This window comes from Melopsittacus undulatus, chromosome 14 (genome assembly GCF_012275295.1).
Source record: "Melopsittacus undulatus isolate bMelUnd1 chromosome 14, bMelUnd1.mat.Z, whole genome shotgun sequence".
Taxonomy (NCBI): domain Eukaryota; kingdom Metazoa; phylum Chordata; class Aves; order Psittaciformes; family Psittaculidae; genus Melopsittacus; species Melopsittacus undulatus.
This window is the reverse complement of record NC_047540.1, coordinates 2,972,220-3,115,227: the sequence shown is the minus strand read 5'-3', so window position 1 is coordinate 3,115,227 and position 143,008 is coordinate 2,972,220. Positions and strand designations below refer to the sequence as shown.

Here is a 143,008-nt window from a genome sequence, read left to right as displayed (position 1 = left end):
AATACAGAAGAGATGTGGCACTCTCAGTTTTAATATGTTTCTTTAGAACATCATTGTGACTGTGAGGATGTTCTCCTCTGTCCTTCTTAGAGCTGAAAGAGTAATTACATGGGTTTATTCTCCCACTGTTTAGACAAGAGTTTTTGGAGAAGCCTCCTTTTTAATTACCTTGCTAGTCTCTCAGGAAGGGCTGAATGTGGGCACTGGGATTTCAGAGGGAATAGGTGTACAAACTGCAGTGAGAACAGTCAAGAAGCAGAATGGCTGTAGGTGTGAATCTGAATCTGGGATGTGGCACTAGAGCTGGAGAATGTGAATGAGTGGGAGGCTTGGGCTGCTCTGGGGATGAGTGGTGGAGCTTTGGAAGCTGTGGCCTCACCTCTTCCCTGCCTGTGATGGACCTGTGAAGGGTCTGCTCCGGTTCAGCTGTAGAAGTACTACAGGAGAGTATTGGGGTGTCCCTGCCCTGCTGGGTGATGTCGAGCACCAATCATAGACCTTGGAGCAGGGATTGTGCCATAAGAGGGTGTCTGGTTTTTAACTTCATATCCTCCATTCCAGAAATGACTTTAGACTTTAGCTGGAAGTCTGAAGTTTTCCTGGAGGAAAAAGCAGCTTCTGTGTTAAAGTCCTTCAGTAGGTGCCTGTGTTAAAACATGAAGCCACTAAGGTCTGGCCTCTTGCAGCACTGTTTCCATGCATCTCCTTCCCCTGCAGTAATGAAGAGTCTATGTTTTTTGGAAGCCTCTTTAGCATTCCTCATTTTCCACTTAATTTGCTTCCAGCACATCCCCATGAGCTGTGAATCACTCCTTCTATGTGCAGTTCTGCACTAATTGTTTTCTTTGATCATTTTATATTTATAAGGTGAATGCCTTATTTTCTTAGGCAGGAGCTATCATTGCCTCCCACCTCTTGCATCTCAAGGCCTTTCCCATTTCCTGGCTGGCTATTAGCAATAAAGAAGAATGTTATTACACAGAACTATGTCATTTGCAAAAGAATCATGCTAAGAAGCCATCATGTGCTGTTGGGTGGGAGACTGCAGAGGGCACGGGAGAGCTGAGCTTGTCCTGGTTGGTGTCACAGGACAGGAGCTTGGGTCCTGCTCCTGGATCCCTGGCCAGGAGCTGAGGAAAAGAGCTCAGTAGTTTCAGACCTGTCTGTGGATCTGAAACCTTGTCCTTCAAGGCCAGGTTGGACACAGGGGCTTGGAGCAGCTGCTCCAGTGGAAGGGGTCCCTGCCTGTTGCAGGGGTTGGAGCTGGAGGAGCTTTAAGGTCCTTTCCAACCCAAACCATTCTGTGATTCTGTTCCTAGCTGCTCATAGTGTTCATGCTAAACTTCAGCTGCACACATGATCCCATCTCCTGAACTGAATTATTTCTCTAGATTGAAATATCTCTCTTAATTTTGCAGTAAATATACAGAAATATCAGCCTCTTTTTTTTCTGTGTTTTGTTACATGAGTTTAGGATTAATTCTGCTTTAGTCCACAGTGATCTTCACATAAAAAATGACTAAAATATCTTGCTATTAGCAAATGTTGGTAAGGATAAGCATGAAACCAGGCCTGGTTTTCAGTCAGCCTCCCAGTGTGATAGCTCCAGCTCTAAATGTTCACAGCATGTTCTTTAGGCTGTGCTAATATACATAAATTCTCATAGAGAAATTAACCCCAAGCGTTTGCAGTCAGGATGTTTATTAGCTGGGGGAGATGCAGTGATCTTATTCTAAGTGTGATTCTACCCAAACCCTTCCTCTGGCTCCAAGTCCTGGGTTTCTCTTTGGAGGGGCTTGTTCTGACTGTACCCCCACCTTCCTTCCGAATGTCTCATAGCAGAGCAGAGGGAGCAGGCTTTTAGTCCAGACCTAGGAAGAGGGAAAATCTAAACCTAAATGTTGAGCAGTGGGGGTAAAAGTGAAGCAGAGAGGGGGTAAAATGCCCCAGTGATGGGTGGAAGCAGCTAAAGAACCAGCCCTGGCAAGGCTCAGATGGATACGTGAATCTGCATTCATGTAGCATTCAAAACCAACATGATAAAAGATGATACTGTGTTTTGAAGCCTGTAGCAGATTTTTGTGGGTGAGAAATTAAACTCCATTTGAAATGAATAGATCAATATTTAGGGGAGTTTTTGGGTGCTGCTTAAACCGTTGGTGCTTGAACTTTTGGTTTCTTTATAATTTCAAGGATACTGCAGCCAACTCAGTAATAGGAAAATTGCTGCTTTGTAATGTTTTAGAGTTGCTCTACCCATCTCGAGCAGAGCCCCATCTGACAAGCCAGCAGCAAGAAAAGAAGTTGGCACAAATTCATTCAGGCTGGAAACAAGCTTGAGAAATAGCATCACCTTAATTCATTATTATATTCACTATGCAAGCTGTAATCTTGTCATTATCCCTTATGCCATCCTTGAGAGAACTCTGTTCTCTGGGGATTTTCAAATACTCCTTGCCAGGAAGCAGTGCTGGAAATAGATGTTTCATCCCAGCACCCTGAGCACTGTGTGGTAATTACAGGGGAGACAGGATCTCATTTAAACCTGTATAACAAGGGAAGGTGCTGTGCGTGTTATGCCACATGGTAACTGCTAATGCGGTTGTACAGGTGTGTATTAGATCAAACTCCTTGCTCGTTCCGTTGTGCATTTCCCTGCTAATCATAACTACAGGCACAGAAAGCTCCTGGGATACTGGCAGGCCATAAGAAAATATGGGAATGAGCTTCCTCACCACCAGCTGTGTTTGAAATAAGAAGCTTTTGTGGGTAATTTCCAAACGCATTGGACCAAACAGCCCAACAGTGAGACCTCAGAGCCTGCAGAACAGGGAAAGCTCCAGAAATGCCTTGGAAGCTTTTGTTCTTCAGGCCTTGACCCCGCAGAGCAGTGTGGGTTCAATGGAGAGGCTGGTTTGGTCCCTGCGGTGGGGTGAGAGCCGGGGCTGTTCCCTTTGGAGGTGGGTATTGGGGATCATGGACCCTGGGCAAGGAGTGGGGTTTGTTAAAGCAGTGCAGTTCATTGGGTTAGAGGGGACTGGAGAAGGAGATGGGCTGTGAAGGGACTTCCTGGCACCAAAAATTCCTCATAGTTGGGGGGAGCCAACCAAACCCCTGCCCTTATCCCATCTGTGGATACAAATGAACCTTCCTTCTTGGGGACCAAACCAAACAAAGCTTAAAGCAGCTTCCAGTACCTAGAGGGGCCAAGACTAAACCTGGAGAGGGGCTTGGGACAATGGGTGGAGGGACAGGCCAAGGGGAATGGCTTTACCCTGCCAGAGGGGAGACTGAGCTGAGCTCTTAGGCACAAGCTCTTCCCTGTGAGGGTGCTGAGGCGCTGGCACAGGGTGCCCAGAGAAGCTGTGGCTGCCCCATCCCTGGCAGTGCTTCTGTCAGCCTGTGGTGAAGGTTTTGGCAGTGGATGGAAGCAGCCCATGCACTGGTTCTGTCCTGGCCTCTTGTCAGAGCTTGGTCACCTTCCTCTACCTCCCTCAGCCACCAGAAAGCAAAGCCTGAGGAGCAGGAGCTGGTGCAGTGCTGGGGATGTCTGTCTGTCTGCCCACCCCAGGTTCATCGTGTCTGACGGTTTAATCCTGGCTTAGTAATCGGAGGTGCTGGGCTGAGGCAAAGCTTGACAGTGTGATGAAGAATATGTGCTTATGTATAGGGCAAATTGCTACAGCAAAGTGGTGGTAAAAGCTTGTAATACAGAGGGAAAATAAACCAGCACCCCTGGAAGGTGCAGGCAGGATGGGTGCTCCTGCAGCCATGGGTGATAACCCTGTGGGTGCTGCTCCCAGGCTACCCTCAGCCCCTGCAACAGCCCTGCCCCTGGTAAACACACTCCTGGATGGAGAAGGCTATAAAAATACATGATGGGGAATATCTGTGAGAGCATCAATCTTCATGAGTGAGGAGAGGATGGAGTAGGGGAGTCACAAGTGAGTTATCCTGTCACTGCTGACAAATGAAGACAAATTGTGTGACACCGGCTATTTATTTATACACTTTACTGGGTATGCATATGGGCACGAGCAGGAGGAACAGCAGCACGTCCCCTATGGAACTGTGCTGCAAAGGGAGCACAAGCAGGAGGGAGATGAGGCTCTGGAGGGGACTTAAAGTGGTGTAAAATAGCAGTGCTGCCACAGCTGGCCTGGGGATGCTCAGCGGATCTTTATCCATCAGATGAAATGAGAGCAAACAATGATAATCCTTATTTTGACGAGCTGGCTATTTGAAATCATTTAAGTCACATTTGTTTGGATGGAAAATATAGTATAATAGATGGTTCCCTATAAAAACTTGTACCTTCTCTAAAGTAATAGTAATGTAACCAAAATATTCCCCCTTCAACTCTTCTTAGTATCTTTGTCACTCAGTTACGTGTATATTCATGGGATCAGCTTCCTTGGGCAAGCAAAACCACACAATGCTGTATCATTGCTGTCAATGAAGAAATTGAAATAAAATGGAAGCAAAACTGTTCCAACTCCCTGATAATGCTAATGCAGAACCAACTCACAGGGCAGGAATGATGCGAGATGAAAAATGAGACACAAGAATCAACCTGTCAGAGGAGACAACCTGAACCAGCCTTCCCAAAGAGATGCAGGGGAATATAAAAGGCACCAGCAATTACCAAGTGTATCTTCACTTTCCGTGTTAGATGTCAGGATTCTGTGGCAGGTCTGAAAGATCATAGGAGGTTTTTTCTAGCTGATGCTTTCTGGGCTGGAGCTCTTTGTTTCCTGCAGCCCCAGCACTGTGAAGATTGAAACCTGTCATTTGGAGCAACGTGCATTGTTAGAATAAAGCACCGATGGAGTGCAATCCCTGATGTTCTGCAGGGCTTGCTGCATGTCTGATCCAGGGAGTCAGGAGGATGAGGATGTAGGGCCTTGGGGAGCATTGTGCTCTTTGCACTGTGCATCTTTAGAGATGCAGATTTGTTTTCACATTAACCCTCAGCTCAGTGCAGTCCCACTCATCCTTTTACAAAGGCCTGAACTTGAGCATCCAAGCACTGCTCTGGGCTAGCAGCACTTTGAGCAGTTACCATATGAGCTTTCATGTTTCAGAGGAAGTCTGTATTGTCTGTAGCAAGAGCACAGCTTAAAATGGGGAGAATCTTTGCTACTCTGGAGAGGTTTCCTGGAGAGAGCTGGGATGATACCTTTACTTCCAAGTTGTTTCCTGGAATAGAAAGCTGTAGATGAGCATGTACTTCAGTGTCCTGGGGTGTGGATTACAGGAATTCCTGCTTATGGAACAGTAGAAAGGTGTTGTGCTCATAGAGTATTGCCTTGTGCCTGTGGCAGATAGTGCAAATGGGGATCAAAATAAGGGAGACGGACTAATGTGGTGTGGGCCTGGAATGGTGAACCAGGACACAGCAGAGGAGGTGTGCGTGTACCCTGGGCTGTGTCTGGTGGCTCCCCATTGTCTTCAATCAGTATGTTGCTAAATTGTTGTCACTGAATTAGCCTCAGCCTCCTAAAGCTTCCCATCAGGCAGGTATGGGATCCATTACTGTCTGTCACACTGCTTGGCTAATGGAAGGAGACCCTCATTTTCCCATTACGTTTGGGTTGGAGCCCTTTATCTGCTTGTTACTTCTGTGAACTCTTCCTAATGGAATCGGAGTAATACAGAATGAGAGAGTCAGAAAACCTGACACCGCAGCTGGGGGGGGGCTGCAGTAGCTCTATAGCCCCTGCTTGGCCTTGGTAAGGAGCATGGAGTCCTGATTCAAGATTTGCTCATTCAGCACCTGACCCCATGGGCTTCTCCTGCTTAGAAAATCAAAAGTCATTGTTTGCATTACAATAAATTCAGTGTACAAATGTCACAATGCAGAAAACATATTTACTGTGATTAATGCAGCAGCTTCCCTGACCCTCTTGTCTTTATAAGAAGTGCCCAGCATGGCTGCCTTATAATTGACTCTCGTTTTATTAACCCAATCTTGCTCTTCTTCCCTCACTCATCTGTCAAAAACCGGGATTTAGGATCCAAAGCAGCCAAACCCAATTTGCAAACACCCGAATAGGAACACGAGTAAACCAAGTGTAATGCATGTGTCTGCGCCTGCCAGCCCCATGGGTTGGGGCTGAGGGGTCCCCCCACACTGAACGGCATCACAGTAGCAGGATGGGATCTCGGGTAGCGCAGTGGCTGTGGATGCTGCTGGTCACTAAGGGAGGTCTGGAACCTGCCTTGGTGCAGGGGCTCCATGGGTACCACATTGGCAGCACTGATTATGGATGTTCACAGTGGAGGAGCTGCTGCTGCATCCCGGGGATGAGGCACTGATCCCTGAGCATTAAGGCAGGAGGCTCATCCTCCTGCGTGGCCCTGCCTTTAGCTTAACAGCACAGGACAAGAAATGCACTGCAGGCAGGGTACGCCCCACCAGCTCGTAGCTCAGCGGCAGCAGAGCCTCTGATTTACAGCGAGCAATGCAGAAAGGGTCTCATGAAAGGGTGAGGGAATGCTGCCTTTGGGGGAAGAGTGGGGAAGGAGCCCTGCTGTCTGCTTAACAAAAGCACTGCTTCCCTGGCAATCCTTGCCTCGGAGTTGAGTATTTTCCTGACGTTTCTGGCTGGGGATTTTAAAGCTTTATTTTCTTTTAATATTCCATGGACACGGGAGATGAAACCAGGATGGATCATTTTCCTCTCCCTCCTGTGTGCAGGCACTGAATTTGTCTTAATTTCCTGCACCAGTACCCATGGACTGGGAGCTGGTTTCTGCCACCTGTGAAGTCAATGGTGCTATTCACAAGCTCAGGTGATTAAAATGGTCACACTCCAGCTAGGCGCATAAAAACCTGTTTCCTCATCTATATTCTCAAGTATAACGCAGCAAAAATGTGGGATTGTGGATTGATGAAGGGGGATGGAGAATGCCTTTGGATGCCATCACCATGCTGGAGACATGCAAAGCAGAGGGTGGGAGAGCAGGGTGGCTGGTCAATGCCTGCCCTCCTGCACCTTGGTAACTGGTCTCCAAGCCCATGCTTGAGGGTCTGCTCTGCTCAACTGCATAAATGAAGGCTTTGGGTCCCAGTTTGCTGCTGTTGTCACTGTTTTACTGCAGGGGATGGAAGCTGTGAAGCCGGAGGGTACTTGAATCTGCCATTAGTCCTCCAGGTTTCCTTGTCCCTGTCCTTCCCTGCTCCAGCACTGTGGCTTTGCTCCAAGTGCCTGACTGCTGTCCTCGGAGGCTCTTTGTCTTCCCGTTCCTGCAGGTTTCTTGAAGTGATGCTTTAGTTCTGTTTCTGGTTTTCACTTCTCACAGGAAAGAACAGGCAAAAGGACTTGGCCAAATCCCAAACAAAGTCGGATGTGGGAAGAGCTCTTGCTTTCCAAGCTGCAGTGCTAACCCTAGGAGGTTTTCTTGTGCTCTCACTGATTCACACCCCTGACTTCAATCTCTGAAGTTTGTCTACATGCTGGCTCTGAACCGGTTGCTTTTTCTCTTGTGAATCTCTAACAAGCTCTTGCTTCCTTAGCAAAAAGGTAATCCTGATCAAAGCTCCCACCTTTCCCACTTGATTAGGAGCAAAAAAAGCCTGTCCTGACAACCCACAGCATCCCCGTTGTGCATAGCGGAGTTCTTCATTTCACAAAGCTTTTTCTCCTGCTCTGGTTGCACATTTGCAGGGCCCTTGTGGAGGAATTCAGAACAAGGCTGGAGCAATTGAACACTGGTTAAATAGGTGTTGACATGTTCAGGTGGAACGAGGAACTCTGCTTCCCTCTTCATCCTCAGGCTGCTCCTGCACTGAGCAGAGCCCCATAGAATGCCTGGGCTCTTGGAGACTGAGCTCCTCTCTCCTGAGGAACGTTAGGATCTAACAGGCATAAAGAAGGTAAATGAAGAGTGTTTCATGGCAACTGGAAGGTCAGCACAGATCACGCTGCATCAGTCGCTGATCTTCAACATCCTCTTCTGGCTGCTTGTTAATCCCCGGGCAGACAAGCTGCAAGTGCATCAGTTGCGTGTCTGCCTGTTCCCCCCTCCAGGACTGTCACTGCTGTAACCAGTTGTACTCTCCCTCTTGCTGCAGATATTAATTTTTAGTTTATAGAAAAATCCATAAGGTTTGAGTTATCAAAAGCTGGGTGCACCCGTGGGAAAGACACAAAATCAATGCTGAGATATTGCCTTATTTAATGCCTGCTGTAAATAGCTCTGTTATGATTCTTTAGTAGAGGTAAATTATGGAAGCACAAGAGGTCAGTGGAACGTACTTGTTTGCAGCCCATGCCCCAGCACAGCCCATCCAGCTTACCCTGCCCTGACAGGCCTTAGGTGACAGAACCTGGGGATACCCAGCTCATGGGTTTTCCCTGGGAATGAATTCCATCTCCTTTTTCTTCCCACTTTCTCTTTAAGGCACAGAATCCCAGCCTGGTTTGGGTTGGAAGGGACCTTAAAGCTCCTCCAGCTCCATCCCCTGCCACAGGCAGGGACCCCTTCCACTAGAGCAGGATGCTCCAAGCCCCAGTGTCCAACCTGGCCTTGAGCACTGCCAGGGATGGGGATGTTTTTAGAACATCATTAAGGCTTGTAAATGAGGCCTTTAAAAGGCTTTTAATACCTGTCATTTGTAATGGTTATTTCAATCATTGAACGTAATTCTCCAGCGGAAGTTTTCTAGGATATATTCACATACTTTCTAGGATGTATTTAGGTATTTTGGAAAACTGCCATTTCCCCACATTCCTGGAATGCCACAGCCTGGATTTGGGTTGCTGTGGGTAACTTGGACATTTCCACCAGCTACAATAATCACCACAGAGGAGAAACCCCCTGTATTCCAGGATGTGTATTGCTTGGAAGTCAGAAGGAATTAGGAAATCCTGCTGTGCACAGCTCCCTGAAGGTCAGGCTGGAGCAGCATTGCTCAGTCCAATCACATGAGCACATTCCGGCTGCTAAAGGGCTCAGGAGAGCTGATAAGAGCTTTCCCTGAAGTGCTGCTGCACGGGTCACACAGCACCTGCATCAGTGCTGAGCTCTGGGTCAATCTAGCTTGATGCTGGGCTTAACAGTACTTCACATCTGCCTAATGTCAGCCAAGTCCTAGCAACTCCTCCATGCACTGCTTCATTCCTGGGGGGAAAGGGGTTCGGGGCCAAGGAGCCCTGGAATTGTGAGGCTGCTTCTCACTGCTCACAGACAAGAGCTGTGATGACTCCCTTCCAGTTCACCCCGAACAACAGGGATGCAAGCCCAGGTTAAAGCTATTCCCCCTTGTCCTGTCCCTACAGGCCCTTGTCCAAAGCCTCTCTCCAGGTTTCTTGTTGGCCCCTTTAGGCACTGGAGTTGTTCCAAGGTCTCCCTGGAGCTTGCTCTTTTCCAGGCTGAAAAAGCCCAGCTCTCTCAGCCTGTCTTCATAGGAGAGGTGCTCCTATGTACGTATTTATATCTTATGTGTGTGTATATACATATATGTACATTTCTCATGAGGATTTCCCTTCTCTGACCTGCATGGAGCCTGACGCAAGCTGCTGGCACTTGCAGCCAGGGCATACATCACTGCTGCTGTCTCCATCCTTCCCTTGAGCTCCATGTCTTTCCTTCTTCCCTGCCCACAGTGTCTTTGGGCAGCAGATAACCAGTCAAAGTGTTTTCTTTCCATTATGGTTTTAATATTAATGCAAATTAGGGAAAAAGGTAATTGTCCCAATTAACACTAAATAGGTTTTTCTCACACATCTTGAGTAATTTGATGCTTCTGCTTATCTCCTAAAAAGTTTCCTAGTGGAACTGCCTCAGTGTTCATACAAGAGCTTGCTGAGCTCCTGTAATTAAGCTGTGATTAGCCAGCTATAAATACATGGGTTTGGATACAACATTGTACTCACAGGGCAACTGCAGATAATAAAGTGATCAGATCAGTGAACAAAGGTACATCAGTAGCAGTGAGATAAAGCTTCTGCTGCTCACTGCAGGTCAGCTGCAGTGGTTCAGTTCCCATAGACTCTCTCTAAGCCATGCTGGAGTGCCGGCCGGAGGCTGTTTCTGCTGGAAATGATGTTCATTACTCTCCAAGCAGGTGTTGAGGGATCCTGCCTGTGTGTGGTGCATGGAATCACCTCTGCTCAGCTCTTCTGACAGGTTGATTCAGCTCACAATGGTTTTCCATTAGGATGACGGGTTCCTTTCACAGCCAGCATCCCTGGCTGTGGGCTTGGGTGAGCTCTGATGGAGCTCCTGGAGAGCCAGCAATGCAGGTACCCCCATCCTGGGGCTATGTGGGGTATCCCTATGCTGGGAGCACGAGGGCTCAGGATGGAGGCACACAGCAGGTTTCCATTGCAGACTGGATTCCTGCGTGCTTGGCCTCTGTCCCACCAGCAGCCCTGGTAATGGAGACTGGTATTGGTATCTGTAATGGAGAACAGTGGCAATCTTGCTTTGTGAGAGGGTAGCTTGCTGGGGCCCCTCTGTCCCCCCACTGTGATTTGGCCTCTGGAGGTGTGTGATGAGAGACCCAAGAAGCCAGAACCTGCTTTCTACCCTGAACAGAGCACATGTCCTGGGCTGGAAACCAAGGGCTGCAAGGTTGTGTTCAGCCAGCCAGAGATGTGATGTATCTTGTGGCCTCTGGGCCCAGCTGCTGCCATTTGTAATGTCAGGGAGCTGCTCTCCAATGAATTACAGCTGGTATTTCATCACGCATGTTATTTGGCTGAAGAATGAAGTGGAGGAAGCCAGGACAACTCAGTGAAGCAGCAGGCTGACAGCTCCTGAGTCAGTGATTTGTTAGTCACTCAGTTCTGGCTGTTTAGTGTGCTTGCCCTGACTCCCGCAAGGGAAGTCAGCTCCGTTCAACCCCTGCTGCATTCCCATTGCTCTGCTATGCCCTGATCCAACAGCTGCAATGTCCATGAACTTATGTCCATGCAATGGCCATGCTTATCTCTTGAATTAGAAGTTCGGTCAAATCCCATCCTCGGAACCACCCGCAGACAATTTGTATCATCCCTTACTTTTCATCCCTTACTTTTCATCCCTTACATCTCAGCCACCATCAGTGAGCTCTGGAGCTCGGTGTTGTTGCAGTTCAAAAAGCACTTCAGGAAGAACAACACAGGATTATTTGGCAGGAGGCGATTGTACAAAGCACTATCAGAACAAGCACTTTCTTTATAGCAGCCTCTTTCTTTCCTGTTACAGCTCCTGTTGTTCCTGACTGAGCCCTTTGGGTCAGATCCATGAAATCCTGATGTTCCCTTTGGGTGTAGCTCGGTGATTCCAGTCAGGCCACTTGAGAGCAGATGTCCTTTCAGTGTGCAAGAGGCTGAAATCCATGGTCACGGCAGGGTCTGATTTCCCAGGCTCCAGACTGGGAGCTGCAGCTCAGGCCCACAATAATGTGTGCTTCCTACTGGGAGAAGTGGCTGCGTGCCTTAGTGACACACATGTACCGTGTCAAGTCCCTGCTGTTGAGCTGAAGGCAGTTCTTAAGGGGTTGGGAAGTGTCAGGGATCCTGTGGAGTTTGACACTGTCATGGGAGTGTTCCGATAGCTGTGAATGAGGAAGCAAATGGGAAATAGAGCATTTCACAGGATTGTGGAAGAGCAAAGACTTGCAATGAAAAGAAGTTGCAGCACCAGAGAGGGAATGACAGAGCCTAGGTGGAGGGGAAGAAATAGAGGTGGAAGAGAGAACCTTAAGGTGGTTTTAGCACTGAGAGGTACTGCACAGGGTGCCCAGAGAAGCTGTGGCTGCCCCATCCCTGGCAGTGCTCAAGGCCAGGTTGGACACAGGGGCTTGGAGCAGCTGCTCCAGTGGAAGGGGTCCCTGCCCATGGCAGGGGTTGGAGCTGGAGGAGCTTTGAGGTCCCTTTAACCCAAACCAGGCTGGGATTCTGTGGAAACAGTGAAAAGATCTATGACAGATCAGAACTATACAGAATACCCAAGCAAAGAAGATGCCAAACAGCCTTCAGAGAGAGGGAAGGACTCAGAAAGGGCTCCGCACGCTGAGCTGTGCTGTGTGGGCAAACTGGAGAGAATACCTGTGAGCAATTAGATCCAAGCTGCGGGGAGGAAGCTTCACCCGGAGAGCTGTGAACGCATCCACCTCACTGCGACACCCCTCGCTCGCTGTTCTAGCCCCAGGCAGCGTCAGAACAACCCCAGCAAGCGCTGTTAGCTTCGGATTTGGTTGTGCCCATGGGCTTGCGTACTCAGACTGGGAGGAAACACCCTGCCGGGATGGAGAAGTTTCCTTTCATGGCTCATTTCTCCATCTGTTTGCTCTCCCTGCTTTGCTCCCTGGCGGTGCAGCGTGGGTGCTGTCGGAAGAAGGGCGGTCCGGAGCTGCTGCAGTTCTTCCATTGCATTCCTTTATGCTCTGCCGATCCAGCTGGGTCCTGCTGCTCCCCTTTGTCCCTCTGCTGTCCCAGTGCACCCATGCCCCCCACATGAATACACACAAGTATTTTTTCCCATTGAAAGCTGAGCAGTTTGTATTTGTAGCTCTAAGTGGGTCCATTAGTGCCAGTCAGAGGAAAGCTGAAGAGCATTTGTCGGATAATTGGGCCTGGGTCCATCAGAAGGTCTTGATGCTGAGTCTGCTGCACTCAGTGCTGGGAAAATATCTGTGTAAATAGCTCTGCAGCTGAGGTTTCATTAGCACTGCCCATCACGACAGTCCTCTTAAAGCTCTAAATACATCAGGGACTCCTCTGTGTCTGCCCAAAATAGCAAACTCTCCATTTAGGCAGCCCTGTGCTAAAGTCGGGTCGTCTCTTCTAAATGGGCCCATAACCTGAAATCCTTTGTTGTAATGTGCTGAGCTATCAAAGCCTTACTCTTCAGAGCCTCTCATTAGTCTTGGAAGAGGTGAGGCTGGGGATGGCATCCAGCTGTGTCCTGGAGCTGAGTATATAATTTTCCAGCCACATCTGGAACAGGGGGGTATGTAATTGGATGCAAATGGTCATTTGTCACAGTGAAAAATGTCTTTTCCAGTAGGATTTCCTTTGAAAGAAAGCGCATACCTGTGGATGAGAGGAGGTAATTGCAGTGTTCGTGGAACTGCACAACAAAGGCAGGTATCAGCTTGTTCTCTTCCCCAGCTCTGTTCAAATTCTGCTCTCTTTTAGCCTGATCCTGTTTTTCTGGGGCACCTCATTACAGACTTGGGCCTGACCCTGGTTTCTCCATACTTTTACCATGCCCAGCTCTGCTGCTCACCCTGCTCTGAGCTTGTGCCTGCTGGCTTGGGATGCTTCTAGATCTTGATGTAATGCTTACTGCAGCTCAGGGCTTGCTTCTGGAAACCTCTTTATTGAAGTGAGTGTCAAAAGACCACAACCTTCTTCAAATCATAAATATGAACCTTCCTGTGTAATCTTGTAAAAACATTTAACATTGAGAGAAGGTACAAAGCAGAACAGAGCTGATGCATCTCTGCATCTTGTGCCCAGGGCACAGTGAGCTCCTCCTGGCTCTCCATCACCACTCTGTTACAGCCTGAGCACACCAGACTGTCCTCTGATCTTTCAAATGCAGCAGCTCTTTGGCAGTCACCCATCAGACTGGGTTGTTCTGCTCTTGTTACTGTCCATATGCCCTCCATAAAGAACAGGAGCTTCCCTGTTCATCACAACACACTGCACTGATCGCGGCTGTGGGGCTCATCCTTGCTGGTTCATCAGCAGGGGATGTTCTTTAAGGCTTTGGTTGCATTGCTCAGATCAAATTAGAGGCCTTGCTGTTTGCTGGTGCTGTGCAGGGTGAATACCAGCTGAGAAGGGAGTTTTCAGACATGCAGATTTGTTTTGAGGATTGTCATCTGTTCCTTCTTTGTGCCACTTAAACTGCCTGTTGTGATGCAAATCCCATAATGTATTTATGAGTGCTCTCTAGAGATTTTAAATGGCATCTAATCTGGTTAGTAGATCCATTCTGCAATAGACCTGTGTAATGTATTCAGCTAAAGATGAGATATTTAATGCATTTGACTAGAGACAGAAGCTCTTTCATCCCATTAACCAAGCATTACAACGATCTTACTGACCTGAAACCCATGTAACTGCCAGGAAGAGGAATAAACACACAAACAAATGTGAGCAAACATGTACAACATATTTACAGCTCCTGACAATGGCTGCATCAGTCACTGCAAACTGTGAACTCATCTGCTCTTGTGAATGTAGCCGGGCTGGGTTGAGGCTGTACCTAGATAAGGAGCTCTAGGGGCAATCCATCCTGACATCCTCCTGTTTGCCTGCTGCTGTCTCCAATAGGAAAATGATTCCTTTTTATTCTGTGTTTGAATAATAACATTATTTTCCTGCAAATAAGTGTTTCTACTTTATTGGCTGGGCTTCAAACTCACACATCCTCTCAGAATGTGCCATTGCAAGAGCTTAATTTTAGCCAAAGCGAGAAATGACAACACAGACTTGATCAAACGGCACATTTATTCTGTTAGTTGATATAAATGTTTCTGATGTATTTTTTTTAATGCTGCATTAGAATTAGATTGAGGGGAAATTAACTCTGAAGCATCTTCTTGAAATAAAATGTTAATTTAGGAAGTTTGCTTTGACTCTAAATTGAAAAGGCTTCAACAAAGCAGCACCAGCCTTTGAAGGGTTTTGATATATACGAAGCACTTTCTCAAATTAATCCTTCATTTGAAGACTATAAATAACATAAACTTTGTAATGGGAATTTCTCCCCAGTCACTGTGTGCTCTGGAAGAGGAGTTTGGCACAGCCCTTGTCTCCTGCTCTGCACGGCTTCGGGATGGGGAGGCAGAGGAAGCAGCCCCACAACACCCTGTTCCCTTCCCTGGAATCTGGTCCGTGTCCCTCCTACCCCCCATTCCGCTCTAATGTTCCATGTCAGATGGCAGGTTTCAGGGCAGCATTAGCAGCAAGGAACTCCGCTCTCATCAAGGCAAATGATGAGTGGGATGCATGCAGCTTACAAAGCAGCTCCATTAAAGAGAGTAACAGGCTTTTACAGCAACAAAGGAGGGACTAAGTAGAGCTCAGTGAGTAAATAAAGCTGTAACTAGTGTGATTAATGTACAATCGGGAAGGCAGGAATTGGATAGGTATTCCAGAAGACTAATGTGTATTGGAGGATCTTTAAAGGAATCATTCCATATTTCAGGGGGAATATGAGGCCTCATTAATTGTGAACAACAAGCAGAAAACAACAAACGTTATTTAGCTCTAAATTTCTTCAGAAACACAGATTTTGAGTTGTGTTTTCATGAGGCTCATGCACAAATCTCTGCCTGTTGCTTGGCTAAAATGGGCTTACAGAAAGGTTTAGGAAGGGATTGGCTGCATTTTAACCCAGATCCTTAAAACCCCCTTGAGTAGAGGGCAGCTGGGGAGCAGCTTTGCTGGGGGGTTGTCTATTGTGGGTGAGGCTGAGCAGTGCTGTCTTATGGCAGACAAGGGGCTATACAAAGTGATCGGGGGTGTGTTGCCACAACGGGAACAGGCAGAAGTATCAGGATCTCTTCTCCTACATCTGAAATCTTCATAATCTTGGGATATAACAAACCCTAAACAGCTGGACAAGAGCTTGGGCTGTAAGTTGTAACCAGCTTTAATTCAGTTCATTTCCCACAGGTGACTGATGGCTTTATGGCGCTTTACTGCACTCCATAAGACTTTAAAGGAGATATTTAGTACATCTATAAAATCTCTTTTACAATGGACTGGGGAAGGAAAGAGGTATAAATATTCCTCTGGCTTTTGGTCGAGTTACAAACTGTTCAGTTGTTCCTGAGGGTAGAGGAGGTGATGGTGAGTTCCTGCAGGCACCTTTGTGCATTCAGTGCTGACAAGTATAAAGCATCGCAGGGGAAGAATAAGTCCCTTGTTCCATGTCCTACTGCGAGGCAAACACAGGTCTTCCTCTCAAACACCTTCTGCAGAACTGGGCATTTCTTTAACTGTGGCTTTATGTGGCAGAGCCCCAGTTGCCTGTAAAGATAAGGCAACAGGAAATTGCCATGCTTAAAACAGCCCCTGTGTTCTAGGGGATGCTTTCCTCTCTAAGTTAATCCTGACCCTCCCTTCAGTTTTTACCACTTCATCCTTAAATCCTTTGTCTCTTTCTCTCCCTCTACTTCTTGACAGGAAAATGCCCCATTTCCTTCTAAATCCAGGTGTATTTACTGTTTTGGGACCATAAGAGGAGCCTTGGCCTGCAGGCTTACTTTGCTTTTGTGGAAAGAAGAACAGCCAAATCTGGATCAGCATCTCCACAGGAGTGTTTTGAGGTCTTGCCTTCAGAGGGTTTCTGCTGAGCTCCTCATTACTGAAGCCCTTTGCTTCCAGGGAACCTTTGTTTATGGGGTTTTCTTCATTTTCTCTGATTAGATCCAGCCAGGCTTAAGGCTGAAATCTGTCTTTGAAGCTAGGGAACATCTTGATAACGTTTCAGTCTAGAAATGTCATATCTGTCCTAAGACAGACAATTCTTGAGTCTGCTTTAGCTGCAGAACACAGGGATTTAATAACTTACTTTGATCAGTAGTTTTCATTCTTTCTCCCTTTTTCCAGCCTTTCCAGTGTGCTCAGATTTCCTGCTCTGTGTTTTTCAGTGGCAAAAGAATATTCATTTGAGTGTCTTAAAACTGATGACTTGCACAGCAGTGACCACTGAATGAGCACCTCTGATGACTGGATCTTTCACTTTAGATAAGGCAACATGTCACAAACAGGCTCTGAGCAGTTAAGTGCTCAAATACAACGGCCCATATTGCTCCCCTCATCTCACCAAGCAGCAAAACCTTGGCTTGCATCCAGGGAGTTCAATAGGCAAAACCTCCTTCTTGGAAAGACAAGTTGGTTTCTTCCAATTCAATTGTGCTCCTTAAGGTTTCCTCTTACTGAAGAAAACAAATACTCCAGCGCTGCATGCTGTGTATCAAACTCTTGTGGCACCCCAGAGAGAGATGTGGTGTTTAGAACAGGCAGAAAGCAAAGCACAGCCCGAGTAAAACTACAGCTGCATAGAGTCCTGGTGGGGTCTGGCAGCCACACAGCACATGGAAACCTGGTGTGGAGGTGGTTGCATGAGCACAGGGTAGACACATGCAGGAGTGATGCTGAACAGAGCTTGTGTCAGTGCTGTTGGAGAGGCTCCAGCCTTCCTTGGTCAGACAAAGGCCAGTCTCCAGGTGGGAAACCCGATAAGAACTCACAGGACAAGCATCATTCTAAAGTCTAATTCTAAAGTGTATGAAGTTGTTCCCTTGTTGGTGTTGTTTGGGCTGGATGTGGCTCTTGAAAACAACCTATTCATGTAACTCCAGCTTGTTCTCTGTAACATATGAGTAGTGGCACCTGCCATAGCCAGAGATGGGGCAGGTTGTGACTGACTCCCATCAAATAGTAAAGCAGCAGGAGAGGGGATCTCAGTTTGCAGGTTTTATCTGGATTACATCACCCCCAGTCCCCCATAGCATAATGAATGAGTTTTCAAATATCATCCTACTGTTTCCATGAACCTTGCTGTGAACTCTGCAGTAGTTTGTGCCATAAAGTGAGGGGCAGCAGGAAAAGAACCCTTCCATAAATAAACACTGAGCTCTGGGGAGCACCTGCAGCATGAATGAGAAATCAGAGGCAATGGGGCTATTTCAGCAGGTTCAAATCCCTGCAGCAGAGGAAAAAGCTGTATCAATGTCTCCTCACACTGTTCATTTGCACTGGAGAAGGTTCAGCGTTCGCATTAAGTTCTCCAAAGTTCTGATAACCTTATTTCCCCCCCGGGAGTTTTCAGGCAGGGTAATGCATAGCCCGTGGTTGTATGTTCCAAATTCCATTTGTGAGAAATCAGTATTTTATTGCCAGAGCAGCATTTAAAAATTGCTCTCTATTTTCTTAGCTTTGTGGGAATTTACGGCCCCCAGAGTGGAAAGAAAAGGATTTTTTTTAATAAGATTTAGGCTTGACTTTTATTTGTGTTGATGGGAATCATTACCCCATGGATTAATCTTGCTGGTTACAAGAAGTAGTTACTGCAAATGCCTCCCTCCTTTGTGCAGCGGAACTATGCTCGCGGCATGTGTGTGACCCCATTCACCAGGCATGCAATAGCTTTTCTCCAGTCTGGGTACATGTCTTTAGGGGTGCCTGGTGGTTTGAGTGGCACCAGCACCGTGAGGCACTTCCTAAAGCTCAGCTCTTCCTAAAAATAGCACCTCTCAGAGGGGCTTCAAGTCTCTTCTTTGTTCCTCTCTTTCTGCCATCCACCAGCAGTTGCTGGGGCCAGCTCTGTATTGTACCCTTATACCTCTCTATAGGCTGCCTTTTGACTGGCAATCCATTGCCTTCAGATCCCTGCTGCACCTTGCTGCTTGCTCATGCCAGCCTGTCAGCTCCTGCAGAGCTGGCTGTTTGTAGAGGAGCAGCCGGATGATGTGCCCTAAAAGCTGGAATTTCCTCCTCCTCCTCATGTCCCTGGCTGCAGCCCTGTCACTGGTTGTGCTCCTGGCTCTGATGCAATCCAGTGACTGAACCACAAGATGCTTTCTGCAGCTCCTGGGATTTTGCTCCTTGGAGCATCCTGCTCTAGTGGAAGGTGTCCCTGCCTGTGGTATGGGGCTGGAATTGGAGGAACTTTAAGGTCCCTTCCAACTCAAACCAGTCTGGGATGTTATGATTTCAAAGGGAGGTCAGGAAGCCTGGTTGTGTGACCAGCCTGTGCTGGGTGCCTGCTCCATGCCAGCTCTGTGCCAGATGCTCCAATGGGTTCTACCTTCCAGCTTGGGAAGGTGCCTGGACTTGCCCCATTGAGTTTTCCACTTGTCCTTTATTGACTGCAGGATCTGTCAAAATGTCTCCTGGTCTCTGCTCTCCTGAAGGATTGAGGCTTTGGTGCACATCATAGGAATTATTCTTGGGATGGCAGCTTGGGCCATGTGCTGCTGCAGCACAGCTGTGGCCTGAGAGCCTTTGAATGCCTGGATTCCTCTCCTGAAGCATTAACAGAGGAATTCACTAACTGCTAATCGCTGCTAATGAATCCTGGGTATGGTTTGCCATGTGTATAAGCAGATGAAGTGTAACTTGCTTCCCCTCTGTGTGCACAGTTGAGCTTTTTGTGTGGCTTTTAGCATCACGTTTCAACCCCCTTAAACTACTTAGTTACCACGTCCCACAGGGAAATAAGCTAATTGCTCTATGGTTTGTTTCCTATTCCTATGTTACTCCATGTATTTGTATGTCATATGGCAAATCAGTTACAGTTAATGCAGACTGCGGCCATCCCACATAGGGCAGCACTTGTAGACCATTCATTACTGCTACTTGTACATCTTTGCCCGGAGGTGTCTGCTCATCCTTGTAGCTGGTTCCAAGCAGAGTCTTTTCTACACTCTGAAAAGCTTGGATAAAACAAAGGTAATCTGGGTTTTGTGCCTGCTTGTGCACATCTGTGCTGTTGCTGGGAATCCAGTGGGTAAAAGCCTCTTCCAGATCCAGAGCTCCTGAAACAAAGCTGAGTTGGTCCCGTTGTTATGCTGGGCTGCATCAAAGGGAATGTGACCAGCAGGTCAAGAGAGGGGGATTGCAACTCCATGACCTTTAAGGTCCCTTCAAGAATCCATTACATGATTCTATGAAATAGAGGGTATACATGTTAATTTCTTCAGCATTTTATGACCCTCTTGTCTGTTTGCAAGGGAAAAACCCTTTTAAGAAGTCTTTTAGCCCAACCCTTCTCCCCCAAAAGCTTTGCTCTTCTAAAGCAGCCATGGAATAGCAGCATTGGCGCTGCAAGTATCATCCCACTTGTTGCTTCTTCATAGCATCACTAGATAAATGCATCTTCCCTTGCCTCCAGGGGTAATGACAGCTTAAAAATGCCCTGTCCTGCCTCCACGTCCTTCATTTGGCAGATTTTGGGTAGTTTATGTAATTTGGCAGTGATCCTCTGTCTAAACCATGTCCAGCATTTCATGCAATAAACTTAATGGACTTTTCCATCTTTGAACAGCTGAATTCTTTCTGAGCAGCTGCTCTGGGTTATTGATGGCCTCATTAGAGCCCTGCCTCGGGCCTGCCATGAGGTAGGAAAGACTTTGCACATCTCCCAGTGTGTAACAGAAACAAAGCGTTCCTGAATGATCCTGCTTGAAAGAGGGGAGTTGCTATGGTTTGGATTGCAGCAGTGGGGAGGCTGGATGAGCTTTTCCAACACAAACCAGTCTGGGATGCTGGGGCAGGATCTGGCTCAGTTATCACCTACAGTCTTACTCTGTGAATGGTCAATGACTGAGGATCTTAACTCATGCTCCCAAACTGTGGCCACTGTCTGCCAGCCTCACCTTGAAGGGCCAGGTGAGGGAACAGCTTTTGAAGTGCTCTGCAAGGCATTACAAGTGCCCTTGCTGCTGTCACCAGTGTCTGACTGTACCAATCACTGCAGAGCATTAGAGAAGAGGCAATTAGCTGAGTGGCTTGGCCACAGACATCCAGGAGGGAGGCTGGGAGCAGTACGTGGTCTGACAGGCTGCCAATGCGGAGCCTCACTGCTTGCTCCAACTGGGATGCCAGGATGCACCTCCAGCATCCTTAGTGCTGTGGGTCTGTACCATGTATCACACATCCCAGAGAAAGCACATTTGCTTTGGAGCATTTCTAGACAGAAATGGTGGCTGATGCTGTGCAATCCAAGCCTGGCAGCAGCAAGCAGCCATCCATCAGCAGCGGGTAATTGATGCTATCTAGGGCCAGTTTATTCCAATCAATACAGCACTCTGAACATCGGCATTCACCACAGCCCTCTTCTGTTCCAGAGGGTTAGAAAATGTTATTATCCAGACAAACCCCTAATTCCAACAAATTCGATTACCCAGGCAAATGAAAATAACAGAAACAAACTCGTCTGAGAGTCTGAGGCTGAAGTGCTGCTTGGTGGCTTTATTTCTTTATTTCTAACAGGATTTACAGAGCACTCCGTGGGCACATTGGGTTTAAAAGCAATTTGGAAAGAGCAGCCCTCTGGCATCCGCTCACACAAACACAAAGCCACAATTACCTTAAAGACTACATTCCAGACCTGGCCCTTCCAGACTGAGGGAGGCTTTTCCTCTCCCTGTCCTCTCTTTCAGCCTTGTCTGCCAAAGGCAGATTTGTTCAGCAATTTCTAAGTGCTCCAGGTTGGACCAAAAGGACCATTGAAATGACCACAAATGTTAAATACAACCTATGGAAACCTTTTGGGTTTTTCTTATCTCAGTGTGATTGAGGTTGATACTGCAGAATCATAGAATATCAGACTGGTTTGGGGTTGGAAGGGACCTTAAAGCTCATCCAGTTCCAACCCCCTGCCAGGGCCAGGGATGCCGTCCACTAGAACAGGTTGCTCCAAGCCCCATTCATTTCTTGTAGCCCCCTTTAAATATTAGAAGAGTGCTGTAACGGTTAAGGATCTATAATGTAGATCATCTATGCTCTTGTATATCCCTGTGTGGAAGTAAATAATGCAGCAGCTACATTGACTGTTTCCTATTTCCCCAGGGTTGTTCAGCTCAGAATCAATCTGGGTGATGATCTCCTATGCTCAAGGGTCTGATTTGTTTGGTCCAAAGCCATTCAGCCCCAGACATGTAGGTGATGCTGCTCATTTTCATGCTGAATTTCCATCTGATGGGAGCATCAGGGCCTGTCTGGTGGCAGTGGCTCTTTGTCCCAGCATCCAGCCATAAGGGCTTCCCCAGTGCTCACTCCCTGTGCTTGGGAGCCTGATCCTGGCAGGCTCAGAGCTTTCAAGGAGGTTTGGGGTTAGAGACAAAGTGTGGTTTGTGCAATGGAAGCACCAGGGCAGCAAGAGAAGCTGAGGATTCAGGTGTGTGTGTGTGTGTGTGTGTGAACAAGCGTTAGAGTTTGAAATGTGAGCAAGGCTGTGGGATGTGATTGTGTTGTAATACACTAAGAGGTCCAGAATTCATGCTAAAAGACAACCTGTTCTAATTGTATTACCTATTGTAGCCGCATGATCATCTGCGGGATAGACTGGGATTAGCATTGTAGAAACAACCCAGCTTAACAGCCAGCTACTCAAGCCTCTCTAATGCTTCTGTGAACTAAAGGAGCCCTCCTGCTCAATGCTCTGCTCCTGTCTGAGGAGACAAGAGAGGCAAAGCCATTAGCTGGGAGCAGATTCCTTAATGTGGCATAAGCAGCTAAAGAAGATGTATTTATGCTCCTTCATTTGTAATTGATAATCTCAAGAGTGAGAGGCTGGTAATAAATTTTCTCACTGGGGCTCCTCTCCCTCTGCAGCCCACGCCGCAAAGGGAAGAGGCAGCTCATTTACATGAGATAATGGAACTGCAGCAAGAGGGGGAAACTGTGAAGCGACTTTGTTTTAATAATGACAGATGCTTCTTAAACACTTTAATTGCGTCTCTCGGAGCAGTTTGAGCTGGGCCACAGAAAGGGAGGGCAGGAAAACTTGGAATAGAACTCGTTCCCTTTCCATCACTTGAAGTCGCCTCCAGATCAAAGCTTTTCTCCTTTGCTCAGATGCTTTTCAGAGAGGGGACACGGGTCCTCATGGGTGGATAACCTACCCTGGGATAGCGGAGGCTGCAGATGGTGAGGTCCCAGCACTGACCTGCTGGAGGGGACACCTACAAAGGGGACAATGGCCCCATCAGGTCTGTGGGATGCAGGGAAGAATTTGTGCCAAAGAGCTCATCTCAATCTCCCCTCTGTCAGATTAAAGCCATTCCCCTTGTCCTGTCCCTACAGGCCCCCAAATCTCTGCAGTTAATGGTATCCACAGTAACAACAGTGTTAGCAGCAGCCTGAACTTCCCCAAGCAACATTGACTGTTGAAGTGTAGCAGCCACTTTGCTCTAAAGCAGCAGTGAATGGTGCATCCCACAAAGCATGGGCAGAAAGATAAGATCATTAATGGAAAGAAAGCTATAATGTAAGTAAATAACAGGCATGTAGAAAATGGGAAGAAAATCTGGGCAGCAGGGGAGGATGAAAATAAGCAAACTTGTGCTGAAAGGTAAAATGCCCTAAAAAGAATGGGATGGGAAATCTTTCTGCAGCATGCTTTCAGGCTTTTCTGCAATGATTCATCTAACCCTGTACTCTGTTATTCGCCCCCTTTCTTCCTGTAATGATGGCCCTTTCCCTGCTGCTGGAGGTTGTGTTCTGGTTCCGCCTGATTCCTTTTAATGCCCACAAAAAGGAGCTGCTCCAGCCCTGGTCCTGCTTTCAGGCAGTGCTGGAGATCTCTGGGGTTGTGCAGTATTAGCTGTATCACAGTCACTTTGCTAATCTACAAAACCCATTTCAAGGCACATTATATACACAGCCCATATGTCACTTCAGTGCTGCCAAAAGAGTTCTTGTTTACAAGATCATGCTTTCAGCCCATGTTTCGGAGTGTACTAAATGGCACCATTGATACTACTTAAAATAAAAGGTGTCAGCACCCTGTCTGTCCCAGCAAATTGCTCAGCACTTTCAGCTCTGAAAACATCCCTGTGCACTAATGCCTCTGCTCAGCTGCAGGGACTGATTCTGCCCTCTTCCTGACCCATCCTTGCTGCTCTCCTGTGTTGTAAAGACCATCCCTGTGTGTTCCCCATCTCCCTGTGAGTGCAAGTTCTCAGGCACTGATGTGACCCTCAGCCATTTCAATGCTGTTTCTGAAAGTCTCCTCCAGCTTCTGAAAGGCAACAGCTTTTCCAAGTGGAAAGTTGTTTTACTGGGTGCAGTTACAGCTCCCTGTTTCCATGCTTGTTTCTGGCCTGTCTGATGCCGATGTGTACCCAGTTCATCTCTCAATCTGATAAACCCACTATGTTAGAGGAGAAACTGCATTTCCTGAAGCCCTCCTTCTCTCTGTGTCACCCCCAAATGTCCATGAAGGAAATGAGGTGTGTTTGCTTTAGGTCCAAACCTGCCCGAGTCCTTCCTGAGTGACAAAGGCTTTATTTGGTTGGGTTTGAGGGAGAAGGAAGAGCTGTAGCTGTAGCTGTCGGGTAAAGAGCAGGAGTGCAGGGGAGGAGATGTGGGGTCTGTGTTGGCTGTTCCATCCCTGCAAGCAGCGCAGGGCTGCGTCAGCTCAGCCATCCAGGGTCAGGAAAACACCTGCAGAAATGTACAATTACTGCTGGAAAATGGGATTTTGCTGGAAGAAAAACAAGTGGAAAATCATTCCCTCTGCTGAGCTGAGAATCTGAAATGTCCAAAGGTGCCTGGGTGGAACAGCAGGGTGGGAGAATGGGTGGGTTGAATACTGCTGCTATCATTGGTTCCCACTTTTCTCTCTCTTATGCCCAGCAGGACTCATCGATGCTCAAAGGGAACCGATCTCTGTTGTCTATTAATAATTCATTTGTAGCTTGATTGGCAGCTTTGGGGTGGGCGGCTCACGCTCGGGGAAGGATGATCCATTGACTGACAAGGTTAATTGCTGCCTTGTGTTATTGGTGATAAGGATTTATGTTGATGATTCCCCCCACTGCTGCACAGGGTCAGCCAGCGCTGCCCCGTTCCTGCTCCTTGCGGGAGGCATCAGCCATTCCCTTGCTGTGCCTCTTGGCACGTGGGAAGGGATTTTGTTCCCAGAAGCAGGTCTCATGCTAAACAATGTAGAAGAGAAAGCATCACTTGTTTTTACCTTTATTCCCCTTCTTTTTGAGATGTTCCCTGCACATTGATCGGTATTTGTAGTATGAAAGTGAGACTGGGCTCTACTCTCCAAGTCCCTACTTGGCAGGAGAATCAAAGCTGCTGTTTCCCAGAGGGCCTAAGTGAATAGAGATGAGAAAGATTTAGGAGAGGTGACCCTTGCAAAGAATTAAAATGGGAAGGAATTGTCATTTAAATTCCAGTGGATGGGAAATGGCTTTGGAGCAGGAGGCTGCAGGGTTGTGCCTCTGCTTAAAAGGGTGTTTTATCGCTGCCTCCAATGGCCCAGCTCCAACCGCTCTCATCATTCCCATCCCGGAAACCATAGCCATTTTCTGCCCCAATACGATAAAGCAGAGTCATAAAGATTTCAGACTAATAAACATTGGCCTTTAGGGGGCTTTCAGCTTTTATCAGGCTAATAAGATTTTTGACTCGCATCGACAGGCAGAGCGGGTAAACAGAGGCTTTATGGACCTTGAAGCCTGCTTGGGTCCTGCAGTCTTGTTGAAGGGTCTCGGGCTCAGGCACCTTTCTGTCATGAAGAGCACACACAGGCTCCAGGCAAAGCATTATGGAGAGTGCTTCTGAACTGGCTCCTCATGGACTATCTGGGCTTAATGGTTTGTCCGATACAAAACTTTCCATAGGGATACGAGGTCAGGGAGAGTTACAGCATCTGAGCCTCCCTCTGACATAATTGAGGCACATATCCCTTATGAAGGAGGCGATGAAGATGATGCAGGGAGCTGGAGCAGCTCTGCTCTGAAGCCAGGCTGAGACAGCTGGGCTGGGGCAGCCTGGACAAGAAAAGGCTCAACCTGAGAGCAGCTCCAGTGCCTAAAGGGGCTGCAGGAAACCTGGAGAGGGGCTTTGGATAATGGCCTGTAGGGACAGGCCAAGGGGGAATAAGGAGGCACGGAGGATATCAGTGAACAGCTTGGGTTTGAGTGTAGCATTTCAGCAGGGAGGGAGGTGTTGAATACAAACAGGCAGAAACTTTGTTGTTTTCTAGAAATAATTTTTTATTTAAAATTTAAAACCATATTACTTCATACAGCAAACTGTGCACTTTGATATCTCACAGTGTCTTAAAAAGGAAAATAATTGCCATTTTTTCTTTTTCTTTTGTTTTTTTCTTTTTTTTTTGGAAATCTTATTTACATCAGCCTCGAATGATCAGCAAGTAACACAGTTACTATGAAACCAAAATTGTTACAAAATGTTTACAAAAAACTATATTCATAGAAATTCTGCATGTCCACAAAGGAAAATCCCCTGAATGTCACGGAGACTTTTTTCCTTTTTCTGACTCTTTTCTGCCTTTTTTTTTTTCTTTTTCTATTTTTTTGTCTGTTTTTTCAATGAGAACCATGTCAAAGGAAGGTACAGACAGCAGAGAACTGGTGACATCAGTGCCCAGGAGCAGCCCCAAGCACCACAGGGATGCTGGGGTCCCCGCTCCCCCTGGCTGTGCATGGTCGGTGTCCGCACAGTGATGCTGCTGGGATCTCCAAGGTCCCTTTGTGCTGACCTTCCAGAGACCTGGAAGGTGCCCGGCTGCATCCTGCTCTGCAGAACCACCCACTGAGGGGGGAGCTGTGGTTGCCCAGAGCTGGAGCTGGGTCCCCTTTGCATATTCCTTCTCTTTGTGGATCGTCCCGACATCAGACCTGACACGCGCTGTTGGTTAACTCCAAATGGAAAAGCAACCCCAAAGCTACCTATTGTGCCCCTGCTCTGTCTCACAGGAGACCTGAAAGGGAAAAGCAAGTGATACAGGGGCTGTGAACAGAGGTGATAACAGTTAAGATGCAGTTTAATAGCACAGACCTGGTTTTGCTTTATTTCCTCCTCACTTTTTCAGTCCCTCTGCCCAAGTGAAGAAAGGAGCTGATTTAAATAGAGCTGGAAGTCAGATGATCTCTGAGACGTGAGTTGCAGATAGTCACAAACAGGTCACAGGACAGCTCACAGAAGGCCTTGAGGCTTTGTCATCAGCTCTGCCCCTTTGGAAGTCTCCCAAGGTATCACTGCTAAGCGTGAGTCTCATCGCTCCTCCTCTGTATTTAAGCACCGCATGGCTTTTGGGCTCCAGGGATGAAGGCAAGGAGCAACAGGGAAAATGGGAACAACAGGAGAGGCTCCAGCCTGTGCTAAGCAGTGCAACAGAAGGTGAATTAACCCAGGATGGGGTGCAGCTGCCCGGGGGTCCAGCAGGAAGGATGAGGTCCGGAGCCATCCCTCCTCCCAATAGTTCACAGTGAGCAGGAGCCAGCAGCCCCCTTGGGCTGGGGTCCAGGCAGCCTCCCCAGCTCCAACGCTGCTCCGAATGGTGCAGAACACTTTCTTGCTGTTAAATATCAACTGCTTTAATGGCACAGATTTAAACGTGAACCCATAATGTAGATGCATGATGTTAGCTGCTGTTTCACAGCTGATTTATGGGCAGTGGAGAGAGGGAAGGGAAAAGGTTCATCTGCGGGGGTTTGGTCTTGCTGGCAGATAGCACCCATGCTTCCAGATGCTCACCTCTCACTCTGGGATGTTTGTGTGTAAAATCAAATCAAACTGGTGTCAAAGATGGATAAATGGGGCTTGTGGTATCAGTAATATGTGTTTAGTTTAAAATAATCTGCCAGGAAGCAAAACTAATGCTTTTTTTCTGTGGTATTTTGCTCTCTGGACATTTAAAGCCTATTTCAGGCTTTTCTCTTTGCCTTAATTGTAAAAATCTCTTCCTAAGAGCTGAGAAATCTGCAAAGAAAACATCAAATCTCCTCCTTTTGCCAAGCCCAGGGATTTGCAGAGAAATACAGAAGGAGTGTCATTAGCTTTGGGAAGCAGACCCAGACTCCCAATCTATGCTCTGCTGTAGGTATCTGGTCAGCACACTATTAAGATGATGATGCCCATGGAGTTGGCAGCTTTCACCCCTAATTTTTCATGGTTTCCATGAAAAGGTGAAAATTAACATAAATTCTTTGCATATCTTCACTTAAGTCAAAATTTGACAAATTACCTTTTTTTTTGCTTCGGGTCACTGTGCTGCTGCTTTTCACCACAGAAAGAGCGAAATGAGGACAAATGCTGTGGTGTGGTGGGGGAACAGCTCTCTCCCCTTGAGCTACCTCTGATCAGCTCCACAGGTAATTTTCTAACAGCCTGAAATAGAAAGAGGTGGGGAAAAACCAGCCTGAAACCAGCTACAAACAGGTTTGTCCCTTTGGGCGAGGATTAACTTTCCAGGCAGGCCCCACAGGTAGGGGAGGGCAAAGTGGGTCACTCAGCTGCTGGTCCATGGCACATCAGAGCTCCAAGGACAAAGGTTTGGGATGCAGGGCTCAGGCAAGGGCTGCTCCATCACTGCCCTCTCTTCCCTCCAACCCAAGGTTTAGGTGGGGAGGTTGCTGTTTTCTTCACTATCAGTGTTTAAATCAGAGCTTTTAAGCACCTTTGCAATACTCTGTGTGATGTTTTGGGTGGCAACAGGCAAAGCCATTGCTGTTTCAATTTACAAATGCATCCACAGTGCGTCCCATGGAGGGATGGAGCCAAGTGAAGCTGCTTGAGCATTACTTTAGGTCAGCAGAGGGGTCTTTGGTAGTTGTGGCCGAATACAGCTGCAGGACCAGCCTCCTGGGTTAAGAACACAGTTCCTGGAAGGTTCCTTGAAAGCATTTTAGTGTGTGTTTGCTTAAGTCACATGGAGATGCTGCCTGAGGGACTGTTGCTCACTGGGCACAGCAAGAGGGGGTCAGGTTTGGCTCACACAGTGCTGCTTGTCCCAGGCCAGCCCTGGCCCTGCAGCCTGAGGCTTGGTCTTTCAGGTGTCTCATGCCATGGGGAGCATTTAGTCCTCAACCAGATGCACAGTCCTCTCCTGGTCTGAGTGTGAAGTTGGTGCTGTTTGGCTCTGCTCCTGATGAATCCTGTGGACTTGGATGCTTCCCATGCTTCTTTGTGGGAGGGAGTGAGCTTTGTGGGAAGAGCGAAGGAGCTGAGGACCTGGCAATCACGGTGCCACACTGAGTGTGGGGTATATGGCTGGTGTCACTTGGAGGTGGCAGCAGCTCCCAAGCTGTCCCATCCCTGGCCAGGGGTTCGGCTCCATTCAGGCTTACTCGCCCCTTTGCAGTCAGTTCCCTTGGATCAAGTGATGAACGTGTGTGTTGCCTTCTCTTACCACATCCCCATGTGGGTCCACATGCAGGTGGTCAGCCCTGAGGCAAAGGGCCACCACTGTGAGCTGCTTCAAGAGAAGGCACAGCCTTGACTATCACGGTGCTTCCCAGACATTCTTCCCTTTCCTGGCCAACATATCCTATAAATGTGCTGTGTGACAGTGTGGAATAGATGCTCACACAGACGGCTGCTCACGCTGCACCTAGCAAAGTGGTTCTTTTTATTGCCATGCTAAAGAAGCCTTGCTGGGGGCTCCTCCTTACCCACTGAGGGGCAGTTTGGCTCAATTCTGGTTTGCCTCCGTGTGTTTGCGGTATGTAAACATCAGACTCCGGGGTGATGGGTGGTGGTGTGGTTGGGCTCCATGAGGCCTGGAGGATCTAAGCATGGAAAACAAAAAGAACAAAAAAGAACAAAACCAAACCCAAAAAGCCCCAAGACCCACGTTCCAGTCCGTGCTTTGAAGCTCTTGCTTCTCTCCGGTGATGGATGCAGCTGTGTGGTGAAGGCCTTGTTCTTGAAATGAACCAAACCAGGCTTTTTAACTGAATTTTCTGGGTTTTTCTTGTTTTGTTTTTAATCCTTTCCTCCCCACTTAGAGCGCATCCAGCCTTGTGTGCCGCACTGCCTTCCCTCCCACCCCCCATTCCCTAGGGAAACACGGGTGTCAGTCCAGTGTTGCAGGTCATATTGTCCTTCCCTGGCAGCCGTCGGTCGTTGAACGTGTGCATGTTGATCACAGCATCCGTCTTCACCATGACGGGTGGCTGGGGCTTGTGCTTGACCCGCCGCTGGCACGTGAGGGACAGCCGGATCTCATCGGCCATGGCGCTGCAGAAGGAGCGCTGGGGAAAGCAGGGATAAAAAACACCATTATTCCTGCCACAGCAACCTCTAATCCCACCTGGAGAGGGAGGATCTGAACCTGGGCTCTGCAGAGGGCAAGTGTGAGGTTTAGGCTGTGTTTAAGCATCAGCTGTGCTTAGTGGGACTTCAGGGATGTCAGACAGGTTGACCCCTGTCTCCTTTGGTGAGTGCCAAAGTCCTTTAGTGCCTTTGACGCACTAAATCCTACAAAAAGGCAGAGCTGTGGGCGGCTGCTGGAGCAATGGGAATGTGTGTGATCCCTGCTGGGGGTCTGGGGGATTTATGTGCTGGGATTCAGAGGGCTGTCGGATCCTGCTGCGCTTGCTAGTGGGCAGTTTTCCTTCATCTATGTGGTCCGTCACGTGGGCAGCTTGCTTTGATTTCTGCTCATGCACACAAATGCACTTTTCCACTTGCTGTACCATGACAGGCAAGAGGGAAACCCATAAAAGCAGTTTTCCCATTTCAGCAGCACTAATTGGGCACTGTGGGTGGGATGGGCTGGCTGTGTAAGTGTTGTGACAAGTTCATAAGATGCCCTGGTGGACCCTGACCAGTTCCTTGAAGGGGGAGAGAGATGGAGACTTCATGCACTGTATACATTACACCTGGAATATGCAACGTGTTTGGATTTAACAGCTCAGAAAGGTCCTTCCCAGGGAATTGTGTCTGTGTTTTTCTGACTTCTGTGTCGGCTGGTTCAGAATGACCCTACAGATGTTGACTAATGTAGTTACTGCAGCTAATGGGGGCGCAGGGAAAAGGAGGAAACTGGTACCTGCTCTCGCTCTGCTGTTTTGCGCAGCTTGTAGATGAACTCCACCATGGCCACGAAGACAGACAGCACCAATCCTGCTGCCAGCACGATGAAGATCCCACCGATGTTCTGGATGCCCAGGGCACTGGCCTCCTTGTTCTCATCCTCAGGGCAGCCGTTCCCCCGCCACCACTTCTCCTTCATTACATGGAGCTTGTCCTCCTCCTGGAGCTGGAGGATGGCAATGGTGATCTTGTCCCTGTATGGAGACCCTGGGGAAGGGGAGCACCATTACACACAGAGGGAAAGTGGGACAAAACCCACACAAAGTAGGGAATGTGTCTGGGTCAAGCAGGGCTGTTCAGCCCTCTCTTCGGCAGGCAATATAAGCCTTGGTGTTTGGGAATTTGCTGTTGGGAGTGGATTTTGTTGGTCACATCTGTTGTATTCATGGCAATGAGCCCCCACTGGGTACCTACAGATCCCCACGGCTGTCACTTACCCATGGGAGTCCCAATGCCATAGCCTTTGGTGTCGATGAGCCCCCCGATCTGAGTGAGGTTGCAGTTCCTCTGGGTGATGTACTCAATGGTGGTTGACTCCATGAGCAGAGCGTAGTCCGCAGTGAGGGTTCGCTGGATCCCTTCCTCGTTGTTTTTGACGAGTGCTGTGGGTTTGCTGCTCATGAAAGCCCACATTTTTTCAAATGTGGAAATTTTGGATTTCTGGAAAAATGAAACCCCCCATCCCCAAAATAAGAATTAACTTTCCATTTGCTGAACCCTGGTAGCTCTTCAGGAAATAATACTAACAAATACCAGTGTGAGAACAGATTGCACAGTGCAACTAGGACCAGTTTGACCTTTTCATAACTATCTCTCTGCTTTCATGTCCAGCATTGTTTGGCTTCGTGTTGCTGTAACAAGAGGCAAAGGTCCAGCACTCTGCCTGTTGTGCAGACACTCAACATGAAGCAGCCCTGCTCCTGCGCCCTTATCCTGGAGCTGGAGCTGAACTCCACATTCACTTCAGTGAGGTGCAGGGGACCTTGCCTCGATGCTCTCAGAACTTACTGCTGTGACAGGCTATCAGCACATCTCTTTAAATGTATTAGCTTCCTAAGCAGGATTTTGTTTATCCCGTTTCTGCACAATGAGAGGAGACAGGGAACATTTCAGAGGGCATGTTTCTCTCTTTTGCACACACTCTATTGTATTTTTGTCTTTCCTCAAGCATTGCAAGGAAACATGTCTCCTCTGAGATATGTGCAACTGCCAAACAAATTTAACATACCCACATAAACAGAGGCGTAGAAGGATTCAAGAAGATTGTCTTACGGCTAAAAATAAGCAGGGATATTCTTTCACTATCAGCAGGCATCCTGGTGAAAAAGGAGGAAGATGTTTTCTAGCTTCCTGCTCATGGTAATGTTGTTTTCTTCTTTTACGAAGTATGTTGGGTGAGAAGAAACATCGTTATTTTATGTCTTTCCATTATATTTGGCATATACCATTTATCTATGACCACCTCCTGAGCTGTCCCTGTGTAGGTTGTCTAGGCTTTAGACTAGAAAGAGTCCCCAGAGAGGCCCAGCAGCTCTCTTAAAGGACCCCCTTCACCGGTCCCTGTGTTCCCATGGGCTCATCACACCAGCTCCATGCATTCAGCTGAGCTCTGGGAAAGCACTGGGAGGCTGAGGCTTGTGTTCCCACTGCTGCCTGCTCCTTTATGTGCCATTCTTCTTTTCTGCCTAGCTCCTTGTTTTTCCTACATCTCTTCTTGCCTTCTTATTCTATAAGAGGCAGCTTAGTCAGCCAAAACCTCCTCCTCCTCCCCAGCACTGCTGAGCAAGAGCCTGAAGCTGGCTGATAAGTTGGAGGGGTTGAAAAGTCTTTGTACTTCGTCTTGAATAAGGGTAACTGCTCACCTGCAGCTGCAGGGGAGTTGCTACAGCAGAAGCTCAATCTCCTTTCAGGTCTCTGTCCTTCCCTAAGGAAGCAGGAGATGGAGCCCCAGCCCATCCCAGCTGCTGCTATCGCATTTCCCCCTCATCTGTGCAATATCACCCAAAATGTGCCAGCAAAACCACTATAAATAAGGATAAATTAGCTAAGGCAAACATCCCTTGTAATGCTTTCTATTTCAAATGCTCTGCCTGTCTACCTCCTTTTATTCAGCCTCTTCAAGGTAAACAGAAGCATCACACCCCAAAGCTGCTTCAGTAGCACAGTGGCAAAGGCTGTTCCTCTGTCTTTAACCCTGTGGGCTCCTGACTGGAATATCCATGGCCTCATTTCTTCTCAGTTAAAGCTCATGTTATAATCCACTTGATGAATGTGCAGGAGTGGATGTGCTGGAGCAAACTTCATTCAAGAGGCAGGATAATCTCCCTTACTTGAAAAGCTGGACCAGTGCCTGTAAGATAGATTTGTGGCATCTATCAGACCTCAAAGAGCAGCAAAGGATGTAGCCTCCAAAAGGATTATTAAATATCTGTGCATTACAATGGGTAATTGAAATGAATAGCACACTCAGCTTGCTGATAAGACTTGTTTAACATTTATATAGTTCACATCAAAGGCCTCTGGGTTCACCGGCTCTCCCTTTCTCTCCTGCTCTTCCTGCATTTAATGCTCCCTGGGTGTTGACACAGAGCTCTTAAACAACATCAGTGTTCTCCAGTTTAAAACATAGAGCAAAATAAACTGGCAAAAAATCAATAGGCTGCATTTAGTGAAGCTAATAGGACTTGCATGAGGCATTGTAGCTCTTCAGGCAACTTAAATTACATCAGACAGCGCTCCTTGGAAGAGAAAAACCACTTTTCTCTTCTCTTCTTAAATCACTGCTTTTGACCAGCTGAAAGGACTTAATTGTGTTTTGAAGTTGCAGGAGGAGCCAGGAGGAAGGCCAGGGGATAGGGGCACCCATGGTGGGGCAAGGACCCTCTCTGGCTGGAGCACACCTGGGCCAGAGCTGCTTGCTCATGCCTGGTGCAACAGAGACCTGCCAACACAGGGCTGAGCCCTTCAGCAGCATCCCAGCAGCACAGTGCTGCTGATGGCAACAGCATCATCCTCCCAGAGATAAGGTGGAGGTGGCTCCTGCAGGGAGAGCAGGTCAGGCCCCTGGAGCAGGCAGAGCAGCTCAGAGCATGGCTCTGGTCAAAGCAATCTCAGGTTGTTCCTGTCGTTTAAAACCTGCCACTTCCTCCCTGGGAATTTATTTCCTATTAGTTCCTTTCCCTTCGCTAACACGAGATAAGAACACTCCTTTTCCAAGTGGAAATGCCCTTGCTGTAATTCTCAGCACAGCACCCGCAGGTTGATAGACTGGGCTATTTGTTCAAGTCCAATCCAGCAGCAACTGTCAGTCACTGTGAGAGCTGTCACCAGTCAAGAACTGCTGAGCTCTGGTGCTCGTGTTCCAGCCGATCTCAACCACTGTGCATTTTCCTATCAGGGGAAACGTTCCTTCCTCCCCTTCCTCCTCCTGGAATATTTCAGGCACGATGCAGAAGTGGTCGCTTATTTATGGGAATTTGCATGACATCACCCGAGAACGTGCCATAGGAATAGGCAAAACCATCTTAGCAGTGATTTAATAATCCATAAAGAATGCACATAAATTGGGTCTGCTTTGCTGGACTCCTTTGAGCATACGTTTTGCTGACTTCTGATTTTGCAATTTAAGAAGAGCTTCTTTTTAAGATCCCATCTTAGTCTCCCCTCTGGCAGGTTAAAGCCATTCCCCTTGTCCTGTCCCTACAGGCCTTTGTATAGGATGATGGAGATTATTGCTAATAAAGGTGGTAGATCACTGCAGCTGAGGCTCATCCCATGGAATTGTGTCTCCCATTTACACCTCTCCCACCAATTCATAGGAGTGGAACTTCTCCTCGTGTTGGTCAGGATAAATAACATCAGAATCTGGTCCCCTGTCCTCTGCATCCGACTAAACCCCTGCATTAGTGCTAAATGAGATGCATGTGTGAAAAGCTGAGTACCACCCCCTCTGAATGCAGCAATTGCAATGACACTGAGAGCACCTCTGAATTCATTCTTTAGAGTCACAGCTCAGAAGCTGCCTTTAATAACCAATGCTTCAAGACCAGTCACCCAAATAAATTAATGGAATAGTTTAGAGGAGCCACTACAAGGCATCTTGCCAAGACATATATGCTTTTTTATCAGCAAAATTGGCAAGAAAGTAACTTTCAGGCTTAAGATTTTCAATTCCAGCCTGTATGAAAAAAATAAATTGATTTCCAGCAACTGAAGATACTTACTTCTGAGGATTTAACATTTCTGTACAAGTGAATATATATGTACACACACACACACTTCCACACTTGTATTCCACACTGCACATGAAACCCAGCGTTTGTTGGAGAGACAGCACCCACTGCAAGATGGGATGGAGTTCTGGTTGATGTATAATGAACACTTGATGCTCTTCCAAAATTAATTGAGCTGGGTTTATTCCTGTAACTCAGTCTGCATTGCCAGGGCATAAATAGAATAAATAGCTTCTTTGAGGTTCCTTTCAAGACGTTGGAATCTGCCACTATGGTTGGTGTACGTTTGGAACCAGCTCAGGGAGCACCATGCAAGGCATTTGTCTTCTTCCTCCTATTTCCTACTGCTCCCCAGGAGGATTTCTGGGATGATGCTCTCCTTGTGCAGCCCAAAGTCCTGCTTTGTTAGACCTCCATGTGCTGGGAGGGGGCTACAGACCCAGGTGGGATCTGGCTGAAGACAGTGATGGGCAGAGCTGCAGATGAAGGGGCCATGGCTTGGGGGGGAATCTGTGTATGCAGTTTGCAGCTTCTTTAACATGGAGAAGCAGAGGAGTGAGTTCTTAATGTGAGGGGGACAGCTTTGCAGAACAGCCCCACAAGGAGCAAGGCAGCAGCCTGGATGAAGTCCTAGTGCGTAGTCCATAGAAGAGGTGAGATCCCAGTTAGGATGCTGCCATCCACCTCTTGTCCTAATGGTGAGTCTGTTCACCAAGCTGAAGGAGTGCTGGACCTCCAGAGCTCCAGCAGCTGTGGAGCTCTCTCTCTGCTCTTAACCCCCTTTTTAGCAGAGCACAGGGAGGTGATGCAAAGCCTTGTTTGCCATTGCTTTGATCCCACCCATCCGAGGAGATGCAGATCCTCAGCAGACACTGGGATGCTCATTGCTCTGTCCCACAGAGCTTTGTGCTGTTTGAAGATGTCCCCATGAAGGTGGCACTAAAGAACTGCTATAATGCAGCCCAATTATTTGGCCAAAGACCTTGTTGAGGGATGGAAGGAATTCAGCCTCCCCTGTATCCCTCTGTACATGGGGACCAGTGAACACCCTGCATGATGCTGTTACTGCTCCACCAGTCAAAATGCTTCTCAGAAGGGACATCCCTGAGAATTCATCTCCAAACAACAAGGATAATAAAAGGAAAAGGCAAACATACTGCATCAATAAACCCTGCCAGATGCCCATTAGAAGCCTGAGGAATGATTCTGATGGATAATGATATGAAGCAGTAAATATTCTATGTCCTTGATGATTTCTAAAAAAGGCTGTTTCCTTTCATTCCCATATAAAACTCTGATTGGAAAGAGCAGTTAAAACTCATCAGTAAAAGCCTGTCTTTCCTGAGAGCTGTTGTAGGTCTCTACTGCTTTTGGAAGGAACACAATGCACCTGACCATGCCAAAGACAAAACCGCATGCACCAGCTCCACTGCAGAAAGCAAAGTAACCTGCAGCAAACTGCTATTCAGAGCCACGTTGTCGTTTCCCAGGATGAATCACGGCTCAAACCAAATCAAATCCACCATGTTTCCTCATCAACCTGCATTGCTGCCTCTTAGAGTGGACGTTCAGGGGGTACAGTGGCTCCTTAACCAAGAGAAGCTGCAGAAGAACGCTGCTGTTCCTGGTTATTAAAATTCAGCACATGGGTTTCCTCTAACGAGTCTTGGCAATTAAACTGCTGACGGCCCCGTCTCGCTGCCTTACACTGGGCCTATTCAAATCACTGCACTATTCCAGGCACAACCTGCTTTTTAAAGCACGAGCTCTTTGTCACGCTCTGGCCCATATATTTCCTTCTACATTAGGGTGATCCAGGGTGGGGATCAGCCCCATTTCTACACTACAGGCTCTGCTCTGCCAGTGCTCCTCTTGCCTTGCTGCCACAGCCCCCAGGGAGAGCATTGGCATCCATGGGTGCTGCAGCCAGCCCAGCTCTGCCTGTGCTTCCATGGGAGCCCCACTCCAAACCTTGCCTCGCACACAGCTTTTTGAGTTCATCATGCATTCGCGTTCTCCTCCAAGCCAATGTGATCATCCCTTAGATTAATCACCCTCATTTCTATTCCTTTATTCTCTCTCTTTATCCTGAAGTGTTTTTACAGGCCAGCTGTGGTTTTAAAAGTCTTTTCAAGTCTCTGGGTTCCTTTCCATTTTGGAGGCAATAGTGAAATATGAACGTTCTTAGCAGCCTCCTCTGCAGTGTTGGCTGACTCCTGAAATTAATTATGCTTTAAAGAGAAGAAATGAATGTGATTTGGGTCTGATGCCTCGGTGGTGTTACCTTGCTCTGGGTTTCAGAGGTTAATAAAACTTGACAATGTTAATGTGAGTACCTGAAGGGTAAGAAAGGTATTTCAGCTATAAGAAATACTGGCTGGGGAGGGTACACTGCGACATCTGCCCAGCTTTAGGTTTCATTTGCTATGTCCTCTGTCCCTGTAGGCTGGTTGGGGCAGCCTCAAGGGCTCTGTGGAACCTCTATGACCTAAACTGTCAAAGTCCTGCCAAGGATGCAAGACTGGAGCAACATGCTGTAAGGAGAAGCAGCGGTGGCTTAGGAGGCTTTTTGTCTTTGGTTCTTTATTCTCACTCCCATTGGTTTGGGAGTGTTGCATCTGCCTGGTCTCACCTTGAAGAAGGTCATGGTAGCTCCATCCTTCACTGCTCCATACTCTATTTTTGTCTGCTTTGCCAAGTCATCTGCCGAGTCGATGGGGGACTCCATCCTCTCCACTGTCAGGAAGGCAGCAAGGTTGGCCGTGTAGGACGAGATGATAATTAGGGTGAAGAACCACCATATGCCACCAATGATCCGTGTAGACAGTGCTTTGGGCATCAGCTCCGAGCCTGGGGTGGGAAAGGGAAAAGGAGAAGGAAGAAAGAGATAACAGAGAGAGAAAGAACTTATTTTATGTATACATATAGACATTGCATACATAGATCTGTGTATAGAGAGGATTAGGTTTCACTGTCAGAACTGTACCAGCTATGCAATTGAAGCCAACTGGTTTTGAGGCAAATGATCCCGACGTGTTGCATGCGATGGAATCAGTGGGGTTTGTGTAGAACCCCTTTCCCTTCACTGCTGACCTCGTGCAGTGCCCAATGTACAGGCAACATTCCAAGTGAAGTAATTAACCAGGCTGCTTGGATGAGATTTAAATAGCAAGCGATTTGTGGACTTTGATGAGTGTTTTGTTGTGCTGTTTAAAAAGGGCTTTGCTTTTCTATGGGTTCCTCTTCAAAGCCTCACTCCAGGGAGTGTGTTCAAATACATAAGGTTTAAAACAAAATCAAACAGGAGGAAGGAACTATCAGGGTCCAGTACTTTGAATACCAGTTAGAAGTGGGGAAGCAGGGGATGCTACAGCATAAAAGGTGTAACTGGTCTGGAATGACTTTTACTGAGCAGATGTGAAGGACTAAATGGGTTGTGCTATTTCTGTAATTGCCCAAGACACCTTTTAAAGCTGGGAAAGAGCTTTGGGTTTGAAATGACTGTGTTCAGAGGATACATCCAACCTGGAATCTGCAGCAAAGACTGCGCTTTGCAAAGCAATTTTAAGCAGTGAGGCATCAAAGCATAGCATGGAACATGGCTTTTCTCCTCTCTGAGTGCAGCAAGGAGGCACCAGGAAGCAGAGGAGCCTTGGATACCGAGGCCTGCTTTGGTTCTCAAGATTCTGGTTCGGTTCTTCTCAACATCCTGCTTCTTTCCCATCCCATCTCCTGCCCTTTGATGCATGGGGCGGTGCGACATCAGTCCAGCTTTGAAATCTTCTTCTTAGACGAAGAGCAGAGTTAAAAGGAATTCAGCTCTTTTCATTTATCAGCTGCTGATAAGAAGGTGATTCATCCTGCTAAACCGTCTTGCTGGGAACTGTCACTGGCCATCAGGGCAGTGAGAGCCGGGAAGAATCTCTATTACCCGCTGCGGCAGCAGGAGGAGCATGGAGCAGCAGCACTGCACATGCCACCAAGCTAGTGCTGGGGTTCTTTTGCTCTCTGGGAATAACTACTGATACATGGTAAATTAAAGTGTGACAATTGTTTGACATTTTCCACTTATTTCTATTCCTGGATTTTCTGCAATTAGATTACAGCTGAATTTCATTCCTTCTTTCAGAGCTGCTCACAAGTTCCCCCTCTGCTGTCTTCCTAACTGATTTACTCTGTTCATTCCATCTCTATATATTCCATTTGCTCTGTTCCACCCACAGATACAAATGTAATCCCATCCATATCCTATTTCTAAGGTCCCTGTCAGTGTCGATGGGTGCACCAGTAGCATAGAAAGCATTCTGTCTCATACATGGTGGCTGCTGGGTTGAGCTGCCCAGAGGAGCTCCTCGCCATCCTCTCTGCCCTGTGCTGGAGTGGCTTTAGGCCATTTCACAATGTGCAGAATGACCAGATGAGGATAAAAATGGAGGCAGACCAGAGGGCAAGATGCTCTCTCTTCTGTAAGAGTTCATTTAAAGCAGAGTAAGACAGGACAAAGATCCTGACATTAAACAAATTGGATTATTAGGAATAGGAATTTAGAGAATCTGTGGGATGCTGCTGAGGGAGATGATGAAGGCAGTGCTCTTCCTCAGGGCATGGTCCATGGATGCTCCTCCGTGCACCCCAGCAGCAGCACATGTGTGAACACACCGCTGCTCCATCATGGAGCTTCCAGATGGCACCTGCCAGAGCGTGCATGCTTCATTAATGGTGATGATTGCTGTGTGATGGCACGGGGGTGCTGGCAGCCACCTGCAGCTCATGGGGCTGGGGATGTGTCTGAGCTGGCAGGATGGGGCTCTGCCCTGCAGGAGGTGAAAGGGCAAGTAGAGGCAGGTGTCAAAAGTAAGGACAAAGACTGAAAAGCTTGTTCTGACACAGGAAAATCCAGATGGTTCTCTTGGCATAAAGCCCCTGGACCGTGTCCTGGGGTGCTCCAGACAGGGCTCAGCCTTGGCGCGCATCCCTCTCCGTTCCTTCATCCCTGTTACAGGCAGGGTGCAGAGGAAGGGGCTGATAACAAACACAGTCACCAGGAGCTGCTGAAGTGCAGATCACAGCTAATGAGGCAATAACCACAGGAGATGGTTGTCTCATCAGCCCTTTGTGGCTCCAGGACCCTTCAGGGTGCCTTGGTGCAGCAGGCACCCAGTGTGTCCTGCATGGTGGATCCCAGCATGTGAGGGAGGAAAGATGCCCTTCACTTGTGAGCAGACCTTACCCTGCTGCATGAGCGCTCCCATCCCAAACCAGAAGCTGTTCAATAGGGTGAAGTTGTTCTCCACGATGTCTGATCCTGGGTTGCAGGGATGGGCATCGTACCACTCGTATGGGCTGAACCTACGGAGGCACATGGAAAGCAAGAGCTTGTTAGTGGGGATGTAGCATGACAAGACTAAAAGAACAGGAACAAAAGAGCCCTAATACATGTCATGCTGCTATGGGGACATGCTGACCCCTGCTTTGTGCACATCTCTCTTAGCCAGGATGTGCTCAACAGGAGAGATGATAATGTTTTTAAAGCTGTTTATTTACATTTCCTAAGAGTCCCAAATTTTGCAGAGATTAAATTAAAAACATAATTGGTGTAATTGCGTTAGAACCAGGCATTAATTATCATCTCTGCTTCCTCCTGAAATCCCTGCAGCTTCACAACAGGCCTTGCTCAAAGCCCAGCCCACAGTTTGTATTAGGTATTTTTCAGTGTGATTCTCTGCCAAATGTGCTGCTGCCCAAGGAGAAATCTTATGGTTCAGTTTCATGGTGCTCTCAGTCAGACAGTTGGGTGGATTTGGAGCTGCCATCCCCATGCACCTGAACTGAGCAGGACAGAGTGCAGGAACATCCCACCATGGGAGATGGATGAGGTCTAACACACAGGACTTCATCCCTGTGAGGTTGCTGAGGCTCTGTGGCTGCCCCATCCCTGGCAGTGCTCAAGGCCAGGTTGGACACAGGGGCTTGGAGCAGCTGCTCCAGTGGAAGAGGTCCCTGCCCATGGCAGGGGTTGGAGCTGGATGAACTTTGAGGTCCCTTCCAACACGAACCAGGCTGGGATTCTATGATTTTATCATGCTATGATTTCTTTTTATTTCAAAAAGCTTATTCTGAACACCCATGTCCCATTGTCTGCCTCTATTTTGTGCAAGATACAGCTTAAGGAGCTCTCTTATCCTCATATCTTATTGTGCCTTTCTGCAGCAGGGACCACTGCCTGCTCTGAGCTTCCAGAGTGCAGACCCAAGGCCTTGCTCTGGCTGCACCCCAAAACCCCTGCTCATTCATTTGCCTGCTCCCTTCCCTCTGGTTTTTCAGGAAGAGAAAATCAGAAGGGAAAACAAGAATCAGGCTGAGCTTTACAAGCTGCCTGCTCCTTGAAACCTGCTCTAAATTTATGCAAGGGGTGTATGAAGGATGGCACCGAAGCCCTTGCTGTTGAATTAAACCAGAGTTCAAGAATTAGATGAAAACTTTCCTGGGCTGCCAATGATGGAATATGAAACGGAGCGGGAATAGCTGAGATCAAATGAGCCTGACAAGATGACACAGGGGAGAACTTCAAGGTCTCTGAGTGGAAACCTACTGGTGCTGCTCAGATTATAGAGGAACAGTCAGAAAACCACTAAGCAGTGACAGAGCCTTCAGTGCTTGAAAGTGGGAAGGGCCATTAGTGGAAGCAGAGGGGTAATGAAGGAAAGAGCAAGCGGGGCTCATTGACCCCATACAGCTGGAGCCATAATAAATGGGGGCTGCTCAGGATTCACCTCTTCCCTCAGGTGTGGAACAGTGGCTGAGAAATATTGCATCCAAGCCCAGGATTTTATTCTCTTGCCTCTTCTTGGCCTTTTAGCAGGGAAATGGGAGCGTTTCAAAGAGGTTTTAAAGATCTGACACAAAAGACTTTGGAGTCGAAATTGCATCTCCAGAGAAATTCCTTATGGATGAACCTTCAGGCCCCTGCCCTGCTGGGCACCCGGAGGTGATCAGCAGTGCTTTGGAGGCTGTGTCAGTCTAAGGCTGGTGACAATTCACATCAGCCCCTCCACAGTCCACTTGCAACCACTCACCAGTCAAATTACCCACATGAAGCCTTGTACATTGTAAGCGCTTGTGGTTCTTTGGGGACTGGGGGGGGTACAAGGAGAGGCTCCATCAATAACTAAGAAAGACTGATTAAAAGGGGAAATGGATCAAATACATCCTTTGCTGGCCTCTAAATAGTCCCTAAGATGTTTTAAGTGGCATTGACCTATGATTATAGCATCAGCAGAGGGCTCTGGTGCCTAGTTCAGGAGCCTCACATCTCTGAATTAAGGTTTTGCTATTTGGATTGTGGTTTTCTTCTGAGGATTGGATTTTAGAGGCCTTGCCGGGGTCAAAAGCAGATCCTATTTCCATTACTTCTGAATGCAGTAAGTATTTTCCCTATGAAATCTCTTGCTTCCCATCTCCATGTGTTAAAAGATCATTCTTGCAGAACCTTAATTACACCGAACTCTTGGTGTTCTTTGAAAGAAGAGGAAGACAGAGGCAATGTCAGGAGGAAAACGTGACAAAACCCTGTAATTGCAATATCTTAGAGGTTCAATTTCAGCCAAAAAATAGCCTGATAGGGAAAAAGCTCTTGTATTACATCATAACTGCCAGGATATAGGGGGATTATGAGGTTTGTTTCAGGTCATTTCAGACCGAAACAAGAGACTAAACCCGTGTTCTTCAGGCTTTTATCCCTCAACATCAGCCACATCAGGCTGGGACCCAGTTGGGTGCTTGAGGGCCTGAGGCTGCTCTCTGAACACAGCATAGAGATATCCCATTACGTACAAGGTGATGTCTAGAAGGTGTTTTCATTTCCTTCAACCTTTCCTTCCTATTTACTGCAATGAATTTTATGTGCAGCTACTATTTGCCCATTTAACATGCTTTCAAAATGGGACAATTTGAGCTGGATTTGGCCATCATACAGCTTGGGAAAAATAAGCTCATAAAGGTAAAATTGTATTTGAATTGTCACTCCAAGCCTCACAAGCAGTCTAATACTTTAGGGCATTAAAGCCAAAGGCATTATGGCAGCAGAACCCATCTAGCTGTGTTCTGCATGGCTAACAGAGACAGAAAGTGAAGGAGTTCTATCAGTCATGGCAATATTTCCCCTTTTCGTAATTACCTTGGGTTCATTCTCCCAGATGAGGATCTTTTCCTGCTGAGAGCATCTGGTTCTTTGACACAAAGCAACTGCTGAGCACCTCATCCTGCCCCAGTGCAGGCCCCCAGTGTCTTCCCAGGGCTTCAGCTGGGGCAGGACAGAGCCAAACTGGGCCACGTTTATGTGTCCCAGGCACTACCTGCATCTGGCTGGGGCTGTTTGTGGGGCAGAACTGGTGGGAAGCTGGAGAGATGTGGTAATGGCAACACGACTCTTGTCCTCTTATCAAATCATAGCATCCCAGACTGCTTTGGATTGGAAGGGACCTTAAAGCTTATCCAGTCCCGATCCCTGCTATGGGCAGGGACACCTTCCACTAGAGCAGGATGCTCCAAGCTCCCCTGTGTCTAACCTGGCCTTTGGTTGGACAGCTTTGCCATCGTGGGTGGTTTGGAGCACTAATGCTTCCTGCTGAGCCGAGTTTACTTTGACAACTGCTGTTATGTGTAATTAGGATATTACACAGTGAAATCATCTCTAAATGCTGCTGGGGACCTGAGGGATGCTGAAAATTGCAGATTTGTTTTAACATGAGGGTTAATGGATTCTGGTTGCTGCAGTTTCCATTTAATCTTTTTGAACATGGGATGTCAGTGGATCAGATAGGAGCTGGTTTGGAGGAATGCCCTGAGGAAAGCTGCTCACAGCAACCCCATGGGCTCTGCCCACAGTGCCCAGTCCAAGGTGTGGGGTGAGCAGGGAGGGCTCTGAAGGCATAACTGGAACTGGAAGAACGGGGAAACCAGTGTGCAAGTGCAGGTTGTGCTTAGGAACCTTCCTTGGACACAGTATTTAAGCAAGATATTTGCACATCCAGCAAGGGCTGTGCGTGGCCAGGGAGGCGAGGGCTTTGTTCTGGTTTGAAAAGGTGGAATCAGCTCTTGGGAGCAGCCCTGATCTGTGAGTCTCATCAAAGGCTTTATGAAATTAATAACACATGCAAATCTATGCTAATTCTTCTTTTAAATATAGGGGGTTTAAACATGCTAATTAGATGCGTATTAATTTTGTAAACAGGCACATTGTCTGATCTCTAGCAATGCATTCTCCATCCTCTTGATATAGGGAAGGGTTTGTGAGAGCTTTGCTGGTGGAGGGTTTAGGGCATGAGCTGGACATGGTGCAGGACCCAGCACAGAAGCTGAGTGAGAAGCGACCTGAGAGGAGCATGAACGAGAATGATGGAGAACAAGACAATTACCCTCCATTATAGCAGGGAGGTGCTAATGAAATGGAGAGGCAACAACATTTCTAAAACCATAAAAGAACATGCATTTAAAATGCTTTTCTACTAGAAGTCTGCTGAATGTGTGGAGCAGCCTGCCCTGACACAGCGAGAGAGGCTTATGGTAATAAAGCAAACAAACACAAGCATCTAGTCTGGTAAAGCAGTAAAAGGGATGGAAAACAGGCTCTTGCTAGCAAAGAAGGAAACAAATTTCCCCTGTGGATAGCTCATCTTTGACTGTCACCATGGAGCTTGCATCACTTCTACAACCACCTGAGATGCAGGTTCCAAAGAGCACAGGCAAGGGAGCCCAGTACTTAGGAGCATCTTTTGCTGAGAGCACAGCCTGGTTTGGGTGATGGACCAGAAGGCATTTCATTAACAACAGAGGTTTAATGCACCAGGCAGCAAAATGGATCTGAGCTTGGGGTGGGCTGCCTGTGGCATGGCAGTAGATGTGGTGTGTTTGGTGCATCTCCTTACCTGGCTATGACGAACAGCACGCAGCTGACCCCCAGGTAGGCGAGGAGGATGTACATCCAGATGTCAGGAGACAGGGGGTTGAGGAAGGAGAACACGCTGGGGTTGGTCCCATTGGGCTTGCGGTACAAGATGCTGACCCCCAGTGTCATGAAGGGCTTGGAGAAGTCTATGGCCTTCTCCCGGACATGGGTGATGGTGAGAGGAGCAACGGCCAGATCAGCTTTCTGTGTGCAACAAGAGGGAGAGAGGAGGAAGGCATTAGGAATTGTTTGCTAATTCTGCTCCATGACGTTCACTGTGTAGGTGTTTGATGGTAACCAGTGAAATACACTGCAGACAGCAGAGAGACATTACAGTTGCTGCAGCTCTTGCCCAGATGCAGTGTGCTCATTTTGATGGGCTCTTCTATAACGGTTGGGAGAATTGTGTTTTACAATGGTATCAGATGTCTGTGGTCCTCACTGTGCTTGTTTCTTGCCACACAGCTCCTTACAGCAGGGTTTGCTGTGTGCACATCCCACTGTTTGCAGAGATGTTCTGTTTTTGTTGACTTTCAATGTGCTGCTGCAAGAGGAGAGAGGCACAGGGGGAGGCCACTCCAGAATGCTCTTGCAGGGAATAATATTGTAGCAGCATGGGGTAAAAGCTTCAATTTCTTTCCTCTCAGTCCACATCATGACACAACTTGAAATGGAGCTGTGGTGTAGGGTAGGAAGGAGGAAACTCACACTGCTCCCCTTCCATCTGCCTGCTGTCCCTATGGCTGCAGCCCCAGGAGGAGATGCTTTGCTGTTCAGTGATGGACTTCACAGCTTGTCATGCTGGAAGTGTCTGAGATGCACGAGGACTTTCAGCTGAGCATGTTCTGCATCCTGACTTCTTGTCTGGCTTCTGTGCCCGTCTGTTATTCAATCATTTCTATGCTAAACACAGTGCTAGGCCATGGCTAGATTTGTTGTATAGAGCTGTGTTCATACCTCTCACCAGGTCCTTAAAAACCACCTTAACTAAATACACCCAAGACTCGCTCAGTGACAGCTGCATTGCTTGGGGTTTGCAGACCTCTTTCAGTATGTTTGACTTGCAGGGAAATGCAGGCACATGAATGATGCTGGAGTTGAGCAGCCCCCATTGCCTTGCATTCCCATGTAAGGTCTATTTAACAGCTGGCTCTGAAAATTAACACTCTCAATTATCCATGAGTGATAATTGCCAAGAGGTACTGCGGGTTTGTCATTACCCGCAAACCTTAAATCAATATTAGCTGTCTTGCTAGAACATGCTTTACCCCAACAGAAACTATGGGCTCACTGCAGAAACCAGTGAAGATCCCTGCTCTGAGTGATGGAGGATGGTCAGGGAACGGTCTTGTTTAACCTGGCAAATCTGTGATGAAACTTAGTGCAGTATTTAGAAATACAGGAATCTGAGCCTTCTTCTGTAAGGGGAGTTTCTCTCTGAGCTTTATCCATTACAGGCATGTGTGTGTGCAGGAAAAGGGTTTATTCTCCAAAGAATGTGGCTTTAAAGGTCCTGAATGGAAGAGTTTCAGGAATTCTGTCACAAGGGTAAAAGTGATGTGTATTTTGTAACATGGTTCCTCAGCTGAGCCCTGGTTGGTTCCCTTCCCTCTCACTTCCCCAAAGGAAATGCATCTTGAATCAGCTTGGTACAAAAAGTGTCTGCTTCAATCACTGCCATTGGCCAAAACGTAAGGGAAAATGGGAACAGTATTTTCCCAATGAGCCCTTTTGTGCCAGCTGTGGCTGTGGGGGCACCCATGGACTCTGCAGGATGGTGGGATCTGCAGTGCACAGGCTGGAGGTGGAATGCAGAGCCCATATCCTGGGTACCAGCAGATGCCTCAGCTGCTCTCCCCCCATTAGAGCACACGTGTGCCACAAGGCAGAAATGGCAAAAGAAAGGCAGGATTTTAGCTCCTCCATCACTCCTGTGTGGGTGTCCTGACTCAACAGGAAAACAGAAGGAGATAGTGAAGGATTTGGCTATGGATTTTCCTGGAGGAGGAAACAAATGAGCAGTTCTGTGGTCAGTGCTGGCGAGCAGCTGCCTGGCTGAGAGCTCCCAAGCCACGTTTGTCAGTGATACAGCAAGCAAACTACCAGCCAGGACGTTATGCTTTAGCACAGAGAATGAAGAGAGGGAATCTGCATGGATGCTCGAGGATCTAAAGTGCTTTTAGTGCAGAAATCAAATTTGACTGTGTCGTTTCAGCAGCTCCTCTGATTTGATCACAGCCCCGTGTCCTTGGCAGTAAATGTCACACCCCATCAGAGGGGAGCGTGCATTAGGGAGCCCAGGCTGCAGTGATCTCCTGAGCTATTACAGGCAGTGCAGGGCTGCACTTTGATACCCTTTTATCAATGCAGATTTCTCCTGAAGGTGGCCTCTAATTAAGGGTTTGCTGACTGAGAGGATCTAAATCAAACCCCACCAAGGGCGAAGCTTTCATTTGTTGGTCTCTGACATTACAAACTGGGAAGTCAATTACTAAGCCCTGCCTGGTTCCTTCACTCAGCCCTAGCTTTTACGCTCTTGCACAGGAATATGGGGTTTAGTTAAAATGAGGAATTATAGCAAGTGCCAGTGGCTTAAAGGCCCTTGTCCAGCAAAACCACTTAAGCACACGCTTCTCTTTTACTGGGGCTTGCACACCTTCCAAGCCTTATGTACGTTCTTAAGTGTTCTGCTGAATTGAGGCCAAAAAGATGAAGTTTGCCAAGGCAGCTAAGCAGCAAATGCAGACACTTCTCTAACACACCTGGAAGGGTTTGGATCTCCTTATCCACCCTGGGTTACAGCATTTTCACTTGGGTGGAAGTGATGCAAGTTACCGGGCATTCAGTGGATGAAGGATCATATTCTCTGCACAGAGATTTGGCTTTTATCAGGAAGTGCTGAGTCTTATCTTCAAGTTCTCAGTTATCACAAGAATGGGTCAGAGCAGCTCCTGCACATCCACACTCACTGTGGAATCCTTCAGGATCCAGCCTCCACCAGAGGAAAACTGTGTGTGACAGCAGAGCTCCCATAGCATCAGCACCAAGATAAATATTGATTCCAGACAAGAAGCTGCTTCTGGGCTTATTTTGCCAATCTGAGCTAGGTATTTACATAAACTAATTACATGTGTGTTGCCTTAGAGACAGAAATAGTGCGTATTTTACTTATTTAATTGTTATTCAGTTATTTGGTTGCAGCATCAACATTGTCATCCCTCACCACTGCCCCTCCTCAGGGCCCATCTCTGCCCCTCTTGCTCAGGTGCTGCTTCATGCTCCTGCACCCCCATCACTCCTGCATCCTTCTGCACCTCTCCTTGCAGTGGAGCCCTCATCCACACTCCCATGAGCACTGGGGGATGACAGGGAAGGCTGCTCTCACTTGCAGGCATCAGAGCACTGTGCTGAGTGCCCTGTGCCCACATCCCTCCCCTCTCCCTGTCCAGGGATAGGAAAACACTCAGTGTGAGAAGTGATGCTCGAGGAGAGCAGGGTTGTGCCCAGCAGCATCCGGGGGTCAGTGTTAATGGTCTGACTCCAGCTTTTAATGGCTGCTCCTACAGTTTCATTCCTAATTTAGACATCACTCCTGTCAATGAATTTAGTTAATATCGGTGGTGAATTAAGAACAGATGTCACAGGGACAACTGAGCTGTAAGCTGCAGAGGAGAAATGAGGACCTCGAAGACCTCTTGTAATCTTTTCTTTCAAGAAGTTCTTCAGAAAGGGAGCTGCCATTAATTGTGTCTAAAGGATGCCAAAGGCTGCAGGATCCCAGGGAGAACAGTCCTATCTTTAGAGACAAGCCCTGTCCTATGAGTTACTGGTGCGTGAACAAGCCATGGGGAGGGAAAGGCAGGTCCAGAGCCACCTCAAGAGGCAAACAGAGAACTTAGGGCACCCAACGTGTGCTTCCATCGCTCACAGGAGCTGCTGCAGTGTCTAAACCAGAAGTGAAGAACACTTCACCCAAAGGAGTTCTTTTTCCCCTATTCCAGGCCCAGTGGCTTCCCTATGAATCCCCAGTTCACCTCACTTGAAATAAACCAGTGCAGGAACATTAATGGCAATGCGATGCAATATGTATTTCTGCCAGAATTTACTGTCAATAAATGCCCACTTATTGTGAAGGTGTTAAATCAACTGTCATAAACCCTCCCTAAGGACAGATATTACATCTTCTCTATAGTTAGCATTGGCAGCGATTTCCATTAGAAACCCTGTTATTTTTCATACCTTTTTTATTCCCACATGAGGCTTCAGATTGAATGGGAATTTGATCTACACTGTCTCAGCACAAGACCAGTTTTATTTGTGAACAAGTTTGTGCAAAATGTCCAGAATGGCTCATTCTGCTGGTTTTATGGGATTCTGCCCACAGACAACAGGGGAGATTTGCAGGTGCTATTTTGCCAGACAGCTTGGCTTTATAAATCAGAATGGATGGACCACTGCTCACAGTGTAGTTCTGCTTGTATCAATGATAATTTCTATGAATAAACATCAATGGCAGCTCACTATGGATGAAAGGAGAGCTGACAGTTGCCAGCTTCCCTGTTTGTTATGGATGTGGGACACAGGAGCATCTCTGTGTCACCTGAATGTCCCAACACCCCCCCCCCCCCCATGCAAGTGTTGTGAGAGTTCAGCTTTTATGGTTCACCTGCTTGAGGCTTCTCTATGGGACTGACCAGGGAGAGGGCAATAAACAAGGAGCTGCTGTGAGGAAGGACTCTGGTTCTCCAGGGAATGCACAGAGCTGCCTCAGAACAGGGATATTCTTGTGATGAAGCCCAGCAGCAGATGAAAGGCAGCAGGATGAGGTTTCTGCATGGAAGCACACGAGCCTGTCTTGTCCACATCTGATACTGGGGACCTGGCAGCTAGGGTCATGCTGGGAGCTGCTCTGACTGCTGTTGCTTTTCCTGTTTATGCTTAAGGCCAGACTAGAAACAAAGCAGTGTTACAAAGGAGCTTCGCCTAAGGCGTTCCTGCCTATGGCCAGGCATGTCTGGATCAGAGAGGAGAGGGAAAGCAAAGTGATGCCTGACTCCAAAGCAAGCCGTGAGAGATCAGAGTAAACAGCCCATCCTCCATCATGTGTGCTGTGCACCTTCACCCAGCTCCTCTTCACTGCATTTCAGCCTTGGCTGGGGCTGTTCGTGGTACACAGCATCTCCCACAGCTCTCAGACCTTCCAGTGATATCAAATCACCATTGCAGCCCCTTCTTTCCCCTCAGGAGCACCCTCTCTTATGCACAGGCCATTGAACCAAGCCTGCACATCAGCTCAGCCCACCAGAGCTGATGCATCTCATCAGTCCTGTGGGCTCAGCCTCAGATTTAAGTCTTAACCAATGCACAGATTGAGTGCATAGAATTAATCCTGGCCTGCCTGCCTGGAGCTCCCCAAATCCTTCTTGCTCTATGCTCCCACCTGAATGATCCTGATTCTTTCATGAGGAGGAGACACTGAATCTGGAGGCAGGCCAGCCCAGATATCAAACTCACAGTGGGGGCAGCCCTGTTTTCATCACCACAATGTTGTTTGAATGCCGTCTCCAACACTTTTCCCACTGGGTGTGAAATAAGTTTGAACTTTGCCATTGCAAAGTGCCAATCAGTTGTTGCTTTCTCCACACAATCTGAAGATGCTTTGCTGCTGAGGAAGGGACCCATCTGGTAGCAGTTTCACTTCTTAATGCTTTCTATAAACACTGCTATAAAAAGCAATGACATGCAGATAAAGAAAATAATGGCTTTATATGGGGTTTGGGCAGTGGTTATAAATCACTCCAAGGCATTCACCTGTTAGAAAGCAGAGTGCAAACCTACTGCTACCGTAAAACTCGCAAGAAGAGGGGACTTGGTCCTTTCCTGATGCTGTAGGATAATTTGCTTTTTGAATAGTTAGCCAAGAAATACTTCACTGCAGGTTGACCACGAGTTTCATGTTCCTTAGTGAGGTTGTTCCTCACACCTTCTTCTCAGTATCTTTTAGCTGACCACAGCTTTGGGAATAGCTGGAAGCCTCCTGAGAGCCCTATAACATCTCACAGGACATTGGAAGTGACATGGTTTGGATGAAATGATAGCCTGGCTTCTATTCCCTAGATCTTATTTCCTGCTTTGGAGCAATTACTTCTTCAGAGCCCTGCTCTATAGACACTCTGCAGTGAGAGCCACAGACCCTGCACCAGCAGCAGGATGTCCTGGAGTACACTGCCCAGGATTGGGTGGCATGGTTTAGTGGAAGGCATCCCTGCCCATGGCAGGGGGATTGGAACTGGATGATCTTAAGGTCCTTTCCAACCCCAACTATTCTATGATTCTATTCTATGATTGCATCCTGTGCTCTGCATCTGCTCAGCTCCATGTCGCACACAGCACTTGCAATGGCAAAGTACCAGTGTCTTCTGCTGGGATGCTGTCACTCACCTAACTTAGCCTGGCTGTTGTGCAAGAGGCTCTAAAGGGTGTGTTTGGAGCTGTGTGGAGTTTTCTGGAAGGACAAACACAAAGGCAGCTTTGCACAGCCTGTGGCGTATTCCCCTGCAGTGTCCTTCTCCCCAAGGGCTGTCCTTGCGTTCCCCCCCTGCTCCTCAGGGTGAGCCAGCCAAGGACGCCGGTGCTCTTTGCAAACTGATTAAGCATCACTGTGTCCCACAAGGGACGTAATCATCATCATCTGCATTTTACAGATGGAGGAAGCATTGCACGGAAGCAACTTGTCCAATGTCATTTAGGGCAGAGGAGCCAAATGTGGAAACACAACCTGGATCCCAGAGCCGCAGCTCCGCAGCCTCACCCCCAGGCACTGCTCTGTTACCTGCTCCCAGCAGAGCTCCTTCACTGCAGGGACTCACCAACAAATACATCCTTCTCACACGAACCAGGGGAGCATCACAGCTGCTGCATACGTGGGGTTGGTTTTGTCTCTTTTCTACCTTATGCAGTGTTTTCAGCACAGAGGCAGGAATGTGAGAGGCGATCCAAGGGCTGCACCACTTGAGCAGGAGGCCAGGAGAAGAGCACTGTGTTACAGCTCGAGGACTGCTTACGTGGCTGCCTGTGCTGCAGAGATCATCACTTCATTTTGTACTGATCTTTTCTTCCAGAGACCTTCTCTGGGAGTCAGAGATTCCTGAAGACACCAGCTTTCCTCACCTCCCTAATGGGGCTTCTGGGATCACAGGATGTGCTGGAGGCAACGGATGCAATTAGAAAACTGAGCAGCCTCTGGCTGTGAATTGAGGTTTCAGATTAGGTGACTTTTTGGTGTCTGTGAGAGCAAAGCTGCCGCAACAGTTTCACTGGTGCTTAATGGGCTTTGAGAAGGGGCTTTAGAACGGGCTTTTCCTTTTAGGAACAGCACAGCTGCTCTGTTGCAGGGGGAGCTCCGTGTCCCAAGAGATTGCAGAAATAAGCTGCCTTTATAGGACAAAATAGATATATGAAACTGTGCCCTGCACACCTGCAGCCTACATACATCATCTGGATCCAGCTGCGCTGGTCTGGGGCTTGCCCCCTGCCCACTGAAACAAGGGGAACACAAAACCACTAAATGGAATATATAAACCTTTAGAACTAGTTTTAACTAATTTTAACTAGTATTAACACGCTGCAGCCAAGCTTCACTCACGTGGTCAATGAGCTCCTTGATCATTCCATTCCACTGCCCCTTCTCATCCTGCGCTCCGTATTTCCCATCCTCCACCAGCCGGATCTCGTAGGTGAAGCCCAGGATGATGGCCAGCTCCTTCAGGAGGTCAATGCAGTAGCCCTCAAAGCGGTCATTCCCAAACAGAGCCGTGTCGGACTTACGGAACATGACAAAGGGCTCTTCCTGCACACGGGAAGGCAAAAAGTCCCTGTTACGGGTGAGCTGTGGTCCCACAAGGTGAAGGCTCTGCAGGCAGGGCTGGCAATGGGACATGTTGGGAATAGCCCAACTCTACATGGCACTGATTAGCAGCCTTGGTTACCCCACAACATGTGATTTTGTCTCTTTGGAGCAGCCAATCGTTTTCTATTTGGTAGGTTTTCAGGGAGAAAAATAACCATTTCATGCTCTGGAAATGAAGAGTGGTGAGAACCAAGAGAAGGGGAAGGACAAACTCAACCCCATGCTCCACACAGCAGAAATGCAGCCAATGTGCACTGCTGAGCCCATTGTTTGCTGAGCTGCAGCAAGCAAGAGGCTGGTGGGTTAAATACAGGGTGAGGGAGCAGTGCATGGCTGGTGCCCATCCCAAAATGTTCCCCAGTTCATCTCATTTTCCTCTTTGCTGGTGGGATATGGCCCCCTATTGATACCCAGAGGGAGTTTCTGCTCCAGTTAGAGATGCCATGGAAAGGTTGGGGTGTCTTTAATCCCAGCAGTGCCAAGCCACCAGCACAAGAGAAAAATACCTATTCAAGTGCTTCCCAGCCAGCTTTGCCCTATGGATCTCTGCCTCTTCAGCAGAGGTGAAGTTAGCAAAGAGCAGACTTGCACAGCCCTTGGTGAAGATCAGGCTTGGGCAGTCACCAAGGACAAGGGATGCTGGGGAGCCTGAGGTAGGAAACGTGTAGAGGACAGATGGAAATGGCAGAAGATGGTAGGAGGCAGGAAAAAGCTTGAGGGCAAGGGGAGGATGAGATACCAACAGTAGCTAGCACATGGCTCTAGTTGAAGGAGTCTCAAAGCAGGGCAGGGAGGGGACAACAGAGCACATACAGCTCAATTTGCAGCATTAGAGAGCAAACATCCCACCTATAGAGCTCAGGTTGGCACACACAGCTCCTGTGCTTAAATCCTGCTCTCCCTGGCCTCCTCCCCAGCTTTCTTCACTGGAATTAGTGCTTTGTTTATGAATCAGCTCAATCTATGGATCTTGATATAAACACACCAGCTCCAGAGCTGCCATAAAGCACTATTAATTTGGGGAAGCGCTGTAGGGATTACATACATATTTAACAGCCGAAGCACCGAACATTAGGACGCCACTCGCTTCAGTAATGTATCTCCAGGTCTCCAGCATTTCCTAGGGGGTAATTCTGAACTCTATGAACCACTTATTCACGGCCTATTTCACAATTTATTACTGAAAATGGCCAGACATCCAATTCACAAGCTCTCTCGGTTTGCTAATCGATTTCTCAGTGAAGGTGCCCTCAATTTCATAACTTCACAGTTCCCATATTGCTTGGGGAGCATGGCGCTGGCTGCTGGCGTAATATTTCTCTTCCAACAAGTCACTGCAATATGAGTAAAAGGGGAAAAAATAACCTTTCATGCTTTTCTTTGGTAAGGTTCCTTCTCTGCCTTTTCTATGGTCCTTTACAGCAGTGCAAAGGGACAAAGGGGTGTTGCAAATGCAAATAACGTTCAGGGTTGTATTGTATGTTTTGTTGAGAAGCCAGTGTATGAAACTGCAGTTATGGCAGAAACTTGGATCTCAGTACATTTCAATTTACAGGAGATACCCCCTGTGCAAGGCAAGGAGGGGCACGATCAATAGGAATTGATACCTCCCTTGTACATGATGCAGTTTGTACATCATCACAGAGTATGAGATGAAAATCCTGCCTCAAAGAGCCTACCAAAGGCAGACGGTTGTCAGGGCTCCTCCTGGCTCCATGGTTTTGCATTAGGCCATGGCCTTTGAGCTGCAGTGATTATCACACCCCAGGAGTTTGCAGGGAGATCGGATATCCCTGAGAGTTATGGGGAAAGGAATAAAGACAGGCTTGCAGTGTCCTACCAGGACCGTGGTGACGATGAGGGATCTGTTGCTCAGTGAGTCTGTGACATTAGGGCCTCGTCCTTTGGAGATTTCTGTGATGTTCAAACCATCTGAAGGGCTCCATGCTCCAACCTGAAATGAAGCAACAAATGGACCATGAGCACCCAGCAAACACTCCTCAGCATGGATGAGGATGCTGTCATCATCCTGCCAGACTGGAAACAGAGCTTGCTTCTATCATCTACAGCAGATGGGAGCAAACCTGAAATGATCATCTTGTTTCACCTAAACAGGAGATTTGCATTAACCCTTCAGCTGCAGGTTACCCCACTGCACATGGTTAATCAACAGCCCCTGTGCCACATTCTGATGTATGAGAGAAGACTGTGATGACTGACCACGATTCAAGGCCAGGTTGGATGGGGCTTGGAGCAGCTGCTCCAGTGGAAGGTGTCCCTGCCCGTGGGAGGGGTTGGAGCTGGATGAGCTTTAAGGTCTCTTCCAACCCAAACCAGTCTGGGATTCTATGATTGGAATTTAGGGGATAATCAACTTGAAAAGGTTTTGTGTAGAGCAAACAATCCAACCACACTGAGGAGTCAGCTCTGGGCAAGGATAAAGCAGAACAAAAAGGGAAAAAAATCAAATCTGAGGCCATTTTATTTCTGTTTTATTTCCCAAGTACATTGGTGGGGAGAATTAAAAATGACCTTGACCAGTTCTGCATACCCCACGTAGGGACCATTCCTGCCCGCTGTGCTGTGGCAAACTAGATGGATGTCTCTAACACATCCCTTTAAGGGACGTCCATCACAATGGGAGGTCTTGGTCCTGGAGGAGGGAATAGCATCAGACATGCTTGGGCACAGGCACATGGTTCCTCATCAATTTGAGGTGTTCTCTTGTTCTCAAGCTGTCAATTTTAATAAATTGGTAGACTTTGAAGAAGTCTTTTTATCCAGAAATAGCAAAACATATTCGTGTTTACAAGAAGTCATCTGGGCAGCTCTAAGCCCGTTACCCTGCTCTCCACAGGGCTATGGAGGCTTTAGAGCAAACTTTGATGGCAGGGCTGGCTGAAGGACTGTGACAGCGAGATAGAGCATCAGGAAAGCTGAGGATGGGGGATTTCTATCAGGAAACAGATCACGGTGGCTGCGTAGCCTGGGAATGAGTGAGAGAAACCAGCCCCTGCATGGAAATGGGAACAGAACGATCCATCTGTAGGGTCAAACTGTGAGATGCTTCAGGAGAGAAACCAAAGGCTCAAAGCCACCAGGAACCAGTGATAGTTTATTTATTGCTATTTTGAAGATTCTTCAACCTCTTCAGCAGCGTGAGGTTTGCCTGCAGCCCCAGAAAGAGACTTTGTAATGAGCAGCACTGCCTGGCAAAAAAACCCATCATAAATTCTACAGGAGTTTCCATGAACTTGGTGAAAGGCTTTAAATATTTCAGGCAAAACCTGAGCCATCCCCACAGCTCCTTCACTCACATCCCAGCTGCAGTGTCAAAAGATGATTATTGTGCATGGGGAAAGAGAATGGGGTCTGAAAGGCCCCGGTGAGTGCATTGCAAGCACGGTTCAGCTCACAACACTCCGGTTCCTACAGGGAAATTGAATAGGTGGCCCTTAAAGCTGAATTAATCAGTTTAAAATAGTCAAAAAGGAAAGAGGAAAGGCCAAATATACATTAAGAGGCCTGTGCAAGTCTGATAGTCCAACTACATGTAATTAGGTTTAGTTAATACTCCTGTAATCCCTGGAACATCCACGAGGTATGAGGATCAGGAGTTCAATCCGAAAGCTCAACAAACACGAGCTATTATACAGGATGCACAATGCGCGTGGGATTTGTTTGCGCTTTGACGGTTGGTTATTTGGGATTAACTCTTGCCAGCATCCAGATTCCACGGAGATCTGACATGGATACTTCCAAACCCCTCCAGAGCTGACAAGAAGCTTTCAGACAATAACAGTGGGAGCTGTGAAATCTCTGGATTGTTGGAGACAAAAGCTGGGCAGCTGTAGGGAGCGTGCATTGAGGTTTGGTGGCTTCCTGTGGGCTTTGTGTGACACCACAGCAATACACAGAGCTGGCGCTGGCTGTTCTCCAGTACACCTGAGGAGGATTAGTTTGACAGATATTGTGGTTGTACTTAAACATTGAGATTCATATGGTGTTTGATGCTTGCACAGGTTCCTGGCTACCAGCACAGCGCATCAGAGCTGCTGTGTTCTGAAATGATGTGGTGGAGTTTGGGGTTTAGACTCTATAGGCAAAACAGGATGTTCAGAAAGAGAAGCCAGGATCCAAAGATCATCTCCTGCCCAGTGCTTGTGAGAAGGTGGCATCTTCCCCTGCTCCTCTCCTGCCTCCATCTCCCTTGATGGCAGCTGAGATTGGAGGTCGTCGCGTTGATTTGAAACGTTTGCTTTATACTGTATTTGACACCAAAAAATACCCAGCAGGAGAGCGAGTGCTGGGGTGACCTTGAGATTCCTTACAGGAAGCAAAGAGCTACGGCTGTGGTGTGAAAGTGTGGCAATGATTTATTCCAAAGCCAAGGCAAAACAAGCTGTAAAAAAGGGGGATGGGGAAGCCAAGCTGTTTGCTCCCAGGGAGCTTCCCTGCATGTCCCCATCAAACTGCTGCCTCCAGCCTTAGGGGCTGCCCACATGCCCTGAGTCATTAATTCCCTGGAAAAGTCATCTGTGCACACTGGGCACATGGGTAATTGTCAACTCCCTATCCCTGCTGGTGTGTCCTGTGGGAGTGTAACCTGTCTCCATGCCCAAAGGCTGCAGGACTCGATGCTCATCCTGGGCTGCCAGTGGGCACCTCAGGTGTGTGGGAAAGTAGATTCTGCTCCAGAAAGGGATTCACTGCCCAGTAGCCAAACTGCTCCTGTAAACCTGCAAGAACCCTCAGCAGAGTGGGGAGTCCCTCAGAGCTGGGCTGGGGCAGACTGGAGAAGGCTCCTGAAGGGGAGACCTGAGAGCAGCTCCAGTGCCTAAAGGGGCTGCAGGAAACCTGGAGAGGGGCTTGGGACAAGGGATGTAAGGACAGGCCAAGGGGAATGGCTTGAACCTGCCCAAGGGGAGACTGAGCTGAGCTCTTAGGCAGAAGCTGTTCCCTGTGAGGGTGCTGAGGCACTGGCACAGGGTGCCCAGAGAAGCTGTGGCTGCCCCATCCCTGGCAGTGCTCAAGGCCAGGCTGGACACAGGGGCTTGGAGCAGCTGCTCCAGTGGAAGGGGTCCCTGCCCGTGACAGGGGTTGGAGCTGGATGAGCTTTAAGGTCTCTTCCAACCCAAACCAGGCTGAGGTTATATTTTTCTGTTACTCAGAATGGGTCAGGAGGTCAGAAGGATTCAGGCTCCCGGAGCCCTCAGTGGCCTCGTGTGCTGTTATTTGGAGGAGCCTGGTTAGATCCACTCTGTGCAGGGCTTTCCTTACTGCAAGCCACTTGCTGCTCTTTATTGCCTTAAACAAGCCAATCTCACCTTGAAGCCTGTGTACTAAGAGCTCCAGCGCTTTGCATAGTGCCTTTGTTTGATGTAATTCAAGGAAAGGAAATGAAATCCCCTTGAACACCTGAGAAGGAGATGTGCACATCAGTGTTGTATCTCTGTGCCCAGAGGAGACTGGTGCTCATGAGAGGGATCAGTGGCTGCAGCCTTTGTGCAGTGTCACCTCTGGGTGACCAGGCCGACATGGAGACTGAATGAGACCCCTCCAGCCAGGCAGGAAACAACACACTTTGATGTTTCTCTTATTGTCCCTTAGATAACACAGGGAAGAAATAAACAGAGGCACACAGGGCATCCTCCTGCAAAACCCAGGCTGCAATAAACTGGGGCCATTTCCAAGCCTCAGGCAATTTTCACTGTGGGAAATTACACTCAGATGATGCTTTCAAGAGCTGCTGCCTCCTCAGGGAAACATCAAGGTTTTTAAGCAAGCCCAGCAATGGGAGGGGGAATGGATGGACAGGTTTTGTTCCTGCCCCTTTGGTCTGGGCAAGGACTGGTTAATGGCTGCTCAGGAAGTTTCTTCTGCTCCCACTATCCCAGCAAAGTGCCGCAGGGCTCTTGCAGCTCCTCACTGTAATCCCACGCCTGGCTTCAGGCAGTGAGTCATGGTTGAGGCATGGAGAAGGATCTGAGGAAGCCTACAAAGTAAACAGCCTTCTACACACAGCAAACCTGGAAACACTACAAGCATCAACCCTTGCCTCTGCTGCCTGGATATCAGATTAAGCCATACGCAGGTAGATCAGACAAACCCTGCCTACCTTTTCAAGACCATCTTCTTTGAGGCTGATGATATCCAAGTCAAAATCTGTCCTCAAACCACTCGTTTTATTGAAGACAATTCGTCCCGTTAATCCTTCCCATTGGGCCTGTGGAGGGGCGAGAAAGGAGGCAGGGCTGTTAGCAGGGCTGTTACTTGTATCATAAAGAATCTTTTGCCCTCCACTAGATGTTCTTTTAATTAGTCCTTACACTGGTTCTTCCTCCCTAAGGAGCATCATTAATAACCACCTCATCGCTGTGCAACTGCAGCTGGAGCTGGAGGTTTTCCTCACTCTCTTGCAGTCCTTGCTAGAGGTTTTGTTTGGACCTTTTGTGTTCCCCAGCTGGTGCAGGACACGATGAGTCAGTAGAAATCTGCCTGCATTTATCATGGCATCCTTGTGTGTTGCATTTATCCTTGTAGTACTGATAAACGCCCAGCTGCAGAGAGCCTGGGTCTGGGACAAGTTAATAAATAATCCTTTCTTTGCATGAATCTGCTGATGCTTCCAAGGTGTGGGGAAGCCAGAATGTCCTGAACACTTCCCTGCCTCCTTTCAGGTGGGAAGCGGAGAGCAAGAGACCAAAAGCTTGTTTGCAGCTGGAGTGGGAATCTGGTGAGTGCATGGCTGTGCCTGTACCCCGGGCTCAGGTTTTGTCACTATAAGTACAGGGCAGGTGCCTGTTGGGACTGGGGAAGCCTCATTCCAGGAGATACTGGTCTGTCTTTGGAGCCAGTCCTGCTCTGAGCTGGAATTGGGGGATAAAGATGTCTACATTAGATTCAACTGGAATGATTCTATGATTCTTTTACACTGTACACTTTGCAGCATCATCAGAACTAATCTCTCTGATTCAGAAGGTGAAGGAGCCCCAGATACCAGGCAGCAGCTGTGCTGGCAGAGCTGGTGCTAAGGGACAGTGTGGTATATGATGCCTGCTCTGCCTGGAGACAGTGCTGGGATGTGCTGTAATCATCTGTCCCAAGGAGGATGCTCCCATAGGAGTGCCAGGCTTGGTTTACCGTTTTGCAACCACAGCAGTGGAGAGCTGGGATTTGGGCTCCTTCCCCATAGCAGCTCAGTGCATGCTCCTTGCTGGTGAATGTGTTTCCTTTATGGGTAGGGGAGCTTGAAAGATCCCAGTGTGATGAAAGTGGCATAATGTATTCTCAGGGGGGAATGACTGGCATATTTCCCAGTAAATATGCTCCTCTGGCTCTTCCTTGTTAATTCCTGAGGAGTAACAACAGCCTCCTCCCAGCCTCCTCACCCTTGAGTTTTGGGGAAGGCTGGGCTGTTTTGCTCATTTTGCCATGCAGGTGCTTTGCCTGTGGAGCCTCCTGGGAAGCAGGGAAAGCACTGAGTGTTTAATGTTCCCCACCGGAGCAGCCACAGTCATGTGCTGATGGGCATCCATCGGCTGAACGGTATTGCCATGGCTTTTCAGTGTCACTGTCCCATCCCCTTGACAAGTGGGAACAAGCAGGGATTCACAGTAGGAGTGAGCAACCTGGACACACTCCTAGTGGAAGGTGTCTCTTGGAACTGGATGAGCTTTAAGGTCCTTTCCAACCCAAACCAGTCTGGGATTCTATGATCCGGTACAGTGGGACCACGACCTGTGCATGCACAAAGAGGGATGATGCTGGGGCCGCAGGTGGCTGTGGCGAGACATCGCTCTGTGCTGCGCTTTGTCTTTACAGGAGTTTAGAGAGAGCAATTACTGCGTGTTCTATTACAACAGGGAGGAAGCTTATCCCTGCAACGCACTGACACGGTGCCAGGCAGGGAAACAACAGGCAGGCACTGGAGTGTGAGGCTCAGGGTAATTTGCAAAAGGAGCCAACCAAACAAATTATTTACACTCTCTTTTGGCAGGCAGCTGGAGCAGCTCTGTGCAGCCGGGAACAGAACAGGAGAAAGGAGGCAGAGAGGGGAGAGATACCATCTTCAGTGCCTATTAGGAAACGAGTTCATTCTCTCTCTGCAATGGGAATTGTTCATCCTTCCTCCTCCTGTATCTGTGTGCTGCGTGTGGCCCCCGTGATGGGCTCTCCCTGCCCCTACGTGCCAGTGTTCAGGAGGCAGTGGGTCTGTGGGTGATGCCACACAGCACAAGTTGTGATTAACAGCCCTTCTGTTAAAAAGGTGGAGAGGATTTTTATACCAGCCTTTTAAATGTGGCCTAATCATGGTCCAGCATCTCTCCAGCACTACAGCTGATTCATAACTTGTCCTGTGTAAAGCCACAGGCACGGAAGTTTAAAAGAACCTTAGGGTAAATAAGGGTTTGCAATACCTCCCTGCAGCTCTGCCTTTGGTTTTCCTTATGTGAGGGCTCCTCAGAAAGCAAAACCCAGGCTACAAGTGCAGGGGTGCATCTTCAGGGGCTCTTGCATCTCTCGCTGCAGCCTCCCTGTGCTGCTCTCCCTGGGTGAGCTCACTGCTCATGGACACCCGTGCTCTGAGTCAGCTTGTGTACTTAAGCCAGATGCAAACAAACAATTACATGGGCTGAACAGAGAGCAATCATAATGACTGAAAACAGAGAGGGAATAAAGCTGCTTCCTTGCTCCCCTGGCTCCCTGCTTGCTAAATCCACCACTCTGCCAAAGCCGTTGATCAGGCAGAGATGCACAGCGTTGCCAGCTTTGCCACTGGGATTGAGCAGCACTGAGTGCCCTTTGTGGACCCCAAGCAAATGCTCCTGTAAAAGGCAAATGGCTATTGCTCTGCTAAGAAACGGGCTCTGAAAGAGAGGGATCCAGCTGCTCTTGATGCAGGAAGAGGCCAGGGCAAGTCTTAGAGACAGCATGGGAGATTTCAGCTTGGTTCAGATGCTTTGGTGTGGCTGCATGGATGTCATTTTGAAGGCAAAGACAGGATTTCTCCTTCCTGGGTGCACTCTGCAGGCTGGTGTCTGTGCTCCCACCCACTTGTACCTGCCCAGGCAGGGGGAGGATGTTTATAACCTTATAGCTGCCAAACTTCCCTGTGCTCTGGATGTGCCAAGCCTCCAACCGTGCGTGCTGAGCATCTGCCCTGCTCCTGCCGGGGCTGCTTGGTGTTAGTGGGAAGCAATTAGAGTTGGAACTAGATGATCTTCAGGTCCTTTCCAATCCTAACTATTATATGATTCTATGTTTTTACCTCTTTGATGAAGTTCATGAAGCGGCCGCCAAACCTCCAGGCTTTGTGCCGGTGGCACTGCAGGGAGTTCACTGTCATCTGTGGTGCGCGCTGGTAGCACACGGAGACCACGTGCACTGCGTCGTACAACAGGGCAGCATCTGTCTAAAGTGAAGGGGAACAGCGTTGGGGTTCCAGAGTGAGGAGGCAGTCAGGCAGCAAAGCAATGGGGGGTCCATGGTGTGTCACAGGAGAAGCTGCAGGAACACCCTTTGTGGTACCCCCAGCTCAGCACTCAGTGGACCTGAGGGTGGGATGCTGAGCATCCCACCTCCTGGTGTCTAATAGCAGCAGGGCTGAGCTCCACTGGGATCTAGACGACCTCTAAGGTCCCTTCCAACCCAACCCATTCTATGATTATGAGATGACTGTAAATGTGTATGCTTTAACACAAGACTTGTGGAAACCTCTTAGCTGACATCTCATGCAAAACACATAGCTCTGCACAAGGCATAGCCTCACAAATGTGTTTTTCTGTTATGTGGCTAAAAGATCATAGTTCTGCCTTAAAATCAGAGGTTGTGAAAATGTCATATGTCTCCATGTATCTGTTCTGGTTATTTCTAGCACATTTGCTGCTGTAATGGCAAGGAAGGCAGTGGTTTCTGAAGGTAAGAGATAGTAAGAGGATTTTGTTGTTTAGTCTTTTTTGTCTGAGTGTAAAGAAAGCCTCTGTGAGAACGTATTATCTACACTACTTTAGACATGGGGAAATAGGAAACAGAGAAGTTAAATGGCTTGTCTGTGGGCATGGAATTTTCCAAAATGACCCAAACTATCACGAATCAGGAGGTTCTGTAACATCATCCTGCACTCCAGTGACTGGAGCTAGGGAACACTCTCTTTTTCCCTTCCATATAATGTAATGGGTTTAGATTTAATTTGAGATTCGCCATCTCACCTCCAAACACTGATCAAAAGAACTGGATTTATTTCTCACTCCAGTATGTTTAGACCTCCTAGTGAAAATCCATTGTTTGCTGCCTTCACAGAGCTACAAACCAGATGTGAGCATAGCAGCAGCCTAATAAAACATGATCAAACAAAATCATGCTGCAAAGTCTGATGCAAATGTCTAACAGGACCTGGCCACAAACAAAATCCTCTGGTGATGGCAGTCGTCCCATTGACCTTGCTTTCCCTCAGCACCCAAGCATGAAGAGCAGGCACCGACCTGCATCCCATGGGCTTGGATTTACAGCAGCAAGGATGGGGTTTGTAAGTTTGGAGGATGGGGGAGAGGGGGTACAAGCTTATGTCCAAGCAATTTCATGGTGAATTACATATTGCAGTGCCCAGCTGAGATCAGGGGTCTCGCTGGGATTGAACCAAACACAAACAAAAGGCAAGATCCTCTCTGAAGAAGAAAACAGGGGAATGGGAGAGGATCCGGCAGTGATGAGGGGAACTCAGCACTGTTGCAGGCAAGAGGATGCTGCAGCTGCGGGTAGCACTGTGGAAAAGAAGGTGGCTAAAGGAGAATGGTGGAGCTCTCCTTTAAGACAAAGAAAGAACAGGAAGGATAAGAGGAGCCATTTCAAGGTGAAAGTCTGGGAGGCTTTTCCACTTGTGGGTTGGTGCTGGCAGATCTAAAGGGAGAGGGAAGGAAGGAGCCAGTCAGCAGTTGCAAGGGTCGGAGACAGCCTCGCAGGGAAGACAGATGGGAGAGCAGGTGCTGTACCTGCCGAGCAGTAACTCAGCAGAGCAGAGCTGCCATCAGGCCCTAAAAGGAGTCATCAAAGCTGCTGCAAAGCCCAGCTCTGGGCAGAGCCTTGGCTCATCCTCCCTGCATCAATCTCAGCGAATTGACTGGTCCAGGCTGCTCACAAGGACCACAGGGAGTGATGATGGAGCCCTACATATCCCTGCAGGGAAGGCTCTGGCTACTTGGCTCTTCTAATGGGATGGGAGCATTTCTGCTCCTCAGTGTTGCTCCTGCCTTCCCTCCCCCTCCAGTCTGCTTCCCAGACTTCACCCATGCTGTATTTAAACTGCTCATACCATCATCACGCCATCAAGCAGCCCCAGCTCTGCCTTGGGTGCTGACTGCAGCCGCTCCATGGACCACTTCTCGACGATGGAGGACACGTGTGGGTTCTCCACATTGAGGATCCGGAAGCCGGTCAGGTTCACTCCCGAGTAGCGATATGGTTCTAGGTCTAATGCATAAAGATCCTTAAAAGAGAGAAACCAGTTTAAACATTTTGTTTAGCTTCATTTGGTTTGTCTTTTCTGCGTGGTTGATGTCTGTGCTGGAAGCGCTAAGGCAGAGCCTACAGAAGGCAGGAGGCAGGGCAGTGCCCTCAGGAATGGGGTGGATTATCCTGTCTGTTGCTCTCAGCTTGCAGAGACTTGTAGGTGTTAGTGGAATTTGGGTGTCGTTATGTGCAGGTTCACCCACCCACAGCAGAGGAAACTCCTGCCAAAGAGCTCATTCTGTGCTTAAAAAAGGCAAGGGAATTGTGGGAAGAAACCCAGGATCTCTCTCTGTAACCATGAAAAAAGTGGTTTGTGATCAAGGAGGGGGGGACCAGGCAGAGTTTTGTATCTGAAGCTCCCTGGGGCTCTTCCATGGAGGATTTGCTGTGAGCGCTGCAGCCCACGGGGGCTGCAGATGACGGAGGAGCTCTGACTGCAGAATGCCAATATGCAGACGGGCATCAAAGACGAACTGAGACGTGTTTCTTGACATTCCGACCAGCCTACACAGTCTGCAAGTGAATGAGAGTGCCCTTTATCCGATGTAAACCCCCTGTCCTGCTGGCAGCCAGCCCACGAGCATCACTTGGCAGGCAGCAGGAGACAGGCACTGGGAGGCCTCTGGGAGTGCACTTCTTTAATGCATCTCTTGGCTCTGCTGCACGTCTAAATATTAACTTCAGTTCAGGGATTAATATCAATGCCCAGCAACTCATCTGAGTAGTTTGGGGGCAAAGAGCATGGCAAGGGCATGCTGCAGGTGTAAAACCCAGGGCAGCCGACCTGAGGGGCATCGTGGCTGGATGTGGGGGAGAATGGCATTGGGAGGGGGATTCCTTAGTGGGAAGCATTTGGTGGATGGAACGTATTTAATCAGAGCTTATCCTGAATGAATTCTGCAAGTGATCAATGGTATTCAAAATATGAGGAGAAGGAAAAGAAGCACCATTGTCCCCTGTGATAGAGGGGGGGTGGTGAATATGGGAATGACATTCATTGTTCTCAAGAGAGGCTTATCAAATGAGTTTAAATACAACATGGGATTCCATGGCTGTGGCTGTCGGGTATAAGGTGGCTGTGCTGGTGGGATTCACCCAGATTTGATGTCCATCAGCAGCAAGCTCTGTTTGCCCATGGAGGAGTGGGAAAAGCACCAATCCTAAACTGCACTGCCCTCAGCAAAGCATCATAAACGCAGCACTCAGTCACTCTCAGTGGGAGAGCAAGGAATTCTTAGAGCTGTTTTGCTTTAATAAGCTTTGGAGTCTGATCTTTTCCTTGAGTCCTGGCCTCTGACTTTGCTCCCTCCAAGCATGCTGCTGATGGATGCTATGGTTTAATCTGCAGGGTGCAGCCAGGGCCCCAGCCATTAATCTCACCTACAGCACAGTTCAGGGGCTTTGCTGTCTGGCTGTGGGCTTTTTCCCCCTGAAAACTGCAAGTACAAACCTCCACACTTTATTAAGATCCCTTCTTGATCCCAGTTTAAATCTCAGCTGCAACCCCATCCTGGAATTAGAGGATAGCTCAGAACACAAGCTGAGAGTCAGAACGTGGGGAGGTGTGTGGGGGGGCATTGCCATAGCTGTTGCTTCTGGGTTTTCTGCTCCCGCATAGCCACAAATTGAAACATCTGGTTCTATTTTCCACCTCATCTATATTCCCTTTCACTCATTATTTTCTGTACTGCACATTAATTCTCCACTCCATCCTATTGCCTTTACAAGTTTTGCTCTTGGCATTTCTGTGGGGCTCTTCCCCTTTCTTACACCCCCCCCCCCCCCCCAGTTTAAATCCCCAGCTCTTGTTCATCAGTCATAGGCACAGTGCTGAGGTTGGATCCTCACCACATGGAGAATCTATGGTGGAAGCTGGAAAAGCAGCTGGCTGGGAAGGGCCTGTTATGCAAAACAGTTCATGGATAATGGAATGTCCCTGCTATGGATTGCTGTGGATCCCTATTTGGCCATGGATTTGCTAAGACTGCTGTTGCTGGGAGAGGCTGAATTGGCTGTAATGAGAGGCACATTGGAATAATACCTGTGATGTACGCAAGCATGAGTACACTTGTGTTGTGTTGTAAGCCTCAGGTACACTGCACTTAGCGAGAGTTCTCCTATGGAGATGGGTTGAGAGAGCTGAGCTGGTTCAGCCTGGAGAAGAGAAGGCTCCAGGGTGACCTTAGAGCAGCTCCAGGGCCTAAAGGGGCTCCAGGAAACCTGGAGAGGGGCTTGGGACAAGGGATGTAGGGACAGGCCAAGGGGAATGGCTTGAACCTGCCCCAGGGAAGACTGAGCTGAGCTCTTAGGCACAAGCTGTTCCCTGTGAGGGTGCTGAGGCGCTGGCACAGGGTGCCCAGAGAAGCTGTGGCTGCCCCATCCCTGGAAGTGCTCAAGGCCAGGTTGGACACAGGGGCTTGGAGCAGCTGCTCCAGTGGAAGGGGTCCCTGTTTGTGGTTGGGGCTGGAGCTGGAGGAGCTTTAAGGTCCCTTCAACCCAAACCATCCAAGGATTATCAGCACCAGTGGAAAACTGGTTTGGTTTAGCTCCTGCTCAGGAGAAGTCAGGCTGGGTGTGTAATTGTTGTCTATGTCAACTCAAAGCATAGGAAGAGATTCCTGCTCCTGCCTGTCTGTATCTGGAGCATCAGTGACAGCAGTGCAGAAACTCCTGCATTTGCAAGGATTCCTTTTTACAAGCTGCTGAGGAATTCCTATAACTGTTGGGTTTTGGGGGGTTCTCACTGCTTGGGACTTCACAGGCTCTAAATCTGCACTTGCAAGAGACAAAGGCTCAGATGAATTCCTCCTCCTCCTCTAGTAGAAAAGGCTGATGGTGCTCTTGATGCTGAAGGCAGTGAACTGTAGTCTTGCTGCCTAGCAAAATGTTGAAGCATTTCATGCCAAGTGTTGATACACCGTACTCAGTATTGACTGGGGACCTTTTAGAAACATTCAGTATAACATAATAGACTAATTCATTAGCACCCCATGGGTCTAGTACTGTAGAAGCTGAAGCACACGCATTGCAAGCTAGGAAAACATTGCCTTAAGGAATGACGGATTAAAATATCTTTCCCATGATATAACTGTTATTTCAGGGAAGTGGCATTAATTGTGATTGCTTATCTATTAATTTATTATAATTCTCCTTTTCCCACCTCCAGGCTGTACCTACACATGAAATGTACTCTAGGCTCAGCTGGGGCTGATTAATAGGAGGTTATCTGGGAAATGCTTAAAGCTGCCTGGAATAGATAATGGCAGAGGGGTAATTAAAATGTCTTTTGCATCTGAGAAATAAATTCTGCAGTTTTTGAGGGTTGGTTTAGTCTGTTCCGTTCCTAAAGGCAAAGAGATAAATTGGGTTTCCAGAATCACACAGGATGCTCTGCTCCGCTGGACAATCACATCCTGAATGGAAGCAAATGTGGCACACCAAAAAACCCCCAGTGCCTCCTGGAGTCAGAGAGGAACTGGCCCATGGTTAAAGAGAGTGGAGTTTGTCTCAGGCTGAGTTCTGAGCTGTTGGACACAGCAGGGCTGCTCCTGGCTCTTAAGGGAGTCCCAGATGAGCCCACAGAAACATCTACCCAGCTCTTACCAAACCTCAGCCCCATCACAGCCTGTCTGTGGGGCTGCACAATCAAAATGACTGGGAGGGGAAATAAACCCAGAGCCTGCATCTGTGCAAAGCTGGAGCAGCTCCGAAGGAGGGAGCCAGTCCAAAAGCAGGGAAAGGAAGGACTGACGTCTCTCAGAATGAGGAGCATTCCCTTGCTTTTCCCATCCCACCACTTTAGTGTCCTGCACCTATGCAGGAGGCCCAGGACAGGACATCCAGCCTGCTCTTGCTGCTCAAACTGCCTCCATCCAGCTCAGCAGCCAGTGTAAAAGGTGTTTACAGGGATTAGGTACTTTACCAGAGTGGTGAAGATGAAGTGGTAGTATTCTGTCATCATTCCCATCGCCATGGCCTTGAGGAGAGCAGGGAAAGGAGGTTAATAAGAGTGGATACAAGAGTACAACAACAATCATGCAACAGAAACCTTTACAGAGCTGAGCTGGTTAACGTGGCAGGAGCAGACCCAGAAACAGTAAATGTCTTTAAACGGCTTTTTTATTCCTCACACGGGTATTTCTGGTGCTTCGCATCCCCTCTCCTTCAGTGTCCCTTCATGCAATGAGTACATAGAGCTCCATGTGTGCATCCCTCCCTCTTGGCCAGCCCAAGCTGTAGATGTGCCAGTCCCAGCACAAAGGATGGTTGCTGCAGATTGCTGGGATGTGCATAGCTGAGCACTGGGGAGGACAGGCTGGTCCATGAGGGCTGTCACAGAACCATCAAGGGCTGCAGGGACCTGGCTGGGTGACTTTGAACCTTGAAGTTCACCTTGAAGGCAGTGGCTGGCTACAGGGCAGAGATTGCCATGGTTTGGGCTGTGATGGTGACTCTGAACATGGTTTCTGGAGAAAGCACATGCACGAGCACTTTCAGGTCTCCTATATAGGAAAGTGGCTCCAAGCCCCTCCAGGAAACGTTTGCTTCCTTGGGATTTTGCTAAAATTACTGGAGCAGAATTTAGCTCCAAGGAGTGCAATGACAGTGTGAAAAGAAATGAGATGTCAAAAAACAAGGGAAAAGGGAAGGATCTATGTTACAAGCCTAAATATTGTAACTCTAGAGTGGAATTTAACCTTGCATTTCATGCCTGGAAATACCTTTTACAGAGCATAGCAGCTGTGTCTGCAGTCATCCTGTCCCGTCCCCCATCCCCCCCCATGCCTGGTGGGGATCTGTGTGATGGTGTAGCCCCCTCCTGACCTGCACACCAGGATGCAGAGAGCTGGGGCAGGGACCAGTACATGCAGCATCAGTTGGATGATGTGAAACTAATGGAGAGGAAATTATGCGATTCCAGTTCAGACTCTGAATCTCTTCAGTGGTAGATGAAGAGTCCAGACCTGCTGTATGAAGCAGGCTCTGGCTTCCCAGTACTGACAGCCTGTGTGCAGGATACATCTGGGTTTGTGGGGAAATGAATAAGTGATAAAGCTGGTGGATAAGCTACAGGCAATCTCTGGGATGAGAATGGGAGCTCCATTAAAATGAAGACAGGCACATCTGTGCACTGCAGAGTGCAGCAACTGTTCAGAGACAGCTGCCAAAGAACACAGAGAATCTGAGAAGCCAAAGAACAGATGTAAAGCATTAACAAGTGACCAAAACTGAGTAAGGCCAGAGAAGCTGGGGTGGGATGGGGAGGTCTCAGAGCAGGCCTAGTGCTGTGATAGGGTTCTACAATGGTTTGTTTGTTCAAGAGGGTAGAACACAGAATGGTTTGGTGTCTCAGTCACACCAAGGAGCCCAGACTGGAGCAGTGTGTGGCATTGTCATCTGTACGTCTTTGTGCCAGCTCTCGTGCTGTTATTCATGGATTACTAAGCCACGGAGGTTTTCTACTACTCCAGTTTAAAAATGCTGCCCAGTTACCAGTAAAATGCTGGAGGAAAATGGGATTTAAATCACCTCAAATGACTTGGGAGCAAGATCTGCACTGGCACCGTGATGCGTGCGTAGTCAGAGCTACCTTAGTGAGTGCAGGCTGTTACCTAATGCTGTTTCACAAGCGAAGGAGACATCTCTAGATGTGCATTTCTTGATTATGGGTAGAACAGCTGGGAACAGATGAGGTTTCTGAGCTTCCTGATTCTTCCACGCATGTGAGTGCCAACAGTGGGAGAGACCCAAGGGATGTGATGACCCTACTCAGAGCCACGCAGTTGCCACACACTGGAGTAAGTGTGCAGAGGCCATTCAAGGTATGTATTGGGCTTGTGCAGCTTCCTGAGCTCTGGAAACGTTTACACTTTCTCCCTTAATAAAGATGTGCTATGCAATATTGCTGAGCTGAAATCCATGGCTTTGGGCCCTGCAAAACCCCAACAGACACTCAAAATCAGCCAGAAGGACTTTGAAAGGCTTCTTCCCCCTTAGTCCCCCTTCTCCTCCATCTTCCTCAGGCTGCACTCGCAGCGATGAGCAGAACAGATGGCACAATAAACTATAATAAACTGCATCATAAGTGAACAGCATCAAACACAGGCAGCATGTTAAAATAATAGGCAGGAGACAATGAGTCCCTTATATTGCTTGCTTTAATAATCCCTCCCAGGCTTTCTGATTTCTTTGAGCACTTCCCTTCATTCTGCATCAAGCAGGCTGCAGAAGTCTCTTTCCATGTGCTTGCTTTCTCAGCCCTTCAGGGGATTTAGTTAATCTATGTGGTAGTGTCTTGCTAGGCTGATAGGAGCAACACTTCCAGCGGCTGGTTTTTAGCATCCTTTGTGGGAGTGTTTTCCTCTGCCTCCATATTGACCCTGAAACCTAAAGGCACTTGGAAATGAGGAGCTGGGGGGAGCAGTAAAGAGCATGGCCCATGGAAAACACCAGTGGAGGAATGTGGGGAGAAAGGAGAGAGACCAAATGAATGGAAAATCACTGACATCTGGCTTAAAGTCCAAGAATTGCACATGGTGCTCGTGAAGGGACCGAGGATGCTGTCCCTGCCTGGCTGGCCATGTCCTGGCTGCTTGCAGTGAGGCGCAGGACTGGGAAGGAGTGATGGAAACCAGATTCATTCCCTGCTCCTTTGCATGAGCATGAATGCACCAACCTGGGGCATGAGCAGCAGGGAAGGGAAAGCGGATATTTAAAATTGCAAACACGAAAAGCTCATACAGGGCTAAAGGAAGAGTGACAGAAGCAGCCGGTATCAATCCAATAGCATCCTTGAAGAATGTCCATGTTGTAGCCTTCAGTGTGGCTGAGGGCTGCGGGCAGAGGGGAAGCTGCAGCTCTGCACCTCCATCAGTGGGGCTCTCCCTGCATTACAGCCACCCTTAGCATGGGCCCCTCAATGCCACTTCTGCCTCTCCCCCTTCGCTCCCCACTCACCTGCTTGAGGATCTGAGCTGCCATCAGGTGGCTGCAGTCGAAGATGATGCGGAATTCCCTGCCCCGCTTCATCTCCTTCAGGAGCGGCCGCGCATCATCCGTGTCCAGCGGGAGCTGGCGGATCTTGAGCCGGATGTTGTACCTCGATGGGGCCATGATGAGCTCCTGCAGCCGGATAAGGCCTTCGAGCATTGCACAGAGACAAACCCACAGTGTTACAGGAGAGGCTGCCCATGCCCTGCAGGCTGCCTATCCCAGCATGTTATTCCTTCCTATAGTATTGTATGGAACGCAGTCAAGACTTTCCTCCCTCCCTCAAATGGCCATTGTAAAAGGTGTATCAAAGACAAATTGTCATGGATCAGTCATTAAACTCCCTGATACTCCCAGAGCAGCTGTTCTAAGGCAGAATGCCTTTTATTGGTGTTTGTCCCTGCATCCAGCTATGGTAGAGCTGAAGACTTTGCATGAGGCAGGAAGAGGAGAACAACAGATTGGTCCTAAACTTTGGCATCTCTGGGTTCATGGCATATTTTCTTAAGCAAACGTGCCTTTGAGGACGGACTGAAGATGATAATCAGCTATAAAACAAGTTAAAATCTGCAGTATTAACTGGGCAAAAGAGAAAAAATAACGTGTTTAGTTTATGAATATCAGAGCTCATAACTTGTAACTTTCTTACTACCATTAGCAAACATTTCTTTTTTATGCAGAGGGTACAAAGTGATGCTGGATGCAGCTGAGCAGGAATTATTGGTATCTAATGTTGCACGAAGAAATTAAGCAGATGCCTATTGCGAGGAGGAAAAGAGAAGCATGTCCCTCTGCATAATAGGAGATACTTAAGAATATGCCACGAAGGGAACATACTGTGACCCACATTCGCAAAACAGGAATGTCAAACTGTGTTCTCATCAGCCCTCCCCTAAAGAAACCATTTGGTTTAGTGGAATTAGGTTGGACAGGCTATCCAATGTGTCTTTTGTTTGGGTATTTTTTCCTCTGCAGTGCTGTGCAGCGCTTTGCTTTGTTTAACCATCAGCAGCTTGCTTTATGTGCAAAACTTGGTCAGCTCTGCTTTATGGAATTAGCCAGAAAACAAAGAGACTTCCCTGAACTGCTTTTGCTTCTAGGTGGGAAACTGCACCCTCAGTGGGAGCCACAGACCAGGCTCTTTGCTTCTATAGATGGGCACCGTGGTGGCAAACAGAGCTGAGCTGAGCCAGATCACCCAAGAGGACAGTTAATCCTCCCTTTTGTCAGCTGGGGTGTGCTGAGGGTTACCCACATCCTAAGCTCTTTGTGAATTGAATGCTTCAGAAAGGATCCCAGAGCCTTCTGCAACCCTCAATGGAGAGCTTGGGAGCCAACATGTCCCCATGCACCAATCACTGCACGTCATTTTGCTCCTAGAAGGTTTCATTCCAAACGTTCCTAAATGAGATCCACAACAACAAAATGTCCTGGATTGCTCCTTCCTTCACCTACCTGTGCTGTCATCATAAACCACAGTGGCTGACCTCCATTTCAAATACTGCACGAGGTCCAGAATGGCATGGCTAAGGGAAGCATAGTCGGGATAAAGGTTGACATAGAAAGTGTCCTTGTTATCCAAAGGGTGATGCTTCCATCGAAGCTGTATGTGGGGGACTTCCAGGGCATTGCAGATAGACTGGACAGCATTGGTACAGGAGCCTTGGGAAGGGCCAAATATTGCTACGACCCCCAGAGCGAGCTGGTCACAGGCTGGAAAAGGAAAGGGAGATGCTGTCAGGAAAGCACAAGGCACCTCTGCAGGAGGGGCGAGCATCAGGGCATCCATGGAGGCACAGAAAGCTTCTTCTGGCCTAGCCCATGGAGCAGAGGGCAGACAGACAAGCTTCTGGGCACTAACAGCAGCAGAGACATTAGGTACTTACAGCAGTGACCAGAGGCAGAGAGTGGGAGAAGAGGCATTGAGGCAGTGGGGTCTGGACTGGTGGTTAGAAGCACTGAGGAGGGGACAACAGCTCTGGTGTGTTAGAAATGGCTGTCTCCAGAGGGGTGAAAGAAATACCCAGAGATGAGCAGAGAATCCCTCTGACAAATGTGTTTTCCCATTAATTTGATTTTTTTCCTACTAAATAATGTTTTTCATAGATTGAGCTGAGCTCTTAGGCAGAAGCTCTTCCCTGTGAGGGTGCTGAGGCGCTGGCACAGGGTGCCCAGAGAAGCTGTGGCTGCCCCATCCCTGGCAGTGCTCAAGGCCAGGTTGGACACAGAGGCTTGGAGCAGCTGCTCCAGTGGAAGGGGTCCCTGCCCATGGCAGGGGTTGGAGCTGGAGGAGCTTTAAGGTCCCTTCCAACCCAAACCAGGCTGGGATGCTCTGAATCTTAAAAAGGTCCAAGACAGGGTCAGTGAACTCCAACATTCCCTCTCCCTGGTGATGCCTTTCTTGCAACCAGGAGCTCTGGCAGCAGGTTGTTTCTCCCCACATCTCAGCCTTCAGGTCATCAGCCCCACAGCCTTTGCTGTATAGTCCCATTTCTTCCCTCCCCTTCAATAATTTAAGTGGGCTGCTCTTACCTGAGCATAAAACATGGCTTTTAGGAAGAGAACAGAATATCTACGCTGTGGATGTTAAAACTGCCAGGGATACAGGAACAAATAAAGGCATCGCCTACAGCCCTTCGCTCAGGATTAGAAGCGAACACCAAATGGAGTTTTGTGAGGTGTGCAGAGGGAAAAAGAGAATAGTTGTTTCCCTTATATTAAATTGCCCCTGGAAGGTCAGCTCCTGGAGGACTCCTGATCCAGAGCACTGAGTAGAGCAGGACAAAATGAGCTGCTGGGTCTCAAGTGAAGCTGTGCCTGGTTTTCTGCTCACTGTATGGCCACAAGGCTGCTGAGAAGTGTGCTGTGCTCTTACCTTTCTTGGTTGCTTCAAAGCTGTCGTGGAAGTGTATCCTCTGAATGTCATAGGTCAGTGTTGTGTTAGGCAGCAAAGTTCTGTTCCTGTTAATGATATTGGCAGAAAATCTGAAGGCTTGTTCCTCAGCACTCATAACCTGGGTATTGGGGCCATCGGCGTACTCGAAGATTCCTCCTGCAAGACAAGGCAAACCCAACTTTCAGCCCCATAAAGAGCGATTTATAACGTTACATAGCAAGGGCAAGAAAACTCTAGGAGAGAGCTGTGATATCTGCAGGCTGAGCAAGGTTTTGTTCCAGGACCTTTCCTGGATCGACATGAAGACATGCAAACATTTGGGGTTTGTTACATGCTGGTCCATGGATGCGTTCCGAGTGCCAGCTTCATAGGGCAAGAGGGGACAAATTTAAAGGCTTAGAGAATTCTTATGAGACAGATGGGGTCTTTCCATAAACCTTTAGGACCAGACCTTGGGAAGTGTGGACAGGCTTCTTGCTCAGCTGCAGGGATGCTCCAGGTTTGTGTCCTATGGAGTTACAGCAGTACAGAGCTGGCGCTGCCCTGCCTTGCCCATGTCCTCATGCAGGAGGCAAGCAGTGCAGCATGGCTTCTTCCTATTTTTAGTGCCATCTTTAGTGCCCTTCATGTTTTATTGTTCCTCATGTTTAGTTATCCCACTTCTTAATTCAGGCCAGCAGAGACTCAGGAATTTGCCTCCCCTAAAGCTTATCTGCTCAATAATGCACAACTTGAACACAGCCTTTCCCGTGTTCAGGAGTTGTTAATGCCATTACACCTCCCCAAGGGCAAGGAGCTCATGTCACAGCATCACTGGGTTTCTTGGCTCTGTGTCTGGGAGTCTTGTCCTCAGCTCCCCACTGAGAACCACTGATTGCAGTGACTCCGCACAGGCACAAGTTATGCAATGGCATGTCCTTGTCCCCGAGGTGCAGGCACCATCCTGTGCCCCTTCCAGAACCACGGAATGACACACAAACCTTGCTCTATCTTATTAAAAAGTAAACTAAAATAATTAATGGATGAGCGAGATAAGCAAGTGCAATTGGTAACAGATGGTCTCTGGGTTCATTAGCAGAAGGAAAACCTTCCTATTCAATTTAAGGTAGTCCTAAGATGTTTTGTTACAGACAGCAGATATCTGCTTGGTTCTCCCAGCTTTCCAGCAACTGCATAGATCTTCCTGTAGGAGCCAGAAGGGGTTATATGTAGTTTTGGTGTTAACCAGGAATGCCTTGGCAAGAGCCAAGCCACCCTCTGTGCATCCTCCTGGGGACCCGACCAAGCCATGGGCTGAGCAAACCACATTAGCAATGCCTGGAGGTCTCCCCAGCCAGGCTGTTAAGGAAGCTGCAGAGGCCTCTGACTTCCCTGCAAGCCACCTTCCCTCTGCACACTCTGTGTGTCCCCATTGTGAAGTGATTGTGGTGATTAATTTACATTCATAAACATCCAAAACATTTGAGCTGTTCACTGCGTGTCTTTGGTAGGGAAAAATACTGATCTCAGTGCTAGCTTTGGTAACGGGGAAGAATAAAGACAATGAGGCTGCATGCTCAAGCTGAGGACATGTTTAATTCCCATGCAATCCTCAACAAATCACTTCTGACCAGGTTTTTGATCTAGAATGCCTGGCAGTGCAGGCAGGAGCCAAGCAGAAGGGTCCAAGTGCCTCATTCTCACTGAATTATTCATCCATATCCAAGTCTGCACATACTGGTAGCTCAGTGTAAGTTTCTTAGGGCAGAGAAAGTTCACACACAGTATTATAGCAGGAACAATAAACAGAACTAGAGTGAGCATGAGATTCATCCCCATCTTTCTGGTCAAAGCTTCACCATCCAGAGCTTTTTAACAAAATATTGTTTTCTAGCATCATCCTTAAGTGATAACTGGGTTCATAACACACTGATTACCAGCTAGCTGACATTAGGCTTTCTCCTAGCCAGAGCTTTCAGGGTTGCTTTGGGGCATGTCATATTATGATAGAATATAGGACTGGGTATGCGGCTTATTGGTGTTTGATCCCAAATAAATTCCCATTCCAGACATCCAACTGGATATAATGAGCTTTTTGACAGAAAAGAATTTTCTGTGCAGCCACCCAGTACCTTGAATTTAGTGGCAGGCAATGAGAAAGCAGACAGGCAGAAGTAATGTCTTTCTGGTTCTATGGCTGGGTTCTGGATACATGGGGACAGTTCATGCAGTTGCCAGTGGTGCTGAGGATTGCTCCTGGGGGCAGATCTGCACAGCCCCATCCCTTCGGCAGCAGCTCCCTGCTCCTGAATATCCCATGCTGCCATCCCTCTGGCTTGCGCGCCTCTCCTTCTGAGATGTTCATTCCCATCATTATTTAAAGAGCCTAATAACCAGCTTGGAACAGCTGATTAATGCATAATCTTCATCATGATTACATAGCAGAACTGGCATTAATTTGAAAAGCCACCTAATTATGAAAATAATTGGTGCAGCTTTTCCATTGGAGCAAAATGGAGAATATCAGCTTGTGCCATTGGGAGGCTGAGGGATGTGACATGGGCTGGCTGATGGCTGGGCTCGGGGGACCCTATGCATCCCCTGCAACCCTCAGCTGGGAAGGTGAAGCAATGCAATGGGGTACACAGAGGTGGTTGGCTCTCCCTGTGCTCCCGAGCAAAGTGATTGCCTGTGGCTCTTGTGACGGGAACCTCACTGTGACTTTATGCTTAGGAAAGCAAAGAAAGTCAATGGGCGATAAAAAGTCAACAAAAAAGTGTTTCCTCTTTTTTATACTACCTATAAACAAGTTTAGTCTGATAGAACTAGTATCTAATATCTAATTCTAATAGAACTAAAGGTCCTTTAGTATTGTTCTGTCTCGGAACCATTTCTGCCTCTACCCTGCTCTTGAAATTATTTGGGATCTCTTGGAGATGAATGGCTGCTGCTCACCTGACCTGGTGCTAAGGACCTTTTCCCAGTATTGCCCCATCTGTTCAGGTCCCAGCTTCCCTTACCTCCCATAGCTTTGCAGATAGGCAGAACATGGCTATGTGAGGTCTATCCTGCTTTGTAACATCCTCCTGAGGCTCAGGAGAGCATTCACTGCCTGATTCATCCAGGAAAGGACTGAGCTGTTTCCTTGACCGCTCAATACAGCCCCCAGACTCCCCACTGCAACACCACCCCTCCAACACACACTGAGGTTCATCAGCTTCAGGTTGAGTTCGTTTGCATGTGTTTTACCCTGAAAACCTTCTTTTTAGGCCAGGTTTGTATGGTTTTAGTGCAATGTGGTCCAGGTCAGGGAGTCAGCTTGTAGGAGATGCTTCAGCACAAACTGTCAGTATCTTCTCAAGGCAGGATGGGCTCAAATGTTATCAATTGTTATCCCTTGTACTTTTGATGGAGTTGCCTGTTATTACATCTGACTTCTTGGATTCTAAATACAAATCATCAGGCAGGTTAAATAACAATTCATTTCTCTTTCCCTTTGAAGCAGGCTAATGGCTCTCCAGGGAATGCCAGTCAGCCTATGGGAAAACACATTAAGTAGAATCAACTTCATCTCTTCATATTTTCTGCTGTTTTATTTGATGACCACTGATGTTACTGCTGAGGTGGGGAGGTTTAAACATTCCGAATGAGAATCCAAAGCAAACACCTGAAACTCTCTATTATGTCTAGACTCAAGCTATGATTCTCTGACCATTAGCCTCTCCGTTCAGGGTAGAATCTGGATCCCACAAAACACCCCAAATCCCCATGCGGGCAATCAGAACATGGCCAGGTTTGTCTGTATCAAAGCTGTGCTGCACTTCTCCCATCTTTGGGTGCTAACGCTGGAAAACCCTTGGAATGACCCCAGCAGGGAGTCAATGGGACAGGAATCCTTTCCCTGTGCTGTGGTTGATCCCAAGCAGCGGCTGCGCAGGATGGATGCAGTCTGAGTTATTTTTAGTGTTGTCAAAAGCTAAGTCAAGGAAGTCCAAGTATTTTAGGTTCTCCCTTTCTCCCCAGTTCCTCTTGTTAACAAAACAAACAGCTTCATTCTCGGAAAGAAGATTCCAAGAGCCCTCAGCGTGTGGTGTGATCTCTTATCTTTTACTCCTCATAAAATCACCGAGTTACTTAGCTTTGAAGAACAACCATTTCTGATAACACTTTCCTCTCCCCCGCTGACAGTGTTGTTAACACATTTAGACAGCTTTCTGACAGTCTCTTTCCATGTGACATCCTGGGAGAAATACCTGGTTTGAAATAGCTCTTACTGAGGATGGAACAAGCCTGAGCTCCTCTGGGGATGCAAGAGCTCCTGCCTGTGTCTCACGGACCTGTCCTCCCTGAAGACCCGTGGTTTATGAGAATGCAAAAGAATGGATTCTTTCTTGTTGAGCATGCCTTGGGCATGTAGTTTGTCCTGTTTTGGGGACAGTATTAGCAAGCAGGCCAATCAGGACCAGTATACATAATCTAGTGTCTAGATCCTACAGGATGACCCTCAGCAGGTCCCCAAGGAGAGTTCTTCCCCACAAGATGTGCTTCCCCAAAGGGAAAGCTTTGAGAACTGATGCTTCTGCTCATCTGACCAGTCCAGTGGAGACAATGTCCATGTCATGGTCCAGGCCCTGCACGTTTATACCAATAAAGAGAAATGGGATAACACTGATGGGATGTTAAAGAAAGTTCCCTGGAATGGAGCTAAAGCCCCCACAGACTGCCCATCAGTGTGGGACCGTTACAGTTTCAGGTGCACTAACACAGATGCAGTAAAAGCAGCAGAACCCAGAAGACAATAAATACCATATGAAAAGTAAAGGCAAAGCAATGACAGGTTTGATCACAAGAAACCTCTCCATGCACTTTCCTCCAAGGAGCTGCTACTATAAACTGCTGCACAAGTGAGTGCAGCTGGAGCCGGTCCCTGGCTCAGCCAGAGCCTCTGAGTTTGATGGGGATGTGGTTGGTGTTCTCCAAACAGGAACAAAGTCATTAGAGCAGGGAGGCAGTGCCAAGGGATGCTGTGGGATCCCACCCTTCCCTCAAGAGCCCTTTTGACTGCCTGGGGAGCCCTTGTACCCCAAGATGCCCTGATCCCATTGGACTGTCTGTGTCAGGCCACAGCCTGGGATGTGCTCCCTGGGCAGACTATGGACAGGCTCAGAGCTAAGGCAGCAAACAGGACTTGAATATTTTGTGAAGCAAACCTTCTGGGAAGGAGGTGGAAATCATTCCCTCGCTCTGTCAATGGGTTTCTGATTTTGACAGCACAAAGATCTGAGTTCCTGTCCCCTTAAACTGCTGCTGATCATGCATCAGCCCTGTCACTTCAGTGTGGCACTGCTTAATGTGATGCAGCACAGCCACGGATCCAAAGCAATTTCAGGCTTCATAAACATGCATCACGCAAGAGAGAGCCTGTGCAAGGGCTCTGCTGCTGCTCACAGGCTGGGGCTGTCCCCTGCCCATGGAGGCTGCTCGCTCTGAATGATGATGGCTAAAACCCAGGAGCAGGATCCAGCTTGGAAGGCAGGAGGAGGATTAACCTCCGAGCCGGTGTGTCTGCATTGCTTACACTCACAGGCTGCCTGGACACATTGCACATCTCTTTTATAGGAATGAAAAAGGAATCTGGCCTGTCCCCATGCAGACAGATGTTACTCCCCTGGCAGTTTCTCTTTCTCAGGGTATTTCCAGTTGTGTTTTCTGAGGGCCACAGGTTCCCTTTGCCTCCACAGGTTTAAGAAGCCCATGATGACAAGGGCCTGTAGGGACAGGCCAAGGGGAATGGCTTGAAGCTGCCCGAGGGGAGACTGAGCTGAGCTCTTAGGCAGAAGCTGTTCCCTGTGAGGGTGCTGAGGCGCTGGCACAGGGTGCCCAGAGAAGCTGTGGCTGCCCCATCCCTGGCAGTGCTCAAGGCCAGGTTGGACACAGGGGCTTGGAGCAGCTGCTCCAGTGGAAGGTGTCTGGAGCTGGATGTGCGTCAAAGTCCCCCAAACCCCATTAAACTGGAGTTGAAAACTCAGATTTTGAACCCTAACAACAGCCCCCAGGCACTGGCAGCCTCTGCCAGCACAGCCACAGAGCCACCACTGTGACACTTGAGACAAGGGACAATCCTACTCCACAGGAGCTGACAGGAGCAGCCGATGGGCTGGAATTCCACCACATTTTGCAGCATAATGAAGGGCCAGGTACTCGCTGAGTAATGCCAAGGAAATGAATTCAACCAGAAAATCAGATACTCAAAATGTGTGTGTCCCATAAGGAGGGATTTTCCTGGCTGCCAGGACAGGAAGCCTGTCACAGCAGGTTCATCCATTCCCAGGAGATGGCATCTCCCTCTTCCCATTGTGATACTGAAGAGACAAAATCCTATTTCACTTGCACTGTATTAGGTACTTTATATCACAGGGGTTGACATTCTTCTCTTATGTGTAAGCTGCTTAAGAGATGAGCAGTCAAGTAGCAAAGAAATACATTATTAAAGCTTCTGGTTAAATTAACTGATTAAAAACACTGTTGGTAAAATGTGTGTGTCAGCTCTTTACTCACACTGAAGGAGAAAATTATAGAATCATGGAATGGTTTGGAAGAACCTTAAATCTCATCCAGTTCCAACCCCTGCCATGGGCAGGGACACCTTCCACTGGAGCAGGTTCTCCAAGCCCCATCCAACCTGGCCTTGAGCACTGCCAGGGATGGAATTCATGGAATATGGCAGCTTAATTTTCAATGCTAAATGGGTAGGGATGGTGTGGAAAGGTGCGTCCCCTCTGATGGGGACCATGGAGGGCATGGGGTGATGAGCAGAGCCATTCCCCCCTTGCCGCATGTCGGGGCGCAGGCTGGGTACACACAGCACCGGGTGGCAGCTTCTAGAAGCAAACTTCTCCTCCTTTACAAGTCCTTCCCCCTTGGCCTAATTGGCTCTGTTTCCTCTGGCATTTCTTTGAACAAGCTGTTCTGCTGTTGCATGTTTTACATCTGAGAAAGAGCATTTACCACAGCAGCAGTGCATAACCCCGACCAAGGGAGCGGATCAAAGCGCTAATCTGAGATCAAAGGCCTTCAGCAGTGCTACAGCAGGAAGAAATTAAGTTAGCAACAGATTCCTTAATGATATTTAAATTTTTCATTTGCATAATACATGATTAAAATGAAATGGGCTTTTTTTTTTAATTATTTTTTTAAGCAGGCTCAATTAATTAAAAAAGAAAGACAAGCCACATCAGCATCCCCTAGGAACTGATTCCCATCAAGATAAGGGCAATGCAAATGGCAAGACACACTTAATTTACCCAATATAAAGCTCACAGAGTAATGCAGTGACCAGTGAGCTGCAGCACAAGGAGTCCCCCAGGGGCAGAGCTGCCAGAAGGAGCCCAGTGATGAACTGCCTGACCAGATTCCCTCATGGGAAAGGCTCCCATGGACTCTACAACTTTGCTTTATGTGGGTTTATTTCTCTGCAGAAGATCAATCTTGCAAGGTTTGGACAATTGCATTTGAGTCGCTCTCACTGTCAGATACCTCCCCAGATACTTGGGCTTGCTTTGATTAATGTACAGGCTGAAAGAGCTGGATCTGTGCAGCCTGGAGAAGAGAAGGCTCCTTAAGAGGAGACCTGAGAGCAGCTCCAGTGCCTAAAGGGGCTGCAGGAAACCTGGAGAGGGGCTTGGGACAAGGGCTTGTAGGGACAGGCCAAGGGGAATGGCTTGAACCTGACAGAGATTGAGATGAGCTCTTAGGCAGAAGCTCTTCCCTTCCAACCCAAACCAGGCACTGATTCTATGTTTGTATGATGCAATTCAGATCTGTTGTTCATGAGCTGCCACAAGAATGGAATAAACCCAAGTGTTGTTTGTGCCTCCACTTTCCAGCACCCTATGGCTGGGGAGGACCCATGGACTGCTCCATGCCCACCAGCACAGGGATGCCCCAGGATATAGGTGATGGAGGAGGTGATCCCTGAGCTTTCACTTGCTCAGAGACAGGAGCTCCCTCCCCAGAATGTGGCTGAGACTGTGTGAACTCAGCAAATGGGTCCTGGAAACCACCGGTGCCTGAATAAATCAGTCCTGCTCAGGTGTCGGGTTTATGGTCGTGCTTTGGGCTACAAGCATGTTTTAAACTGCAATATCTGGGAGAAAAAACTGCTTGAAAGCTTAAAATTATTAAGGACCCATAACACAGGGTTTAGGCAACATGGCTGTAAGTCTATTTTTCTGTCCTGTTTTATTGGTGTGCAGTGTTAGGCTCGATGTCCATCTGGCACATGTGTCGAGCGAAGTATGAAGCAGAGAGGCAAGGTCACACCTGAAATAAAGTCAGGCTCATGCTTGTGACTGACGGAGCTCATAACAGAACCTGCAGGATGATGAAATACTTTGGGTTTATCTTTATTATGTGCCTCGGAGCTAGGTGCAGGCACCGTGTCCCTCTGCACACCCTCTCCAGGTTGGGACCCCCCTGCATGGCCAGCAATTGGTGCATGTTAAATGCAATTCAGTTCTTTGTAAGTATTCATGGCTAAGCCCAGCTAATAAACCTAAACATCCACCTGGCATATAGCACGGAATAATAGAATTAAGAAATCTGAGTCCTATACTTCATTTACAGTGTAATGATGTTGATGCTTCCAAAAATCAGGGCTTTTAAGTAAGACGATGGCACTGAATAGCAAGTGCAGTTCTGCAAATATTATGACATATTGTTTGTCATCTGCCCTAAATATTTAGCAGCTTGGTTTTACAAGATTTTTATGCCACACGCCGAGAATTTGCTCCTGATAAATGCTGAATATGATTGATGAAATGGATTCCATTCAGAAGCTGGCAATCCCAAACCCTCGCTGTGGTCTGTGCTGTAGCATCTTGGTTTTCATGCTCCTCTTAAAAGCAATAAGAAAGAGGGGGGGAAAAAGCCTCATAGAGTTCTCTGGAACAATTGTTTCTGCTTAATCCCACGTACTCTTGAAGAAATACCCTTATGTAGGCAAAGATCAAAGGTCTGTAATAGATTCCAACAGGTTTCCAAAGGTGCACGATGCAGAAGGGAGCACAGGGCTCCACATGACAGAACTGCCCCGCGCTGTTGGTGCTCAGCAGCAGCCAAAGGTGTCATTGGGAGATTTAGCTGCCTATTTTAGCCTTTTATCTTCCTATTTTAGCCTTTTATCTTCCTATTTTAGCCTTTTATCTTCCTATTTTAAAGTTGTTAAGCAGAGCAGAAAACCAGGCTTTGCTAGGATGTGGTTGTGATGGGAGCGGGAGGTGGTGGGAACCATGGGGCTGCTCTGAGACAGGGAGCGTGAGATGCTGCTCTGGAAAATGGTTTGGAGTGGGGATTTCCCAATCTGTTTCAAACCTATATTCCCAATCTATTGCTCCATGCTGGCTGGGTGGAGAGGGAGGAATAAGGAGCATTATGGCAGTGAATTGTCCGGGAGCCCCCAGCCCTGGAGCATCCATTGTGGGCGCAGAATCCAGTATTTTGTGAGGACAAAACCTCAGGAGTTTTAAGTATTCCTTCCCATTCTCCCTGAACTAACACCTTTCACGATGGGAAAGATCTGCCCAGGGGAAGCATTTTGGAACCCTGCGATGTTCAGGGGTTTTTATGAATGGGTTTTCCTCCATTTAGGTTTCTTTCCCATTGCCAATTCTAAATGCCCTGGGTAATTGCAGCTGAGAGATTCCCTGCCATAAAAGCAGGACTTTCTTCTGGGGAATGAGAGAAAAAAAGGGAATGACAAAAGGATCTGCTCTGAAAAATGCTTTCATTATTTTCCTGTCATCTGTACTCTCAGTTTACAAACAGCCACACACAGAGCAGGGGCTGCAGAGGGATGCACTGGAGCTGCCCGGCAGCATGATAGCAAAGGGGTGTCACGTACTCCTAAGTGATCAAAATCACCTATTACAAACCTTTTCCATCTCCTAAAAGAGCAGCTTGTGTGGAGCTGTGATGGGAGCCCCTGGCTGAAGGCACTGCTGGCTTTGGGGATTTGGGAGATGCCACCCCACCACCTGCACCCAGCCACCCTTCCAGCCCAGCCAGGGATGCTCTTATATTGCTTACGGTCCCTATACCCAAGGTCAGGGCTTGGCATATGATGTGTGCTCACACCAGAGCAAGGTCCTCATCCTGTTTGCTCTGTGGGAAAAGGGGTTTGGGTTGTGCTGTGAGAACAAGACACACAGCACCCTGCACAGGGCACCCTATGAGGCCATTCCTGTCTCCCTTGGGCTCCTGTGGAGCTGACAAACAAGTGCCATTCACATCAGGTCACTACACAGAGCTGGGAGCCGCTGCTGTGCGGAGTGATCCAACAGTCACACGGATAGGGCTGAATGCATCTTGGCATGAATTGAACCAAATGTGTGCTAATGAAGCTGAATATTCATTATTATGACTAAACAAACTAAGTGAATCACAAATTAAAGTGGGTAAATTATTAGTTTGGTAGCTCAGAGAAGGGAATTTGAAGGCCATTCCAGTTATAGAGGGGGTGGAGGAGGAAAACTTTATTAATAGATTCAAATCCAATTACAAAGGCATATTAGTCATTGTGTGCTGCTTCACACCTTTGTCCCCAGTGACAGTGGGTGTAAGCCTGCTCAGCTGTGACTTGACCATTGAATTGTTCACCCCTAACCCCAAAGCTTTGTTGGTTTGTGGTAATTCTAACATTTATCATGGTGATGACTGTTTGTTTAATGCTAAGGGTGCTGTTTCCTCAACTGCAGCATTATGAATTACCAGGGATTGTGTGTTCCGTGGCTCCTATTGATTCCCGCAGGGCTAATTATTGAGATACATCACCCAGTCAGACAGAAGCAACAGTGAATGCTTCTGTAGCACAAAGTGCTGCTGGAGGATGGAGGGACAGGTCTGTGGAAGGGTTAACGGGGCAATAGCTGCTGCTTGGACTAAAACACCCTTTATAAACTCTGAAGTAATGAACAGCATCACCTGTGGGCAGGAGGGTCACTGCCTCCCCCTCATTGGTCTGCCCTGGGATGGGTATTTATGCCTCCTTGGTGAGCTGAAGTCTCTTTTAGAGCTGCAGGAGAGGCTGAGGAGTGATGAGAGCATGAAGCAGACCCATAGGTTTAAGGTATATTTGTTGAGCTTTATTTAGATGGGAACAGGTTCTTTGTTATCTGGAGCCTCTGCTGTAGCATCAGCATCTTCTGGAAGCTCTGGAGCAGTGCTCCAGAGCCCTTCCCAGGAACTGGGGGTTGGCCAGAGCCTTGGTCCTGCTCGGACCAAGGTCTCTGTGCTCTGTGTTGCTGTCTTTGCTCTGGCTCTGTTGGGGTAGAGCACAGGGTAAGAAGCTGCAGGTGAGCCCATGAAGCTGAACTCATTGCTTCCAATGGGATGGTAAAGAATCCCTTACTTTCTTGCCCTCCCCCTCTCCTTTTTTTCCCCAGTGGAACTGGTTTTGTTCCCTTGCCATTTCTTTCACTTCAGGCAAGTTGCTGTCTCCTGGGTAATAGTTGTATGGTACAAAATAAACCGGGAGCTATAAACTGAGACTAGCACGAACTCAATGGAAAAACTGATTTGATACAAGTTAAGGAAGCGGAGGAGGGAGGGCTACTTGTGAGTGGGAGATGCAAAAGAGCTTAAAATGCAGCTGAGCTGCATTTGACTTGTCATTAAAAACCATAGTCAAGGAAGAGGGTTCTGATGGGAAAGCTGAGGAGTGAAGCTTTTTCCAGCCCTATTTATAAAGCAGTGAACACGAGCTGGCATTCCTCCTCTCCATGGTGGGGCTACAGTAAGCAGATTGTCAGTGGGAAAACAAGATGAAGTTGGGCAAAACAATCCTCCTCCTCTTCCTCCTGCATGGGGGATGAGCAGCCCTATGGTGGTTACTATTGCCCTGCCTGGCCCATAGATGTGAATGGGGGACAGTGTCCCTGGTTTCTCCTCTGATTCACAGATACCCAGCACAGAACTCAAGTAATATCTTCAGTTTCAAAGAGCTAAGTGAGAAAACCCCCAAGATTAATAAGTAGAACAGTGCATCTGAAAGCAGATTTGGAGAGGCTGCTGCAGGCGTATACCCAACTGTAGAGCTGAGTGTGTGGTTTATGCATTGCTTTCTTCTTGATGCATGTAATACATTTAAAGGCTATTTGGAAAGGATGTTTCCAGCATCTCCCAGCCCAGCAGTAACTGGGACTCTGCTGGAGAGCAGTAAATGGATCTGATGAGCTGAAGTGTGAGGTCAATGCCACATGCACTGTGTAAATCCTGAGCTAAGCTTAAGTACATTGGTCCTGGTAACAGCGCAGGGGTGGCTGGGGGAGCCTTCAGGGTGCTGAGCCAGCCCTAGAAGTATTGCAAGTGTGCCCTCTGCCCTGTGCCACTTGGTGCAGTGGGCACCAGTGGCACACTGGGAGCAGAGCTGATGCTCAGCAAGGTGGCTGGACAGGGGCCATGGGGTTCACACCATGGCATCACACACATCCTACTCTGCGATGTGCTCTGTTCAATCCCAACTGAGTGTGTGCAGCCCATGTGTTTCACAGGTTTCCCTTAATTAAAATCAACTAATAACATCTTGGGGCTGTAATAATGGAAACACGTAAGTTGCCATTGGAAATCAATAGAGTTGTTCTGGTCATGCTGTGGGCCTTGCTGCTGAAACGCACACAGAATGCAGGGAAGATCTGAAATGAAAGCATCAAGTGAGGTATAAGGCTCCTTCACCCTGGTGTGCTCTTCCCTTCTTTCCCTCATCCCTATGCAAATGAAGGGGGGTGAAGCCCTTGCCCTGCTTGCTGGTGCTCCAGCAGAGCCCTTATCTTTGGAGCAGGATGTCCTCAGCCATGGAGGTGACCTTGCTTCTCTTGAGCAGTGCAGGTCTCCAGGCTTTGCTCCGGTCCCTCTCAGGCAACTCCTTGCAAGCAATGCAGTGTGAATCATTTTACTCCAATATTGGTGGTGGGAATTGTTCAAGGCCTGACCTGAGGCACATCTCACCAGACAATGAGCTGGAATAACCCTGCTGCTTACTGCTTCACTCAGCTTTGTACTATAAAGAGAATACTATAGCTTTATAGTGTAAAGAGAAAACCCAGACACACACCAGAAGGCAAGGGGAGAGCAGACGTGACTTTAAAGCTTGCAAGTGGTAGGATGAAGGCTCAGGAAGATGATGCTTTGCTCTGCGGTGAGTCCTGGGTATCCTACCTGCAGGGTGAGAGCTCTCCTCCTGCCTTGCAGCAGGCTGTAGGGATGCATGGAGCATCTGCATGTCCCCTCCTGCCAGACAAGAGCTATTCAATGCCCACAGTGTGGGATGAAGCACGTGCTCTAATGGCAGGGAGCAAACCAGTGCCCTTTAACAGCAAGTGGAGCTGCTTTGAGCTTCACCCCAGAGCCCTCCTATCTCCCCATGAAGAACAGGACCTAGCTCAGCTAGATAAGGACTACACTGGGATGTGACATCCATCTGTAAGTGTTTAGAAGGCATCAGCTCTCATCTGCAGAAGTCCTGGGGGGAAGAGCAGAGGTAGTGAAGATCAGATGGAATTTTTAGGCTGGACTTCAGAAAGAGCTTTCCTGTTGCAAAGCCAACAGACTGAAGGCACAGCCTCATAGGATGGAAAGCTTCCTGATGTCACAGATAAATTCCCCCTGTTGTCACCTCACTTCTGCTTTCTCCTGGCCTGAGTCCTTAGGAACGTCCTGCCAGAGACCTTGCAGGATAAATCAGGCTCCTGGGAACTGCTACAGGCAGTAAAACCTGCTTTCAGCTGAGAGACAGCCCCGAATAGCAGCGGGTGCACTGCAATCTTGTGACACTATCAGGAGCTGTCATTTAGACACCAGCTTTGGCAGAGCTGCACAGGGAGGGTGATGGAACCAGAAACCTGCAGGGTACCCAAGTCCTGCTGCTTCCCTGTGGACCAGCAAGCATCCCAGCTCCCAGAGATACCATTTCATTGTGCTGCACAACCATTAAACCAGTGTTCCCAGTGGCTGGAAAGCGAGCAGGGCTGTCTGGGGAGTGAGGTGCCTATATTAAACCCTTATCTGTCACTCTACAGTGAAAGAAACCCTCACTTTGGCGTTTGAACGGGAAAGAAAGGCTGGTGTTAAATGCTTTCCTGATTCCTTGTAGAGCAAATGGCAGGAAGTGTCTGGAAGCTGTGCTGTAATGACTCCATCCAGGAAAGCACTTGGAAAATCACTGGGGGGAAAAATCTCTGCAGGAACCTTGGGGTTTATGCTGCTTTCATGTGAGCATGAGGAGCTTCAGGACACTGAAGCTGCACTCAGCTGAGGAAAGGACAAATGTTCCCAGGGTGGAAATGGGCTCCACTTACTGATATTAGTGAATGTAAAGCTCCTTTCCTTGTGTTCCCTGTTTAGCGCTGACTGAAGGTTCAAGGTAGTGTCGTGTCCCTGTCAGTCAGGTCAAGCTCTGCTTGCTGGAAGTGGGCTCTACGAGAGGGTTTTGCTTTGGTTTGGCTGGAGATGAAGGCTCTGCATTAGGAGGTTGGAGCAGTGCAAGGGGACAGAGGTAGCGGAAGCTTTCCTGTGGTGATGGGGAGGCTTTCGTGAGCTGTAATTGCTGTTCTTGGATGAACCAGCATGGGAACTGAGAATACAATTGGTGCTGTGGTAGCACATTTGTAGCTGGGGGGGATCCCTTTGTGCTCATGCAATGCAGGAGGAGACACAAGAGGCTTTTCCCCTTGGATGTGTTCAGAGGTGATGTGTCCCAGGGAGCCTCTGCAACAGCTTTTATTTTTAGACAAGAGTTTTTGCCAGTGGCCTCATGATCCAGGAGTGTTTCTTACCCTTGAGGAGAAGCTAATGTGGAATAAAAGCTGTGCTTGATATTAAATGGTTCCACTTGCTGGGTATTTCCTGAGGAAAAATGACTAAAGGCATTGAGAGAGTGTTACAAGGGGAAACTGTTGACCCAAGTAGCAAAACAATGTTCCTGCTCAGCATTGTAGGGCTCATCCTGAGCTGGGTTTTCTCTTCCAAACAAAGCCTTCAGGTATGGTGCAGTCCTTTCAGATGCGTGCTTTATTCTGACAGGGTCTGGGCATGGTAGAGGCTTTGTGTATGTGCACAGGAGCTGAAGGAGCTGAACCATAACCAGGTTACTGGTTTTGTAACTGAAAGTGTTGGGAAATGCATTGGAACTTTTGGAACTAGATCCAGAAGGAAGTGCTCAAATGTGAAACCAGGGGAAGTGCATGGAACAGCTGAAATTGGAATTTCTGGTCTGCTCTTGTGCTGCTGTTTGAGGGGGCAGAAAACCAGAGATGAGGCTTGAAGCCTGATGCTGTGTGTGTCCATCTCCACTTGGCCCAGTCCAGCCTGAGCTTGGTGGGGTGGTTTGAACCCTGTCTGTCCATGCTGTCCTGCAGGGCTGGAGGAGCTGCTGCCCCTGCTCCTCATCCAGGCTTCAATGCCCCATGCAAAACCTGGAGCATGTTCCTGCTGGCACTGCACTCCCTTCAGAGACCAATTGCCATAAACCTTTTCCATCTTGTAGTACCAAAGTGCTTGTTTCCGCAATTAATAGCAGTTCATTTCAGTGCATTCAAGCTCTGTGTTCAGAGTGGGTTTTTTATTTGATCTGGGAGGCTCTTCCTGAAGCATTCACTTTGAACTAAAATGTTTTCATTAATGCTTTCAAATGGAGATGAAAATGATGTGTTATCTCAGATGTCAGGTTTGATGAAGCCAAAAATCCCACTGGTTCAACCTCTGCTCCCTCTGCTTTGTGTAGCTGAGTCTTAATGCAGTAATGATATTGTAGTACCCTCAGAGATGAATATAGAAACCCAAACTGGATTAACATGCTGAACTGTCTATTCCAGCTGGGCTTTCACTGTACACAAGAACTTGTCTGAACTTCATTCATTCATGTGCTGCTAAAACAAGTCAATGGGTTTGAAATGTAGGTTTGGACTTTCTATTTTCCCCTCACCTAAGCAAGCGTGCAAGTGTTCATTTCATCCTGTAGAGTAATCCAAACACAAACCCTGGAGCAGCCAGGTTAATCTCTTTGGCAATTGAAGCTGGTCAATAGAATCCAAGGGAAGGGTGAACATATTGGATTGGGTGACAGAGATAAGCCAGGCCTTATTTTCTTTATCCCTTAATGAAGGGATGGATCAGCAGCGCTCTTATTTTGAGGACAGGGCTCTGAGCAAGCTGCTCTAGTGTGAGATGTCCCTGACCATCTCAGGGCTGGAATTGGATGAGCTTTAAGGTCCCTTCCAACCTAAACCATTCTCTCATCACCTCGTTGGTGCAGACAGCCCAGCAGTGTTGGGGATGCAGCAGCTCCTGCTCTGTGTGGCCCAGCTCTGGTGATGGGGTGTGATTTGGGAGCAGCCATGCGTGTGTTTGGGTGATGCTTTTCCCTTCCCTGCAGATTTCACTGTTAATAAAGCTATTTTTAGCTTCCCCTTTCAGAGCTCATGCACGCATGGATTTCTGATCCCTCTCAGATGTATCTCGCTAGCAAAGCTGGAACGGATTCTTACAGGGTGCACTGCATGAATATAAGAAACTTCATTTTTCCTTAATAGCTCTTTAAATAACCCTTGCTTGGGAAGTGCTGAAACAAAGACATATAAAGGTCTTTTTCTGCAGGAAGAGCATAAGTTAGAGGTCACAGGCGGAACATGAGGATTGCCTATGGAGCTATAGGGATACACATAAATGTCTGCCTGAACTTCTCTCTCCTCTTGATGCTCATGCATCACCAGAGGAAATAATGCAGCCTTTTCTGCAAGAAAGAGGAGAATAAGTCATCTTGGCTGTGCTGAAGAGTTACATGTGCTGAAACTCTGCAAATATTCATTTCTTTAAAGTAATACTGGATCGAACAGCTAAGCCTTTTCCTGGTTTAATAACAAGGGATTTTCCTGATGTCAAAGGCAGCTTTAGAAACAGGGAGGCCAGTTCACTTCCAGAGTTTTCCTGTGACCTTTGAAGTCTGCACTGAGACACACTTTGTATAAATAGATTAGAATAATACAGAAGGATGATAGTTGTTTCTTCAGTTGAGAAGCAAAAGGGCTTTCCTTAAGCAAACATGGCAAGTGTGTGCAGAAAGGTCAGCACACCGAGTCCCACTGCCACTGCAGAGGCTGGTATTTAACCCCCAGTCTGTTCCAAAGCTGAGCACCACTGTGAGGGGTGTAATGCCTTTGGCAGTGTCTCAGGTGCATCCATGTGGAGCTTGTCCATGTTTCTGTTGCTGCAAAGCATCTGATTACTGATGGGAAGTCTGGTGTTGGGAGGGAGAGCATGGATTGGAGCCCTTCTTCCCCAGCCACAGAGAAGGGGTGCAAGTACAAGGGGAGCTGAGATCCCCACCAGCCCTGTCGCAGTTACCCCACCAAATGGGAGTCTGCCCTGTTGTGTGGTTTGGCTGCTCCATGGCCAAGGCACAGCCTTTGCCCTCTGTGGAGAAGCTGCCTTAGGCTGTTTTGCCCCAGCTCTTTCAACCAAAGCAAAGCTCCACTGGCAGCACTTGTGCAGTTCAGCTCAAGCAAATACTTAGGGTCTCTATGTACATCTGGTGGGTGGCACTGACCAAGCTGGGACCCCCCCACACACACACAGAGCACAGCTTTGTCCCACTTGTCACCACTGCCCTTGTGCTGCCTGCACCAGTGAGTGAGGGCAGAGCACTGGGGAGCTGGTTACAAGGGATTTGTGCTTAAGTTAACTTTGGCTCTGTTTTCCTCCCATGAAACAAACTCGGTTAAAGCACCACTTAATAGTGTAGACTTCGAACAGCTTCTCTAGTAAGTGGCTGTGGCTTTAACTGCTGTTTCGTAACCACAAGCTGGATGGAAGGTCACTGTGTTACGTGCTCCATGGGTTGTAAAAATGAACACATACAATGTCCTTTCAGTATTTCTATGCAGGTATTGCACAGAGGGCCAGGGCATAAACATGGTCGTAAAACCATCATAGCACCACACAGCTCAATGACAACAGATTGTCTAATTATGGAAGGCTCAAAGACACCCACAAGAAGATAGCAAGTGCAAACGTAGGTCTATGGATGGATCTGGAATGTATCCTGGGAGAAGCGGGTATTAATGAGTAGTGCACAGGAAACTCAGCTATAAGAAGATGGGGAAAAGGGATTGTCTGTATAACCAGCAAACAGCTCAAACAGGCCAAAAGGGAAGCATAAAGTTGGAAATTGGGTAATAAATCTGCGCCCTCATCAAAGAGACAGTTCTATTGGAAAATAAAAATAACATCCTAGAATATAACAAAGTGGAATTTATAGTCCAATTAAATATGCATGACAACCCCCACCTCACATACATTCCTTCCTGCTTTAGGTAGAGTACAGGGAGAGCACAGCATATCTGGGTGGGAAAGAACAGCTTACACATACAGTTCTGTGTGCCCCTGAGCTGCTCTGCCAAGTCACAGCTGCTCCAGGGCTGCTGCTTCCCCTTTGAATCCTTTGCTCTGCACCACTTGGATGTTGCTCTGCTGCTCCCCTGAGGTTGAGAGACTGGAAAACAGGACCCAAGGAAGAGATGGCCTCACCCCTAGAATGTCTTTGCTTGGGGGTTGCAGGATGGCTGTAAATGGGAAAGGGCTCTGTGGGAATCCTGTAGGTGAGATTTAAACCCAATGCATTAGCTATCAGGAGATGCAGCTGGGGGCAGAGTTGAGGCTTGTACCTGTCCAGCATCAGCAGGAGCTGTAACAGGAATCAAGAGCAGCTCTCTGGCTTTCATCCCCTCGAAGAAATGCCTAGTCGTAACATTAATGTGGCTGCAGGCATAACAAAACAGCCCTCAGCTCAATGACAACAGATTGGCTAATTACAGAGGCCACAAAGCCATCTTTAAGCAGCCTGTAAAATGGAAGTGCAGAGCTGGGGATGGGTCTCTCATTCCCAAAGGAGGTGGAAAAGGGGGAGGAATACTGATGTGCTGGACAGGGAGGGCACTGTCCTCTCTGGTGGTGGTGGTGTTGGCACTGGGGAGGAGAAAGAGGACTTTGTAGTGCTTTAGAGGGCAAAGAGAGCATCCATGTGTCTGTGGAGGGAGGGAAGGAGAAAAGCAAACACCGTTACTATCCCAAATGCTCCTGAAAACTCAGGGCAGGCTTTGCATGAGCAGCAGAAGCCACGCTGGCCACACAAACCATCTGGAGCTCCTGTGGGGATGCAGGGAACTTCCTCAAATTGCTTTAGACACTTTCCACTCTCTCCACTCATTTTATGTGCAGAGTTCAGCAAGACACCGTTTCCTATTTGAACACCACTTGTCACTTGTATTTGGGTCGGTTTTCTTCTCTCTGCCAATACTTGGTTCTTCTGCCCCTCGAGTCTCTCGTGTCCTTCCCGATACCGGCTCTCAGTGCACCATGAGGATGCACCACAGCGACAAGGTGATTGCTGATGCACTCCTGCACCAGGGATGCGACTCAGCTGCCTGCCCCATTCCTTCCTCTCCATCAGAATAGCTGCCTTCCTCTGTGCTCTTCAGCAGCTCCTGTCCTGCTCCAGCCCTGCTGCAATGGCACAGCGGTGCCAGCAGCACCAGCTGGTGACCACGTTCTGTCTGTCTGCTGCTTATCAGGAGTCAGGCCACAGACACTCACTGCAGCAGTGAATTATGATATAAAAATAAGCCTGGGCCTGATTATTGGCTTTGTCTGCTTTTTGCAAACAGATGCTCCATTGTTTATTGAGCCTGTTCTCAGAATCCACAGACATGGACGTGGTGGTTTAGATGGGCAGGAGCTCTTGTATCTTCGTTTTTAAAATGCACCCTTTAAAATGCCCACCAGATGCATTTTGTATGTCTGTTAGCATGACCTGCTCCCACAGGACACTGTATTTAGCAGTGCTCCAAGGCTGGAAGAGCTTTGCTTCCCAACTCAACAGCAAAGTAGATCCCATCACAACCCTGATCTAAAGAAAACCTTTCCTCACTGATGCTTAGTGCCTCATCTCGGGGAAGGAGAGACTTTGTCGTGTTGAAGCTGATCCCTGGCCCAGTCTGACAGTTTTCTTGTGGACAACATGAAATTGCTGAAGTAATGGCCATTAATCACTGATCATTGAATCATGGAATAGTTATCGTGCCATCTCCCCTGGTAGCGAAGGCTGAACCCTTAAGAAGTTATCCAATGCGTGTTCTCTGCTCTCCTGGATGGCCATTTCTGGCCCCTATGTGGACTTAATTAGCTCAGATTCTATGGAATATAGATCTTCTGTGAATACATGAGCTCACATGATAAAACTGGTTCATGTCAAATGTTCTGTCCCTTGTCTTTTTGAGGAGCTAGGAAGCAAATTCATAAACCCCCCAGTTTTACATAGGGAATGTTTGAAATATATGCCTACAATAGTTGCTAAGCACATGTTGGGTAGAGAAGAGCCCCTGCCTGTTGTTCCTGCTGTTTGTGATGTTTCTAAACCTCAGCCTGGTCCTATCTACCAACATTACAAGAGTGTGTCCTGAATAAAGGGATTTAGAGGAGCTCTGCCACAGTCAGCAATTTCAGCTCCCAGGGGTACACAGGAGCAATATTCCTCATTTCCTTGTCATTTCACGTTTCCTTTCTGAAGAAACTTAATGGAAAACTCAGCCCAAATTACTCTGTATTTGCCTCCCATCAGAGCAAAATTATACGATAGCTTTCACTTGGCTGCTTCCTGAAACCCTGTGTCTTAGTCAAGTACTCTTTTTGTACCATGAACTTCTTAAGCCCTTGCATCACCAGTGGGGTTTGATGGAAAGACAGCACTGATTGCTGCCTGAGAGCCTGGCCACTGTGTAGGGATGACAAATGGCTTTGCTGTGGGTGTCAAGAGATGAGAAGAGCCTATTTGAATGGAAAGAGCCCACGTAAGGAACACTGACCCAGGCTGGATGTTGCCTGATGATGATGTCAAATTCCAGTTTGTTCTCCTCCTAAAGTAACCATAGATCACATTTTCCACGTGTTTTGGTGACAGACATCTCTTCCTTGAGTTCTTCAAAGGGAAAAGCTCCTTTCTTCCAGCCCTTGCTGAGGTTGCTCAGGCTGCGGCACAACTCTGTGGCTTTCAATGGCGTTTTCAATTAACACCAAAATCTAAGGAGAGTACATAATCACAGGTATTCGGCTGCCACGGGACTCGGAGGAGATGCACGCTTCAAACGCCTTCAGAAACTCAGCTAAAATAAGCTTTATGTGCGTGTTAGTCTGATACGTGCTTTCTCACTTGCGCCTTTAGCCAAGGATGAGACTTAGTTAATTCTGCCAGAAGGATAAAGCACTTTTTTAGCCCAGAAGGACCGAGACTGGTCCCAGTAAGTAACTGGGGAGTGTGGTGAGCAGCGGCAGGCACAGCCAGGCTCTGCCCAGCCCTGAGTGTGATGTGCACTGGAGTAAAGCCCCAGCACAGAAACTGTTGTGCATTCGGAGCCTGGTAAGCAGACAGCAGGAGAGGACGATGTCCCTGGTTAGCTGAGACTTCACTGTTATTCAATATTAATATCTTGCTTTGTTCATGCATCACATGCAGCCCAAACCCAGGCTTCCATCCATACCCTGTCAATCTTCCTCCTGTCTTACATCTTGACATCTCAGCCTGTGTTACTGGCTGGTTTAGGCAGGGAGTTTGGTGACCATAGGGAAGCAGATCACTACCAGCCCAGGTCAGCCCAGCCCTTCCTTCTCAGCTGGGTTGTGTATACTTGCTGCTCTTTTTTCTGCATTAGTGCATCTTTATGATTGCATTTATATTCATGGGTTTAAAGTGTGCTTCAGACACTCAGCAGGGCACCTTGTTAGACAAGGTCATGCCCTGAAATGCTTTGAATCCATTATGCAAGTAGGATGGAGTGAGCAAGGGGGAGGGAAGGGAGGTGAGATGGGTGAGGAACAAAGGCTTGCATAGATAAAACTGAGGTGCTTTGGAAACCTTGCTTGTGTCTCCTTGTGCCCCAGGCTTCTTGTATCAGTCAGTGCCACTGGGGACCCTGCAAAGCCCCTTCTGCTGCCTGCTCATCCCTTGTCCTTCTGGAGGTCTGTCAGCAATCATCCCCTTTGTTTCTGCCCTTGGTCTGAAAGAGTTTAACTTTTACAAACTGAGTTGAAGCACTTTAAATGATGTGCACATCTGCAGTTACCTCGTTGATGGGTTCTTAAGTGTCAGAGAACAACTGGCTTGGATGGGAGCATCTCTGGCTCCTCCAAATAGCCACAAATCACCTGAATTTGGAGCCACTTTTGTGGCTCCTGATAATCAGGGGGAAAAGTCAGTGAAAATTATATAGAGACCAGACTTTGGAAGCCATGAATTAGATCTGTGCCCTAGACAAGCAAGTAAGGAATCCCAGAATCACAGAGTGGTTTGGGTTGGAAGGGACCTTAAAGCTCATCCAGTTCCAACCCCCTGACATGGGCAGGGACACCTTCCACTAGAGCAGCTTGCTCCAGGCCCTATCCTATTGATTCATTTGTATTTCATAGGATTTCACCTGTTCTCCCTCCCCTGCCTAACCATGGATATTCTACCAGGATGTCTTCAGATTTGCTTATAACTTTTCTACTCAGCATCGCTCTTCATTATCTTTATTGTTACCAATTTCATGGTTTTCCTTCCTGCTTTTATTTGTGTGTGTGTTTTGTTTCTGGCTTGCAGTTCTGTTGGCTTCAGCTCAGCACTAACCCGGGATGGGGTCTTAGCCAGAGCCATCTCCTCTGATATGCCAAAGAAAATGTGTCTCCATTGTCCGCTATATTCCATGGTCGCAGTGTCCCCTTCTGCTGGTGAGGAGCTGCTACCGGGTCCCTGGTGCCGGAATCTGTCCAGAACCAGGAAGTTCCTTAGGTTAAACATCAGATGTGCTGCATCTCAAAGAGCATCACCAGAGCATCAGCTGTGACACAGCTTTGTTTGAGATGGACAGAATCTGAGCACTGCACTGAAGGGGGTTTTTAACTCCTTTTGGACAAGGTCTTTTCCTGGTGTGCTCATCCTTTGCTCCAGAGCCCAAACACAGCTTGAAGGAGTAGGAAGATGCTTCCTTATTGACACAAAGAAGCAGGCACCCCTGTGGCTCTGGAGCATCTTATCCAGTCCTTTTGGACAGGTTTTCCCTCTGGTCAGATAGGAATGGAGCCAGCCCAGCCTGTGCCCACCCTTACAGTGTCTCACCAGCCTGGCTCCAAGTCCTGCATGTGCCAGGGTGAATCCTTCAGAGCTGTTTGCCCCATCCCTGTAGTGCAGCAGCCCTGTGGCATTGGGCCCTGTGGCTGAGGAGGAGGAGGAGAGGGGATGGGGAAAGGCAGAGCTGTCAGCAGAGCCTGCCTTAGGGAACATGGCTGGTGCACTGAGTGGCACCCGCAGCAGATGTGCTCCTGCCAAGCAGCATCAGCAGGGTTTTGCTAATGGGAATTATCAGTGCTTTCATCTCTGCTGCTGCTGGAAGTGCTGAGTGATTCCCAGTGCTCTGCAGCCAGGGAGTGGATGTGCACCCAGTAAGGAGCCATAGACTGCAGCAAGAGCCATCCCTATGCTGGTGCCACTGGGGTCCAGCTCCCCACGTCCTCTCCAGACCCATTCCTGGGTTAGCGGAGGGCTGCAAAGCATCTACAAAAGCATCTGTTGGAGTCCAATTTCTCCTCTCTTTAAACTCCTCCAGGATGCCTACAGCATTTCCTGCTGTTTACTGGGAGCTGCAGAAAGCTTTTCAACAACCATGGTGAATTCCAAGTATTGGGCTTTAAAACCAGCGGTCACAGGGGTTCTGCTGTACCTGGCTAAGAGAAGGCTCCATTTTCCCTGCTCTCTGCCAGCTCACTCCAGCAGTGCTATTCTGAACAGCCCAGCAGTTCCTCGAATCTTGGGCACAGGCGGAGATTGCAGTGTTTTTAAGCCATAATGAAAAGGTAATTTTCCAGCCTCCCTGCAATCTTCATCATTGGGGAGGTATTTTGTGCAATTTTCCGTACCAGCCATAATGATGCTCCCAGAGATGAGAGCCTGCTGCTGTGCTACCAGGGCTGCTTTGAACCCTGAGATGCTTTGGGCCCCCAGAGTAAAGGAAATAAGAAGTGAGTAGAGCCCTAGAGGTGCCATCTCTGCTGGAGCTGCTCACGGCTGAAGCTCCATCACTGAGCACAGTGTGTTATCTAGGTTGGCCTAACACCCCGACTGCAATCTCTGCTCACGAGATGAGAAGCTTGATAAAACTCCACTAGAGATCAAAGGGGAATGAATCCCTGGAATGTGTTAGCACACAGAACATATGTCCTGTGAAGGGGATGCAACATGTCCCTGGCGACATGCTGCAGTCTGTTCGCTCTTCTGCCATGTTGTTGCTTCAGGGGAGGAAGCTGCAGCACTGATATGATGGTGATGGTCAGGATTTTGGCAGGATTAGTTGCAGTGCAATGAAGGGAGCACAAGGTTCATATGGCATCTGGTGCATTAGCCTTTGAAAACATGGGGCTGCTTGGAAGAGCTTCTGGATTGCTCTCGCTTTGTCTGTGATGGATCTGCTGAAGCCAAGGGTGGAGGGGGGGAAGTGGGACTGTGCAGGTAGAGAGAAGGGCTGATGCACAAAGAGCCTTAGGCTCATGGAAGATGGTGTGGGACAAGAACCAAGACAAGCTGTGAGGAGCATGTTGCTGGTGTTTGTACAGGCACACGGGGTATTAACATCAGGACAATGCTCCCAACAGCAGCTCTTCAGTAAGAGAGCTCCCAGCAGTGAAGCTGGTTGCAGTGAGCTCCATCTACTGATGCAGCAGCACTGTCAGACAGTCAAGGGCAGTGCTGGCATTAAAGAGGCTGCATTTCCCTCCCTAACTGCTTGTACCACAGCAGTGGGATGCTGAGGAGTAGCACTCAGAGCAGCACAGAGTCTGTAATGCACTTGCAGCAGCAGCTGATGGAAGGGAAGCTCAAAGTCGTGTTACTGGGGAGAGCAGAGCAGCACAGGAGCCTGGGCAGCAGCCTCTGTGGTGCTCCAGGATTAAAACCCTGCCTCATGTGCTACATGCCAGGAGCCATTATCCAGAAAGCAAATCACCTACAGAAAGGACTGTGCGGAGAGCACAGCTCAGAGATGGGGGGGTCTGCAGCAGCTAATCTGCAATCATTCATTTAATCAGGATGTGTCTGTCACAGCCTTGTGTTCTAGCGCTTGTGATACCTGTTTGCAGGCAATAGGATGCAAACAAGCTGTGATGCTCAATCAGATGATGTTGGTGGTTTCAAGGAAAACAGAAGTGAAAATGTCAAACCTGTTCAGCTTTGGAGAGCTTTCACCAGGACGTGGGCAGGAGGGACTCCAGGAGGTGGTTTAAAAATAGGAGCCAGAGGGAAATTGCTCTCCCAGTGGTGACGTTCTGGTGTTGATGCCCTGCTGAAGCGCTGCTCGCTCTGCTTTTTATAGCTCCCCAAAGGGGAGAAAAATACAAATCATGCGATGCTTAATGTATGAACCCACTCAAAGAGCAGGGGCTCAAAGCTCAGCTCAGTCATCTCGAGTTCAGCCTTGAGAGTGTCTGTGTCAGAGCTCTGAGTGCCTGAACAAAGAGGGTGCAGGAAGCACAGTCTGTTGTCCAAGCTCTGCTGTCTCTTAGCAGCGTTTTAACCTGTGCAAGGGCAGTGTAGGGCACTTACACCTCACAAAGGTGCTTTCTTACCCCTCTTTTGCACCTCTTGAGTTCAGATCTCTACTTCAGTGTGCAGCAGAAGAGGAGGTCAACTGCCTGTGCTGCCTCCATGCGCTGCTCAGCTCTGCTGTGGCATCTCTGCTGAAGCACAGCACAAGCTGGAAAGAAAGCTGAATGGCCTTAAAGTACATGAGGATGCTCAGGGTTGTCTCGGGAGCTTTAGCAGTTGTTTCCCCTCTATGAGGGCACTGTGCACTTTAGAGATGAGGAAAGCATTACTGACGGGGGGGTTAGCTGGCTTGTTGCAGTTAAAAACCATTTCTTGCTGTGTGTAACTCAGGCTTTTGCTTGACTAAAACATTTATATTGGATAGTATAAGTCTTTTCCTGTGTTTATTCATATGTAAGGCTTTGGTTTATAGTATGTGGTATAGGAGACAGCATTACTAGTAAGGTACTTGTTACATTGAGCACTGCACAGAGACTGGTCTTCTTCCCCCCTGGTCTCTCCAGCAGCCCTCAACCCTGGGTGGCTTTGCACCAGGGGCAGGGAGTGAAGCATCCAGTGCAGGAGTCCTGTCCCTTCTCCCTCCCTCCTGGTCCCTGCACCGGGACATCTTTTGCCACTACAACGCGATTGCTCCCTTGTGCCAAGGAGGGGTTTGGCAGGGCTGTGGTAACAGCTCTGCCAAGAGCTGCTTGGCAAACAGGGTGCTGATAGATGGGGAGAGCAGATATCAGGTCTACAATATGGCCCAGCTCATCTGGTGAGCAAACAAACTGTTGAGCTGCCCTGTTTCTGGCTCAGCTTGTTGCATCTCCCCCTTGTCCCCATGCTGGTGCCTGGCAGTAGCCCTAGTGATGTGGGCATCTGTGGTTGCTCCTGCAGTCACCAGCATCCCCACTCCAGACCCTGCCCTTGAACCCGGCATCTCCAAGGTTCATGTCAGCTCAGGGGAAGCTTCTTTCAGGGTTGCTGGGATTGCCTGATGGTCACAGCTGCTCTGTTAACATAGAAGTGATTGGCTCCAAGTCTACAAATCATAGCATCCCAGACTGGTTTGGGTTGAAGGGACCTTAAAGCTCACCCAGTTCCAACCTCTGCCATGGGCAGGGACACCTTCAACTAGAGCAGGTTGCTCCAAGCCTCTGTGTCCAACCTGGCCTTGAACACTGCCAGGGATGGGGCAGCCACAGCTCCTCTGTATCTCCGTATAGATACATCCATATTTCCTACCACAGGCTGAGGGCTCTCATGGTCACTGCCCTGTTCTCTGTATCCCACCATCCAGGGCTTATGAACCATGCCGGGCAGGGCAGAGGACAAAACCAGTGCCTTCCCAGTGCCAGGGTCAGTGAGGAGCGGATCTGCCAGGTTCCCCCTGTGCTGAGCTGACAACTGGAATACAGCACTTTGGGATGTCTGAAGGAAGGGGAAACTTTCTCATGTGCCATATGCTGTCCCTCTGTACCTGTGCTCCAGCCACTCTTTCCTCCAGCTGCATCCTGAGGCTCCCACACTCCTCCTCCTTCCCCATCCTTTATCTTTCTCAGCTATGTACAACATCAAAACCTTTTCACAGCCACGACTGCCTTTTGCCCTGTGTTTGTAAAGCTCTTTCTGTGATAGGGCCCTTTTGATGCTGGAGCACAACCACAGCTCTGCCAAAGGTGGTCCCTGATCCTTCATCCTGGCTGCTCTCAGAGCCATCCCTCCCTCTACTCCATGCTCCCAGTACAGACAACAGTGGGAAAGAGCAGCACATGGTGTAATCAAAGCAGCAAACAGACAAGGAGACAGCAGATACACTGAGCAGTACAAAGGGCAGAAATAAAGACTCTGATCCAGGTGTTCAGGTGTAAGATGACTAAAACATCAACAGCTCGCTGGTGCCTGTGAGTGAATGGCAGTTCAGTAGTCAGGCGAGCAGAGCTGATGGGCAATGACAGCTCCTCTCATCGACTTTTCAATTACCTGCTCACCACTGGACCTCATGGGCAGTAGAGAAGTCACTGCCCTGTATAGAAAGTGGCTGATGGAGCAGCAGTCCCTTCGCTTGGAAAAGGTGAGGGATAAAGATCAGTTTAGGAGGGTTCTAATCCTCATTCAGTCCATCAGTGCTGGTCACTCTCTTGCTGCATGAGGGATATAGCACTGTGACTGGGTGCTATATCCATGCTGGTCCTTCCCAAGCACCTGCAGGCAATGATTTCCATCCTGCCAGTGGGAAAGAGCTTTCCCAGTGGAGCAGGCAGAGTTAATACAGACACATGCAAAGGCTGCTTCCCTGCTGCCTGCGTGCAGGAAGAGCCACAGTGAACAGCCGATCTGGCTGCCCAGAGGTAGCAGTGTGCCTTTGAGCCAGATAAAAAGCATCTCCTTTATGCAGAAATCCCAAAGGAGAACAAAGCCTTGGCCCCTCTCTCCATGCAGGAAGATGGAGTTGGATGTAAACCCCTGGAGAGGGGAACAGCAGAGGTGGATTCCAAGTGTTGGCAATAGCGAAGCAGGGAAACAAAAACTTGGGTCACATAAAAAGTCGTAATGTTCACCTTATAAAACACACAAACTCAGTGATTTAAAGGGGGAAAAACTACTATTTGTTTCCAAATTTACAGGCAATAACACTTGATTTAGATCCCTGTCTGCCTCCCATATAGACTGCAGTATAATTTAAAGGACAATAAAGTCTGGGACCATAATACCATCACCACAATAAATCAGGCTGGCTACCACTACTCCGAACAGAAATTATTAATCTGTGTTCCAAATGATATGCCTGTATATTGCTTATTGGAGCTGTTTATGCAGCAAGCTGAGATAGCACTTTCCCCCATTGTTATTTTTTACTTTTGCAATGAAATACTGTCTCCTTCTACCAAAGGGGCATTTATTACCTATTATATATGGGGGCAGCCACGTGTGTTGCACAAAGCAGCTAATATGAGAAGCCAGCTTTATGGCTTATCACTGCGCTGCTCGTTTCTAGGATGTTCTCAAAGCTGAGGGCACTAACTCATCCCCACATGGTGGGACCACAGCACTGGTGTGCACTGGCTTGATGGGGTTGCTGCATGATCCAAGGGCAGGTTGGACAGGGCTTGGAGCAAGCTGCTCTAGTGGAAGGTGTCCCTGCCCATCGCAGGGGTTGGAACTGGATGAGCTTTAAGGTCCTTTCCAACCCAAACCAGTCTGGGATTCTATGGTGAGGAACAGAAAGGTGCCATTCAGAGAGTCTTTCTACAGCCAGGCATTCAGCAATGCTTTACTGCTGCTCCCAGCACCAGCTGCTTCCCATGGGAATGCCCTGGACCTGTTCTCTCCCAGCCATATCGTTTCCCAGGGGGGGTTCAGGGTATGTTCATACCTTTGTGATTGGAGACCATTGGCAGTTTTGGCATATTTACAGCACTAGGTTTCACTTTAAAAAGGCACAATTCCACTTTTATAAATTCCATGTGGTTTTGGTTTAATAACACAAGGGAGGGAGGAAAGTGTTAAATTTTGGAGAGGAAAACCACACATTTACATGGAAAAACTATGTTAAAGACCTAATCAACCTCTGGCTGCTTTTCCAGGGGTGTTTCAGGCTGCAAATGCACCACTGAATGAGGAGAGCCTGTAGCAGGTTTCTATCCCAGCCCAGCCATGCTGCCTGGTGTAACAAAGGGAACCCACATCCCAACAGGAGCAAGAGGTCCTAGGGATGTATCCCAAGCATGGCTCTGCAGAGCCACTGCCAGACACACACTGATGGTCTCCTGCTTGTGAGCTGACAGTTGACAATCTGAGCAAGGGAGTGATTCACCCGGAGCAACAAAAGCAAGAATGAGACTTTTCAATTTCCTTCCCTTGGGATAGAAACTAATTCAGTGCAGTGATTTGTGCTCCTGGCTGGAGGCCTTCAAAAGGCAGCAGGATGAGCATCACTGCAGACACCTCCTTTTCTTTGTGAAATCACATTAGTCCCAATCACTGGGAATTTCCTCATTGCTCCAGCCTGAGCTGAACACAAAAAGCTGTCCCAGAGAACATGCAGGAAACTGAGCTGCCTTTTCAAAGCCTTTCCCAGTAACTCGGAAGCAATGGACTGAAAATTCATGATAGTTGCTAAGTTTGGGGACTGTTCTTGCATCCTTAGCAAGAGCTGATGGTGCAAGGTCTACCTTCCTCTAGTAAAAGTGACTAGAATTGTATTTGCTGTTAAGGAATGAGATTGGCCCTTGAGTACAGAACACCCCACCTGGGGTCTTCATCTGAATGCAGAATCCTGTGAGCTTCATGTTAAACATCAGCAGAATTCCCAACTCTCCTCTGGAATCCCTGGGATTTCATGAGAGGAGAAGGCACTGCTGTCCCAAGCAAACCCACTCACAGATACATGCAGGATTTTGCCTCCATTCCTAAGGGTTCAGCATCATTTTCATTAGCAAGAGTGATCTGTTTTCATCTGGAGTAAAACACTCAGATGTTAACACGAATTTTAACATAGTCCTTTGGACTGCTTAAAAAAAAGTTGTGTTTTTAATAAAGCACAATTTATTTGTTAAACAAATAGCATGTTTTAAAAGATAGATAACATTGCAGCCTCCCACATTGTCTGCAAACCACTTTCTGTCTCCAGCTAAGGCCTGGAAGTCACATTTGTACAGAATGAAATATTCAGCACTGAAATTCTCCCCAGGAATGTCCCCATCTGCTGCTCGATTTCTCGTTCATGCTAATTATGAACTATATCTGAGCAGAAATAAATAATAGATTTTCTTTAAAGAAGCAGAAGTAGAATTTAATGAGTGTTTGGTGTCAGGGTGAGGTTTTTCCCTTTGAAGCTGCAGTAACCTTAATGCATCCTGAGCACTGGGCACCATTCTCTTCCTCTCCAGCAGAACTGCTGTACTGGCTGCCCAGCCACAAAGCATCTCACAGTGGGACAGGCAGGGACCCCTTCCACTAGGGCAGGTTGCTCCAAGCCCCATACAACCTGGCCTTGAACACTGCCAGGGATGGGGCAGCCCCAGCTTCTCTGGGCAACCGCCCTGCGTATGGCAAGGGGTTGGAACAAGGTGATCTTTAAGGTCCCTTCCAACCCAACCCATTCTATGATCACCTCACCCATTACACACCAATTGTGGATGCATTGAACACACTCCCTTGTTCAACAGGGTTTTTGTTCCTTTTTGGTGTCTCCTAACAACTACAGTAATACAAATAACAGGGTGCTAGGATTAACATCTTCTACACAAGGCCTTGCATCCCACCAGCAAATCCATTCCCTGCCCCAGCCCAGGTGTTGCAGTATTGCTGCACCATGGCACAGTGACCCCATCCCTGTGCTCCAGATCAGTGCATTTTCTCTCTTACTGGAAGCAAGCCTATCCCTAATAGTGGCAATTGCTACAGAAGTGTTAATGAAACACTTTACAACAGTAGAGTAGGAAGAAATCTGTTACTATAAATTGCGTTTCAATTTCCTTATTGCCAATTAGACTGAGTGAGTCAAACAGGTCATATTTGTATTCAGCTCATCAGGAACAAGCTTTCGCAGGGAAAATACCAAGAGCAAGAAGCTCTTTAATTGTTTCTCTTGCCTTTCTTGAGAGAAGGGGGCAGTGCTCAGGAGCAGCAGGTGGGAAAGGTCTGCTCAGGGTATCCCTGTCTCTCTGTATCCACTCTTTATCAGTGGATTTCTCTGCCCGAAGTGCTAAATATCCCTGTTCTGAAACAGGGAACCTCTTCCAGCAATTAAATAGTGTTGCCTCTAGGAAGATTTTCTTCCTCCATAATTTATATCCCACGTGCTTCCCGTTAGAGGGTGGGTTTGAAAACCTCCAGAAAGGCGTCTTGTTGATGACAAATTCTGAAGTTAATCCTTTTTGCACCTCTTTAAGCGATAAGAACTTCCTGAGAAGGGAAAGTGAGAGCCACAAATGTCAAGATTAAAAGATCTCTGTAAACGAGGTTTGATTCATCCTTCCGTCGTTCTTGGAAGTAATGCATTGAACTCTACTCCAGAGTTTGCTGTTCAGGAGGTTTATGGATGAGATCTTGAAACACTTAAAATCTGTGGTTCTGGTAGAAACCGTGAGTCAAATGAGTGTGCTGAAAGAAGGTCTTTTTGGTTTGCCACCTAGGCAAAAAGCTCCTTTGATATAAAAAACCCTCATATTCCTAATGTGGAGATGAATGGTAAGTGTGTGGTACAACAAGTTGGGATGCTTCAGCAGGCAAGGTCTGTGCGGGTGTCTCATCTCCTTCCCTTTGGTGACAGTGGAGATGAAAGCTTTGTCTGTTCACATACAGGAATATTTCGTTCCTCCTCACATCTGTTTCCCCCAATTTATCCCAATTGACAATGGAATTAACAGATACAAGGGCAAGCACAAATCTGTCTTAAAATGCTTTTCAAGCCAACAGATTCAGCCCTGTCCCTTTCAATCAGCTTTTCAGGTGTCTCTCAGCTAATTGCTTTCTGACAGCCTCTGTGGGATGAGGCAGAGGAAGGACTGAGGCAGAAAGCAAAGGGTGTGAATTATTCAGAGATGTCATGCATTCCTCAAGGGGCCCAAGTGACTTCTGCTCCTACCCAAGAACTCAGAAGACCTTGGGAGTAAGTTCAGTCCTTGCTGAGATATCCCAATCTAAGCTGATGTTGTGTTCATTGGCAGGTCTTTGTGCCCGAGCTCTGACTGAAGCAGCACTGGCACACATTGCACTTCCTGTATGCTTAAAAGATGCTTCTCTGCATCACCCACCTTCCCCTAAGCCCCAACCCTTTTGGGTGCCATCCACTTTCATGGAATCACAGAACGGGGAGGAAGCTCAGTGAGCAGGAGGGAGCTGGCTTACCTGGGTCACTTCCAACTGAGCTGCTACAGCTCAGGACCCTCACTGACTTAGAGGAGGGGTTGGAGCTCCTCATAGGGTCATTCCTGGTGAAAATACACAGGAGGAAGGATTTAAAATGAAAGTGTCTACAGAAGAAAGGGATGGAGAGGAGAACTGGAGAGCCTGGAGGGATGGGGACAGGGACCGCAGGGTGCCGGCTGAGCATCCAGCTCTACCCAGCTCACTGCTACATACTGGTATGGACCAAAAGGAACCGAAGCCATCACCCAGTAAAGCAAAGGCAGGAGATGAGCCGATCAGGCTGCTAAAGGAGGAGGAAGCGTGCAGGGATAAGAGGGAGCAGCACTGCTGCTCCACACTTGTCTCTGCATGTTTCAGTAGCCAGGTAGGGGCAGACTCCAAACCTCATCTTTAATGGGTCACCTGGTGATGCCAGCGCAGGGCAGTGTTCCCTCTTACAGCACAGACTCGTGCATTATGTCTTTGTTATGCTAATGGACCAGCCTGCACAATTTAAATAGCACTTCCAGAAAAATTAAGTATGTTCATTGACACAGTGAAATGTTTTCACCCTCCATGTAACCTTCACAGTTTCTGTACAAAATCTATCAGTCAGTAAACTATTCATCTGCGAATGCTTACCAATTATTATGCTAATGTATTACAATACATTACAGTGAATTCTTTTTAAATGCCAGGAAATGCAGCTGTCTGGCAACCTACCTCGCCTGTATTATGGAGCTATCAATAAACAGCAGAGCATTTGCAACTGGATTCTGACTGCTTTGTCAGAACTCTGCAAAAGAATCCTTATCATTTAATATGATGAAGAAATCCAGGAATTAAAGTGGTGTGAGGTATTCTCCATGCAGTTGGACTCGGGAACAGCACAGAAATACAAAGTAGATGGCTGTTGTGTGGCTTTGCACTGAGACAGCTTGTGCACAATGTTAGGGCAGCAGGGAGAGCACTGTATGTCCATACAGGAGCCAGTATGGATGTGTCCATGTTATGATGTGTAACTGCTCTGGAAGTCACACCTCTTTTGCGGTACTGAGTGATACTAAAACTTAGATTAGCATATGCAGGCTGCACATGGAGATACTAGGTTGTGTATAGAGTATAGTGTATTAATAGTTCACACTGAGCTGATTCCTTCTGCAGATCATAGGAACTGCTCCCAGGTACCAAAAGGAGCTCCCTCTCCTGTTGCCTGACAAAGGAAATATTCAATAGTAATATCAATTTGGTTCTCTAAATCACTGAGGAATGGTATGATCAAGATCCTAATCCATCCAGACGGAATAGCTCTTGTTGAAAGGATGAAGCTGCTTAGTCTGTGTATTTAAATTTCACTGCATGTGTAGCACACTGCCCGTGCTGGGAGGTGTGTATGGAACAGCTCCGGAGCTGCTTTCCCTCGCTGGAGAACACGTGCAGGTCCCACAGCAGCATCTCACAGCACTTGGCGGGCACGTAGGCTTGCAGGGATGTACATACTCGGTATTTTTAAACATTTGCAATTGCATAATACTTTAATGAATTCATTTATTCCTCTGTAGCACGACACAGAATGTTGGAGAGAGACTGTGCATACATTAGTGGTGCAGAAAGATGCTCGGCTCCAGGGAGGCCCCTGACGATCAGGCTGACAAACCCAAACCCTTTGGTGCGTGTCCCTCAAGGACACTGCTTGTCCCATAGGACAGGCCAAGCCTGGCTGCACACAGGGCTCTGTCAGATAAGATAACCCCTTCCTTGGAAGCCATAGAAATCTTCATTTTCTCAAAGGAGGTAGTGCCCAGGGCTACAAGATGCTGACAGACCTGAGGTCATAGAATCCTGGAATGGTTTGGGATTAAGGGAATTTAAAGCTCATCCAGCTCCAACCCCTGCCATGGGCAGGGACACCTTCCACTAGAGCAGCTGCTCCAAGCCCCTGTGTCCAACCTGGCCTGGGATGGGAGCAGCCATGGCTTCTCTGGGCACCCTGTGCCAGTGCTGCCATGGTGCTGGGGATGCAGCCCAGTACACAGGGGGGACCCTAGCAAGGGAGTGTGGGAGCAGAAAGCCCATAGAAGTGGAATGCAGCATGTAATTATTTCATGGTCAATGATGGCTTAAGCAGGACTCACACCATTATATCAGGTTTAAGAGCAATTAAGTCATATCTGATGGCATAAAGGTATAACCTCTAGTTACCTTAAATGATTATAATACTAATCCCTACACCTCTACGAGGGGATTTGATATGTAAATATAGGACCACCTTTGTATAATGAGCTCAGAAGCTACCTGGCCTTTCCAAGTTAAGGTAGGTTGTCTCAGTGTGGCAGATGTTTGGGAATTCTTAATGGAAATGCGAAGAGAAATAACTGCAGCTAGAGGCATCCATCAAACCCTCTGTGCTTCCTGGAGTTGTCTTTTCTCAGAAGCTAATATCCATGAATTTGGTTATTAGAGTCATAATGTTATAATTATTTCATTTAATACTCTAATTATCCCTTGGGATTAATCCTGACCAGAACAGCAATGTCTGCAAGGCTGGAAGGCATGTTCCAAGAGGTTTTTGCATTATGAATGTTAATTTGAGTTAACAAGTGTGATTGCTGGAGGAAAAGAAACCAAGAGCATGAGGACTCCTCTCTTCTGAGCGAATGCGAGGTCTTTTCCTGCCCTTTTTCCCTAGGAACTGAGCCAGTGAGCCAGAGTTTCTGCTGCTGTGGATCCTGATCCTTCAGTGTAGTGCTGGAAAACCTGGGTCTATCCATGGAGGTTGTTCAGGATGCACAGTGGGATGGGGGTGAAGTGGGAATGGCTCTGGGCAGAACTGTGCCCAAGTCGTTTTGACAAGGGATGTAGGGACAGGATAAGGGGCGTGGCTTTAACCCTTCAGAGAGGAGATTGAGATGAGCTGTTAAGTACCAGTCAGGGTGCTGAGGTGGTGGCATAGGGTGCCCAGAGAAGACAGGGGAAGCAGTAAAATGATACTAGGATGCAAGCACATAACTGACCTGCCTCTGGGAGAGTGCGTGTTCAAAGCCATCCTTACCTACCCACTGACACTGACCAGGGTCTGCTTTGGTTTGCAATGCAAGATCCCGGTGATAGACAAATTACCCAGATTTACTAAACAGAATAAACCACCTGTGTACACAAACTCACTTCTCCTTTAAACAAAGGAACCCCGGCAGTGTCTGACTTGCAGTGGTTTGCAAATGCTGCTCTCAAATACTTCTTCAGGTGCTCTCAAACGTGGGTAGGTCTGTCTCTCTGAAGCAAGGTACTCAGGTGATGCAGGGATGGAGCTGGCTCTCTAACAGCTGCCTCATTTTAGGTACCGAACTGTAAAAGATTGAGCCAAATGTGGCAAAGTCTCCTGTACAGCCTGGAGTGAAACAGAGCTCAGGCAGAAGCTCCTGAGGGTGTCTCTGGATGGCTGAGGGCAAACAGGGAATCCCCCAGGGCTCTATTATAGGTAGGAAAATCAATGTTACCTGGTTTCTTCTCTACTAGTCCATAGCCCACGTATTTGCTCCCAATTTAGCTCACCTTGTAGTAACTCCACAGCTTCTGGATGTGCCTCCTTTGCCCTGTTATCTGCACTAAGCTGGCATGCAGCACATGGGAGCATCTTGAGCTACCAGAGCAGGACAGGTAGGCAGTGAGCACACATGCAGCAGCAGGAGGGGATGGAGGAGCCCCAGGAGCACAGCAGTGCCCAGCACCCTGACAGGAGCCACCCACAAGCTGCTCGTGCACTGATTTAGTGCCTGAGCTCAGTCTCCTCCTCCAGTGTAAGCCCCATTCACAGAGCAGTGAATGTCGGTAGAGCCAAGTCCCTTTTCCATGTCTCTGGATGCCAATTCCTCATTTCCAGAGCAACAGCCTGCCCTTAATCTAGCAGTTAGGGGCTTGTTGGAGGGAATAATGCAGCAATGCTCTTAGTGGGAGTCTCAAAAGCAGCGTTCTAAGAGACAGGAGGAAATGAATGTGAGAATGGGGTGTGTACAAGTCCCTGTCACTGCCCATCCTTGAAGGGCTGGTATTAACACCTGGTCAAGAGCAAGATCTTTCTGTATAGATAGTTTTAAAAGGCATCCAGGATGATATTGAAGAGTATGGAAATAGTGTGATTAATAGGATGTCTCCTTGAAACAGTTCTGAAGCGTGTGAAGTGTTACTTTTACTGCAGTGCACTTTTCCATCGCAAAGTGAAAATCAAAGTGCAGAACAACACAAAACGCAGAGAGCCTTACTCCAGGGAATAATGAGGCCATAAAAGCAAACAATAAAGTTAAATAATTTACCATAAATATCTAAAGCTCTGAGATGATTCTCAACATTAACTGCCTATGTTTCAAATGATCTTTGCATTCACCATGTCACAGATGGCAACATCAGACAAGAGAGTCCTTGACGAAATCTCGCTGTAATTATTCTTTCCACAGCTGCAGTTATTTTAATGCCTTTTCAGTTAAGCTGAAAGAGACGCACACATTTTATAAATAAGGGCTTTTAACCAGTCTGACAATGAAGCGTTTGAAACGTAGAGTGTGGAAAAAAAAGCCAACCCCAAAACTTTGCCTGCATCTCGAAACCTGGGAGAGCAGCAGGCTCGGAGCAGGGACACAACTGCTCTTGCCACAGCAATGCTTAGCAATTAAAGCTAAAATGATGCTGATTGGAATGGCCTCAGATAGCTGTTCCCAGGGACTCTGGGAGCTGCTCAGACTGTCTGACAATCGGTCCTATTTTGGCTTTTGGCTTCCAGCTCGGAAGAGCCCTTTCTCCATTGAGGAATTGCCCCTTGAGGGCAGACGGGAGCTCTGGGACTGGCTGCCAGGAGGAAAATACAGCTTGGATGAGGTCAAGGTTAAACGCTGCTCAAGAGCGAAGTCTTCAGCTGCAGACAAGTTTGGTTGGCTCCTCTTATTTGTTTTGGGTTTTCCCAAAGTGCTTTAGATTGCATGTCCTTCTCCCTAAGGAACAACATGGGACATGCCCCTCCTATCCCTAGCTGATCCTAGGGAACTGCGCACTGCCTTTGCAGAGCCTGGGCTGAGGCTGCCCAGGTAACAAGGATGAAGTGCCCTGACAGAGGCTGTGTCCCTGGGAACAGACACAGTCTGGGTCTCCTCAAACCCAGTTGCTCAGCCAGATGGTTCAAGTATCCTCCCCAATACTTGGTTATACTCCCTCTTACCACTGTTCCCATTTCTTTATCACATGGTCAGTACCTTGCCCTCCCTGCCATGGGGGTGATTCAGCTTTAATGGCTTGAACCTGCCCGAGGGGAGACTGAGCTGAGCTCTTAGGCAGAAGCTGTTCCCTGTGAGGGTGCTGAGGCGCTGGCACAGGGTGCCCAGAGAAGCTGTGGCTGCCCCATCCCTGGCAGTGCTCAAGGCCAGGTTGGACACAGGGGCTTGGAGCAGCTGCTCCAGTGGAAGGGGTCCCTGCCCGTGGCAGGGGTTGGAGCTGGATGAGCTTTAAGGTTCCTTCCCAAACCATTCAAACCATTCTATGATTCCACTCAGATCCCCCCCCCCAGAAAGATTTAGTCTCCTAAATAAAGGCAGGCTCTTTTCCAAGTGATCCTGTTCCTTGTGACTTTGATCTGCTCAGAGGAGTCAGGGAATTTGGGATATACCTAAGGACACAGGGAAGATCTCCTAACAGCAATGAAATCCTGAGCTGAAGCACCAAAACTGTGGCTCCTGCAGGAGCTGCGAAGCACGGCAGGGCATGGCAGGACTGTGTGACCTTCAATCCTGCTTCTAAATCTCTTGGAAGCCCTCAAAACACCTCTCTCCTAAATCTGTGTGCTCAGGAGCCTGAGTAAATGGCCATATTTTGTTAAAGCTCTGAACACTCGAGAGCTCTTGTGAAAAACAAAAGGAGCTGAATCCGCTTTAAGGGAAGTTCTCCCTGCTCCCAGCAAGTTGCAGCTGTTTTTCCTTCCCCTCTTTAAGCTGGCTCTTGGTTTAAAAGGAATGTGTGGAAGCGCAACTCAAATGATGGTGGCTGCACTGGGAGGATATTTCCCCATTTAAACCAGATAAAGAAAAAGGAAAGAATGGGAGATCGGTGGGAGGCTTTTCAAAGCGTGATCCCAGCAAGCTTTGGCACACAAAGAAGACATCGTGGTCTCCGATGCTTGCAGACTAGGGAAGTCTGATTAATGAAGGTTATTGTTGGGGAGGCCTGGCTTTTATGCTCGACACTGAAAGGCACCAACCCTCAAAGTATTCAGCATTCTACAATAACAGATTGTGTGCAGTTAGCCTTAGAAAACAAATGTGCTCTCTCTTATGTAAGATTATAGAGCATCCATCACCGCCTGGCATTAAGTACCACATCACACCGTGTATGTAATTAGCAATACATGAACTCAAAACGTCATTTTAAACAAGTTGGGACAACAAAGAAACTATAAAGGGAGGTTTGTGTTTCCCTTTCACTTTGAAGAGTCTTTTCTCTCCCAACTGAGGTCCCTGGAGAAGAGGTTTCTCCAGCCCCATGGAGCTGTGCTGCCCTTGGTGGGAGCATCACCTCCTGTGCCTACCCACCTGGGATGTGACTGCATCAGTTGTTGCTCCCAAGACCAGCACACTTCCCTGCCAAAACCTCTGCTCATTCTCTTACTACATTTAGACTGCAAATGAAATACAACTGTCGGGCTGAAACGGGGAAAATAGGATTTTTTATGTGGAACAGTATGCACGGTGTTAATGGGCTGCTCGTAAACCATGGCTCGCCTCGAAATCCTCTGCAAAATCCACATCACAGATCCCTCTGTACTTTATCTGCCTACAAAAGGAAAGAAGGGCATCAGTTCTCTATAGGAGAAATGACACCACGGTTGTAAATCCAGCTGGATTGCTCTGGGCTGCTGCACCAGGTGGCATCGGGGGCAGAGGGGTCCTGGTGTTCCCAATGGAGCTGCTGTAGGAATCTGTTTGTCCCCACTGTCTCCTCCCTTACTCCAGGGTAACTTCACTGTCCCCCAAAGCCAGAGCACACTTCCCAGGGAACACAGCTCCGTTGTTTCTCTCTTGCATCCTGCCCACCATTCACAAAATGGGAACTGTATCATCCTGAAGCGTTGTGCCTGAGGCTATTCAGGGTCTTTGTCAGAGCTGGGATCTACCTGAGGCTCCTGCAATACCAATCTCTTACCCTGCCTTTTTGCTCACCCTGTACCATCATCACAGCCACGCAATTAAGAGCTACATGTAAGCACTTGAATAGACAAACTCCATCCTTGAAACAGTCAGCCCTGCCTCGTGGGGTCTCCGTCCTCCTCAGCTTTGAATCTCAGGCTGATAATTAAAACCAAAACCCCCACTTGTACAAATTAACTCCGCATGAGGCTGTGGAGCCAGCACAAAGCTATTGTCACTTCCCATTTCAAACAGGCTTGAAGTAAAGGGGCTTGGGTTATTATATTTATTTGAAGGGAGACAGGGAGAAGTCACTTGGCTGGATGGGAAGCAGCTGTCTTCACATGGATGTCCTGAGGGCTCTTCCTAGCGCAGCCTGCCTGTGAAAGCCTGGCACAGGACAGGATAATGATACAGGCATGTCACTGTTTGCCAGCTTTATGATTCCCAGCTGTAGAAGAGGCCAGGGCAGAGCTGTGCAGACACCCGGCAGGGAGGCAGTAGTGCAGGATTCCCAAGGCTCCCATAAACATCACACAATACTGGGGCCTTGGTGCACATCCCAAGATTGCTCCTTCGCACCAGGACTTGTGGCCAAATGAAGCTGCAGAGCCACTGGTGTCTCCTGCAGGGGAATGGCCCAATGGTGTTTCCCATGGTGGTGATAAAGCCAAAGCTGCTATTAGGGGCTGCTGCTCCTGAGGGGTTATCCCTGTCCTTGGAGAGCTCTGGCATCCCAAAGAGCAAAGTATCCATGGCTCAACCTCTCTCCCTGAGCATTGAAGCCATCCTACACGGGGATGGAGCTGCTGCCAAGGTGAGCACCTTGACAGGCAGCATCCCCCCATCCTGCCTCTTCCCAGCCCCAAAGGACAGCCCTGATGAGGAATCACAGGCGCGTCTGCTCTGGGATGCATTTGGCATCGACTGATGCTCAGAATCCTTGATAGTATGGATCTGGCTGGGGAGCCAAATGATCAGGAGCTTATTATAGCCTCCTTTTAATTAAGTGTCTCAAATAGGGCTTTAATTGGGATGTAATAGCACACACTATTGTACGTTAGTTAAATACCAAGGGATTATTAAGAGTATGTTTTAAAGGCTTTACAGTCCCATATTGAGTAAACAGTTGTTAAATTTCAATAAATAACTTTTTAAATCTACATTAAATAAGCAGTTAAGCATATTTAGGATACTCCTTTTTCCCCAGAATTACTCCAGTCAGAGTCCCTGGTTGTAATCTCAGTATTTCACTAGTTTAATAGGGTTGTGCCTCCTCGTCTCTATTTGCTCTGCCTCAAAGACTCTGCCTCCGTACTGCAATCTTGGCTATTTACATCCAATTGTCACAGTCTTGAAAACCCTCACCGCTGCCACAGCCCAGAGGAGCAGGGAGTGCTCCGTAGCCCTATTTTACAAGTAGAGAATTAAGGCACAGAAGAGCAAAGTCATTTGTTCAAAGCCACGCAGGGAGCCTGTAACAAATGAGAGCAGGAGCCAAGGAAAGATCAAAACCTGCTTGTCTAAAAATAAGGCTTTGAAAATCCGTAAAGGAATCGCAGCTCTAACAAATCACTGTATGAGGATCAAAACCGCAATTAGTCATGTGCTGGTTCTGTCACTGATGTTGGGAATGAACATACACATGTCCCACGATCCCCAGATTCTAATCTAATGACTGTTTCCATCAGTTTGGGAATAGCAAAGCAGGGTAAAAGGCTCCAGGAGGAACAAGAGAGGATGGATGGAAAGGTTTGATCCCTGGCAGGCAGCTCTCACCTATGTTGCTCCAGGAAGGTCTTCCCAAGATGGTACATCAGGAGCAAGAGGTGTAATCACCCTGGAGCCATGGCAGTGAGTCATTCAGGACCCAACCTCACAGTGAATGACTGGTGTATCCCGAGGGGTAACTGGGTGAACTGGTGCTGTTCTGCAGCCAGCACCCACAGTTCCAGCTGCTCAGGGCTTTCTGGAGACAGGAGAGTCCCTAAAATCTTGCCCCAGCTTCCACCTTCTCATTGGAGCTGCCCAGAGCTCCACACTCCTCTTGTAAAGGAATCTGAATTGGGCTGTTCCTTTCTAAAGTCAGTTCCATGACTGTGCTGCTAAGTGGGTTAACACTGACGAAGGAGCCAAGAAACCAGGAATCTTCAACCAAGTGCATTGTAAAATTAATGGGAAGCTACAGAAGAACATAAATAATCCGTGCTCCCCATTAGGGGCAGTTAGCACCATTAAAGCAATGCAGAGAAAAACCTGCCCAGGCACCACCAACCCTTCTCCCTTTGACATCCATCATGGCCATGGAGTTTCTGTCAGCTGAAATCAAAGGAGGGTTAACCCTTCAACACCCAGGCTATTTAGGAATAATTATTGTTACTATAAATCAAAAGCAATGGCTTAACTGGTTACAAAAATGCATGTATTAAACCCCAAAAAGAAACAGCATGGCCACGAAGGAAAAGTCACTGGCTCCCCAATGGGTTCCCAAGTAATTTGCTAGGAATAAAAATGCAAAACCACATTTTGGTGCATAATGATCATAAATAATCCTTGGACAAGAATTCTTCCCAGGACTCACAAGTCCACTCCCTTAATGGCAAGTTTTATTACCCTGGTTTCTCTGGGTTCCCTTTCAAAATGCTGCTGTCATAACAATTTACGAATTACAGTCCTGTTGGCATGAACTTCCATAATTCATATGGAAATAGGTTTCCCACACACACACTCGCAAAGAGGCGTGTAACCACATAGAATGACCTTAATAATGCAGTCAGAAAGCACAGCTCAGTCACCTGGACCAGCACTAAATGTGAGTGGTACCCAGGATGGGGGAGAAGCCCCTACACAAACTCATCTGAGCAGGGTCAGGTTGGTTGATGCAATCACTGCCATGTGCTCGGTGCTGTCACCTCCCGGGATCTTTAGGAAACAAGGAACATCTTGAACATTTTGTTTCCAAGCACTGGCAAGAAGTGAAAATCCCAACCAGCTGCTGAGGGAGCCTGTGAATGCAGCTCTTCCTTAAAATAGGAGTGAGTACAGCTTGTTCAGGATTGAAAGAGTATTCATTCCTTCCCTCCTTCTTGAGTCCAAAGGATGAAGAGCGGAGCTCAGCATCCGAAATGAAGGTAGAAGGGAGGGAGCTGCAATGCAGGAGGGCTGAGGGTGTTATTTAGGCAAGACTAAGTGCTAGGTCACATCCATCGAGTTAAATCCTGCACAAGGATCATGGGGTTTTCTTGTGGTTGTGTTGTTGCTTCACTCCAAGTGTATGGGGGGATTCCGGGATAAGAAAGGGAGGAGGAAAGCAAGTGAAAGTTAATTAGGACAGAATTGCCTCCAAAACCCCTACAACTAAAAGTGGATTTGTCATGTAAAGATGAGGATATGCAAATCAGGCCTGGTTCACAGATTAGTATGCTGTTGTTTCCCCTCTAATTGAAGAAAATGGATCCAGCAGCTGAAATTGCCACACTTCACATCTGAAGTTCCCCTGCAGACAAGAAAACACTTCATGTTTGTCCTCAAATAACCACCACTGGATCCATGTATAAGGAAATTAAGGAAATATGGATAGAACTACCTCTTCTCTGATCAGTTTATAAATAGCAAGCACATACACAGAGTTAGTCTTGTCTATTGATACACACCTCGGATTGAAGCTGGCTACTAGGAACAGAGGATTGCTTATATTTGACACTTATTTATAACTGTAATATGAAGTGAGGTTGATAATCTGGGCAGAGACAAGCTCTACATGGTAAATAGTGCTCCTGGCTTCATCTAAGATCTTACAATACACTCTCTGGATAACCCTTTCCCTGTGGTGTAGGGGAAGAGGAAGAGAAACTAAAGAGCCTATTTCCATTCAGGTGTTATGAGCCAAGCCCAGGCATCATCCTGAAGGTAAACGTCCAAGGGCTCAGTCTGAATTTCTTCAAAGTAAAGATGACAAAACCTGATTTTGGAGAAATAAAAATTGGTAGGAATAAAAGTGCATAAAATGAGGAAGAAAATGATTTTCTTTCCCTATAAAGGAAGAACAGATCTTCAAGATTTTATAGACCAGAAACTTAAACCAAGATCTTCGCTTTTACAAGTCCCTGTTTCAGTTTTAAAGGGTAATAGCACTACTGCAAAAGAAAATGGAGCTGTAAGAGGTGAAGTTCTGCAGCGAGCTCCAGGGAGGCTACTGATGCTCAGAACGGGTGTCCAGAAGAGAGGTACAAGGGTCTGGAGGATTTTCTTGTGCCTTTTCCTCTCCCAGCCTCTCATCCCAGCCCTGTTCTACCAAAAAGGTTTTAAACCTGTGGGTTTAAAGGCTTTAAATGCTGCCATTCCCGTGGATGGGACACAAGGATGGGACATCAACCTTGGGAAGTCCATTGGGCTCTGCTGCATCTCCAGATCTCCACCTCCAGTTACCTTTGCTAATGAGATAGTTCAGCTCAGAAAGATCCTGTCTCTGTGGCAGAGTTAAAACTGAAAGTAAGTGAGGGGAAATCTCTCCCTGCATCAGAACATTCTGACCATGTGGAGATAGCACAACAATCAATGCTTTGTCATCCTAAGCCCACAAAGCAAATTGGATTTGGAATGAAGCACATGGAAACAGTGTATGAAACTTATCTTGACCTCAGGAAGAGGCCTCCAGTGTCTCCATTTTGTCTCCAGTTCTGCTGCTACTTAACAAAGGCTGAATTCTGAATATTCAATCTGAGGAGATTCATTGCTTGATTCAGGAAACATAACAACAGTAAGATGCTGGGGTGTTCTCTTCATTTGGACACTGTTTTCCCAGACCTGTTCTTGATGCTGTTTTCTGCCCAGCTCAAACTGAGCCCACTCAGGAGACAAACAGCCAGACTGAAGCCAGGCTCTTCTTCCTCACCTGTATCTATACAGACAGTCACTCTGTCTTCCTCATCTATCTATAAGCTTCAATTCCTCTTACTTCCTCCCACGGTTCACTTTCTAGATCAACTCTTTCTTAACTCACAGAGAACAACAAAGTCCCATTGCTCAAGTCAAAGTAACCCAGAATGGTTTGGGTTGGAAAAAACCTTAAAGCTCACCCAGTTCCAAGCCCCTGCCCCAGGCAGGGACATCTTCCACTAGAGCAGCATGCTCCAAGCCCCATCCAACCTGGCCTTGGGCACTTCCATCATCCCTCCCCAGGGATGAAGCCACCTCCGCTGGGCAAGGGCAGTGCACCAGGGCATAGATCCCAGGTTAAGATTAACAACAATTTAAGCAGCCTATAACACAAAGCAGAGCCAGAGACCAGGACAAAAGTGTCCTGAGGCATGATTTGCAGTGACTGTCTTTTTCCTCTCATAAATAGGAGACACTGTGGGATGATTATCTACCCAGATTTATCTCTGCAGCTCCCTGTGTATCCTTCTGTGCTTAGAAATGTCTCGCTGCCCTTTGCATTATTGCATTGCCCTTTACATTCATACCACATAAACCTCTCAAGTACCGTAAAACTTACAAGGTGTAATATAATGTCGTGGGTTTCTTTTACACACCATAAACAAAAGTCACTGAAAAAGGAGCTCAGAAAGGGAGATGTTTTTGGGCCTGTCAACGACCTAGGAGGAAAAAAGACATACAAGTACCCATATGTACACTCTTAGACACTTAAAATCCCAAACTGTATTGATTATCTGGCATTGATAGACCACTTTAATGGATTACATAGATAAGGAAATTGATTATTCAATAAATCACTGTCTGCACTAAGAATCCAGTGTTAAAAAAGAAAGAGAATATTATCAATCTATCTCATACAGGCAAAGAAAAGCTTCTACCTTTAAGGTTAATCACGATGCACCTTTTCCTGCACATCCAATGAAAGAATAAGCTCTCGCAGTTCTGCAGAGAGGCTTTTCCTTCCCAAAGCTCGCTAGGAATGACCCTTCCTTGTGAGGCTGCTCCAGGTGTTCCTGTGGAGGTGACTGGAGCACCCGGAGCTGCCACACAGGGATCCACAACTGATAAGCAGAGGGGATGGAACACCCCAATGGTGATTCACCACAGCAGGGGGGAGCTGCAAGGAGTAGGGTTGCCAGCATGGAGGATGCGGTGTGACTGCAGCCCGCCCTGCACAGGGCTTGGGACCAGGGAGCATCACTGTCAGCTTACAGAGGGGAGAAAAGCCCTGCACTGAAAGCAGAGGGAACATCACAAGAATAGGAGTAAAAAAGGAGAACAAAGGAAAATCCAAATGAAAAATGGATTATCTGGGATTTGGAGGCAGCATCCACTTCTGTGTCCCCCTGGGGATCTGGCCAGCAGGTAGTCTGGTTTGTCTCATGGTTCTTTCTCAACAGTGAGTTTACTTCTGCTTCCAAAGGAAAGGAATGGGACCAGGTAAGTCAGAGGCTTTTAAAATACCCAGGCAAAGCATGTCATTGAAGTGCCTTATAGCAGTATTAGTAAGAACAGCAGAAGCTAAGCTAACAGACATGCCTTAGCAAGGAAGTACCTGATGCATGGATGCTTCCTCTAGGGAAAAGCATTTGAAATTGCCTACGATAAACTTCCTGTAACAGGAATCTGGAGGAAAGAATACAAATATTCCCACAAGTTCTGACAATGATAGTGCCAGGCTGAGTCAGTTGTACAAATCTCCAGGTCACATTCTGGTGCCATAATGTTCCCATTGTGAGTCTCAACGCAGAAAAGAGAACAACTGCTCTAAGTCATGTGTTGGCAGTGATTGAAAACTGCTGCAAGATGTTTGTGTCCTACAGGTCTGACACTGCCCCAAGAGTTAATACAGGAATTCTCTGGAAATTCCCAAGAAGTAGAAGGCAAGGATGGCAATGAGAGAGTAGGTGATACTGTGCTCTTTAAGGATGGTTTGTCTTTCCTTCTCCAGCCCAGCAGATCCAGACCCAAAGAGCAGCAGCCCTGTGATGCTGCCAGAACTCTTTGTGTGTATATAGAAATGCAAATTGTTATAGAAACCCTTAGGAGATGGTTTTAATCTGCTCTAATTTTTTGCTAGGAAGTATATACTGGCCACCTTTGTGCAGAATATGAGAGATTAATAATTCATCTTCAGTGAGGCATGAATCAGAGATGCAGACTGAGCAGCACCTGTTTGCTTTAAATAAAACCTGTATTTATATTGTGCAGCAGTGAAAACAGGCATCTTTCCTTTCAAACTCCATAGCAATAGACACACACATCATTCTTCACCCACAACTCAAAGGCCAGCTTCCCAGCAGAGCAAGTCCCTTTTGGCAGCCCTGTTTTAGCATCACCATACCCAGAGCTGCCAGTGCAGTGCAGTGCATGCAGCTCCCCTCAGTCTGTCCTTATGGGAAAATCCCTTCTTGGATGCTCTGTGCTATAACCACTTGCTCCATTCAGGACAAAGTCATCCCTGTTTCTAACACACAACCTCTGCTGCAGGCCAGGAAGGATTCCCACTGCCCATGTGCCCAGGCAGGAGCCGTGTCTCGCAGGGGGTGGAATTTCATACTCCTGCTGTGGCTTCCTTCTGAGTGCTTTGAATTCCCTGCAAAAGTAACCAACAAGTCTAACACTTCGGTCCCAATAGACAGCCGCAACTCAGCTAAATTTGTAGGTGACACCAGATTTTATTTACTGTTTCATCCTGGGAGATAAGGAAGAGATGACAGCCATCTATTCATTAAAGTGGAGGAAAGCCGCCCACTGCTCACACTGGTTCTCACCATAGACTTCCACAGCTTTAATCAGATTTGGATTGTGCAGACCCAGCTCTGTTATTTTAAGGACGGCTTATGTTCCTATTCACCTGAGTACTGGTGAGTTCAAAGAGCTGCCCTGCTCACCTCTAAGCCCCTAATTGGAACAAAGGACGTGTTGTAGCAATCAAATGTCATTACTGGCTAATGAGTATCCAGTGGCCTATGTAAGAGCAGTCGATGGCTTCTTCCCATTCCTTATTGGCTATAGGAACCACTGTTATAAGCTGAGCTGCTGTAGTGGCACTAATGAACGCACCTGAAGCCCCTGTTTGCAGATGTCAAGGATGGAAGGCTAATTAAAATCAATCAGGCTCAAAAGCCTTTGTCATGGGCTTAGTGGTGGTACCTGGGAAGCTGAATGCCCCTCAGTGGGGGTCCCCAAGGGATAACCAATCTGCAAGGCCCAAATTCAAGAGTTCTTCAGAACAGTTCTGTAATTGTGTTTTATTCCTTTGATAGGGGATGGTTTATTTGTCTGCCTAAAACCTTTCCTGACCAGGGATGTGTTTCTGACTCACAGACTAATCCAAGGGGCAAATACTCTTTAGCTTGGTTTACTTCTTAGGCTTAGTGTGACTTGAGCGAAAGGCCAGGCTGTTCTTCAGAGAAGAAAATGCAGCCTGAGAGCTTTCTCTGCAGGGGAGGGAAACTTTGGGGGGTCAGTTCCCAGCAGGGCTGAACCAGTGCAAGCTGGAGGACCCCCTTCCCACTGCCTGCACTGTGGCTAGCCAGGGCAGGCTGGCAGGACGGCTCCATTGCTTCCTGCTGTGTGATACCAAAGTGAACCATCTCATACCAAAGTCATGCTCTTGGCCAAGCAGCTGCTAAAATGTGTTGTGGCATCTTTTGAGCTGCCTGTTATCCAAAGCCCACAGACAAGAGCAAATGGGAGTGAAAACCAGAGCCCCTTTCCCAAATTCTCCTGTGCACAGATCTTTAGTTTATGACTGTTGTACAGCACCCTGTGCTTCACTAGAGTGGCTTCACAAAGGAGCAGTTCCTGTGCAGTCTGTTCCTGATGCCAGACAATGCAGTTTCCACCTTTAGGGGACCTTAATCAAGAAGCCAGATATCTTGCATTTCCCTTTTCCTCCTCTCTTCCTTTTGCTCTATTAGCATCATGGCAGATTTATTCCATTACTCCCACAGCATCCTCTTTATCTCTTCATTTTAAACTCTGTGATCACCAAGGGAACCCTCTTTCCCAGCGCTGGTGCCTCATACCTGAAGCTACACAGCACATTCCTCTGCCTTGCTCCTCTTGTCCAACTTTCTCACATCTCTCTGCCTTCCTCCTTTCCTGCATCCCCAGTGAGATGGGTTTATGTTGCTGGAGTATTTACCATCAGTGCATAGTGACAGAAAACAGCCTCAGATAGTGAAATAGCTGGTGGGGTTTCTACACCAGACATGGTGGAGAGAAACTCTCCTGGGTGATTTAAAGCACAAGGCCCAGTGCTGCTGAGCACACAGGTAACACTCAGCATGGTGAGGGTCTCATAGGGCAAACTAGGACCTGAAGCTGTAATGTCAGAGGAAGGTGTGGGGTGGCAGGAGGTAAGATCACAAGGGGTTAACAGCCACAAAGAAAAGCTGGTGCTGGGGAAAGAGAAGGCAGTGAACTGAGCTTTCCACCTGCTTTAAGAGCTCTTGCTTTTGGTAAGGACCCGCATCTATTTTAGGCTTTATTATTTGTGATAAATACTAGCACATTATGCCTGGGTTTAGCATCCATGAGCAGCAGTAATGCACAAAGCCCCATCACATCTGCATCCCCTCTATGTCAGCCCAAACTGAGACAATCGCTGCCTGACAAAACAAGTTGCGTCTCTGAGGGACACAGCACTCCTCATTTCACATCAGCCCCTTTGGCAGCATCGCCACAGCAGTTTTTATCCTCACGTTCAGCTCTCAGCTCCTTTCCAATATTTGCCTCCTCTCCCCCTTGCCCATTGAGTTCTGGTGCTTTCAACTCATTATCTGCCTTACCCAGAGGCTTCGCCAGCCTCTCTTGTAAGTATGCAAAGGGAAAAGAAGAAGTCTAGACAGCATCACATCAAAACCCTAGCCAAAATGTGGGAAGGGAGATTGCACAGCGTAACTGGTGGAGAAACAAAGTACATCGGATTATGAGGCTTAATGCTTGCTACAAACACACTGTGTGGTGTCGGGTTTGATTTGATATTGTGCCTCAATGAGAGGCTCCAGCATCGTAGCTGTTCTGGCAGCTTGGATGCTTAGAAATTAGGGATGATTGCTAATAGGAGAAAGCAGCGTTCAGGATTGGAGAGAGGAAGGTGGTGGGGAAGAGCCGGGCATGGCGAGGCGCAGTGCCCTCTGCTGATGCTCTACAGCTGCGGGCATCACACCGGCAGCAGGCGGGGGGGAAACCTGTGTTTCATGTAGGATTGCAAAGTTGATGATGCTGCTGACCTGTACCAAAGGAGCATTTCGTTTACCAAGACAGGAGAGACTCAGCTTTGCTGGAGATTGAATCACTTTTAGCGTTGTTCTGTGCCTGACAGAGTCATGAAAGCTTTACAGAAACCTGTCCATGATATCAACCTCTGCTCAATTTCATCAATAAAACCATCCAGAGAGGGGAGAATTAAGTCTGAGGTGGGGGCAGCGCTGATTTCAGCTGCTGGTGATGGAGCCAGAAGCGGCAATGCAGCACGAGCAGTGCCTGGTGCAGGGCAGGGTGACTACATCCATACACACAGAGAGGCCACACCGGCTCCTTTCCCTCTCAAATTCAGCATCCATCTACCACATCCCAGCCCTGTCCCTGTGCTGGTCAGCCCAGCACTAAGCAGGTCTGTTTATTTTGGCTGGACTCCTGCCCTATGATGAATGAGGGTCTATTTTTTTCCCCTGGTCTGTGGTTTGATCTGAATTTCCTGTATGAAGTTCAAAAGAGGATGCCAAGATCCAATAATTAGACTATTCTGTGATAAAGAGTTAATGTTGTTATTCAAATGTATTCAGAATTAATTTACCACCAAACAATTTACACTGCCGCCCTTCTATTCCATTGAAATTACTGGAATACGTTATCTGGCACACAGAGCATCTCGTGACCTGAAATAACTTCATCAGCCATTAAATGCTGGAGCAACGGGTGCGTGGAACGCACACAGAAATGCAGGAGAAGCCACAAAGGCAATAGAGGGATTTAAAAGCAGGGAAAACCAAACCAGATGAAAAAACAGGGCTTTACTTGCAGCGGTGAACGTGCAGAAAGCAGAATCCTGAAGCTACCCATCAGTGGGCTTGAGCCCAGGAGGTTTGGGGACCATATTCAGGCACCCATGGGAGATGCTGGTGGATTCACACCCACAGCACACAGGCTCCATCTGAGCCTGCTCAGCAGGGTGCCCAAGGGAAGCCAGCTCTGCTTTCTATGTGCTTACACCCAAACGGCGGAGCACACAGCTGGGACACAGCAGTTGGGATTCCCTCAGGGAATATTCCTGGAGCCTGCGGGCTGCTCTTGGGGGCTGTCAGGCTGCTTCTCTGCAGTGGTTTGCTTTGGGGATGGGAAAGGTCTCAATCTCCCTTCAGTTTCTGCCTGCTCCTACCCCTTCAGTTCCATCGCCTATCAGCCATAGGGAGGAATTCCTCATTGCTTTGCCCTGGGCTCTGCCACTGCACCCACACACCCAGCAGCACCCCTGTGGTCCAACATATTACCATGAGGAAACAGGGTAAAATGGTGAATTTCGGCCAGTTTTCTGGGTGAGAAACCCTGCATCCACCAAGCAGCTCTGCCCCCCTCAGACTCCATCCAACGATGGACCCTGGCTGCAGAGCCAGGCTTGGCCATCCTGCCACTCCTTCTTAACTAACACCAGCCAAACCTGGCATCGAGCATCAGCCTTCCTGAGGCTCTGTCTCCTGCATCCATGCACCCGGAGCCCCACAGCTCCCAGCCCTGTGGGCACTGCTGCCTTGTTCAACCTCAGCAAACCTGCTTTTCCCTTTATATTGTTACAAAGGAAACTTCATTCGTGAAGTGGGGGAAGGTGGTTTCAAACTCCAGTTCCAGACATAGGAAGATCCAGGAAAACCAATCACACAGAGAAGGAGAATTACTAGAATTTGTTTTCTATATATTTATATACAATAATCAATGCTATTTTTTTCCTACACAGACTCCAGTTTGTCTGTTCTGTGTTACTTGCAAGTCACACAATGGATGCCCTAGCCCCTTCCCTACACAAACACAGTTTAGAAAGAGACTACAAGGAATAAAACCCCATAAATTCCTCCATGGAGGACTGTTTGTTTAAAAGCTTAACTGGAGCCTCATCCTGCTCCCAGTGACTTCAGTGGTAGGAGAATGGGACCTTCAACACGCTCCAGGTGTAATTATTGCCACAAAGCTCAGCGGGAATGTAACCTTAGTTAAAAGAAGGCAGAACAAAAGCAAAGGACCCAGAGGTGAAGGCGATTCCTTTGAAAATGCAGACAGCAGAATGAAACCCCTCCGGGGCTCAGCATGCTCCTCCTGCAGGGGAAGGACAGGGAGGGGGACAACAGGGTTTGGGGGTGACCCAAGTGCTGGGGACCCTGCCTGTCACCATAGGGGTGGCAGAGGCAATGGCAGGCACCGCTCCTGCTGCTGCCCTTGCTGAGTGGTCATAGGGTCATCATCAGCGGGGCAATGAGGTTTTGGTGTCACCTCCTCAGCAGCACTGGAGTTCAAACCAACCTGCTAATCACCAAATACAAGTGCTGCCGTCGGATTGACGGCTCCCGTGGCTTGGGCTGGGCTTTACAATTACTTATTAATCTCAAACTGTTGGCATCTGTCTGAGCCACATAGGCTAACGCATCATCCATCAAGATAATCACTCTGAGGGATCTTGGGTGCTGCTCCAGCGGCTCTTGCAGTGGGATGCCCTGGAATGCCGGTCCTGCGGGCTCTACTGATTCCAGCCATCCCGCATTGCTTTGGTAGGGCTGGTGCCATCAGGCACGACAAAATGGCATCAAGCTCTCATCTGTCACTTTGAAGGGTGCTACTACTGCTTTTTAATCTAAGAGCAAGGAATAGGCTTGGTGGCTTCATCACCTGCACTCACTGCTCTTACTATATGAGGGGCATGATATTGCAACTCCTCTGCAGCTGCTCGGTGCAGCACTTAATAACAGGTACAATCTCACTGATCTCTGCAGTGAGGGCTGCAGCCTCACAACCTGCCTCACTCACAGCGGTGTAAGCATGGAGCAGCTCTACTCACCCCACTCCAGCGGTCTGTCTTTCTACCAGGGTAACTCGGAGCTGAACTGAGCATTGGGTGTGCTGCAGATGTAAACAGTGTTTTCTGGTACAGCTATTTAAGAGACTGCATAAGAACTGACCATAGAATAAGCTTCAGAACAAACTCCTGCTTCCTAAAATATCCATCAATGAGGCACAGATTTTCCTTGTAGGTTTATGTGTATGAATTGTGTTTAGCTGCGTGGATTAACTATTTATATTTTACTGCGAGAGAAAGAGTGCTTTGAGCTTTTCCTTCCCTTTCTCAGGTACCTCTCCCTGTATTTATTTTAATACAAGAAAACGAGAGAGCTTTGAAAAGTTCACCTGTTTTCTCACTGGTTTGATTTTCACCTCTAAACCAACACTTACTCAAGTGTTCTCTACTTCTTGGCATAACCTAATGTTAAAAGAATTACTTGAAAGCCAGGGAAGCTTTGCACAAATTAAAGCAGAGGGAACAAGCTGCAATTTTTCCATTGGGCTGGAAAACAGGTCAGAATTACGCCAGTTTTAAGTGAGAGTGAAGGTAAACACGGATCTCCCTGCAGCCCCTTCAAAGCCTTTTGCTGATCTTTATGTTTCTTATTTTACTGATGAAGAAAAAGGCTAAAAATGATGCTGGATGTTGGGGCAATTCCCAGGATTTCAATAGCACGAAGCCGGAGCCGTTTCCTGCATTACGGCGGCGCTGGCAGAGGCAGTGCACAGCGGAGCTCCCTCGGCGGCAGCCCTGTCGCTGCCTCTGCCTGTGTGCACCAGCCCCTGCCCTGCTCCTGGGGTGGCTCTGAGCTGAGCCGGGGAGCGCTGGATGAAGGGAGCAGAGCTGCAGCAAAGCCAATGGGCTCGGAAGGGCTGGCGGCTGTTCCCGCAATGAAAGCATCTCTCTTTGTGCATTTGCTTTAAGCCATGTCTAGAAAATCCATTTTCTGGACAACTGAGGCGCCTGGACTTGAGACTAAACATCTCCATAGAGCTACAGGGATACTCCTGGGCCTCAGCATCTCCCGTGGCCACACTGGTACCCACCGGGGTCTCAGCATCCACCCGCACGAGCGGCTTCAGCTCATTCCCTTGCCAGCATCAGCTTGTGCAGCAGCAGCCCCTCGCATGCCTCCTCCGGAGCATCAGCCTGGCAGCACGCCGGCTCTGGCCACCAGAACCAGGCCTGATGCTGCCAAGCTGAAAGCAGGACAAGCTGCAAGCCCAGCACCCCAGCTGTGACCGAGCACCCTGGTCTCAACGGGGATCTGCGCCCTGGGACCCATTGGGAAGAGAAGCACTGCGGGGGTCTCTGTGGGGACAGGCTGGTGATGATAGACTGGGGGGCTTTGCAGCAGCACAATTGGATGCCTCCTCCCTGCTCGTGTGCTGGCACCGGCAGAGCCTGGTGTGCCAGCAACTGGAGCTTTCCTGGGAGTGGGTTTCTGTCACACAAACCATTTCCAGCTGTTCCAGGCTGCGGCTGAGCTGACCAAGCAGCCGATCTCCCATAAGAGTGAGCAGCACCAGGGTCCAGGCCCCAGAGGCAGGTCCATCAGCCTTTCCCACCATCAGCAGCACTGGCACCACAGCTGCCTGGAGCATCTCATTCACACCAGTCCAGGTGTTCACCCCACAGGAATCAAGCCCTTGTCCATGAGACTTTCTGGTCCATGCAGTCACTCAAAACCATTCTGGAGGTGACAGTGTTTCACTTCAGAAAGCGGCTGTCCCCCAGGGATAGCATTTGGCTGTTACTGGTTTTCACATTGTTGCTGTGCACATGCACTGGGATAAATAAGACTCATTTTCCCCACTTTAAAATATTCACAAATCTATTCAGTTTGCACTAGTTTCTCTGGGTTAAAATTTGGCCCCTAAAAAGACATCTAACCCTGTGCTTATCATTTTCCCTGGGCAGACAGCAAATCCCTGGGAACGGCAAAGGACATGGGATGTAACAGAAAATCAGTGCCGTTCTTTACATGACATGCTGAAAACAAGAATCTCGTTTAATTAGGAAAAAGGCTGACCGAGGGCTCCTTCCCGAGCTGTTCTCTGTGCAATTACTTTATGTAACATTATTAAAGATTAATTTTCCCCAGAACCTCAGCAGTTTAATGAAACACGCCTGGCCCTCAGCAGCCGCTGCGGCACAGGCAGCCCGCCTCCATCCTCCGGGCCCCCCAAGCTATCAGCTCCCTGTGCTAGGCACATCTGGCCCTGGGTCAGAACACCTCTGCACTGCATCCCTATTGCAGCAGGCACAACACCTCTCCTTGCAGTGGCACAGCACCCCTCCTTGCGCTGGCATAGCACCTCTCCTTGCACAGGGCACCGCAGCCCTCCTCCTCTGGCTCAACATTCCCCCACTCTGGGGCTCAGCATCCCCCTGTTCCAGGGACTCAGTATTCCCTTTCTTCGGGGATCAGCATCTCCCTTCTCCAGAGCTCAGCATTCACCCGATCTGGGGCTCAGCATCTCCCTTCTCCAGGGCTAAGCACTCCCCCACTCCAGAGACTCAGCATCCCCCTTCTCCAGGTCTCAGCATCCTCCTGCTCCAGGGACTAAGAACCTCCCTGCCCTGGGGACTCAGCATCACCCATTTCCAGGGGCTCAGCACAAATCCTCTCTGGGGGAGAAGCATTCCCCTTCTCCAGGCGCACAGCATCCCCTCTCTCCGGGTTCATCATCCCCTCCCTCTCCGCACGGTGCCCAGCACCCGGTCACTCTGTGCCCAGGGTGGATGCTCACACTGGGCGTCTGCCTCCCCGTTCCCGGGACGCGGCCCCTCGCCCCTCCGCGTTCGCGGACAGCGCATCCCCCGCCCCATCCCTGAGCCCTGAACTTCGCCCCGACGCGGGGAGAGGCGGCCTTACCTATCCGGATGACATGCGGCATCCCGTGCGAGCCCTGGCCACAGAGGCCGCCGACCAGGAGCGCTGCCCAGTATTCCCAGAGCACGCCGCGGAGAACCGGCCAGAGATGGGGCATCGTTGGGGAGGGCGCGGGGCCGGCGCGGCCCTACGGCCCCAGGGGCAGCGGGGGAGCGGGCGGCTGCTGCCCGGGGCTCAGGCGGAGCGACCGGTCGGCGCCGAGCCCGGACCGCTCATGGCACATCTTAGTGCGGCCGCGACGGCCCGTCCCGCGGCAGCCGCTCCGAGCCGAGCCTCTCCGTTCCGTGCCGTGCCGTTCCCTTCCACTCCGTGCAAGCCAAGCCGAGCTGAGCCGTGCCGGTGCCGGTCGGGCGGCACCTGCGGAGCCGGGGCTGCCGGTGCGCCCGAGGAGCGGCTCTGTCCCCTCCTACCACTGATGCGCGCGGCTCTCGCAAAGCCCCGGAGTGGAGCGTGCACACACACACCCTGACACACACTGACACACACTGACACACACCGACACACACCGACACACACCGGCCGGGGCCCGCCCGCTCCCCCGGGGAGAGGGCAGGAGGCTGCCGCTGCCCGCGGGGCTGGGGGACACCGGGGGAGCAGCAGCTCCGGGGTCCCGGTGTCCCTCTGCCCCCTGTCCCGCAGGTCCCTGGGTGTCCGGTGTCCCCTATGGCCCCCGTGGGGGGCGCCGGGCTGGACGGGGCGGCATCGCTCGGGCCGGGCCCGACTATTCCGGGTAGCGGGGCCGCTGGAGCAGCAAGCGGGTGCCCAGGCTGGGCTCGGCAGCCGGGAGTTTAATGACCTCGGTGACAGAGACAAAGGGCTGCACAAGCGGCTGATAAGTTGGCTGCTTTGTCAACTCGCTGGGCTAGGTTGGGCGAATTTATTTTTTCTCATTTAAATAATTTGACCTATTCCATCATTCCCAGTCTCCCCCATTTGCCAGCTGTCTGCTGAGTGCATCGCCTGCAACATCTGAGCAGCACGTCTTTAATTTTCTTACAGACATATGTATCTGTTCATCTTTCCAATTCTCCCTGTCCATTGCTTTCCAAGCAGTGAGGGGCAGCGTGGGCAGCGCTGGGTGGTGACAGAAGCCAGTGGCCTCCTGTGTGACCCATCCCAGCCCCGTTAGCCTGAGCTTATGAACAGGAGGAGGGGATGTGCAAATCATTCTCCATCTAAAACTCAAACAAAACAAGAAGGCAGATTGAGACGAGCTCTTAGGCAGAAGCTCAGGGTGCCAAGAGAAGCTGTGGCTGCCCCATCCCTGGCAGTGCTCAAGGCCAGGTTGGACACAGGGGCTTGGACCAAGCTGTTCCAGTGGAAGGTGTCCCTGCCTGTGGTAGGGGTTGGAACTGAGCTTTAAGGTCCCTTCCAACCCAAACCAGGCTGGGATTCTATGGTTCTATGTAAAGTTCCTGGGTGTTTCATTTGGGCTAATGGAGAGGTGCCCCTGAACATGACCTGGGCTCCCAGCATTGTATCATGGCAGAGGAGGCTTTTTCTTCCTCCTAAGAGTCAAGACAAAGAGGCAAAGGCATTACTCAGCATCTTCAAAGTTTGGTCTCTGAGGAGATCTTTGTTCCTGTTTATTGTGGATAGGCTGAGGCTCTAGCAGCAAATCCTACCTGTGTCAAAGACAGTTACAGAAACAAGTGTCTCATGTTAAGGGGTGTTTTCATCCCTCCTGACACCAAAAAGGTCAAGATTTAGCAAAAGGCCATAGAAGAAGTGTTCATTCTTACTGCTTAAATGAAGGCCAGCTGGTTCTGTGAACTTCCCATAGAATTAAATGTCCCAACCTGATGAATCTTTGCACCTGGAGATAAAAAAAGAAGGCCCACAAAGCTCACGGAGGGGAGAGAGGTATCTTGTTTGTGACTGTTCTTTACTCCTTACAGACTTGAACATATAAAGAAGAGGCTTCATTTTCAGTTACTGGGGACAAGAAGTTCAGATTTGTGGGCTGTTTAAGTTAAGATGTACCTAGGGTGATATATTCTGTTGGTTCATTAGTGTCAATATGCTGCCTCTTGACTTTTGCTGGCACCAGCCACTAATAAGGCTCTAACCTTGGCTTCAGCCTCTGGATCCTACAGCAGTACCAGCACATGTAGTTTATTTCTTATTTGATTAGTGTCTGATGGGTGTATGGAGGTCAGGAATGGGCCCTGGTGTGTATGTAGGTCAGAGGAGGCAGCCTGTGCAGCTCAGAAAGGCAGCAAAGGAGTAATCAGTTATCAGCAGTGAGACAGCAAAGTGATCCACACACACCGGGACTCCAGGCAGAGCTGTGCTCTGTGGCTGCACATCTCCTTGCTCAGGCTCTGCATGGCTTTTCCTTCCCAAAGCAACCAGAGCACCTGAAGCCCATCATATCTGCTTCCCTTCCTCATGCTCCTGAGTTCCCGTGCTGTCCTCCAGTCCCATCCCTCACATGTGGCTCAGGGATGCTCCTCTCTCCTGCAGCATCCTTCTAGTGTCTAAGGGGATCCTGTTCCTTAAAAAAGAGGCTCTTTTTTCAAGCTACTCTTAGGTGTTGCCCTGTGGTTACCTCAGGTTGTTTTCCTCCCCCAGAGCAATGACCTTTATCCATTAGGACAAGCTCTGCATTAGCTGTGGCCCATCAGGGTTGTTAGCGCATCATTATAGCAAGGACAAAATGTGCCAGGGAAACAAGCAGAGAGTAGTTGCAGGGTTAGCAGAGCACCAGGAAGGATCTGAGCTTCAACTCCATACTTCTTCATGGGTAAGTGCTCTGAGTGGGATGTTGTGCTGGAATTTCCTTGGGAGGGATGAGTTTATATAGGAGTAAGTTAGGGTTATGCTAAAGAATCTGTGTTTGTTGCTTTGCTGAAGGACAACTGCAGGTAGCAGAGAGGTTTTGTTCTACTGCTTGGTACAGCGATGCTAAAAATACAAGAGGGTTGCCCAGTTCACAACTGCTATGAAATAGCTTTAATGTGGTAATTCATCATTTCATAGGATCTCAATGAGCGCAGATACTCTGCTGTGGTTGGAACTTGTGAAGATAATGTGCTGTCCAGGAGAAGTCATTCGGCCCTTCCTGGTTTGTTGTGGGGATATTTGGGTGTGTTGGATTTTCAGGCTGTGTTTTTTTCCAGTGGCTACGTGTGGTATTTAGAGCTCTGTTTATTAGGCAGGGCTCTGATAATTGTGGATGTTTTATAGGGTTTTATACGCATAAAAATCTCTCTTCTCTTGCCTGCAAATAAAGCTGTAGATTTATGGTGTTCTAAAGGCTATAGATGTTAGACTTTTCTTCTTGAATATATAAGGGAACTGCTTGTAGAAGTGGGGAAAAAGGTTGAAGTTATTAATATCTGGGGGGAAAAAAGCTGATTGACGAAGGACGGTGTCAAGTGAGATTCATGCTTCAGAGCAGAAGTACGAACCTTGCAGGAAGACATGAGCGTTTCTGTAGCGATGGCATTTTTCCATCCTAATGAAGAAAAAGAGGCTTCTCTTTATTTTTTTTGGATGGTATCTAAACTGGTTCGTTGGAATTAGCTACATCCACATGCGTTTTGTTTAGATTTATACGCATCAGGTGTAACATAACTACAATCGAGGTGAGTTATGAGGCCCAGTGCTCACATTACCAGGATTCATGTGCTGGAGTTGTCTCCTAAAATACCAGAGAGCAAATATACGGGGCTGGCAAATGCAGATTTCTGGGCCTTGAGTGCCCTCTACTGAAACGGGCCCAGCTAGCCCTTCGCTTTGACACCCAGATTGACGGCTTGCTAAATACAGCTGAGCCTCTGCTTCATACCAGCACCATTCAGAAGGATCCCTCCTTTCTTTCCACCCCTATCTCACCGTGCGCTTGTTTCTTCTCCTTGCTCGTCTTTGAACACTCTGGTTTGAGTTCCGATTCCTGCCGCAGCTCCGCATACGTCACAGTGGATTTTTCCTTGGTGTAAATGGCAAATACAGTCAAGATTCCTTCTGAAATGCTCATAGAGGAGCACTGGGGGTGGTGTTAGGCTGGGTTGGGAGAAGCTGGCTTAATCCCAAAGAGTTTGGGTCTGTTTAATGCCTTGTTACAGGGCTGGTGTTAACTCCTTGCAAGCAGCCAGCGTTGCTGATGGATGTGATATCTATGCTCTAGGAGCTCTTGCAAAAGCAAACAGTCAGAAACCACATTTCCTCCCATGGACTCCTTGCAGTTTTATGTTACATTTTGCTTGCTGGGGGGGAAGAGGGGAAAAACTTGCACTTCCTACTCAGCATTTCCTCTGTAACAGGAAAAGTGTTTCCCTATGCTTCACCTACAGTCAGAGCAGGGGCTTCTTTTGCCACAGTGATGCTCAGCCCTTGGAGGTGATGGAAGCCTCTCTGCCATAGGGTTGTGCCTGTTGCTGGATACAGGATTTGAATCTCTGGAGAGTTCCCATTTGTTAATTTTCCATCAGTTTTCTTCTCTCTGAAGGGTTTTATGCAAGGAAACGTGTGTTGTGGTGCTGTCTGCTCTGAAAGCTCACGTAGCATGGGGGCTCAGGGGGAACGTGTTTGTTCTGCAATCTGTGTTACAGAGGAACACTCCTAGAAGAATTGTTGCTGCACTACACTGCATATATTTGTGTTGGAACATACTGTGGTGTAATAGCTGGTTTGAAATGTATCCAGTTCTCCTGAATATGTTATGGTGAAAGTCAAGCAAATGCACTGGGGGAATGAGAGCTCCTGTCAAACCCGAGAGCAGAAATGCTCTGCAGAAGCTGTGAAAACGAGAAGGGAGCTGGAACCGACTGCTGCACCCATGTTCTTGTACATGGGTGTTCACAGGCAGCCAGCACCACAGGAAAACTCTGATCAGAGCCTGATGCATGGCCCATGTGTCTGAACAGATCAAAAGGCTGCTTCATTCCCTTGTACAACCCCCTCCTTGCAGGGAGAGGCTGGGACCTGGCAGGTCTCTGCTGGCAAAGCTGGCCATGGTGGGCAGAAGGTTAGTCCCAAGGCTGGCAGGAGATGGGAACTGGCTCTTCCTTCCCCCAGGTGGTACTTGCATCACTGGTTTCCTCCACCATCCCCTTTCCAGACCTGGGTGGACAAGACAAGGGCTGTGCCAGTGCTGGGAAAAGCAGAACATAGCTCCTTATAGGACAGTGATGATTAGAGGAGTTTCCCAGACTTTCCTGCCTGGAGCTGGTTTAACTAAGGCTGATGGTGACTTTGAATGAGAAAATAACAAGGGTTTTCCCCCTTTTGTGCTGTAACTGATTAAAACTAATCACACTTTGCCTTGTCTGAGGGTCCCTCCTGGCTCACAGCGGGCTCAGCAGGAATCCAGCAGCAGCTCCCACCACTGTCATAGGGGATACCTGTCCCTTGAGGGTCTGGTTGCTTTTACTTATGGGTGAACAGTCCTATGTGGTACCCTCAGGTGGTGGGAGGTGGCTCAGCCACCCTGTCTGTAGCACTTGATGCTGGGGTGGCCGTATCTGTGCCAGCTCTAGCATCAAACCCTGCACAGCAGGACCCTTGCTGAGCATCTCTCTGGCAGGGACTCCTTTGATCAGCCACTTCTTTTGAAGTGATCTTGGTTTTGAACCTGGAGATGGGCTGGTACTTACCAGGCTGTGCACTTCCCAGCATCCACAGAAGCAGACTCACCCAAGGCAGCAGGGATGTGGGACAACATTAAGAGCTGCCTTGCTTTTTGGGTGGGATGCGGTGCTGTTGAGCAGGGTTGGAGCCGACTCAGTGCCCAGAGGTTGAAGCATCCCCCTGGGTGCATGGAACAGAGCCACACATGCCCCGGCTGCTCACAGCTTACACAGCAGAGGGGTGAGCTGGTACAATTGTAGCATGTCATACAGGCTGAAAAGGGCAACAGGGAACAAATGAGCAAGTAAGACCAGTTAAATTACTATCTTTAGCCCACCACGTGTTCATGCCCTGGCAGGAGAGGCTGTTTTGGCCAGTCAGCCCTGTCAAGTGCTCCTTTTGCTGTGCTGCAATAGTCGTTTGGACTAGGCTGAGTGGAAGCACAGATCTGTGTCAGACAGCTCTCGTGTGTAGTTTTCATCCTCTTTCTGCAGAGGCAGGAAATAGAGGTGCTTTTTTTACATTAAAAAACCCCCAATATTATCTTTAGGATTGGTGGGAGAAGCCATTTGCAACTGATGGGTGTAAATTATGCCTGCTTAGTCAGACAAGAAAATTAGAGACTGCAGAATTAGACTCCGCTTGCCATTATCTTTAACACGGAACCGGTTTACGACAAAACTTGGTACGCTCCTTGCCTTTCAGATCTGTTCTTATGGGCCCTATTTCCAACCTGTCAGCTTCAAAGTGTGGCCCATTGTATGAAACCCTTAGGAAGGGTCTCTCTGCTTTCCTCCTATCCAAGCACCAACTGGTTGAGCAGAAGGTTGGTCACCCGCCAGCTCATGAGTGCACGGGGCACTTTACTACCCACATGTCTAATTACCCATGCAATGATTTGGCATGAGTTGTTAATACCTTTCTCTTTTTCCTCGCTACATGCAAAGGGCAAGGAAAGAGCACGTTCTTTCAAATGCCTGTTAAAATCGGACTTCAGTAGAATGATGCTGGGAATTAATTTAGGCAGCTGCAGCCGGTTCTCTTCCCAATCCCCAGTGAACTCGACCTGTTTCCAATTCACTGCTAATTTCTCAGTTGTTCCAGCACTTTCAGGGAAGGTTTTAATGTTGGGTGAATGGGAAAGCTGAGGCTGGATCTGCTCAGAATAAAGCAAGGCACTATCGGGTATTGCTTGTCAGTGGAAGACCTGATGTACATGGGATAAGGAGGCTCCTTGGGAAGCAGCTTTCCCATAGCAGCAGACACTGGCCATGCTGAGGTGGGTTAACTATGTGGAGGCAAAAAGTGCATTCCCAGAGGGGGGAGTTTCCTGGTCTGGAGCTCCTGTGTGATCTTGCCTTTGGGAAGGGGCTGCATGAGAGCAGAGGGATGGGAGAAGGAAGGAGGAGATGCCACCTCCTGCTCCAAGGAGACTTGGGGGTCTGGGACCTGGCACCTGCATGTCTGAGCTCTGCATTGTTACTTGGCCTCCCCCCCACCATTTCCATACAATTTCACTTTAAACCCCTGGCTTTGCAGTGTTTGCAGGAGATACTTATCCCATTGTCTGCATGGATAATGAATTAGGAATTCGTGAGAGCAGATAGGGAAAACCTCTCCATCAGCTGCTGCCACCAGCACTTGCATCCTGCCTTGGATTGTGAGATATGGGGAGACCTGCTTGTGCCCAGTTCTGCAGCATGAATTTCCACTGTGGCTGCTCTAAGCTGATGTGAGGTTCCTTTTCAAGCCAGTGCTAAACCAGGCTGTTACACCAGTCAAATACTTGTTATTCATGGCTGTTGGTGCCTGGACACAGGGTTAATCCTGGCACTTTTCAGCTTAGGAAGCAATGAATGGCTTCATGTTTTATCCTGCTGGAAGGGGGCTGTGCAGCATGTTGTATTTGTGGATTGAAAGGGGAGTGTGAGAGGCTTCCCTGCTTGCAGGAAGAGGGAAATGCTGGTTTTTATTATCTTTCTATAAAATCTGATGTTTATTTGGTGTTTTAAAGGTGTTAGGAAAACAGAAAATGGGTTTCGAAAGGCAGAAAACAAAATAGGTTTTGAAATAGGACTCTGTAAGCTGCTCTGTGTTGTTCTAAGTACTTCAATGTCCATCACTGGTGACTGTGGTGATGGATGTGATACTGGGGTGGCTCTGCTGGTGTCTGGCTGGCAGGAGGCACCACCCTTCCCTCCAGCAATGGCTGGTGTTCTCTCCATAGAGAAGTTAGAAGCTGATGTGCCTCAGGCTGTGCTGAGTGTGTCTCTTTGGAAGCCATTGTCAGAGGTTTTCATTGGCCACTCAGCAGATGCAGGACTCCAAGTTCACCCAGGGCTTCCAGGTGAGCATTCAAACCTGGGATTCTATTATTGATTCTATAGAATGCATCTCCTCTAGTCACTGATAACTGTTGAGTGCATCCTGCTTGGCACAGCACAGAGGGATTTGGCTGCAGCATCTTGTGGGTGACCATTTGATGCTTTGGGTCTTCCCCCCATGTTCAGCCAACAGGGCCCCAAATGCAGATGGGGAAGGAGGAAGCCACAATCCCACTGTGAGTTTTTGGTCCACTTCATGCTGGGGATGCCTGGTCCTTTGCTCTGAGCCCAGCACAGCTGAGGAGCTGCCTTGTACAGAACATACTTTGTTCTCATAGCTCTGAATTCAAACCTGAAACATATTGGTTAAGTATCTTCACTGCTATTTGTGTGCATTATTTCTGTTTGCTGATGAGACAGAAGAAGAATGTTTTTAAGCAGGTCTTAGTACAAGTAAAACAGAGCTGATGGCAGCTTTACTTTAAACAACACATGCAAAATCTTCACTAGATTGTATCTGTGCTCTCTGTGGCCTTTCACTTTGTGGTGGGAACATGACTTGCATGTTGAAACCCGGAGGGAAAAATCCCTGGGAAAAATAAGGACCTTTTCTATATAGTTTGTTTCCATAATTCCCTTTGTTTTTTTCAAATGTGAAGGAAAACCCAGAGCTGTGTTCAGTCAACATTTAATGTTTGAAGTGTCTTCCTATAGAGCATATAGGACTCTCCCAGCTGTAGTGATGCCTTTGTCCCGAGATGCGGGACCTGACTGCATGCCGAGCCCTGTGAGTTTTAATAAACACAGGACCAAAATCACATTAAATCGATCAGTCTGGCATACCTAAGGTACCAGGGAAGTCAGGCCCTGTGATTGGAATTGAATATATACCTCTCTGAGACAGCAATCACAAAATCTCCTATAATAATTCCATATATTCAGTGAGATACAGCCTGAAAATGGGCTAGAATGAAACATTCCAGTTCTGCCCTCCCAGTGCCTGCTGGGCTCAGATGCTCACTGCAGGAGGATGTGGCCCCAGAGAGATGCAATTAATACCCTCATGTTAACAGTTTAAAGATCAAGTGAGGAGTAGTTTGACGAGAGATTAAATCAAAAGATACCCATTTATGAATTATATTATAAAAAAAAGGTAAAAACTCTGTAAGTAGATTAAAGTCTTGCAGAGATGACTAATAAATGGACCGCTGGCGGAGCATGGCAGCCCTGCCTGCCACTCTGAAGTGGCTAAGGACAAGTTTAATAACGCTTTACAATTCAGAGCCTAAATGACGAGAGAGCAGCACAACTGCTAACTCTGTGAAGGGGATGAAAAGGGACTTGGGAATGAGCATGAGCCTTGGTTGGGGTGGAAGAGGTGCCCTTGGTCCTTCCAGCCAGGAGCAGGGCAGCAAGGGGAGGTCCCCATCAAGTACCAAACTGGAGCTGACACCTCCTGGGTGAAAGAGATAAATGCTGTAGGCATCTAGGGGTAAAGAGGAAAGCTTGCATTACACTGCTTGGAAAATGGACCTTGGAGAATCAGGTGCAGCACTAGAGATGTCACTCACTTCAGCAGTAACCTATTGCTCTTATTGGGTGTAGGCTGAGTTTTAGGGGTGTGAAGACACTGGGCTTAATTGCTGGCTTGGGGAGTAAACAGCTCTAGGTGCAGTCAAGGGTGATCAGCCTCAGCTAGACAGCCATTTCCCAGGAGATGCTGTATGCCAGGAGTACCTCTTGCTGTAAATTGCTCTGGATGTTTGAATATAGACCTTTTATAAACTCAAACACTGCACAGGATGCTTGTGTCCTTGCACTGTCATCATGCCCTCAATCACTGTGAATTGTTGAAGGTCATCAGAAGAGCCTGTAGTGATCTGGAATTAAATCCAGTTTGACTACTGTAACTTGGTCCTATCTTTGCACCCAGTATTTCCAGCTTTAAGAATCCACTTTCTGTTCTAACCTGCGGGCTGCTCCCAGCTCTGACACAGCACTGATGCATCAAAAGCATCCTGAGCAATATGCAGATGCAAACGGGTTATTTCTGCAGTGTGCTCTTGTAACCTGCTAAAAGACAGAGCCCGCTGGCAAGCACCACACTCAGGCCCCTATTAAAACCAGCAGAACACGTTTAATCTCTGGATGGCAGGGAAGTTTGCATTGTCAGCATTGTTTGATCCAGTTTTAAAGGCAAAACTGAAATCATTCTTCACCAGGCTCAACACATTGATCTCCAGAAAAGAGCACTTGTAAATAACCTCCTGGAGAATGTGTCACCCTCTTTTTCCTCCAAACCATCCTCCTCTGTGAGAAGGGCAGTCCCCAAGGATGCTCCAAAAGCACAAAGGAAAAATGGCTTCAGGGAATGTCTCTCATTCCTCCTTCTCCAGCCCACCATTGAGTGCACACATCACATGCACTAGATCACAAGCCTTTAATAAGGAAAAAACCCTGATGCTCTCACTCCACCTTTCCCAAAAGGTTAACTTGCTTTCCTGAAGATAAGGAGGTGCAGGGCAGGACAGGTTGCAGACCAACATGATGGACAGAGAGGCTGCTCCTGTGTGAGGTTGGCTCCCCACCAAAGAGCAGAGGGCTAGTTGGATTCAGGGGCCATCCCTGGGCTGCTGGCAGGAAGCCTTGTAATGCAGCATCCCTGTTCTCCCTCCCTTCAATCCTGATCTTCTGTGTCCTGCTGCAGTGGGGGACCTTTTATGCTTCCTGTAACTTGATCTAATATCATAGAATCCAAGACTGTGTTGGAAGGGACCTTAAAACTCATCTAGTTCCAGCCTTGTGTGTGGCACATCATCATGTACAGAAGGGAACCATCACCCTGGCTTTTGGTACTATGGGAATGGGTACAATGCTGAGGTACTGGGATCTGGGTGTGGGTTTCCCTTCCACACATGCTGCCCAAATGCCATATGCCCTCCATTAATATCAGCAAGGTCACTTCGGGGGAGAATGAATGATCCCCTTGGGATCAATAGGACATCTTTATGAATAACTTCAGCTGAAAGGAAAAGCAGCTGATGTTAGACTCGCCCCAAGCATAAGATTTCCTTGGCAGGGTTAGATATATTTAGAGCATCTGCCTGCTAGGGAATTAAAAAGGGATTTTTTTCATCATTAAATGATCACTTTCAGTATTTGTAAGTTGCACTGAAAATGGTGACGGTTGTAATTTGGAGACTTAATTTTCCTGTTTTAATTAGCCCAGGGTGAGTTTTGAGCCTGTTGGTTGTAGTGAACAGGGTTGGAGGGGGAAATGTCCCCTCTGCTTGTTTGATTTCCATCAGTGTCTGTCAGAGCTGCTGCGACCAATGTGACCCCTTGTGGGATTTGATCTTGTGAGATGCTGAGCGCTTCAGATTTGATCTTCAAGTATCTTTTGACTTCAGTAAGCTGATTCATTAGCTTCAAGTTAAGAACATGCTTAAATGATTTGCAGACTTGAACCCAGCCAATGTGATTTTCAAATTAGATATATTTCCACTTTATTTTTTCTGAGGTTTATTGGTTGTTAAATGGGTTTGAAGAGGTACTGTGGCAGTTGCTGTGACCTCCTTCAGAGCAGAGACTGGCTGGGTCTATCCGGTGGCTCTGTGCTGATTAAGAGTGCCTTTATGAATACATGCCTTTATGAATATGTACACTTCCACTTGAATAATTTTCCTATAAGGGAGGGTGGAAATAAAACCAGTGTTGTGTAACTGGGGCAAGTTCACAGGAGAAGCATCTTTACCAGTGACAGGCACCTAATTCATGCTCTCCTCTGAATGAGGAGGGGGTTTCTGTCTCTCTCTCCTCGTCTGATACAGACAAATCTGTCTGACCAGGGACAGAACTGCACTCATTGAGGGTTTTTCAGTGGTGATGTGTTAAGTAATGTTCTCAAAGTAGTCTATTTTAGCTTTCCTGTTGATCTGGAAGGGTGGTCTGAGGTGGATGGGGGCAATGGAGGATGTTGGCATTGAGGAGCCATGTCTGCATTTGAAAGCAAGAAGTCCCTTGATAGAAAGCATGGAGTGGCCCCTGCTGCCATTGGGCTGATTCCAGAGTCCCCCAGTGCCACCTTGCTGGTGAGACAACCCCTAATTCCCAGTGTTGGGCACAGTTTGGATGCATGGCCTGGGGGTTACCAAAACATGGCCCAAAGCAGAGTCCCATAAACCCAGGAGAACTCACAGGACACCCGGGGCAACCAAAGCTCCTGCAGCTTTGGAAGCCTGACAGAGCTGAGACGCTCCCTGTGTTTGTGGAGCTGTGGAGCCCAGCATCTAAGGATGGGAGAGAACAGATCCAGGAACCCGCGAGCAGGAGATGAAAGAGAAGGATGCGTGATTTGGAAGTAAAACGAAGCCCTCTTTAATGAGAAACTTCAAAAATAGCTTTTGTCACAAAGGAAGTTATTGTAGTGAAATTACATTATCATCTCGTGCTGGTTTTAAAACCACACTGGGCCTCCTGGGGCCAAGGGACTGCAAAGAGCTCTTTGTTTTTTCCCTTGAAAAGACAATGCGGGAGGATGTGTGTTTTCAATCAATGGGGGCTCATAACTAATGGATCAGAAAAGTTTAGCAGCCAGCCACAAGCTGAAGGCATTAATAACTGTTGCTTTCAAGTCAATGGGATTGATCAGCAAATTCCCTTTCTTTCTGAATGATCATTGTGGAAAAGTGGAAAGCAAACCAATATTTAAAGATGAACCTGCAAGCAATAACACATGATTGCAGGCGCTGGCAAGCTGGGCAGCAGCAGCAAAAGGGCTGGATGACATAATGGATCAGTCATAATCGTCAACCAAATTGCATAGCTGGTATTGAGCTTTAAAGAATGAACCATAAGAAGCATTTCTTATTGATTTTTGTTTCGTTAGAAACAATATAAGCTGCCTTAAAGAACTGCAAATGGGCTGGGATTGATTTTCTTTCCTTTTCAGCAAATTTGAGTAGAATTTGATATTTGATTTTAATTTAGGATTTATTAATGTTTTTTCTGTCTCTCCCACTTTTGTTACGATAGGAGAGGTTGGAAGGCATGGGAACTGAGCTAAAACTGGGGGGAATTTCATGCCAAAGGACACAAGCTCCATTAAAATTTGATATTTCTCTGATTCTGAACTAAATCCAGAGTCCAATATGGGTCCTATAGGTCAGAGACAACTGATTTTTGGCAGGTATGCAGACAGTGCTACCACCAGCTTCCCAATTCATTTTGACTCCTCTGCCAAGTATTTGGGTTATCAACAGCTCCCTCTCGCTGTCCTTTCTCTGCAGTGAAGATCCCATCATTAGACCTCTCAGTTGTGAAATATTAGGCCCATATTTGCAAACAGAGTGCTCCCTAGCTCAGATGTATTGTTCCTAAAGGATAGTTAGGCTTTTAGAGGAAAATGGCCTTATTTCAAGCAGAACCATGTTGCTGTAGGTGTTGGCTTCAAGGGGGTTTGTTAGTCATCATCAGTTTGCAATGCAGGGCACCTTCCCTGCAGTGTGCAGCTCTGGACCGGTGCCTGTCTGTGCTGC

At 48.1% G+C, this 143,008-nt stretch overlaps 1 protein-coding gene across 1 annotated transcript; it reads right to left on the bottom strand.

Moving 5' to 3' along the window:
• Nucleotides 1-29,418: 29,418 nt before the first annotated feature.
• GRIK3 (glutamate ionotropic receptor kainate type subunit 3) lies at nt 29,419-129,670 on the bottom strand. Its single transcript, XM_005142210.2, has 16 exons — nt 129,556-129,670; nt 74,009-74,185; nt 72,589-72,846; nt 71,101-71,282; nt 68,066-68,119; nt 63,947-64,120; nt 61,907-62,050; nt 58,754-58,861; nt 54,476-54,589; nt 52,372-52,575; nt 44,707-44,930; nt 40,011-40,129; nt 37,413-37,630; nt 30,986-31,208; nt 30,505-30,755; nt 29,419-29,704 (listed from the first exon to the last, which is right to left on the bottom strand). The coding sequence occupies exons 1-16, from the start codon at nt 129,668-129,670 to the stop codon at nt 29,510-29,512; spliced, it is 2,760 nt and encodes a 919-aa protein (XP_005142267.1). The 3' UTR covers nt 29,419-29,509.
• Between the last annotated feature and the right edge of the window lie 13,338 nt (nt 129,671-143,008).

Bases quoted from the DNA above. Each gene is read 5' to 3' on its own strand.
- GRIK3 (XM_005142210.2), bottom strand. From the start codon at position 129,670: ATGCCCCATCTCTGGCCGGTTCTCCGCGGCGTGCTCTGGGAATACTGG. The intron at 72,847-74,008 runs GTAAGAGCACAG...TTCCTTTTCCAG, and splicing joins CTTTGAAGCAACCAAGAAAG to CCTGTGACCAGCTCGCTCTG. The intron at 31,209-37,412 runs GTGAGACCAGGC...TCATTTTTCCAG, and splicing joins CTACCATGACCTTCTTCAAG to AAATCCAAAATTTCCACATT.